Source organism: Pyrus communis, chromosome 4, assembly GCF_963583255.1.
Source record: "Pyrus communis chromosome 4, drPyrComm1.1, whole genome shotgun sequence".
NCBI lineage: Eukaryota > Viridiplantae > Streptophyta > Magnoliopsida > Rosales > Rosaceae > Pyrus > Pyrus communis.
The window spans coordinates 7,846,877-7,986,692 of NC_084806.1; the positions used below are offsets into that span (position 1 = coordinate 7,846,877).

A 139,816-nucleotide genomic window follows, 5' to 3' on the forward strand; every position below is an offset into this window, starting at 1 on the left:
ATTTCTATGTTTATGAATCCAAACAAAGGACAATGTGCATGTCAATTTATAAATTCTGACAATTACCCAAATTCCAAGTTTATTTCCCTTATCCAAACATAGTGTTACTATCTTCGCAACAATTGTAACACTCCGTCCCCGAAATATTTTATTTTCGAGAAAAAAATATTAATGATAGGCCCAAGTTAATCTCTGATTTAATTTTACCACCATTAAACTCTATTCTTTAATCAAAATTCCTTAATTATTCATAAAATCTACAACCAATATTACTTATCAACAACATACCTTTATATTTTAATCTATCACCAATTTCTTTTCTTAAAACAAATTCCTCACAAGAGGTCAAAACTCAATTATTTAACTACCATTAATTGTGATTCTTTAATTGAATGTCTTAGTTCCACCCATGATCCATAATTATAATTTTGTTACCAAACGTACGATTTTATTTCCATTTTATCATCATTTCCTTTTATGGATCAATTTCCATCCTAAAGATTTATTCACAAATTATTTAAGGCTGTATCTAACCTTGTTAGACTGCCTATGTACCTTTGAGCGGGATCAAGCCTTTCGTAGTTCACCAGTCCACTTCCTAAATCATTTATGTTCGACATTTAGTGATCAACAACCATTAACTAGGTCCAAACAAGTGAATCACACCAAATGCATATTAAATATGGATTCAGAACATCAAAATTAGTGTGAAAAAGACAACGTTGGCCCACTGGCCATGCGCCGCCGCGGGTGGCGGTCGGCCGCCCTGACTCGCCAGAAAATTCAACTAATTCCAAAAATTACCAAAGTTTACAGGGTTGTATATCTCAATGAGTGGAGCAAGTTTCATACCTGAGGCCAAGTCCAATTTAGCCGGGAAACACCTCAAATTGGCCACCAACCGTTGGAAACCCTTGATTTTGGGTGTTCTTGATTCGTCACCTCCGGTGCTCCGCCGCTCCAACCAATGTTTGGGCTTTGTTCCTAAGGTTGAGGGAAAGGTATTAGGGGTGGTGCTTGCCTGGTGTTGTTTCAAAATTTGGTGGATTTCCACCCAAAGCCGTCACACCCACCGTGGGTGTCTCCTCAAAATTGAACATCCTATCATCGATTTTAATGTGAAATTGGAAGACGGGTCGAGTGGCCTTGAAGTGAGGGTCATTTTGGCACCGGTCGCGTCGTCAAAGGTGGCCGAAGTAGAAATATAGTGTCGAGTATGGTCGGTAGAGAAACAGGTCGAGGGTCCCGTGCTCCTCCCCCTTCTCTCCCTTCCCTCCTTTCTTTTTAATATGTATGATTTTCGAGATCTTGTTGATGTGATTTATAACATGAAATGTGGTTGCATGATTTTAAAAATTTTGTGAATAAAGTGGCACTCATGTAACATATATATGTGAGATATATATGATTTGCATTGTGTTAGTGATGCAATTTCCAGGGTGATTATGAAATTTCGATAGTAGGAATTATTATTTGCATTGATATTTCTTTATTCTCTAAGTTCTTTGAATAACGAGGTAGTTATGTGGAATATATATATATTGTGAATCATCATGAAATGAAGTGAATTGGATTGATATTATGTTATGCACTACGGAAAATTGAATATTAAGATGATGGTGAAATTGTGACAAGTAGTTGGGAAAGTTGTATTATACCTGTGCAATAGAGAAATGTTGAATTTGGGTGTGATAGCCAATGTAATGGGAGGAATGTTGATTTGGACGGAAAAGTAGCCCGTGGATGTTGATTGGGCGGAAAAGAAGCCAGTGGATGTTGATTTGGGTGGAAAAGAAGCTCGTGGATGTTGATTGGGCGGAAAAAAAGCTCGTGGATGTCGATTTGGGGGAAATGACCCATGGAATGTGGAAAAGTGATTGAATGGGCATAAAGAACCAGTGTTTCTGGGAGGAAAGCTCCATGTGTGGGTTGTGAGAATGAATTAAAGTAATAAGAATATGTGATGTGTATTGCCCATGTATATTACAATTTTTCCAACCTACTAGTCACTGATTGAGATAAAAGAAATGGTGGTGAAATCCTTGTTTGACAATGATAAGTATGGCTAGAAATTTTAAAATCTCTTGGTCAATGATAATTGTGGTTGGAAATTTTAGTATTTATTAAACTCATGATGATTTATCGAATGGGAATGAAATTATGACTATGGTTCTGGTTTGGTTGCCATAATTATGAGTGTCATTGTTGGATTTGATATTGCGAACAAAACTGATGACAAAATGTTGGCCAATAAAGTTGTAATATATTTAATTTTCTCTCCCTTGGTTGATGAAATTTGAATGGTACTCTGGATGTGCAAGTCAGTCATTTATTCGATTTGTGGCTGCACTCTGAAGCGATTTAAAAGAGAAACGATTGAAAGAAAGCTTTGAAAAAAGAAAAAAGAAAAGAAAAAAGAGAAAGAAAGAAAAAAGAAAGATAAGGTTTTTAATTTTTGCTAGGTTTAAGTAAATTGCAGAAATGAAGGAAATTAGAGAATGAGATTTTGATTTCATTCCATGGTAACGAAAACTGCAGATCTTTATTTTAATATACTGGTGGATTTCCACCCAAAGTCGTCGCACCCACCGTGGGTGTCTCCCCAAAATTGAACATCCTCTCATCGATTTTAATGTGAAATTGGAAGACGGGTCGAGTGGCCTTGAAGTGAGGGTCATTTTGGCACCGGCCCCGTCGTCAAAGGTGGCTGGAGTAGAAATATAGTGTCGGGTATGGTCGGTAGAGAAACGGGTCGAGGGTCCCGTGCTCTTCCCCCTTCTCTCCCTTCTTGGTTGTAGATTTTATGAATAATTAAGGAATTTTGATTAAAGAATAGAGTTTAATGGTGGTAAAATTAAATCAGAGATTAACTTGGGCCTATCATCACTATTTTTTTTCCGAAAATAAAATATTTCGGGGACGGAGTGTTACAACAATAAATAATTTGAGGCACATCCGAATCTCCGATAAGATTGAGGAGATAAGAATCTTTTTTTACTTTTTTCTTTTTTCTTTGTTGAGAAACTTTTTAATATATATGTAAAATAACAGCATGAGAAATATGACGCTGATTCAAAGTGAGACCCAAGACACATGTTTTGTTCATTTAGCTAAAACAACAAAAATTCTCGTTATATAGCTAGCTAGGAGATCATCAAAATATCCCTTCCTATATAATATATTCAAGATCATGGTAAGCGTGAAAGACTCAACCATATTTGACACACCGCCCCCATGTTGAATATTACGTTGAAAATCTCTAATAGATCAAAAATGTTCAAACCAAATTTGAGATCATTATATGGAGAAAACTAGCTCTCCATATAAAGAAAATGACACGAAAAAAGAAAATGACAGAATTGAGATGGGAATCGTACGATCTACTCCACCTCCGCAGCTTCATATAATTAATTTTTAATCAAAATACACCAAAATGATTCCGTAGGTTGATCAATTGTCCAACCATCTCAATTTGGTATCACTTGTAATTGATTTCTGACCTTTATTTGAAACGGGAGACTGTCTACTTTGCCTTGAGATGGTAATTAACTGCAAATCTGGTGGTAGAACCGCTGTCAGGGGCGGAGCTACATGTGGTTGCCATGGCACCCTCCTCTCCCACCTAGATTCTTTTCGCTAGCTCCATTACAGGCCACGATTACAAATTAAATATATAATTAAAGTGTAAGAGTCATGGTGATGAAAATAATTAACATGTCAATGATAGTTATATATACCTCTTCAAACCATAAATACAATTGGAAGAAAGCAAAAGCTTTACCAAAAACACATGTTCACATCCTCCTTCAATAACTTAAAGATTATATGCTTAGGACAATGAACATTGGAGTGCACACCATACAACAATAGCTCAAAGATTACTTTGATTTATGTTAACGATAAAATAACAAAAATTTTAAAAAGAGAGATGAGCAATATGAGAAGAAAAACACAAAATTGAAAACTATTTAGAGTTGTTAATATTTTCTAATTTTAAAATTATTTAATACTTAAAAATAAGTAAATAATTAAACTTTATCATACAGATATTGCTAAGTTGTCGCTATAAATTACCGTTATTAACGAGTGATAACATTAAAGTTATGTACATTAAAAAATAACAATAAAAAGAGACTTTTTTTAATTTTTTTTTGCTAACTTTAACGAATAGCTCTCAGTACTGGTCATTTTAATGAAAAACCACATTTTTACTCTAAAAAGTTCATTATAATACTATTCACTTATAACACATTTTTATTATTTTCGTTAAAACTCAAAATTTTCAAACTTTTTTCATTAATTTTTCTTTAAATTTATGATACCTTCATTTTCATCTCATGTTACCGAAACACAAGACGATAAACTCGATGTCCTGACCAATAAACCCCTTCCTTCTAACCCTATTTTCCTTTCTAGCGCATATCTTCACCACCGCACAACAAACTACTCTCTCTCTCTCTCTCTCTCTCTCTCTCTCTCGCTCTCTCATCTGATCGATCTGTCTTGAATCGTGGTGTCCTAATCTTAGCTAGACAAACCGATAAATTCACACAGGCCTCTAGCTACAAGCTAAGATGCATAAATATCACGAGTAGTTCGAGCTCAGGATTAAAGGTGGATCGGAGGCATGGAAAACGCTCGCTTCCTTCAGAAGCATCAGAGGAGAAAGAGAGGGAGGGTCGTCCCCACCACCATGATTTCCCTTCTGACTACGAATCTTCCTAGACGGAAGCTGGCATGTCAGCCATGGTTTCTGCTCTCACTCAAGATTGGAACCACCGAAGATCATGCTACCGTGAAACCAAACCCTACGTTCATCTCAGATTCATCACTCCTAGTCAAACAAGAACCCGACCGCTGTCAACCGGTTCAAGATCAAGGTATTGATTTCTATTTTTCCTTCTTTTTTTTATATTTTTATTTTTGGTCCCACGACCTAATTTTTATTTATTTATTTATTTTTGGATTGTTTAAAGTTTTTTTTTTTTTTTTATACTATAAATTCTACGCTAAAATCATTTAAATTATGGATAGTGAGATTTGAACTTGAATGCTAAACATAAAAAACACTGCTCTAACTAATTTAACAAAGTCAGGATCTATAGGATCATTGTGGTTGATGATATTGACATGTGTTGCGCTAGGGTATTGGGGTTTTCTGTGTATGCTACTGCTTTCACCATATTGTTGTGATTTTGATCGATTTTCACAGCACTTGCATTCTCAGAAGTTGTCATCATCTATACTTTCCCTTTTTTCCTTTTTTTTTTTTTTTGTTGGCACTCTCTCTCTCTCTCTCTCTCTCTCTCTTTCTCTCTCTCCCCATTCATTTTTTGTGGTTGAAATTTTACAATGCCTAAACCTAGTAACCTGTTCCTATTTAATACGGACCTTCATTTTGTATTAAAGATTTGAATAATTGATGACACACGTCCTATTTAGGCAAGTCACCACTTAAGGCATATTATATTGTATTAACGGATGGATTATTACCAGAACTACTAAGTCAGCGACAGCTCCCAACGCGAGGCCGGTTTCAAATGTCAGAACGCTTACCAACTTTAATCGACATATACATATCTGATGTTGTGATAAATATAGGGAATTGTTATTAATATTTCAAAGTTTTTATTCTACATTTTTTACAATTGTATTTTTCTTTTTAAATATAGAAAGTTTAAAATATCAACTGAGATTTTTAAAATGCTAATAACAATTTCCTAAATATTATATAAAAACTTTCGACCTAAATCCACTTGTTTGACTACGTGTATATTTATTTTTTATATATTTTATTGGAAGGGCTCTCACGTTTGAGCTTTGTTGGCGTCCTTTGATAACTTGGCAGAGGCATACTCGTACATGTGCCTGCGGCCCCATGTCTCCATCTACAAAAGTCTTACATGGAATCGAACTACTTGTAAGAAGGTGAAGAATGGAATGTAAGTACCCACCACCACCTGACCAAGCAAAGCAATATCCATGCAATAAAATAATGAGTTGCATCACATTAATTAGTCGCACACGCATACGTGAATAAGTTTGATAAAATTTGATAATTAATTTATATATATATATATATATATATATATATATAAAATAATTATAATTTGTTCACCGATCAGATATCACTCACGCTCTCACAACTAAGTTTAACAAAACTTAAATGAGATCTTTATCAAGAGGACACAGTAATACAGTGCAAGACGAGGGTCGTAGAAGCCTTGACAAGACTTTGATACCGACCCCAAAGTCTATAGGAACATTTTGGCATGCATGCTCATTGTTCTATTTATTTTATTAGGGGAAGTTTCTCTTTATTATTTCAATCTGTAAGTTATAAGGGGGCACTTGTTTGGACTTTGCAGGGAGAATATACATCTGTATTAGGTTAGGGAGAAGCTGAGCACGAGCGTGAAGAGGTGAAAAGGATCTGATAATACAGTGAGAGAAAAGGTAATTAGTGAGGTGAGCAGAATCTTTAAGAGAAGAAATCTTTATTTTTTTCAAAATGAGGATTAGTGTTGGGGCTTATACCAAATCGAACTTTAACGACCTAAATTATTTATTTTTCAAGTTGCACTTCATAGATCATCTTTGTAAAACATTAGCCAAATCGAAAATATTTGAGGCATCTAATTGAGTTTAAAAATTTTGACGAACACTATGTTCTAAGAAATATTGAAATTTTATCATGACAATTAATTAGGTAAATGGTTTCGGATTGAACTAAATTTTTGCAAAGATGATCTATGAATCAAAACTTACAAACTATATAGCTCATATCGTTGAAGCTCGATGTGCTGTGGGTTCCACAACTAATCTCCATTTTTTTTTTTTATAAATAATGTGGACACCTTCTGAAGGGCCTTGGTCAGGTCAGAGGCAAAACCCGACTATGCCTCGGCTACTGCTAGCAAGAGCTGGTGGTAGTACTGTAATCTGTAGTCCCTTTCATATTTATGGAAGGATTGGTTGAGGAGGAGGAGGATCTTGGAATCAGCTGGAAAATGATTGTGATGTGGACGGTTGAATTATTGAATTTGCATGCATGCATGTATACGAAATAATATTGCTTCGTCACGACACTCACAAAATGCTATTATATAGTACATACTTTTATTTCTTGAAGAAGTTCAAGATAAAGCTGCTGCAGGAGGGACGAAGGGATATCTTATGTAAGCGTGAAAGAGATGAGAATACATGTGGACTGATTGTCCGTATTTGAATCTACATGTGCATGTAATCTTTCCCACATGCGGTCGATCGAGCTTCGTAAAATTTAAAATAAAAAGAGACAACAAAGAAAAGTGAGTATATATGTCTCCATACATAGATATAGTGTGTATACATGAACAAGTGGGTATGCTTGTACGGTTGTCGCATCTGCCTATGAAGGTGCACGGTGCACTTTCCCATCTAAATAAATTGTAATCACAAATCAAATCTTGTTATCAGTTATATATAATTAATACGTACACAAATATATATAACATCGACTATTAGTTTGATTTGATGGAGTCAAAACATTTACCTGAAAGTTCCGTCATGTGATAAAAATTGATTGTTCTCGACTCTTGACCTATATCTAGAAACCAAATCAAACTACAGTATTTTCAAAGGTAGGAGAACTATATATATTTAAATAATTGTATAAGTATGTACGTCATGCATGATCACATCAAAGGTCCAATGTACAATTAAGTGGTCCAATGTACAATTAGGTAGTCCAATTTACAAATTAAGTAGACACTACCTATGTGAGAGCATATATAGGGCTGGGAAGATCTTTCATGTCCGAAGGTATATTTCGTCATCTTATCACCCTCACTACACGACTAACATTCAATCAGAGATATAAAAGATTCCCGATGCAAAATATTGAGGCCTAAGACGATAATGTTCTGGTTCTTTTTCTAAGAGAAAGCCATAGCTTTATTGATGAAGAAGAACTGAACGCGAGTACAAATCTTGGTAGAGTATATCCCTTATAACATCGGAGGTTTCTCAAACCAAACTATAGAATCATCACTATATAAGCTTGACTTGGCAAGGCGATGAGCCACTACATTACAATTTCGCAGAAAATACGAAATATTACACTTGTAACCCGGAAACCAGCTTCTTTATTTCAGAAGCAACAAAATATTTTCCGTATATATAGCTAGCTATAGGGAGATCATCAAATATTCCTGCATATGTATATATTCAATGAGAAGAAATAAACGTTAAAGACTCAACCATATATGACACACGTCCTTGTTGAAATACGTTGAAAATCTCCACTAGATCTAAATATTCAAACCAAATTGAGATCATTATATGGAGGCAACTAGCATTCCATATAAAGAAAATGACAAAATTGAGATGGGAATCGTACGATCTACTCCACCTCCTCAGCTTCATATACTTTGAATTTTAATTAAATACACCAAAATGATTCCGTAGGTTGATCAAATTGTCCAGCCATCTCAATTTGGTATCACTTGTAATTGATTGCTGACCTTTATTCTGAAACGGGAGAAAATCGACTTTGCTTTGAGAGGGTAATTTTTTTTTTCTGGAGAACATCAATATTTTTACATTAAGAGGAGGGGCATTTATGCTAAGCCACACAATGGACAACTTAATTTGGTATTGAATTCACCATTCACGAGATTCAAACATAAAACCTTTTACTTCTAAGTGAAGAGAAATATCATCAGACTATAGTACTAAGTGGCTTTGAGAGGGTAATTAACTGCGAATCTAGTGGTACTACCCCTCTTCCCCCCCCCCCCCCCCCCCCAAAAAAAAAAAAAAAAATTTTATTGATCACCTAGATTCTTTTCCGTAGCTCCGTTAGCGGCCACGATTACATATTATATATAATTAAAGTTTAAGACTCATAGTGATTTTCATAACTAACATGTTAATGGTACTTCTATATACCTCTTCAAACCATAAATATAATTAATTGGAAGAAAGCAAAAACTTCACACATGTTCACATCCTCCTCTTTCAATAGCTTAAAGGTTTTTATGTTTAGGACAATGAACAATGGAGTGCGCTACCATACAAGAATAGCTCAAAGATTACTTGGTTTTATGTTAAAGATAATATAACAAAATATTAAAGGAGAGAGATGAGCAATATGAGAAGAAAATCACAAAATTGAAAACTATTTAGAGTTGTTATTAGTTTCTAATTTAAAGTTATTTCATACTAAAAAATAAAAAATAATATAAATTTTGTGAGAAGAATACAGCTAGTTGTCGCTATAAACGAGTGATAGCATCAAAGTTATATACACTCAAAAATAACAAATTAAAAGAGATTTTTTTTCTCTCTCTTTTTAAATTGAATAATACCTTCATTTTCATCTCATAAAACCAAACATCCAAGACGAAAAACTCGAAATCTTGACCAATAAAGCCCTTCCTTTCTAACCCTATTTTCCTTTCTAGTGCATATATTTACTACCGCACAACAGTCTACTCTCTCTCTCTCTCTCTCTCTCTCTCTCTCTCTCTTTCTCTCTCTCTCTCTCATCTGATCGATCTATTTCTTGAATCTTGATGTCCAAATCTTAGACAAGCCAAGAAATTTACACAGGCCTCTAGCTACAAGCTAAGATACACAAATATCAGAAGTAGTTCGAGCCCAGGATTAAAGGTGGATCGAAGGCATGGAAAACGCCCGCTTCCTTCAGAAGCATCAGAGGAGAAAGAAAGGGAGGATCATCCCCCCCTCCATGATTTCCCTTCTAACTACGAATCTTCCTGGACGGAAGCTGACATGTCAGCCATGGTTTCTGCTCTCACTCAAGTTATTGGAACCACCGATGATCATGCTGCCGTGCAACCAAACCCTACATCCATCTCAGACTCATCACTCCTAGTCAAACAAGAACCTGACCGCTCTCAACCGGTTCAAGATCAAGGTATATATGATTTCTATATTTTTCCTTCCTTCCTTTTTTCATTTTTTTTTTTTTGGTCCCTCGACCTACTTTTTTTTTTTTTTTTTTATTGTTTTAAGTTTTTTTATATATACCATAAATATTCTACACTAAATTCATCTAAACTAAAGGAAATGAGATTTGAACTTGAGTGTATAACAGAAAATGCACTGCTCTAACCAACCCAGCTAAGTCCAGATCTATAAAATCGTTGTAATTGATGATATTGACATGTGCTGCGCTAGCGGTACTGGAGTTATCTATAAAATCGTTGTAATTGATGATATTGACATGTGCTGCACTAGCGGTACTGGAGTTATCTATATGTATGCATATGCTTTCACAATATTGTTGTGAATTTGATCTGTTTTCACATCACTTGCATTCTCAAAAGTTCCCATCATCTTTAAATCCCCATTATTTGGACAAGATACTAATCAAACTAATTGAGTAGCTTGTTAGGTTATCTAATTGCTCTTTGTTCTCCTAACCCTATTTTTGTTATCATCCGCTATGAATATCCCAGCATTGTGTTTCTTGCCTAAATCAAATTTGACCAAAGACTTTTTAATATGATCATAGACAACTTTAATAATTTTGTATCCTACCTACTTTCCGTGAAGAACCCTCTTTCTATCTCTCCAATTGCCAACAAACTAAAAGTAATTCTTGTTTCCATCTGGGACATTCTTTTCATGTTTTTCTCAATTTTCACAAACAGACTGTTACTGATTGAAAGTTTAAACTAAATACAAATTAGAGATGTTTGGTCTTATCTTATTTTTTTTTATGTTCTAGCTAATTCTAGTCTATCTTGCCTCAACGTTATCCGATCCTTGGTAATAACGTCTTAAACTTTATAGCTATTCAATTTCTTTGTTGGGTTGGTGCAATTTCCGCCTAAGTATAAGTTTTCTGGAAGATTTGCTAACTTCAAAAGTGTTTACTGAAAAGGATGGGAATGCTTTGAATTCCAGTCTCTATCTTTGTTCTGCTTTCATATGTAAGACCTTTTTAAGAAGGAACTAAAGCTCTCTCGAATATATACACGTAATACTTTAGCACAATAGGGCACACTTGCCGCTAATTACACTCCTCTTCTAGTTAGATTCCTTCCACATTGATAGTGCATGGCAACTTAAAGACGTCATTGCATCAACTAGCTAGGATATAGTAGCATGGACTATGTAGCATAAATATATATGTATACTTATCTCTCTGTGTGTGTATGAGTTTGTGTATGTAGAGTTAGTCTTTTATACGAAGATTACTATTATTTTAAAGATTTTTTTCGTAATGTTTCTTTTGATGATATTGCGCTTAAATATGTTTATAACTACATCGTTTTGTACCAAACTATATCAATCCATATAAGTCTAATTTCTAATGTTTTTGTCTCATAATATACATTAAACTTTGTATATTGTTGTTTCATGACGTCCATGTTTGTGAATTAAGAGCCCGTAAGGAGGCGACACTATAGAGGAGTGAGACAAAGACCTTGGGGAAAATGGGCGGCTGAAATACGTGACCCAAAGAAAGCAGCCAGAGTTTGGCTTGGGACTTTCGAGACCGCCGAAGATGCCGCCATTGCATATGACAACGCAGCTCTCAAGTTCAAAGGTACAAAAGCCAAGCTCAACTTCCCCGAACGAGTTCAAGGCAAGACCGATTTCGGCATCCTAATGGGCAGTTCTGGTAGTACTACAAGTAGTAGTGGTGCTGCCTCGACTCAACGAACACAAAATCTCATGACACCAGCTGGCCATATTGTTAATCCTCAGCGGGCTACTGCTCCATTAATGATGTCGCAGCAGCCGGAAACTTTCCCTGATCTTTATCAGTACGCGCGGCTTCTTTCCGGCAATGATGCTGATTTCTACAATTATTCTTCCTATCCATTTAATCAAGATCCAAGATTTACTTCACAGTTTTTGCCATCATCGACGCATTTTTCATCTTCCACTGCATCACAAGATTCACAACCATCGCAACAAAGACAACAAGATCATGAGGAAGATGGGAGGAATAAGGACTGGAATTTGAGTAATCCAAGGGAGTAGCTAGTGGTAGTAGTACTATTGCATGCGTTATTTAATCTTGATGAGGTTTGGTTTTAAGTATAGAGGAAGTTTAATATTTGGAGAGCATTTGTTTGTACTAGTTAGCATGTATTATCGTTTCAGGTTTTTATTTTTTTTTTCTTCTTTATTGATATATATGTATTGCATAAGTTTTTTACGTATTGTTGCTGCCATGCATTGATTAAAAAAAAAAAAAACGTCTGAACAAGATTCACAACCCTAATACATGCATTAGTGGTTAATTTTGAGATTTCCATGATCAGTGTACTAGTACTACCAATTCCCCGCATCACCCTCCAAAAGCATGCATAATTTATCGTCGAGACTCAAGTAGAATGTAGACGTGGATTGCCTTTTAGAGATTGAGGAATTCTTTTTCTCACACGGAAGAGTTTCATTCAAATTATGGGCCTCCGATATTATGCTTTTAATCATTTAAACGACGAACTGTTTCTATCCAACTTGGTTGAATATCGTATTCAAATATTGTTATCCAAGGCAAAAAGAGTAATGTTATTCATACAATATTTTTGTACCATATTTTCATATTATCTTAGGTTGCATTTGATGTGGACAGCCACATCATTTGAATTAATCAGATTTTTAAATTTTGTTCATCATTTAATAAACTAATAATTAAGAAAAATTAGTTAATTAAATGATAATTGTGGTATACGAGGAGTCTTTCTCTTTCATTTCCTTGGGTTTTGCAAATTTTTCAAATGATGCGGTTGTCCACATCAGATATCACCTAAAGTGGTATAGAAATATGGTATAAAAACATGATATGAATAACATTACTCAAGCAAAAATCACATCCGAATATTTGTCAACTTAATGATAAATCAATTACAATCTACTGACGTAATGAAGTGCCAGTCGCTTCGAGAATTAAAGGTGGAATATTATTTCCAATCTCCTGATGGGATTGGTGGCAATCACCTTAACGTAACACTCCAATCAGTAGATTTCCTAAGATATATTTTGGTTTCAACTTTCAAGCATGTTGGGAAATTATCTAGGCTTTTTAGCCAAAAACTTAATTAACAAAAACTTTTTGACGAAGAAAAAATAAAGGAAAATGGAAGGAGAAATAATCTAATAATCTATAGTTCATAGGTAGCTTTTTGGAGCACTTTTTACTGCATGCTAACTTTATTAGATGCACGAACCAAAACTGGCTTCTCATCATCAGCCATCATCAGTTCTGAGCTGCTGGTAGCAAATACATCGACACGTTAACATTTGCAAAACCTTAAAGTGGAAGTGGAAGTGAAACCATCAAGGTTCAAAACCTTAATTAGTAACCCCCACCGGCACACAATGTTATGCAATCTGTAACACAAGTTTTGAAGAAGGATATAATTAAACATGCCGACAAGCTTTTGAGCATGCCTCCACTATCCTTTCTTTCTTTCTTTTATACTTAAGATGGAGCATATTTTTTGTCACCGCCACACTATTGCCTGATATTAAAATAAAATATTCACATTAATGTTATATTAACGAGTGAATAATTTGAGTTAAGTGACACGACATATTAGTCATAGTAAAAACATTCACATTTTAAACATGCATGTTAATATCAATACTGATCTGTTTGTCACTATAATATAAACAATGTCATTCGCTTATATTGTACTAGCTGAGTTTTAGTTTACTGTGTTCCACACGCATATGGTAGGATAATCTCTAGTGAGACGCAAAAAATCTAATGACATCTCAAAATTATTAACCAGAAAATCACTTATATTTTTATTAGCTTCATGTCTCAAACTTAAGATTTGAAATTTTTAATCATGACTTTTTTACGTGATATAAGGTACATGGTAGGCCTTTATTCTCCCACTTGTTTTAAGCTTTTTGATAATGTTAACAATAAACTATTAAACCTAATTAGGCTAAGCATTTGCGTTTATTGTCGTTGCGACCAGTACAAACGACAAAATACAGATCCCGCAACGGCTGAAATCATGCGCATGCCAAAGCGGCTTCAGTGGGCCTTCAACCTAATTTCTCCACAAATGTCAGAAACTCCAGTGGGCCAGCCCCAAAGCGTCCAAAGCCCACAAAATGTCTATCTGCCTAACAAAGGAACCCAGAAAACGACAAAAAGGAAAAGCAAACAAAGGAGCGTAGAAGCTCCCTTTGTTTTGTTTTCCAAACTCTTTACGCTTTTAAAAGAGGAATGTGATTCTCTTCGCTCTTAATATCAGTATTCCTCTCTTCTCTTACACTTTTTTTTTATTTTTTTCTCGCTCTTATTACCAATAAAACGTTCAAAACAATAGTGTTTTGTTTTTTTTTTTTTCCTATGTAACACGTTCAAAACAATAATGTGATATCATTTAAATTAATAAAACAAGAAAAAAATTTTATTAAGATAAAAGAAAATCTTACGCTTTTCACGAATATTGGTGACGTGTGCTGAGTTGTCCTGGCATAGCATGGGATTTGGGCAGAATCAGGGAAAGAAAGATGGGAGGAGGGTGGGTCCCATGTGTGATTTGGACAAGTGACACGCACCAAGGTTGTAGATTTCTACGCTTTCGGCTTGTTCCCTCTCTAATGTCAAATTTGGCGGCGACTGTCATGTTTGTCTCTTTCTTTGCCTTATACCATGCGTCCAATCCAAGGTGAAACCAGCAAACAGTGAATCTCTGCGAGCCGCATTCACATTTCTTTCTTCTTTCCGTTTTTTGAGTACAACTCAAGACTTCTATTATCATACGCAATATTCTTCCCAATCCCTCCCATGTACAGGTGATTACATCTCTATTCATATCACGTTAATCAAAAGAGCTACGTTAATAATTTCGTTAAAATCGTACTAAAAAGATATTGTTGTAAATTTCATGCATGACGATGATTTTGTGTTGAGAAAGTTTTTATTGTCGACAAATCATCATAAGCACGAAGACTCATTCACCTGCATGATGACTTATTTGTAGTACTAATAATAGCTCTATAAACTATAGCGGTTGGAGAAATTATGTTTTAATATCATTTTAACACCCACGAGTTTTTGCCACGTCTTGCTACCACATCTTTCTTTGTGTGAAAAGCTTGTTTATTGATAAGTTCATTTCACCAAATACACAACTACAAAAACACCATCATTATGTACATTAGTTGTGCGATTTAACATTTGTTTTTTAAGTAATGCACCGTGCATATGATGGTTTAGCATTGGACTAGTATGTCAAACCAAGTCTATCGAGATCATAATCTCTTGTGGAAAAGTTAAGACTATCATAATCTCTTATGGAAAAGTTAAAGACTATGTACTGTTTTATTTTTTAAGTAAAATTTAGAATTCTTCTTTCAACATGCATTTGAGTTTCGAATTTGTTCCTAAAATAAAATTTCGTTAATTTACTTTTTGAATTTAACAAAATGTGTATTATTGATCTTAGTTGTTAACTTATGTCCTCAATAAAAAAAATTAAGAAAAAAAAAACTAAAAATAAATTAAGTTAAAAAAACACGTGTCACTCAAGTAGATATGGCACAAGGAGACCACATAAGGTTTTGAGCGCACAAGGAGATGAATTCTAAACTCGAGTGCAAGATCAAGTATGAATTCTAAAATTTTTCTCTTATTTTTATGAGAAGGTTCAAATTGACTCTGTGGAGTAAAATGAATGAGAATACACAAGAACTAGCTTGACCCATTCCAAGTCTCAAAGACTCGTCGGCTTGTAACCGATTTGGCCCGTTAATCCGTTATAAATTGTTGTATGAATTGGTCCATGTCTGCCCCTTGTTAAACATTATTTGGGCCAGACGATGCCCAAAAATAGTGTGGGCCTGTTAAAGTCCCAAAGTTCAAAGAAAATTTAAAAAAACAAAGAAATGTTGACAGTGGGATTTGAACCCACGCCCTTTCGGACCAGAACCTTAATCTGGCGCCTTAGACCAACTCGGCCATATCAACTTGTTGTAAGCCTGTTCGTAATTTCTTTAATTATACTTTTCTTCAGTAAATCCTTCACCTGCATCTCTGGTATCCGCACATCTAAAGATTATGAACAGAGCAAATGGGATTTTTATGCATAATAAATTAACTGAAATTAGCAAAGCCGTAGGTTGCCTTAATTACCCAAAAATGGCTTCCAAAATACTTTGCGTGTGTGCAAGTGCAACCATCGTCCCTCCTCCTCCACCTCCTGTTGCAAAAGTTAGCAGTTCAAATAATATTTCACAGATTTTTCTTTCTTCTTCTGCAGATAAAGCTTCCGTTCGGCTTCAATCCTTCAAGTGCAAAGCTCTCGGAGAAAGCTCTCAGCCGCAAACCTCCTTGGCTGAAACCGTCTATCAGGGAGTTTACGGTCCTTGGTACGTCGACTCCACCGACGTTCGAGAGGTACACAACCACTTTCTAATTTCGGTAAAAAAGCACTCCTCGTTAGAAGTGCTTTTGTTCACATTTGTACTTTTTATGGTATTAAGTGTCACTACAAGCAGTTGTGTAACCATTCAATATAAGTTGTATTTGATTCGATCAAGTTTCCAACTCTGGAAATTCACATTCTTCAACATTTATCGGTGTGGCAGGTTATTTTGTACAGGTCAGGGCTAGTGACTGCAGCTACATCATTTGTAGTTGCAGCTTCTGCTGCATTTTTGCCTGACTGCTTCTTCTTAACTGGTATTTTGAAACACAATCTCGATTTCGTGTATGCAATCGGAGCTGGTGGACTGGGGCTGTCATTGTTTCTGATTCATATATATTTGACTGAAATTAAGCGCACTCTGCAAGCATTTTGTGGGCTTGGTGTTGCCGGGTCTTTAGCAACATATGCATGCTTGGCTAGCCCAGCGGGAGAGGGTTTGGTGCAGTATGTTGTGGATAACCCAATTGCTATCTGGTTTGTTGGCCCTCTCTTTGCTTCTCTCACAGGACTAGTCTTCAAGGAAGGTATGAGAGAACTCGATGTTGTACCGAAATTCTTTGTGCAGGATGCTCGTTTTTGGTTAAACGAGGGATTTTGTATCAATAATGTTGACAACGTATAACATTTTATTAACGACTTGTTGGCACTGTAGTCCCTCCTTTAATAAATAACAAACGTCGTGCCTAGAGAAGATGTGATATGCTATGTGTTGCCTTCTTGGTCACTTGTATTCGAGTCTTAGCAAAGTAATACTAAAACTAAGTACTTGTCTCAGGTCTCTGCTATGGAAAGTTAGAAGCTGGAATTCTCACGTTCATCATACCTACTGTTCTTCTCGGGCACTTGGTATGTCTTATTCAAATTGATCCCCCTTCATTCATCAAATTGATCCCTTGCATCGTCTCTGCCCCCTGTACTTTGCAAACCGTTCCAATCTGAAGTTGACGGATTTTGTGCAAGAAATCATCATAAGTTGGATGTTTGCTAATTAGAACAATGTGCCAACTGCAAAGATCAAGTTCGATGTAATTGAAAATATTGGAACGAAGGCGGAGCTTTGTGAAAACTATAGGACTATATCCGTGTGCTAGCCTTTTCTCAAAACTTCCGTTAGTGAACTATTCGTAGCTTTTGTAACCTGTGCTGTCTAGGCACTAATGGAGTTCATGTTAAACACAGAGTGGACTGGAGGACTGATGGACGATGGAGCAAAACTTTCCTTGCTCAGTTCTTGGATAGCCTTGTTTGTGATTTTTGCTGGAAGGAAGTTCACTCAACCGATCAAGGTAATTTTCTGTTATTGTTATAGATTTATGCTCATAGTAATTTGATAACGAATTGTGTTTAGCTTTCAAGGATGACATTGGCTACAAGTCCGTCTTTACATTCAATTCTCTGCCTGAAGATGAGAAGAAGGCCTTGATTCAGAAGCTTGAGCAGCAGAAGTTCAATCAGGATCTCGATTAGTTCCTCATTTTCTGCCGCAGCAGCCTTCTCCTTGAGTTTGTCTAGGATATGTTTCGGTCCTAGGTTAACATGTCAATATCATGGCCAATTAAAATTGAGCAGAGTTGTTAATAGATTACATGAAGCAGTTAAGTAAGGATTATATGCAACCACTTTGATGCGGACTAACCGAAACATGCATGCAGCGCACAATACACACAAGCAAAAAGTATAGGAATAAATTTCTGTATTTTGACACCAACGAGATTTACAGCTTTATACAAAGTCTTACATGACTTGTTTCCTATTCTATTCCCTACAAATAAGGCTAACTGATAGCTTAATAGGTAATTAAATATCAATCTATAATATTTGACAAATCAATCTAAGATTCCTTTCTTAACACTCCCTCTCAAGTTGGAGTGTATGTTAATGACACCCAACTTGTTGAGTAAGGTTTCAAATTGTGTCGAGCTTAATGGTTTGGTGAATATGTCGGCTAGCTGATCACCCGTCCGTATGTATGACGTGCGTATCATTCCCTTTTGAATCTTCTCTCGCACTAGGTGACAATCAATCTCTATGTGCTTTGTTCGTTCATGAAAGACGGGATTTGAGGCAATATGTATAGCTGCTTGATTATCACAAAACAAGGAGACCAGTTGATGATGATTCACTTGCAAATTGTTGAGAATATTCTGCAGCCATGTTATCTCACAGCATGTAGTAGCCATAGACCGGTACTCGGCTTCGGCGCTAGAACGAGATACTGTGGTTTGCTTCTTAGTCTTCCATGAGATTGGTGCTTGGCCAAGCAAGACGCAGTAACCAGTTATCGATCACCTAGTGTCTCGGCATCTAGCCCAATCAGCATCACAAAATGCTTGTAACTGCAATGAACCTGTGGAAGGAAAGAGAATGCCTTGCCGAGGCGCTTGTTTGATGTATTTAAGTACCTTGTGTGCAACATCAAGGTGTGGTTGCCGAGGCTTCTCCATGAATTGACTCAACATATGTACCACATAAGCCAAGTTGGGTCTTGTGATGGTCAAATATATCAATCTACCCACAAGTCTTCTATATGAAGAGGGATCATCCAACAATTTTCCTTCCAGTTGCGTGAGAGCCAAGTTTTGGTCTAAAGGAAACCTGGAAGGTTTCACTCCTAGAAAACCAACATCATCCAGTATCTCCAGTGCATATTTACGTTGACATAGAGTGATTCCATGCTTCGATCTTGCAACTTCTATCCCCAAGAAATACTTGAGTACCCCCAAGTCTTTTAGTTTAAAACAGTGAGAGAGAAGTTGTTTGGTTTTTTGAATCTCACATAAGTCATTCCATGTCAGTATAACATCGTCAACATAAACCAGTAAAGCAATGAATGTACCTCGATGACTTCTGGTGAACAGTGAGTAATCGGACAAAGATTGTTGAAACCCAGTAGCCTTGAGAGCATTGGATAATTTGATGAACCATTGCCTCGAAGCTTGCTTTAAACCGTAGAGAGACTTATGCAATTTGCATACTCGAGTTTCCCCCTTGCATCCAAAACCAGGAGGCAAAGACATGTAAACGTCCTCTTCCAAGTCACCAAGTAAAAAGGCATTGTTCACATCGATCTGGTGAAGGTGCCAGCCTTGCAAGGCTGCAACACTTAGGAGAACGCGAACAGTAGTTAACTTAGCCACGGGAGCAAACGTGTCACGGTAATCAACTCCTTCGACCTGATTGTATCATTTGGCAACAAGACGGGCTTTGTACTGTTCGATGGTGCCATCGGGTTTGAGCTTCACTTTGTAGACCCATTTGCAGCCAATAGGGCGTTTGCAAGGAGGAAGAGGCACGAGCGTCCATGTATGATTGGCATGAAGGGCTGCAAGTTCATGTTGCATGGCAGCACGCCAATGGGGATCCTGGACAGCCTGGGAATAGCTAGTAGGTTCCTTATGAAGGGTGAAATGAGCAATAAAGGCTTTATAGAAGGGTGAAAGACAAGTATAGGATAAGTGAGAAGAAAGTGGATGGGGTTTACCTGACGACAACCTAATCACGTTCGTGGAAGATGTGGGAGCCGGCCGGGATGGGAGAGACGCCTCAACATGAAAGTCCTGTACAAAGGAAGAAAGCTTGGTGGGGCGGGTACTTCTGCGGGGTGAGGGTGAGAGTGGGGTGTGTGTGGTCGTGGGAGCAGATAAGGAGGGAGGAGAGGGTGTAGGGGTGGATGTGGTCGTGGCATCAGTATAGGGGTGAGGTGGTTTAAAGGGAGGGTCCATGTCAAAAGAAAGCAAGGGTGCAGAAGGTGGTGTTGGAGGGGAGGTTGTAGGTGCAGTTGAGATTTCTAAATGAGAATAAGGAAAGTTATCTTCAAAGAAAAGCACATCCCGGGAGATAAAAACCTTTTGAAGTTGAAGATCAAAAAGTTTATAGCATTTTGTACCATAAGGATACGCTAGAAAAATGCAATGACGGGCACAAGGATCAAATTTGGAGGGTTTGTGTGCATGAGTGGATGCAAAACAAAGACATCCAAAGACTTTGAGGTGAGTGTAAGTGGGTGGTTTGTGAAACAGCTTTTCATATGGAGTTTGCCCATGAAGAATAGGAGTGGGTGTGTGATTAATGAGATATGCGGAAGTAAGAATAACGTCCCCCCAAAATCTTTTAGGTAAATGAGCTTGAAAAAGCAGTGCACGAGCAACATTAAACAAATGACGGTGCTTGCGTTCAGCAACACCATTTTGCTGGGGTGTGTGGACATAACTAGTTTGATGAAGAATTCCTTGGGATGCATAAAATGTATCAAGTTTAAACTCAGGACCATTATCACTGCGAACCATTTTAATTTGAGTATTAAATTGTGTGGCAACCATATGAATGAATCGAGTGAGAAGGTCCTTTGTATCAGATTTATGTTTCATCAAATAGATCCATGTGCACCTAGTATGATCATCAACAATGGTAAGAAAGTACTTTGCACCAGAAAGAGAAGATACTTGATAACCACCCCAAATGTCAACATGAATTAATTCAAAACAAGAAGTAGTAGACATGGAACTTAAAGGGAAAGGCAACCTTGTTTGTTTAGCCAAAGGGCAAATTAAACATTGAGTGAGATCACAGGTTTTATTGGAGAAAAAGGGAAACAACATGGTAACTTTAGGTGATGGATGTCTGAGGCATTGGTGCCAAAGGTGGGGATCGATGGTTTGGATGGCATTGCATGTTCCTTTCTTCGGTGAGTCGAGATAGTAGAGTCCCTCCCGTTCAATTCCCGTCCCAATCATCTTCCCCGATCGTAGGTCCTGGATAACACAAAAATGGTTTAAGAAAAGGGTAATAGCAAATGAATCATAGGCCAATTGACTAATGGATATTAAATTTAACGTAAAGATTAGGACACAAAGAACATTGTCAAGGATAAAATTAGGGGAAAAAATGACTTGGCCAACATGAGTGACCGTGGCAAGGGATCCATTGGGTAATGCAACAATGTGGTTTTGAACAGGCCTAGAGGATGTAAGGGACTTGGGGCTGCAAACTATGTGATTTGTGGCACCACTATCCAGGATCCAAACATTGTGCTTGCCATGACGCATGAATGAAAAAGCTTTACCTGAGAGATCATCGTGGCTGGAAGAATTACCAACATGATTAGCAAAAGAAGATTTGTTTTGATGCAACATTTTAAGGATCTGTTTGCAATCTTCTGGAGAGAACGGGAAGTTGGAGATCTCCTTGTTGGTCACGGCAACTTGATTTCCTTTGGCAGAACGGCTTGGTTCGCTGTCTATGACTGCTTTTCTTTTGCAGCAATACTCGTACGAATGACCCTTCCAACCACAGAAAGTACATTTGATATGTGCGCGGCAGTTCTTTGTGCTGTGGTTCGTCTTATTGCACTTGTCACATCACAAACCACCATCCTCAGTTTCATATTCTCGGTTTCCACCTTTGACAGCGAATACAGCAGCTTCTGGTTAGGCAGTACTCCGTCCACTTGAGACTTCGACTTGCCTTTCATGACGAAGAACAAGTGAGTAAGCCTTATTAACAGTGGGCAAAGGTTCGAGAAGGAGAGTGTTGCTGCGAACGGTAGAGTGAGACTCGTTCAAACCTATGAGAAACTTCATCGTCTTCTGGGTTTCAATGTAGGAAGTGATCTCCTTCTTTGTGTCACGGCCACATGTTGGGATAGAACACAACGAACGATCATCTTACCTTGTACACAGTCGTGAATCTCGTTTTCGATATGAAACAGTTGGACAATATTCACATGGGAAAACCTTTCTTGCAGGTCGAGCCACATATGCCGTGCATCCTTGCAGTGTATGACGCTCCCAGAAATTTCTTTGGACATGGATCCGAGCAACCACGTTTTTACCAAGTTGTTGCATCGATTCCATTGTTGTAATTCTTCAAATTGTTCTTCATGAGGTTTCTTGATCGTTCCATCAACAAACCCTAATTTGTTCTTCACTGTCAAAGCCATAGTCATGGATTGAACCCATGTACCATAGTTATCCTCCACGAGAGACTGCGGCACAAGTATTGCACCGGGTCGGTTTGAGTGATGGAGGAAAAGTGGGCGATTGGGATTTTCCCACTTTTGATGCAAAGCCATGCCTGAAGAGGTTGGCTTTTCTGATATATCGCCCATAGCGATGTCTGCTAGGGTTTATGTTTGTTGTTTTGCCTTTTATTTTCCCAGATATCGTTCACTCTGGTACCATCATAAAAAGCATAAAGTATAGGAATAAATTTCTGTATTTTGACACCAACGAGATTTACAGCTTTATACAAAGTCTTACATGACTTGTTTCCTATTCTATTCCCTACAAATAAGGCTAACTGATAACTTAATAGGTAATTAAATATCAATCTATAATATTTGACAAATCAATCTAAGATTCCTTTCTTACCAGTTCCTCATTTTCTGCCGCAGCAGCCTTCTCCTTGAGTTTGTCTAGGATATGTTTCGGTCCTAGGTTAACATGTCAATATCATGGTTAATTAAAATTGAGCAGAGTTGTTAATAGATTACATGAAGCAGTTAAGTAAGGATTATATGCAGCCACTTTGATGCGGACTAACCGAAACATGCATGCAGCGCACAATACACACAAGCAAAATGCAACATTTTTCCACTCGGTAAACCCCATTGAGTCCTGCATTCACCCTTACAAACTTTTGTTTGGAGGCTCGATGCGTACTATTTTCACTAAGGTCCCTTCCACCCTACAAAGTCGAGTTACATAAAGGATTTGGTCATCGGTTTACTATAGTAATCTTGCTCTCTAAACCCGCACAAGATGGTATGGAAGAACCAATACCCTGTGATTTATGTTAGGAGTACAACCTTACACAGCAACAATACATCATAACCACCACCAGATTAGATTATTTTACTTAGTTGTTAAGCTTGGAATGGTTGTGATTAGTTCTATACATTATGCTGAGCTGACACATATGTTGGGATAGAATATTTATGTATAAATACAAATGTGTATTATTCAGTTGAGGTAATGAGAACCACAATTATATTTTACTCTCTCTCTACAATTCTCTCTCTTTCTCTCTCTTAACTGAATTTCCCTCTCTCAATTCTTAGCTTCAACATGGTATCATCACCATCGTTTAACTGACTCCGATCCGGCACTTCCCTTTTCTAGCAATTTTCTTGCATTTCTTGCATTTTCTGATCTTTCGAATAGATCGCTGCTTCTTTGATCTATTCTTTTCCTCTCTCGATTCAGCAAATCTTGATATGTCGTTGACAGCAAACTCCTCGAATTCTAACTCTCCACCTCTTGCAAACCCTAATTCCACAACGATTATCCCTCACAGTGACATCTCCAACCCTCCGATCATATTGATTGGAATGATTTCCATTGCAAAAGTAGCTGGAATGGTTCTGACGAAACTCAATTGTCAAAACTACATCACTTGGCGCAGTCTCTTCATTCTTGTGCTGAAGCGCTTCAAGCTTCTTGGACTCGTCAATGGCGAGGATCTGTGTCCTCCTAAATTTTTTCGTGATTCCTCTGGAACTTGTGTTCTCAATGAATCTTTTGAGACCTGGTATGATTGCGATCAGATCTTGATGATCTGGATCTGGATCAACTTTACGCTCTTTGAAGATCTTCTTCCCTTGTGGCATGGAAGACTCTTATTCTCTGTGGCAATCTCTTGAGCGACGTTTCTCAGGCGCTTCATGCACACATGTTCACAGTCTTCAATCAAACATTCAAATGATTTAGAAATGTGACTCTTCAATGACCGACTTCCTTAATTCGATTAAAGATATCTCTGATAAACTTGTTGCAGCTGGTGGACCACTGTCTCAGTCTGATCTTGTTGTATACATTTTATCTAAACTTCCTGATGAGTATAAGTCATTTGTTGACTCTATTGAGATTCAAAATGAATCTGTGACTGTTGATGAGCTTCATGGCCTTCTATTGAGTAATGAAATCTTATTCCAAAAACGCAAAACCAGAGCTTCTTCCTCCTCGACTGCACCATTTCATGTTTATGCTGCTTAATCTTCTAATCATGTTGGCAATTCCAACATAGGCAACTCTCGTGATCGTTTTCATAGCCGAAATCGGTATACTCATAATAAAAAATTTGGGGGAAACAAACCTAACAACTGGAACAACAATAACTCAAGTGGCATTCTTGGTGCTGGTCATTCTCGCCAGAATTTTGGTTAATCATCTTCCTCTGGTCGCTTAGTTCCATGTCAGCTATGTCTCCAATATGGTCACTTGGCTCCTACATGTAATCGTCTCTCTTAGTTTGCTTAATCTCAAGTTTATATTGTAATGTCTGCCATAACTTCTTCTACACCTCCCAGCTATTGGCTCACTGATAGCGGAACATCCCATCATGTCACACCTGATCCCTCCGTACTCAACTCTGCCATTCCCTACTCTGGCAATGATTAACTCTTTGTTGGTGACGGCAAAGGTCTGTGCATTTCTCATGCTGGTTATGCACTCATTTGAACCAAACATGCTACTTTTCATTTAAATGACGTCCTTTTAGTTCCTCAGGCTTCCCATAACTTGTTATCTGTTTACAAGTTCGTATATGACAATTGGTGTTCTCTGACATTTGATCGTTTTGGATTCTATGTCAATGACCTAAGAACTAGGAAAATGCTTTTCCAGGGCCCCAGTAAAGGAGGTTTGTACCCCTTCTATTGGAATGCTTCAAGTGGTGTCTCTGGAATTGCAATTTCACTAACTGCTCTGATGATTGCTAAGGCTGATATATATATTTGGCATCGTAAGCTTAAACACCCTTCTGGTGGGGTTTTACATTCTGTTGTGAATAAGAATCATCTCTTTGTAATTGGTTCTGTTAATAGTTTGTCAGTATGTATTGCCTGTCAACTTGGGAAGGCTTCTAGACTATCATTTTCCACTTTACCTTGTACTTCCACTAGGCCACTTCAATTGCTACACACAGATGTATGGGGTCCCTCCTTCACACCTTCATGTACTGGTTACAGATTATATATAATAATATTAATAGTGGATGATTTTACCAAATATAGTTGGCTCTACCCTTTACATTTTAAGTTTGATGTATTCTCCACTTTTAAGACCTTTATTTTAAAGATTCAAACTTTGCTTGAATTCAAAGTTCAAAGTATAAGGTCTGATTCAGGGGGTGAATTCTTAAATAAGTTATTTCAAAGCTTTTTTAATGATCAAGGCATCATGCATCAATTGAGTTATCCTCACACTTCTGAGCAAATGGGTGTGTAGAGAGAAAACATCGTTATGTTGTTGAAATGGGCAAAACATTGTTATCTCAAAATGATTTACCTACATAGTTTTGGGTTGAAGCATTTCAGACTATTATCTATCTCCTTAATCGGTTACCTTCTCAGTTTTCTATGGTCAATCCTTGGGAAATCTTGTTCCATGTTTCTACCAAGTATCATACACTGAAGACTTTTGGATGTGCTTGCTATCCATGGTTGCAACCATATTCAAGAAACAAGTTGGATTTCAAAAGTAAACAATGTGTGTTTCTAGGTTATAGCTTGAATCATAGTGGCTATAGCTGTTGGGATCCTATCTCTAATAGGCTATACATCTCAAGAAATGTGGTGTTTGATGAATCCTTATTTCCTTACAAATATTTGTCTTTTCAGGTTTCAGCTCAAAGTACATGTGCGCCTCATCATCCCCCCACTCATATATCTCTTAATCTGCCTTTGCCAGTGTCACATCTTGATAAACAAACTTCAACTGCAGCTACACCATAATCATCTACTTCACCCATATTTTCAACTACTGAGAAGAATACTACATCTTCTTTTGTTCCAGATTCAATACATACTCCTGCAACGTCTTCAAGCACAGAAGAATATTCTAGTCCTCTATCTTAGTCATCATCCTTACAACTTCCAGTTCTTGTAAACACTCATTCTATGATTACAAGAGCAAAGGTAGGTATTCATAAACCCAAGGTGTTCATTACCACTAAACACTTTCTTCCACCCACTGTTGATCATCTTACAACATTACCTACCACTTCATCAACTTTTCTCCAAGCTTCTAAGCATTCTCACTGGATGGAAGCTATGCAATCTGAATTTCAAGCTTTACAGTCCATTGGCACTTGGGAGTTAGTTCCTAATAATTCAAATTACAAACTTGTAGGTTGCAAGTGGGTCTTCAAAGTCAAGCACAAACCAAATAGTACCATTGAAAGGTACAAAGCAAGACTTGTTGCTAAAGGTTTCCATCAACAGGAAGGATTGAATTTTTCAGAAACCTTTAGTTTTGTTGCTAAACCTACTACCATCAGAATCTTACTCTCCATTGCAGTTACCTATGATTGGTTTGTACATCAATTGGATGTAAGTAATGCTTTCCTTCATGGTCACTTAAAGGAAGATGTTTATATGCTCCAACCTCTTGTTTTGTGGATCCTTTTAAACCTCATCATATGTGCAAGCTTAGGAAATCCCTCTATGGCCTTAAACAGGCCCATAGAGTTTAGTATAAGGTTTTTTACAATGTTATTCTCTCTCTGGGTTTAGTTCATCATACTCTGATACCACTCTCTTTATTAAAAGAGACACTTCCATTACCTTTATATTGGTTTTATGTCATCATTGGAAGTTCAACCACTGAGTGTTAATCAATCATATCCAAACTTCAAGCCATGTTCCCTGTTAAGGATCTGGGAGATATTCATTACTTTTTAGGTATTGAAGTACACATATCTGATAAGGGCTTGTTAATGCATCAAACTAAGTATGCTTTAGACTTACTAAAAAAGACAAATATGCTTGGAGCTAAACCTTATGCAACACCTGTGTCTATTTCTAAACTAGACCATTCATGTACTCTTCTATTTGATCCCACCTCTTATAGGTCTACATTTACTACCTTACAATATCTCACTTGGACAAGGCCTGATTTAGCCTTTTCTGTCAATCAGGTTTGCCAATATATGCACTCTCCAAGAATAATACATTTGCAGGCAGTTAAACGCATCCTGAGATATCTTAAGGGCATTATGGATTCAAGACTTTGGTTTACTAGAGGTACTCAATGTCTCACTGTTTGGTCTGATGTAGATTGGGCAAGCTGCCCTGTGGATAGAAGGTCCACTAGTGGGTATTATGTGTTATTAGGCCTTAATCTAATCTCCTAGAGTGCTAAGAAACAAACCACAGTGGCTAGGTCATCAACAGAGGCTGAGTACAAGTCTCTTGCTAATACTGCTACTGAGATTACATGGGTGTGCAAAATTCTGCATGATATATCCTTCCCTTCGTTAAAGACACCAGTCATCTACTGTGATAACAAAAGTGCCATTGCTTTTGCATTCAATCCAGTTTTCCATGCTAGAACTAAGCATATTAAAATTGACTATCACTATATTCAAGAGAAGGTTTTACTTGGTCATATTGGTGTTCAACATGTTGCTTCCCTTCTCCAAATTGTAGACATTTTTACCAAGTCTTTAGCTGCTGATCGATTTGCTGCTCTTACTTACAAGCTTTTAGTTCAATCACCTTTCTTTAGCTTGAAGGGGTGTGTTAAGAGTACAACCTCACATAGCAGCAATGCATCACAACCACCACCAGATTATATTCTTTTACTTAGTTGTTAAGCTTGGAATGTTTGTGATTAGTTATATATATTATGCTGAGCTAGCACATATGTTGGGATATGATATGTATGTATAAATATCATGTGTATTATTCAGTTGAAGTAATGAGAACCACAATTATATTTTACTCTCCCTCTCTACAATTCTCTCTCTCTTTCTCTCTTAATTGAATTTCCCACTTTAAATTCTTAGCTTCAACAATTTAGTCAACAACTAGAAAGTAAGTTATCTCCTTCCCGCTCAGAGGATTAGAAAGAGTTAACTCTCGGGTAGAACGACCCCCATGTCCCCTATCTTTTGCAATTTTATTTAAAAATACACACATGTGAGGGGAGGAAGCCGAAACCCGCGAAGAAAAAAACAGCACATCAATGAAAAAGGAAAACTAGACGAAGAAAATTCCGTGAACCAAAACAATACATTCGACGGTTCTCATGTTTTTGGCATAATTTTCGTACCCATATTATAAAATGTTGTGCCAAAAATATAAGGTGACAAAGAATTTATAAAGAGTCACATTTTAAAGAAAGTTTCTTCAGCATTTCTCTATTTACATAACTTATTCTAACCGTCAAATAAAGATTGTATCAAATACATGTATATTATAATTAATATTTATGCGATTAAGTAAATTCTGGATGAATTAGGTATTAAATTACCGAATATTACAGTATTTACATAACTTATTCTAACCGTCAAATAAAGATTGTATCAAATACATGTATATTATAATTAATATTTATGCGATTAAGTAAATTCTGGATGAATTAGGTATTAAATTACCGAATATTACAGTGATTTGATTCATTCCTATTGAACTTTGTTGTATTAATTGAAGATCAAGTTTCTCTTTTCTGATAGTTCACTATAAATAAACCCACTGATAGTTGGGAAGTGCTGATTGTGAAAGAAAAGGAAGGAAAAAAAAAAAAAACAAAAAAGCAAAATTAGGGTTTTTACCTAAACCCGCGCGAGCCGCAGCTTGTGGTCACTACCTCACTCCGCTCTTCCACTCACTTCCGTCTCCCTCCGCTGATGGCCGCCCCGGAAGATTCGCTCCGTAAGGCTCTCGCCGACAAGCAGTCGGAGGTTGAAAGCCAGGGGAGCCAAGTGCGGGCTTTGAAGGACCGCAAGGCTGACAAGTCGGAACTTGACGCCGCCATTGCAGCTCTGAATGCGCTCAAGCTGGAGAAAGCTTCGATCGAGAAGGACCTCCAGGCCACATTGAGCAGCGGCGAAGGGTCCGGTAACAAGGAGGCGTTCCGTCAGGCGGTGTCGAATACGCTTGAACGGCGTCTCTTCTACATCAAGTCTTTCAACATCTACGGTGGCGTTGCGGGATTGTATGACTACGGTCCGCCCGGTTGCGCCGTCAAGTCCAATGTGCTAGCTTTTTGGCGGCAGGTTCGATTAACTTCATTGCTCTAGTTTTTTTTTTTTTTGCTTAATTCGTGCTGAGTTTGTTAGATGCATTGACATGCATAAACTTAAATAATCGGTTTTTTCAAATTAATGCTGCGAATCAAGTGGCTGTAAAAAGTATATAATTGTATGAATTTGTGCTTTGACAGTGTGATTTCTTCCGTCAAATTATTGTAAATTCAGTAATCAGCTAATGGGATGCTATAAATTTGTGTGTAGTTTGTTTTTCACAAATTGCTTATAGAGAACGGTAACAAGCTTTTCGGTTTCTGAATAGCATCACAAATGAGGGGAAGGAATGGATAATCATTGACTTTTAATGTTTTTATTTGGTTTGCAGCATTTTGTTCTTGAGGAGAACATGCTGGAAGTTGACTGCCCCTGTGTTACACCCGAGGTGGTTCTGAAGGCATCTGGCCATGTCGAAAAATTCACTGATCTTATGGTGAAAGACGAGAAAACTGGGACTTGCTACCGAGCGGATCACTTGCTGAAGGATTTTTGTAATGATAAGCTTCAAAAGGATCTCAACATTACTGCAGAGAAGGCCAAGGAGCTTAAACATATACTTGCGGTGTTGGATGATCTCTCACCTGAAGATCTAGGTGCAAAGATTAAGGAGTTTGGTATTACTGCCCCTGACACGAAGAATCCTCTATCTGATCCTTATCCTTTCAACCTGATGTTTCAAACTTCAATTGGTCCATCTGGCTTGATCCCTGGGTGAGCACTCATATGCATAAACGACATTTTGAATTTGTTTCTATAATGTTAGAATCAATACCTATGGATTGCGAGAGATTTTTTCTGCTTTGTTGTTCTTGTTTCATGTATCTCTTTGTTGTACTGCAGGTATTTGCGTCCAGAAACTGCCCAAGGCATATTTGTGAATTTTAAGGATCTGTATTATTACAATGGCAACAAACTTCCTTTTGCTGCAGCTCAAATTGGGCAGGCCTTTAGAAATGAGGTTATAATCTCTTCCCTTATGATTTTAGAAAAAAGATCATGCATGCTTTTGTCGGGCCATAAATGGTTGTGGTACTGAGAATTTTGTATAACACTATCACTGTTTATTTTTTCTTACCAATTTAAAAGGTCTTTTTTTTTTTTTCCCCCGAAGATTTAAAAGGTCATTTGACTTGTGTTTTGCCTATGTTAAATACTCAATTCCTAACAAGTTAATGTGTGCACAGATATCTCCTCGCCAAGGCCTTCTGAGAGTTCGGGAATTTACACTGGCAGAGATTGAGCATTTTGTAGATCCCGAAGACAAATCTCACCCAAAGTTCACAGAGGTTGCAGAGTTGGAGTTTTTGATGTTCCCTAGGGAATTGCAAATGTCAGGGGAATCTGCAAAGACACTCCGTTTGGGTGAATCAGTTGCTAAGGTTGGATTCCATAAAATATCTTTACCATTTTGTTCGTTTTTATATCGTAGTTTGACATTGCTGCAATTTCACTTGATTTAGGGAATTGTCAACAATGAAACTTTGGGCTACTTCATTGGAAGAGTATATCTTTTCCTTACTCGTTTAGGTATTGACAAGAAACGGTTAAGGTTCCGTCAGCACCTTGCAAATGAAATGGCTCACTATGCTGCTGATTGCTGGGATGCTGAGATTGAGAGTTCCTATGGCTGGATTGAGTGTGTTGGTATAGCTGATAGATCTGCATTTGACTTGCGTGCTCATACAGTAAGGATTTATTAGATATCTTTTAGTAAACTCTAACTACAGATTACTTTTTATTGATCATTATGTTGAGATACTATGATTGTAAAAAATGTTGACTGATTTTTGGTTTCATTGGTAGTGTCTTGCTTTAGTGGCATTTTAGTTCGGAATTTTAAAATTTGGGGTGTTATCTGTGAAACTGTTTTACGAACACGAAAGGAGCCTTAGAACATAAAGTGATGCTAAGGCTTTACCCTACTTTGATTTAGAAAGCTATGTGTTTATGGAGTGTTGTTTTTCTTTTATGACAGGAGAAAAGTGGTGAAGCTCTTGTGGCTCATGAAAAATATCCAGAACCAAGAGAAGTAGAGGTAATGTTTTATGCAGTGCAGACCATGCACACCATTGTTGTTATTAGTAAACTTGATTTCCTGACTTCACCTGTAGGAAGAACAGTATCATTTTTTTACTTGTTATGTAATTTTTAGGTATTGGTCATAACTCCAGTAAAGAAAGAGATCGGCCTTGCATTCAAGGGGAACCAAAAGAATGTAATTGAAGCGTTGGAGGTGAATATAGAATACTCTCTTTTGATTCTTCATCTCGTAGTTCTGTTCAATATAGTTGTTGTGTTAATGTATTAAGTTATTCATTTCAGTCCATGAAAGAACAAGAAGCTATGGCACTGAAGGCTGATTTAGAGTCTAAAGGGGAGGTGGAGTTTTACGTCTGCACTCTGGGGAAGAATGTAATCGTTAAGAAGAGTATGGTAAAAATTTCAAAGGAGAAAAAGAAAGAACACCAGAGAGTATTCACGCCTTCTGTAATTGAACCATCTTTTGGTATCGGCCGAATTATATATTGCCTCTTTGAGCACACGTACTACACGAGGCCTAGTAAAGCTGCTGATCAACAGTTGAATGTTTTTGGTTTCCCCCCACTTGTGGCACCCATCAAGTGCACAGTTTTCCCTCTGGTTCAGAACCATCAGTATGAGGATGTTGCTAAAGAAATTTCCAAGTCATTGACTGCTGCTGGAATCTCGCATAAAATTGACATTACAGGTATGGAAATAAGACAATTATCTCTGTTTGTTTCTTTGGCATGTAGGAAGTATAAATGGGTAAGTAGCTAGATGCATCTTGTGATGATAGCTGTTGATGTGTGGGTAGCCTTATACAAACATGTTTACTAGATTGCAGTAATGCAAGCTTATCCGTTAATTTTGTTTATATTTCATGATCCTCTTTCCGTATTGTTATTTTAAATATCTTGAATTATCTTCAAATATAAATGCGTAGCTTCTAGCTTGTATAGATGGAGATGTGTGGTTATGTAGGTATAGTTGGAGATAAACATGTCAGATGATTGCTGCAGTGCCAAGTTTAATTTTTAGTTTTGGCTTATTTCATTGGATTTTGCTCTGCAAGTATCGGATGTTAACAGTGACGTCGGCTAAATCCACTTGAGGGCATTTTGTGACATCCTCTTACCATAGGCTTGCTGTATTGAATTGTAAGAGTGAAATATGGAATATAAGTTCTATCACATGTTGATCTATCCATACTTCTCAATGGGATGTTCCCGGACATAATAGTTAGTTAGTCCGTTTGTTGTAGACTGGTAGTAGGGTTCAGTAGTAGTAAGTTGCTTATTCTGCACCGACATGAGTGTATATATGCATAATTTTTGAAGCCTATTTTCAATCAGTTTTGAGTTTCTAACGGTTTGATTGTTTATTCGATCAGGTACCTCGATTGGGAAAAGATATGCTCGAACAGATGAACTGGGTGTACCTTTTGCAATCACGGTTGATTCAACATCATCGGTGACACTGAGAGAGAGGGACAGCAAGGATCAAATCCGTGTTGATGTGAAAGAGGCAGCATCTGTGGTGAAGGATGTAGCTGAGGGAGTGAGGAGCTGGGCTGATGTGTGGGAGACTTTCCCCCATCATTCTTCTGCATCTGCAGATGAGTAGATTTCGGGTGGATTTAACACTACGTGGATCCAAACATACAATACCGTTTTGTTGAGTTGGAAATGTTACTACTACACAAAGGCGACGACGTTGTTGAAGCACAGCCAACTAATTGGAGAGATGCTTGTTCTTAAATTATGTGTAGCAAGAGGCCGAAGCCTGAATTTGACATGCTACAAGTTTTGATTTTTCATAATTTCTTCATCAACTGGCAGCTTAGAACTTGGGTGATCTACATTACATGAGTGCGGTAATATGCTTGAACCAGTAATTTACCAGTTTCATGTAATTGTTTTGGAAGCCGCCTCGTGTCGATATACTTTGGATTGAAGAATGGAGAGGCATCGGTGAATGTTTTCGTGAGAAGGGAAAAGGACCCTCCTGATCCCGTCATCGTGCGGTTAGAAAATCAGATGAACAAACACGATTACGAGATCTTCGGATCCTCAGTAAAAGGATTCGGTGTTGATCATTTTTCCGTGAAAAGGCGAAAAAACTAAGCTGGTAAATAGGATTGGGGATACGAAAAGGGTAGATTAATTAGTCTAATAATTCTTCAATGAGAAGATTGATTGAAATTTGAGTCGATCGAAAACTAATCATTTTACTCCTTTTTATCTGTCGCTCTTAATTTTCTGAAAGAAGAGTATATTATTCATCTATTTTTTTGGTTTTTTGGTAATTAATTAAAAAGCCCATTAATGAAATAAAAAAAACATTTATTTCAATAAACAAAGGAAACCAAAAAATTAATCAATTTTATAATAAGAAATTGTCAATAGACTTTGAGAAATTCTTTATATAATATTTACTTATGCCATCGTTTATAGGACGACGACGTTTTTGGCCCGTATATGTTAGGGTTGGACTTTGCAATGGTGGTCAAATAGCCAAAAAAGGAAAAACAAAAAGAAGAAAGAAAAAAGCATTTGTGATTTGTTGGTGACGTCGGGACTCGAGGGGGCTGAGGCCATTGGTACCGAGCGATTGCAGAAGAGGAAAATGCTGAGGGTCGCGGGAAGAAGGCTTTCATATTCCGCAGCAGCGTGGCGGTCGTCGTCGCATACCACCCCCGCCTTCGTCTCCGGCGGATTCCATCCGCTTTTCAGTACCAACAACAACAGCGACGACTCTTCCTCCGATTTTGCTTCCAGATCCCCCGCCCCCTTTTTCCTCAATTCCAAAATTCCATCTCTCATTAGAGGTCAGCGCTCATACCGTACCTTCTTCAGATGTATTTAGGGTTTGATTCTATTCAATCGGTTGTGCTTGTTCAATCCAATCACGGCTCTAATTTTTTAGATTTTGAAATTGAAATTGATTTATAGTGTTTGGGATTTTATTTTAAAAAATTATTCTTTTCATTTCTGTGATTATTTGCTAAATTTTTTTATTTTCAATCTAATGATTTGTGCAAATTTTTTCGATCCATTTGTTTCCATGGTACGATCTTTGGTTAAATCGAAATGGAAATTTAACATTTCTAATTGGATACGTCACCGTATGCGGGATCCTTTTCGATTTGTTAATCCATAGCATTTGTATTTGCTCCGTATCGATGTTTTTCCAATTTGATTTTGGTGCATTTCAAGACTTGATTGGAGATTATATTGCCGAATACACTTTTTTTTTTTAAGTTTAGCAGGATATGCATTAATTGTTGTTTGAATCTCTTCTTAGTAATGTTGTGCTTTGTCTATTGAGATTGAAAGAAGTCCGCATTAATAAAATGACAAAAAAAAAATGAGTCTATTTTGTTAGCCTTTTTTTTTTTTTACTTATATTCATTTCTTTAAGGATTCCAGTTCCTGAAAAAAAAGATGGTAACTTTTAGGTTTTAATAAATGAGATTCCTTTAAGGATTATGGTTTACTACACAAGTTCGGTTGATAGTATGATACAATGACGAGTCGAGACTTGGGCGTCATGTGGCACTGATTTATCTTGTTAGCTTCTGGATATGTAGATAGTTAGGTCGATATTTGGGACAGCTGCTGTAACCAAGGGTTGGATGATGAACCCATGTCTTCTTTCTAGAGTCATAACTTGCATTCAGTCTCTGTACTATACAGATGTTACACATGAGTTGTACCCACGCTCTCTGGCTGGAGTTGGAAGGTCATTTCGTTTTGTTATAATCTAGCTATTTTAGTTTTTTTGCTAAATGCCAATAGTTAGTAATTTGATTGGAAAGTGCCTTGCTGAATGTTGATACGCTTTTCTCGTTAGGTGTAGATTGGGAAATGTGATGTTTCTTCACATGGTATTTTGGAAATTGTTTGCATGAGATTCAATAGTATATGGAACTTGTTTGCTGAATGGTTGGTTCTTCATTTCAGGATTTTCCTCTGAAGCCCTCGCTCCTGGAAATGATATTGGTTTTCTCTCAGACGTCCCAGCTACCGTGGCAGCTGCCAAGAATCCTTCTTCAAAAATTGTGTATGATGAGTACAACCATGAAAGGTATCCACCTGGTGACCCCAGCAAGCGTGCATTTGCTTATTTCGTCTTGACAGGAGGCAGATTTGTGTATGCCTCCTTGATCCGGCTTCTCATCCTCAAGTTTGTACTGAGTATGTCTGCCAGCAAAGATGTTCTTGCCCTTGCTTCCCTTGAGGTTGACCTGTCGAGCATTGAGCCTGGTACTACTGTTACTGTAAAGTGGAGAGGGAAGCCTGTTTTCATTAGGCGTAGAACTGAAGATGACATCAAGTTGGCTAACAGTGTAGATGTTCAGTCCCTTCGTGATCCCCAACAGGATGCAGAGAGGGTTACAAATCCAGAATGGCTTATTGTTGTCGGGGTCTGCACTCACTTAGGGTGCATCCCCTTGCCAAATGCTGGTGATTTTGGTGGTTGGTTCTGCCCATGCCATGGTTCGCACTACGACATTTCTGGCAGGATCCGCAAGGGGCCTGCACCATTCAATCTAGAGGTACCCACTTACAGTTTTTTGGCGGAGAACAAGCTACTGATCGGATGAGAATTGCCTGGCAGTCTTTTTTCTTTTTTCTTTTCTGGTGCATCATTTGACATGAGGTTTCATAATTCATAGCTTCCTCTACATCAGAAAAAGTGATGTTTGCAAACTTAATACTTTTCTTTTAGTCATGATTTACACATTTGGATTCTGTAACACCGTCGGTTCTGGATGGAGTTCTGATGTCTGAATAATACAATTAAACTGATGTTCACCATGTGTAGTTTTCATGTTACTTCGGTTGATTCAATCGAATAATTGAAGCTTGAGACAAATTCATACTTAAACCTTGCTTATACCATTAAATTGTGTCGTTGACAGATCCATCCATACTTACCAGCTTGAGGTCCCCTAAGCCCTAACTAAACTGCCGTCCGATGAGGCTACTTATTTCAGACCACCCGAGTAAATAGAATTGGAATCTAATTAGGTTTCCTAATTTGGTATAGATTCCTTCCTAGTTTGGTTTGGAGTCCTTTAATATTGATTGTACCACTAGATGTGGATGTGTATATATGTGTATTACCTCCGAGAGGAAGAAATATACAAGGAAAAGAATTAAACCCTAGTTTCAACTTTTATCTTGATACCAGAGCAGGTTTCAGCTTGTCTCTTCCTCTAAACCCTAGCCACAGCTAACTTGAAAGCTCTTGTTGGCTTAATAAACCGTCTACAAACACAGATCAAGAGTGTGGTGTCTTGAGACAACAGGCTCATGCTAAAACCAAACCCCAAAAACTACAAACCTGCTGCTTCGATGGCTGAAAACAAAGTTGTGCTTCCAGTTATGGCTCCTGCTTCAAACGAATCTCCCAACCTGAGTGTCCTACCGTTCGGATTCAAGTTAAATGATTCGAACTATGAAATTTGGTCAAGGATGATGGAAGTTCATGTTGAAGGTTTGAATATGATGGGATATCTCAATGGATACTCTGGCGGTTGAAGAGACAGAACCTGGGTTCTCAAAGTGGCACACCGAGGATGCGATTGTCCGAGGATGGCTGCTGAAAACCATGGAACCGCATTTGCTTGGGTTGTTTATCGAGTTACCAATTGCACATGACATTTGGGAGAGCATTACAGAAATGTATAATGCGAGGCAGACAAGTCCCAATATTATGAGTTAAGGTGCATGGCAACGAGGACAAGGCAAAACGAGCGTCCAGTGAATATCTACTTTGCAGAATTGAAGTGTATGGCAAGAGATGGATAAACAACGTCCCAATAAGATGGTGTGCGCAACTGACCTGAAGAGTAGGGAGGATGATCTCCAGAAGGACAGGGTGTATGACTTTCTTGCGGGACTAGATGACTCGTTCGATGCAGTACCAAGTACTCTTCTCTGAAAGAAACCTGTCCCTGGAATAGAGGAGTGCTTCAACACCATTCAGCGAGAAGCACAAAGGAAGACCATCATGCTGGAAGGGAAGGATGCTGACAGCGGTCCTTCTATGGCCATGGTTAGTAAGCCCTTCTCTGGGTCATCACGTGTTGTACGAGACTTTGAGGATGCTGAGAAGGACAAACTTCGATACAGCCACTGCAATGGAACCCGTTATACGAATGAGACATGTTTTGAAATCCATGGTCACCCAGAATGGTTCCTGGAACAGATGAAACAGAACAAGGGGAATACCAACAACAAACATCCAGCACAAGCCAAAATCTTTGAAGCTGGACCTGGACTTGCTGCCATTGCCGCTAGTTATGATGGGCCTGGAGTTCGAAGTCCAGTCGTGGAACAAAGGGCTATTGATGCTGTTTTTCAAGGCCCACTGGCATGACAAGAGCAAGGCTCGGATCCAGAAGACCTACGCTCACAAATTTCCCTCTTAAATTTGATCTCCTCCAATGAGCAATCTAATGGTATAGGTAATATGAGCACTGCCGTTATTGCATCTGTTGATCATAATACAGGTTGGATTATTAACTCGGGGACTACCGATCATATGACTTATGATTATACCCTCTTAACTCCACGGTACCACCATTATGGAATAGTATTGTCACGGCCAATGGGGGTGTTGCCCTGGTTACTACACTTACCCTCTTACACAATTGTTTAATTGTTCCCACCTTTTCCAGTAATCTATTATATGTGGGCCAAGTCACTAAGCAGTTAAATTGTGTTGTGCTAATGTTTCCTACTTTTTGTTTACTTCAGGATATTCGAGCCCAAGTGATTATTGGGCCTAGTACTAAGAGAAGGGGGTTGTACTATGTGGATGATGTTTTGCAGGGTCGTGTTCATCAAGTTCAAAGTTGTAACAATGGACAGATGAAGATTGTTCAGTTATAGCATCTTCGACTGGGTCATGCATCATTTCGTTAGTTCATAATGTTTCAGATTCTTCCTTAAAGTGTAATATTTACATCTTAGCTAAAAGTCATCGTGTTTCTTATTCTCCGAGTTTAATAAAAGAACAATTCCTTTTGACTTAATTCATTATGACGCATGGGGGCCATCTACAATTACTATTTACCATGGAGTACATTGGTTTATAATGTTTGTTGATGATTGCACCAAGATGATTGCACCATAATGACTTGGTTATATCTCATGAAAAATAAAAGTGATGTGGGTGAAATCTTCAAAAAGTTCTATCACATGGTTTGCAATCAATATTTGCTTCCTGTTAAAGTTCTTAGATCAGATAATGGTGGCGAATATCTTGATCACGATGTTTCCCAATCCTTCTAGGACAATGACATTCTCCATGAGACTACTTGTCCTCAAACTCAGCAAAAAAAAAACAAAGGAGTAGCTGAAAGAAAGAATCAACACATTTTTAGACTACCCGTGCTCTCCTCATGGGTGCTTGTGCACCTAAAACATATTGGACTGATGCAATGACCTATATTGTTTATCTTATGAACCGCATGCCATTGTGTCTCTCTCTTTTCAAACACCTTTGGCCATGCTTGCAGACCATGTCACGCTCTATTCCAACCTTCACCTGGAACCACGAGTTTTTTGATATGTGGCATACACCCATCTTCACAAAAACCAATCCGTGTGCATTGCAGTGTGTTTTTCTTGGGTTCAATACTCAACAAAAAGGCTATCGGTGTTATCAGCCACCTACACGGTATATGTATGTCACCATAGATGTCACCTTTTGTGAAGATGAATTATTTTTTCTCCCCAGGCATACTCCTCAGAGGGAGACATGCATATACGAGAACTGTGGCTAGTTTGATGTACCAAAGCCTGTTGCCTCAGAACTGTCCAACGAGACAAGACCACAACCTCAGGGGGGAGACTTAGACTGTGACTGTTTCCCCAATCCAAATGGGCTTGCTAGTCAGGAACAGATTAAAATCCACCCTCTCCTACTCTTCACGGACTCGTCCATTATCAAACGGATATCCTTGATATAAGTACTAACTCAGAAAATTTTCCACCAATTTATGTGTTACCTTCTAGATAGAATTGATGACTCAAATACTTCCTAGGAATTGAAGTTGCCCGGTCTTACGAAGAATATACTTGTCACAATGTAAATATCTCTTGGACCTTTTATATGACTGATATGCTGGCATGTCAACAATAGATACTCCTATCGTGCATAATCATAATTTTGCAATTTATCAAGTCCTAACTAACGAGGAGAGGTATCAATGGGTAGTGGGAAGATTGATTTATTTGTTACTCACAAGTTCAGATATTGCTTATGCAGGAAGTATGGTTAGTCAATTTATGCATGCTCCGAGCGAGGACCATAGATGGCAATAATGTGAATGCTAAGTTACTTGAAAGGTGCTTCAGGAAAAAGGTTGATGTATAGAAAAATATAGGCATATGTAGATGAAAGGGCACACTGATGCAGATTAAGCTGGAAGTATAATTGATCGGTGTTCTACATTAGGGTACTTTACGTTTGTAGCCGGACACCTTGTGACCTGGAGGAGTAAGAAATAAAATGTGGTGGTAAGGTCATCAGCAGAAGCCGAGTAAGGAATGGCACATGGTATCTCCGAACTCTTGTAGCTTATGATTCTACTTACCGAGATAGGATTCAAGCCCAAGGGATCTACGTTGTACTGTGCTAATCAAGTTGCACGGGAAATGGCTAACAATCCAATACAACATGATAGGACCAAGCATGTTGAGGTAGATAGACCCTTCATAAAAGAGAAGCTGGATGCTAAGTATTGGAAATTTTGAGTAGAAATTTCATTGTCCCACATTGGCCATTCTTAAAAGGTTTCCTCACTTTATAAGGTTTTGTCTCTTATAGATAGTGCTTGGCGTAATGGATCTTTGAGAATGAAATTGGGCTCAACCTTGGGGTTGGGCTTTGGGGTGTACTAATTAATTGATAATTAATATATAATTAATTATCAAAAGATGGGCCTTGGGTTCAAATAAATGAGTCTGATAAATGTGTCTACATTACGAGTAATGATAAAACTTGCGTTATTGTGTGCTTGTATGTGGATGATATGCTCATAATGGGAAGCGATAAAGATGTAATAAACAAAACAAAGAAAATGTTGAATTCGAATTTTAACATGAAAGACTTAGGTCAAGCCGATGTCATTTTAGGAATTAAGAGAAATAGTGAAAGGTATGTCCTTACACAATCCCATTATGCAGAAAAAATATTACGAATGTTTGGTCAATTTGACTGCAAACCTGCTGCAACTCCTTTTGATGCTGGATGCAAGTTGGAGAAGAATAAAGGCAATGGCATATCTCAACTTGAATATTCTCAAGTAATTGGAAGTGTAATGTACTTGATGAATTCAACTAGGCCTGACTTAGCTTATGCAGTAAGTAGGCTTAGTAGATATACAACTAATCTGGCACAAGAGCATTGGGATGCTTTAGTAAGAGTGTTAAGGTATTTGAAAAATACAATTAACTACGGATTACACTACACAAAGTATCCACTTGTTGTAGAAGGCTTCAGTGATGCCAATTGGATTTCTGACACTACAGAATCCAAGTCGACAAGTGGATATGTTTTTACCTTGGGAGGTGCAGCAATATCTTGGAAATCCTCTAAATAGAAATGTATAGCTCGGTTCACCATGAAGTTAGAGTTTATAGCTTTAGACTTGGCTGAAGATGAAGCCGAGTGGCTTAAACATTTTCTGGATGATATTCCAGTGTGGCCAAAGCTTGTAACTGCTATATGTATACATTGTGACAATATGGCCACGCAATCAAGGGCCAAAAATCATGTATACAATGGAAAGTCGCGACACATCAGGCGTCGGCATAATACTCTTAAGAAGTTGCTCTCCAATGGAATAATATCCATTGATTATGTATTATACATTTAATGACACAACTTACCCATTCTTATGATAAAATGCGTGTTGTATGTTGAATTTGAGGGGTTATGTTTTATACATTTAATGACATTAATATCTTGTTATCAAGAGGAATATGGCAGACTATTCTTAATTAATGTCACCTACATAGGAGTAAATGGGGCCGCATTTATGAGAATTGAAATGGCTAAATTCTCTAAAGCTTCTACGAAATCCAGGATCTGTTCAGGGCCAAAATGAACACAATTGTATGAATTAACGTGTGGCAAACGTGATATGTGTGTAGCATATTGTCTCGGTTTACTACTGCGGTGAACAGTTCAAAATCTTCCACATCCACTGCATCACCAAGTAAACCCGATATATTTTTACTAGGGTAAGTTCAAGTCCAAAAGACACTTCACTCGATGCATATCATGTTTATTATCTCTCAGTTTTAGGCAGCCTAGTCATACATTTGCATTCAAATGTGGGGTATTGTTGGAGTTTGAATGAAATTTCAACTCAAATGTGGGGTGTTGTTGGAAATTTTGAGTAGAAATTTCATTGTCTCATATTGGCCATTCCTAAAAGGTTTCCTCACTTTATAAGGGTTTTTCTCTTATAGAAAGTGATTGGAGTAATGGACATTTAAGAATGAAATTGGGCTCAACCTTGGGGTTGGGCTTTAGGATGTACTAATTAATTGATAATTAATTAATAATTAATTATCAAAAGATGGGCCTTGGGCCTCTTGGGCTCTGAACATTAAATTCTTTAATTAATTATTATTTTTTAATTAATTTCGAATTTAATTAAATTATTTTTGAACAGACTTATCTTTTCAGAAGAAGTCTGAAGCCAATGGAAAAACGCAGAGAGCACAGCACTCCTCTGAAGAGATGTCTCGCAACAGTCACATCACATTCTCATACCTGTTGCGAACAAGCATAATCCCACTATATATACATCCATCTACATGACATTTAGAACACATAAATTATCAAATTCTTCTTCTACATTCCTAAACCTTCTTACTGAGAGAATCACACATAAATTCACCAGAAGTTAAATTTTCCGGTGCTGGAATTCTAACTTGATCGTTGAATCCTAGTTGAATCCTAGGGACGAAATTTCTGTTTCAAGGACATTGCGGTACGCAAGCCTCGATCTTCAAGTTGTATGTTTTATATTTTTGTTTTGTTTATCCTCTGTTAATTTCCTATTCTCATTTATTATTTATTAGCATATATAATTTTATCACAGATTGTTGACATATATCTAACACTAAGTTAGTTGATATTCCATTTGTGAGGACTGAAGAACAATTAGCAGATATCCTAACACATGCCATTCTTACTAGAAGATTTCGTGATTCATTGGACAAGTTGGGCTTGGGAGAAATTTGCAAACTAACTTGGGGGAGAGTAATGGCATGAGTCAACCAAATAGAATTGTAATGTAATTAGGTTTCTTAATTTGGTGTAGATTCCTTCCTACATTAGCTTGGAGTCCTTTAATATTTGCTTGTACCACAAGATGTGGATGTGTGTGTGTGTATGCATTACCTCTGAGAGTAAGAAATATACAACGAAAAGAATTAAACCCTAGTTTCAAGTTTTATCTTGCAGTTATTTATATTTATCAAATTTAGTAAATGCAAGATGACTTCTATTCCATCTCTTGCAACGCCAGATGAAATGTTTCCGGAACCTGCACAACAATAGGTGGCTAGTTTTGCATTCGCCTTGGTATGTCCGTGGACGAAGGTCCAATAATCTGGGCAACCAAACGCTGCTAATTTCGATCGTTTACTTTCAGGCATTGCTCTTAAACTTACTCTGGCCAGCATTCCTTTGCTATAAGTTACAGTCCGACACATACATAAACGTAACTCACTAAAATCACAAAAACCGTCTTCCGTTGTAAGTTATCCCGAAACATATGCAGTAGTAAATCACAATGCAATAGGCGGAAAAATAATGGCGTACAAGTAGTAGAACATAAGGGCAACAACTTCTTCTCATGAAGAAGTTGGCAGAGTCTTCGGACAGGAACTAATAAGAGTTTACATCCACATGTATTTAAGAAAAGAAGCTAGCAGTTTTGGATAGGAACTAATGGCAGTTTGCCTCCATATACCTCTGGGAGCTGGCTCTCATCGATATCTTTCAGCAAGGTTGAGTTCAGCTTTTTGTTTTCGACAAAAATGATCTGCAACGATACATGGTAAACAGAAGATTTAGTTATAACGTGATGTTGAACAAACAAAAGTATCTCCCTTGAGCCTCCGGGTCTGACAGTGCATCAAATTATTTTCCTTATGAGGTTCATGACATATTCAACGTTTCTCGTTTATCTACATTAACAATGTTAGCATCATCCAAGCAGTCTAGTGGTACTTCTCTTCCCAATGTTGGAAGGGGTCTTGATTTCGTATCTCTACTCCCCCGTTGACCACAAGAAAAAGAAAGATTACGGTAGCGGCTGCAAATTAGTTTACCTTCTTTTTGGTTTTGCTGTCAATAAATGGGTAAACCATCTTCCAAGCAGTCATGAATACATAAGGCACATGGACAAGAAATAACTTGCCAAGCCTCTCCGGGTAGCAGTCCTGCCCAAGACAACAAAGTGCAGATGCAAAAGCAAAATCACACAATTGAACAGAACGGGTACACACACTCCGATTGCATTCATTCAACAAATCGATTAAAGACAAATCTCATTTGATAAAATGGATCGAGCTAATTTGAACCTGTAAGATTGTCAGAGCTGCCAAGTATCCACGAACATCGCTATTGGTATATCCCCATCCTTCAATATCTGCAATGGACACAAACTTTTCCTTTCCTGCTGGCATTCTGAAAGATAAAGCCAACATATTACGTATGAGTCTATGACATAGCAGTTCACATCTCAACTCTTACCAGGTTAACTTCGTAATACAATCGTTCTGCGCTCATTCAAAGATATCGATAATCCATCAAACCTATCATACAAAAATGATCGAACCACCAAAAATACATTGTCATAACGAAGATTGAGTTACCTGGAACATATTTTTTCAAGGGTGTAGACTACAAAACCTGCAAAGGGCAATGTCGAAAACTTAAAACTGAAAGCATTTCTCAGAATCTTATCTCAAATCCAAAATATATGCAGTCTCATAAATTATCAGAGTCCCCGAAAATGTAGTACATACGTTTGAACTCTTCGAGTGTGGTCTGCTTATGCCGCCCACCATACACAACCACAATGGGGCGTCCCGTCTTGTCCACACCTTGCATAAACAGCTTGTTCTGAGCAAGTTGTTTTGGAATCTCTGACTCCGAGATTGAACCATTTGGCACAAATGGCTTCTTCCAACTCAGATACTTGAGGAACATGTTAGTAGCCTTCTCAATATCCAGATCACGCGCCCGAAGAAATCTCCGAATCATGGAATCATCCACATCCTGCATAACAGCACACCAGCACACCAGCATTATGCAAATGTATGAAGAATGTGAACAATGCGAGCAATCTAGATGCATATAAGGCCCACAGAGTGAATTAGGTATGCAAAAGCTTCAAATTAAACACTAATTTTAGGACTAACGCAAGTAATAAGTTTATGAATTTTCCTGGATTAACCAAAATTAAATTCTTACTTCCATAAGAAATTTGAGCATTAAACAATTCAATTGAACTCGGTTGCATTTCCTACCAAACCAATTTAACCACACTTGCTCGATATACAACAATCACAAACATCTGAAATCACAACCATTTTTAACATAAAAAATCTAAGCAAAAGTAGCGACATTGGACAGAAATGCTAACAAAAGGTACTTCTTAGGATTAATGAAGAACCAAATCCATAATCATCACGTATAACTAACGTGAATTAGATCAGTTGGTTAAACCAATGTGTCTGCCATTACGACCAAATTTTAACCCTTTTTCTCGTAACTAGAGTAAATTAGAATATTTATATGTAAATAAATAAAAACCATTCAACAAAAGCAAAGGAGAAAAAAGAAAAAGAAAGAAAAAAGAAGCAAAAAGAGGAAAGGGAAAGAGAGAGGAAGGAGTAATCCAATTCCAAATCCCAACCTTGGAGGAGGGATCTTCTCTTTCCACAAGTGCTCTCATGATTCCCATTTTGTTTCTCTCTATCTCGTCGCTCTCAAAGTTTGCTTCTTCTTCCACTTCCTCATATGCTTCTTGCATCCCTTTCCCACTCCCATTCCCATTCGATGATTCCATTCTCTCTCTCTCTCTCTTGCAGCTAAATTTTCAATCCAATTATATTCAACCACCTCCTCTGTGATCTTCCCACTTCCTACCACAAAACCCAGCTTTCCAAATTCTTGATAAATATCTAGAGAGAGAAAGAGAGAGAGAGAGAGAGAGAGAGAGAGATGGAGGACTTAAATGAAGGCAGTTGAGAATTGTCAATAGATGGCCGAGCTGAGTTGGTCTGCCTGCCGATCCCCGGAATTTGACGGACCTCGTGAGATTCCGTCAAAACCTAACAAAACCAACTTACAAAATGTTTTGCACCTCCCACTGTTGACTCTTGCTTGTGTACGTTGACTAACGCCCGTCACCGTTTCTCCGTTCCGTATATATTATAATTGGGCTTTATTACCGCCCCTTTGGTCTGACCGGAGTTCGGCCAACTAACCAAACTCTATTACGTGTCATTGTCATGATAATGACGTTGGTGGGCCAGGTGGGTCCCTTTCGTGTCAGCAAAAGCCGTTTTCTTGATTGCGATGCCAAATTTTTTAAAGCGTCTCAAATGGTTTCCATCCTTGCTGGATTGGAACGTGATTTTTCCTTTCCAACAGGATCCTCTCCGGATCTGGTAAAGATCCTGATGATATGTGAATCGTGTTTATTTATCGTACATCATACAATTAATTTTTATTAAGTACTGTTTGTATTTATTTTGTAATAAAAATATTTAAAATAATTTTTTATCGCACGATGTATGATGAACGGATATGATTTATGAATTCTCAAGATTCTCAAAAAAATGATCATGCAATGATCCGAACTCTTTTCTTTTAATTCGAGTCAATGAAAATAATCTGACGTGGAAATTTTAGAACCATTAGATATTGTTGGACGGTTCAGATTAGAAGTCTGGTATAGTCTTGTTGGGAAGAAACACTTGACAGAGGATTCATCAAACAAGTAATTAGCTTGTGATTAAAGTTTGTCTTGTTTTCCATTTCAAGGAAAATGAAACCACAACCTACTTTCATATGATTAGGAATTATTTCATCAAAGTCTAGACATATCAAAAAATGAAAATGCAGTAAGTGATTTCTTATTCTCAGATACTTTTTTCTGAAAACCGTCTTCAATGAAATGAATTTATTAATTTTACGATCTCTTTTGGCACGACAAATTTTTATGAGCTCCATTAAATATCGTGTCAAGAAATCTCTCGGATTGGGAATTAATTACTGCCCTAAGAGAGATGTGTAATTGTGAGGTGTGTTCTATTCCACCCAATTGTGCCTTATTTATAGTAGTAGGGAAGATTAATTCCTTACCCCTTTAGGATTACAACTCTAATAGGATATTAACTACTAAAGGGAATATTCAAAAATATCCCTAGATACACTAGGATTTACACAATCACATTCATATTCCAATAGGATTGCAACACCCCCTTAAGTGTGTAAATACTCAAGTAAATGGCGCATCAGGTCTTCAGTTATGAAATAAGTTCAGTTGATGAAGTCGTTGACACAATGAACGAATACAAGTCTTAAATTAATCGAAGAATGCATAAAAAGGTAAAACTCACAAAACCTCGTTATGGTAAAACCCAAGGTAGGAGAAAAACCATAGACTAAGGAGAAAAGTGAGAAGTTGCATAAGGTCAAAACTATACATCTTCTGGACGTAGGTAGAAGAGCTCACAAATGTATGATCAGCCCAGGATGGGTACCTCGTCAAAACCTAGTTAGGTACCAAAAACCCAATGGAAAAATGCTCCTAATCGTAGGGAAAAAGAGTACATTAAGATCAAGTGAGTATACTTCTAAATACTCCCCCTAAGTTTGACAGAACTTCCAAATGAGAACTACAAGAATTGCATATGATAGTTAGGCATACCAATTCCTCGAACAAGCTTCTGGAAGGTTGACTTCGGCAGTGACATCGTGTATAGGTCGGCAAGGTTGTCTGGGATTAGCTTGTGTGGCTTTAATCTCTTGATGCTTTGCTGATGCGATGTAAACGCAATATGTCTTGGCGTTGACTTCGTTGATGTATCATGTCTTGGTCGGGTGGATACATGCGGCATAGTCTTCATGGATCATCGTTGGGACTCAACGATGGATGAAAACAACAGATACTTCAAATATACTCAACAAGAACTCCTAACCATGTCTCATTTGTGGCGTAGTGAAGTAAGGTGAGTCTTGGAACAATTCGAAGATTTCGCAACTAAGGTCATATCATAGACCTCCAAGATATTGCGATATCCCTAATGGTAAAGACATAACCATTCGGGGATTTTGCCTTATGCGGGTTTGATAAGTAACCAGCGTCAGTATAACAAACAAGGCAAGTATCATTCCGAGGATCAGGGGGTTGGATCGACTCGAGATGCGTTGGAATTTGCCCAAAATCGCAGTATCTTCAGGGTACGTCTTTAATACCAATTAAGTGGTTGAGTGTAGACACGATGTTGCATCTATACCAATTAGATCAACAATAAATGAGATGTCCTATATAATACAACGAGTTAAGTACAACGAAGCGTAAAGTTAAACTTATATATGAAATTTCAAATTCCATAACCTCTTCAAGAGTCTCATTTGCATGTAACGTATGGACGATCAAAGGTATACTCAAAGGTAACACATTCGGGGTGTGGTTCGACTGGTAGACCAAGGTACCGTCAGAACCATGCTTGAACTTCAGGTCATGGCATAAACAAGTTTTTTCAAGATCCTTCATCTCAAATTTCATCTTCAGGTGTGAAGCAGTTTTCACAAGCTATTCTAGAGTCTTAGTGAGATTCATGTTAACGATATAAACTGTAACTCTAGTAATTTGGAATAAGATTTCATAGTTTAACATGCAAGGACATTCATTTATATCCTTGATTGATCAAATAATCACTTAGACGGGTATACCATATTCGTCGAAATGTTTCAATCCGTAAGTGAACGCCTTAAACAAGTTAAGAGGGTGTTCTGTGGTTTGAAACTATTTGAACCAGTCCATGTAATTATTCGGGAACTTACATGTCAATCCTCGTATCAATATCTCCATGTTGAAAATACTAACCATATTTCATAATGCTACAATGAATCACATGACGTTTGAGAGAAACCTTGCGTAATAAGGCGTGCATCATATTGCATTATTTCATTCTTCTTATAATGCTTCCTTTCCCACTTGTAACACAACAGGGTTATCTTGGGCAGTGTAAGAACGATAGGTCCAAAACACACTTTGGTAAGGAATTTGACCAAGATTGTAATTTCAGTTGTCCAATCAATTCTACGTTCTCACTTAATCAATGGAACACAGTTTGATATCATCGTTTTTCATTTATGTCTATAGCTACCATATAAGTGAAAACATCATCGATGGTAATCTCATTTCAATTCCATTTTCTCATCCAAACTAGTATACTAGACCAAAAACTTCAAGCATCCGGAGTAATCTAGATTAATCTTATGAGATGGAAATGATTTGAGATAACGATCAAGTATAGATTCGTTATTGTGCTGTGTTTTCCTCTTATAGGGAAATGAATCCTATGAACCGAGTAATATGTCGTGCTCCAGCCGAAGACAGATTGATTGACTATCCGCCGATGTACTGGACCGTCCAACAGGGGCGGCATACCCTCCAAGGATGTTGTCTCAACGTCCGTTAAGTACGTCTATCCTTGCATGCATGTTTGTAGCTGGTATATGATATCGTCACTTTAGCTAGATCAGAGAAATATGTTTGGAGCAACATTCTGAAAGCTAGAATTCATCGCACTTGCTTATCATACTTATGCGGTATAGGGATCGAGATGAGACATAGTGGGCAACGTCCATGCAAATTTGCATCGTTCTACAGGAATGTTTACGTTCTTATTTTCCCCAAACGATGAGAAGACTGTTTCATTGAAATGACAAACCGCAAATGAACGGTAAAGAGATCGCGTGCAAGGGCTCTAAGTGAGCTAGTGTGAAGGAGAATCATAATCAACAAAGATTCACATCCTTCTTTGAGGACCTATGTTGGTACATTGCGATGACGCAACTTGGCACATGGAATGCACACTAAAATGCGTAAATACGAAAAACATCAGGTTCGTACCCTGTAACCAACTGTAACGTCAAAATGGTTGGGTGGCAGTGGGCCTCAAGATGGACTAACATAGTTGCGTACAAGATTGAATAGCCTTAGGCAGAAACCAAAAACTTGGTATGTTCACCAAGGTCTAGGCGATCATTTAAATTGCGCTTTACGATCACTAGGTGAGGATATTTTGGGTGAACATAGGAATTCGATGTTCAATTATAAACCCAAAAGACATGCAATACTTTATCGAAAATGTCGATATAAACTCTCTAACATTATCCAGTCTCCCAAACTTTAAGGGATAAGTAGGGTGGTGAACCTTTAATCAGTCATGAGGTCTAGCAACAATGTGTATGGACAAACATGTGACCAGTTTGTCGATTCATCAACCAAAATCATAAGTATTTATATGGTCTGCATTTTGGTTGGATTTGTCCACATATATTCCCTTGAATCCATTGTGAAAAGAGGGTTGTTACGTATCTTTGCGAGGGATGATTTAGAAAATCAATTTCCCTAATGAACAGGCTTGGCAAAGTGTGTTTATAGGCACAAGATCCTTACTTAGGGTAAGGAGATATGTTGTAGCATCATTGTTTGACCTAAGTGTCCCAAATGGTTGTGCCAAAGCAAGTAAATTGCTTCAGGCTCATTTTTGGAGGTGGTGCAAAGATATTTCACTCTATTTTCTTCAGTGGTTTCATTCATGATCATTGTCATCTCGAATATCCTTAAGAAAACTCAACGACGTTCTTTTGGAATGGGGATAATATAAGGTCTCTGACATGGTAATTATGTCACATCCCGGCCCGGGAAATGGTTCCCCCTGGGACCCATTGGGAAGTTGCTCGTGAGTTCCCAAAAACAAAACCGTGAAGGAATGGTAAGCCCAAAGTAGACAATATCGTGCTACGGTGGTGAAGCGGGGCCGGGAAGTGATCTGCCCCGGGCAAGGATGTGACAAATTCAGTACCATTCATACAACGATGAGAGTGCCAATGCTCTTAATCATGTTGGATAAACCTGAAGTCGTTGCTAGAGATGTGATTTAGGTGTAAAGTTAGTGTGCGTAGTATCGCATTCATTCAGACAACTAATTTTCCCACATTCCTACCTAATCACGTGTTTAATTGAATTTGATCACATGTATACAAGAAATATGATTCAATTAACTCATATTTAAGGACAATGTCAATAAGATTATCCATAACTAAAACATACACTAAACTTGAATCCAAGAACATGGAAAAATGTTCACAAAATAAACCAAAGTTACTATGGTGGATTTGGCCAACAAGGCCATTCATGTCAAAATTCTACTCTTCCAACGGTGTTTGGTAGAGCAAAATTAGTCTCACATATTGACTACTACAATGGTACTCCTTAATAACATTGGTAAGGGCACGAACATCTGCATAACCAATGAGCTATTCCATCAAGACGGAAGTAGATTTTGTAGGGTTAAGTTTGGGAATACTATCCCTTATTCTTGAAGTTTTAGGTCTTAGGTGCCAATGATCATGCTTTGAGCATGATGCCACACTTTGGCAGGCCTTGATTCTACCATAGGTTGTAAAAATAAACTCGAAATTAGAGTGTGAAAGACAGACCCAAAATTGGATTCGGTAGGCTCCAGCCAAAGCTGGAAGGGTTTGTTCGGTAGGCCTCTGCAGAAGCAGAGTATGACCTTTGGTGCATCCTTGCCGAAGCAGAGCACCATCATTCGGTAAGCTTTAACCAAACTGGATCAAGCTATTCAGTAGACTCCAGCTGAATCGAGTTCATGCCGTTCGGTAGACTCCAGCTGAACTGAGTCTATATCGTTCGGTAGACTCTAGCCGAAGTTGGGTCTATACCTTTCTCTCACGTTTGTGGTAGTAATCAGATCCGAGAATGTGGTAAACTTTCGCTTTCTACACTGCTGCTTCATAAGCGAGTTAGAAACATGGAAGGATGAGAAAAATATTCTCCATTCAAAATTCGATCGGATTTATAAACTTCAGAATTGTACTCATTCATGGACGTAACCATGGTGTGCTTCAAGCAATGTCTTTCATGATTAGACAGTCTGTATGAGTGAGTCAAAGAGCCATGGAATCCTCATTCGGGAGATACTTCCGTTTATAATGCTTCGGACATAAGTCTTTGAATGAAGATCGTGGCGGAGGCTAATTTAGCTCTTCCTTGCCATTGTTGGCTTCAATGGTTTCTCAGCCTCTTGATAGTCAAGTGGAGATTCACGTCTTGTGCCCCACGTAAAGTGGTTTCTATTATAAATGTCCAAATCAGGAAAATCGAACTTGTGATGGTTCGACAATCTACTGAATTGGAGGGAACAAGACTGTGGTTAATAATATAGGAATGAAACATCCATATGAATCAATGTTAGAACATTCAAGTTCTAAGGAATGGTTTTCATGAAAGATGTCAGGTTTTTATAGGTGTATTGTTTTATGGAAACTTCGGGTTTCAAATGCACTAATTTTGAAACTATAAGTTTAATTGAGTTTATGAATGTTTAGTTCATAAAAGAGAGGTTCATGCAAGAACGCATAATGCAATATGCTGATTTAAGTGTAGTGGATTTGAGTTGCTTCAGGAACTCAAGTGTGAGTGTTTCGGAACTACGAAAGTGAGTCAATGGTTCAAAGAAAATAAATAATTTATTGAATCGTTAATTGCCAAAAAATGGATTTCAGGTCAATAATTTTAGATTAATTGTCATGGACTGCTGGTCACTTTAATTAATTCAATAGATTGGGACCATACGGGGTAGAAGCAAAAATAAAATTTGTCTAGGCCCATTTATTGTTTAATGTTGGCTGCATGCCATAAAAGAAAAATAAGGCCCAAATTGGGCTCGGGTTGGCTGCATTGGGCAGCCCAATAACAAGCAAAGCAAGCTGCATGCTTGTTGCGATGTCATAGGGCAAAACAAAAAGAAGCCCAAGTGGATTGTTAGGAAAAATCAGCACAACTTTAGGCTGGCTGCGGGGCGAGAGGGCAATAGGCCCAGAAAAGAAGAAAGAAAGAAAAACTTGAAGCCCAAGTGGGCTGAGCCTGGACAAAGCCCAAAAGGCCTGGTATTGATTTGGGCACCCCAGCTACAAAACGTAAAAAAAGGCGCCGTCTCGATTCTCGAACCTGGGAGTGGTTCTGTGCATCTGGGTTTCGGGACAAAGCCGGCTTGGCTTAGCTCAGCGGGTTGGCGCGAGCGCAGCTGCAAGCTGCGGCTCCAGCGTGAATTTTCTTTCTTTCTTTGTTTTTTTTTTTTTTTTTTCTAGGGTTTTCAGAACCTAAAAATAAAAAATAAAAAAACATGCTTCTATTTTATTTCGTTTCTTTGACTCACAAATTCCACATAGCGATTTATAATTGCGTAGTGCATGAATGTGTGTGTGTGTGTGTGTATTGGCAAATATATGAAACATATACAATATATATATTGGAAGGAAAATATAAATATTGGGAATTATGCATCATATCAATTCAATAAAATAATAAATTAATCATAAAAGAATGATTAAAACGTAATACTCCCCATATTGAAGATCAAATTTTTAGCGCAGCGTCAAAAGCGTGTTGATAACGTGTTGTAGACATAATTTATTGAAGAATTATGGAGGCCATAAAGAGAAAGGGTGCGGCACATAGAGAGAAGAGAGAGACATGTAATTATGAGGTGTGTTCTATTCCACCCCATTGTGCCTTATTTATAGTAGTAGGGAAGGTTAATTCCTTACCTTTTTAGGATTACAACTCTAATAGGATATTAACTACTAAAAAGAATATTCAAAGATATCCCTAGATACACTAGGCCTTATACATTCACATTCAGATTCCAATAGGACTGCAACATATTTATATATATGATTTCTAACTTAAGGGTTTGGTTGGAGGCCTTCTAGTACATCTTAGTTGTTGTAGTTGTCGTTTCTATCTCTCAAACTACATTCAAATCCCTCGTCAATCATATGTTTGCCTTCTGAAATTCCATGTGGTATTATTGGAGGAGTTTGTGTCTTGTGTTGAAAGCAAATTTTATCTTCGATTCTCTACCGGATTGTGACACTAGTTGCGCGAGGTCATGCACAACATCTTGCATCTTGCTTTTGGTAATAATGCCATAGCTAGCCATCCTTTGTAACAATTTGAAAAAAGTTCCCCCAATAGATTATCCAATCTCCAATTTTAGATTATGGAGATTGGAGCAATCCTTAAGCCATCCAGAATTGGATCAAACTATTCTTTTCAACCTCTAAATCTTTAAAGAACATTGAGTAATATGCAAAACACTCTTTAAAGCTAGACACCGTTATTGATATAAAACATATGACAAAGTGTACTGATGAATAGCTTAAAAAACACAAAATCATCAACAAAGTCCAAACATTGAAGATTTGAGCTATGATCTCATAGTTGAGTTTTTTTTTAATAGGGATGAAAATATCTTTTATGTGGAGTTAGTGTTATTCTTTTATACTATTTAATTATAAACTTTTAGATGTTTAATCATACTATGAACTCCAGTTTTATAATCAAAGTTACCGTTTGTATTGTTCTTACTAATGCTAGGCAAGCAATGTATTTCTGCTACCCACGCCTCCCGTCACCTCTGTCCACTCGTCTTTTTTTTTTTTTTTTTTTTTTTTAACACGTCAATTATGTTATCGATTTTGGTTTTATTTCATTCTAGTTTTATGTTTTGTTTGTACCGATAGAACATGTTGATTTTGTGTTGCTACAACGCTGTTTGTGTTGCTTTGGCGATTGTGTGACCTCGCTGTTTGCGATGGCTTTTATAAGGGCATCGGTGTTAGATCTATCACTTCTATCATATTTGTGACATATTTATTTCCCGACGATATAAATTTAAAATTATTTAAAATTTGTGCGAATTCTCTTAGATCATGAGATTGATTACTGGAGAACGTATACCCATTCGACACATTTTGTACTTGGTCATTCTCGGTGATAAAACACTCTAGTCGCTTCTGTTAAAGACAAAGATACCGTTTGATTTCCTTCGTATTGTCACAACTAGAGCAATCAGCAAAGAAAACCCCATGTAAATGGAGAGGACGGGAACTCGCAATCTCTAGAAGGGCCAAAGAAGTTGTCGACTACTGGTGGATTTAATAAAATAAAGGAAAAAATGGCAGAGCGTTGGCGCTTTATTGCTTGTGAAATGGACTTGCCATCAAACCTGCAAAACAAATACAGCTTTCACTAACCACATAGATTTGTACATCTTGTTTGCTACAGTTTCAGAAAATGTATGCCGATACAGTCTTCACTGTTTCTTCAAGCAATTCCTCCCTGCATTTCCCTTTCGATGCTTTACCTCAAACCCTCCACCCTCCATTTCTTATTCCATTTTCAAAAACCTATAGTCTAAGAAAACTCCCCAACTACTACCCACACGACCTCCCACCCATCACGTACTCTTCATATATACTGCAATTGCAGCACCTTCGACACGAAAACCCGAAAACCTCTTTCGATTTATGGTCGAATTTTAGGGTTCAAAGATTGGGTTTTGAACTTTCAGTTGGGTGAAAAATGAGAACGCAAATGTGGGTTCTTGCTGTTCTTGTTGTCTGTGGTTTTGCTTGTGGAATTGGAGCTGATCAGAATGTAAGAACAGAGCGGATTTCGGGTATGTTTTTCTCGTTGTTTACTTCGAATTAGTTGCAAAGCAGCTTCCTTTTTGCTACATTTGGCTGTACAAGGTGCCATTGGTAGGATGTCAGGTGTTTGAAATTATTCCCGATTTTGTCACAGTTCATAAGAAGTGTATAAACCGAGTGATTCTGCAATTTTGCTTTGTCTGATGGTAAAAGGATCAGTATTTTTGGCATTTCTCTTGATGGATTTACTTGCAGGATTAATTTGGGGACACGAGTTTTTATTAGCTCCCAGTTGAGTAGGAGTTTTATTATTTGATTCAAGCGGTATTCTACTTTAAACTAATCTAAACTGCGGGAAGTAAAATTTGAACACGGTGCAGGCAATGTGAGTAGGCCCACGTCTGCCCAAGTTGATAGAGGGTTACATTTGAATTTTATATGGGGTTCATACTGTAACTTGTATAAGAAAGACTAATAATGTGATTGTTCATTACATCAAAGATTAACAATTTATGCATGGAAATTGGATAAGAGGGGAACCCAGTTGTGTTCTTGGAAAGATGAACTGTAAGAAAAAGGATTCTTGTGAATGCCTTTAAATTTATGTTCCATAAGCATTTTATTCTGTTTGATCCCTTTTTTTTCGTTGTTGTTTCTGATTGACTTAATGGAAGAATGATGCAGGAAGTGCTGGTGATGTCTTGGAGGATAATCCAGTTGGAAGGTTGAAGGTTTATGTGTATGAGCTGCCTAGCAAATACAACAAGAAAATCCTTCAGAAAGACCCGAGATGTCTCAACCATATGTTTGCTGCTGAGATCTACATGCATCGGTTCCTCTTATCCAGCCCAGTTAGAACCCATAATCCAGAGGAAGCAGATTGGTTTTATACTCCTATCTACCCTACTTGTGACCTTACCCCCACTGGCTTGCCATTGCCCTTCAAGTCACCGCGGATGATGAGAAGTGCAATACAGCTCATTTCTACAAACTGGCCTTATTGGAATCGAACGGAAGGAGCTAATCACTTCTTTGTTGTTCCCCATGACTTTGGAGCCTGCTTTCATTACCAGGTAAGACCCTTCAAATTCGTAAGTAACCATGATTTTTTGGGGGTTAAACCGTTAAAGAAAAGTAATTTGTGTTGGAACATGAAAAGTTTGCATGAATTTGTAGTTCTGTCAACAAAACCTCACTAAAAATTTCATCCATTCCAATCAAATCATTATTTGCAGAAGTAACAGAAAGTTACTTGTACGAGCCGTGACTAACATGTGGTCTAAATATGTTGGCATACTATAGGAAGAGAAAGCCATTGAACGGGGGATTCTTCCGTTACTCCAGCGTGCCACCTTAGTTCAGACGTTTGGACAACGGAACCACGTATGCTTGAAGGACGGTTCAATCACAATTCCTCCATATGCTCCACCACAGAAAATGCAGACGCACTTGATTCCCCAAGAAACTCCACGGTCCATCTTTGTCTACTTCCGTGGTCTATTTTATGACATTAATAATGACCCTGAAGGTGGTTACTATGCAAGGTATGTTTGTCTGGAAAGTGTTTTATCCATTTGACATTATGAGACATGTTTTCATGTCAAGTTAGACTTAAGACATACGTCCATCTCATTAACCCTTTTAATTGATTAACAGAGGTGCAAGGGCAGCTGTTTGGGAAAATTTCAAGAACAATCCACTCTTTGATATCTCCACGGACCATCCAACTACATATTACGAAGACATGCAACGATCTATATTCTGTTTATGTCCTCTTGGTTGGGCCCCTTGGAGTCCAAGGCTAGTTGAAGCAGTGGTGTTTGGCTGCATCCCTGTTATTATAGCCGACGACATTGTTCTGCCCTTTGCTGATGCTATCCCATGGGAAGAAATCGGTGTTTTTGTTGCTGAGGAAGATGTCCCTAACCTGGACACAATCCTCACTTCTATTCCACCAGAAGTAATCTTAAGGAAACAAAGATTGCTGGCGAATCCTTCGATGAAATGGGCGATGATGTTCCCACAACCTGCACAACCAGGGGATGCTTTCCATCAGATACTAAACGGGCTGGCACGCAAACTGCCCCACGATCAAAGTGTTTACATGAAAGATGATGAAAAGGTTCTGAATTGGACAGCAGGTCCAGTGGGAGACTTGAAACCTTGGTAAGGGAAATGTTATCATTTTCCTTCTCCTTTCGGAATGCAGCTGAATTTTGTATATGTATTGGCACTGAGCAGATCCTTTCGGGCCACGAATATCGCCGAATCGTTGATGCCTCAGATTTCTCTGTGCCGTTGTCTTGTGTTTTGTCTAGTCTCACTGTACCAAATTGAGAATGTGCTGCCTTGTACTCGAAAATGTAAACTGAGTTTCTTGTTTAATGAATTTTGTATAGGTGCTGCTGGCATTCAGCAGATTCTTCATGGATATGCTTTTGTGCTGCTGTACTCAAAATCCACAAATTTTATTTGACAGATCGGTCCTTCTGTTGATTCATGACGCAAAAACTTATCTTTAATTCCTCTTATTTTAAGTGTCGGTAGAAAGCAAAAGTTACTTGCGCATAAAAAACTCTACGGTGATGATATTTCAAACAAATATCATCACTGCTAGGCGTTGGACTTTGCACACCATGGCATAGAAGTTCAGCCCTTGAGCTATCCTAAGGGTCGGGTCGGATTTGATGGGGGTCAAGCAACTAATTAAAGTAAAATATTTGACGAATCAATTTAATTCGAGAAGTCAATTTAAAGCAATATAAAGACAACTTCTCATCCATTTTGGCCCTATGACTAATTGTAATTAGATTATAATTATGTCCAACCTTCAAAGTTCTGTTCTACCTACCACATCCACAATCATCAATCCACATGGTTGCGATTGTGAGCGTGACGATGTTTTAAACCAGTGTATATTTGTTTATTAACGTGCTATCCTCAAGTCACTATTAGAATAATAAGCTACTAAAATCTGAAAAAGTACATTTTTCGTAGTAGCTAAAGATCCGAAGCAGGAAAAAAAAATCATTTTGGTTTTTTTTTTTAATTATTACAAACGATTTTATTATATATATTTTTTATTTTATTTAAGATACTATATTATTTACGGGACTGATCTCTTCCCACCAAAGCCCACAAATCAATTCATTCGGGCTTTTGAAATTTGATTCAATAGCTACAAGTAGGGATCTTTTTAAAAGTAATAATAATTTTAGCTGTTTGACTAAATTTCAAAAGTCCGAATTAATTGATTGATGAGTTTTGATGGAAGAGATCCGGAAGGGATCTCTTTCCATTATTTACGTTAAGGAAAGGGGTTGAATTTAAGCTCAATATATATATATATATATATATATATATATATATATATATTGTATTTACGATTTTACTATATTAAAAGAAATAAAAGATTTGAATCCAAAAGCGGTGTGTTAAATAAATAAGTTCAATAGAAAATGCTAGGGCAGGTCGGTTTTTAGTAAATTCCTCCAAAATTGACCTCTAGCTTGGATATATCTTACGTCTCCTTGTAATGAATATACCCTAATATGTTATTATCACATATTTTAATTAAGTTACCTGTTATTATATAAATGAATGACACATTATATTTAAGATTAGGTTGCGCCATTTGACCAACTGTCACCAACCATCATAAAGTATGCAGCACTTTATAGCACGATGAATTGGTAACACAGTTTGATTGTGACCCATTATAATTAGGGGTCGAAATTTTTTTTTAATATAAAATATATTGGGAACAATTTTGACATTTTAAAATTTTTATTTTACACTTCTCACAAGTGAATTTTTTTTCTTCAAATTATAGGAAGTTTTGATTGCAAAATGAGATTATTTTACTGCCAATGACAATTTCCAAATGGCGGAATCAGCATGGGGCCATTGGATGCCCTTGACCCCAACAACTTCAAAACCCTATGTATATTTGTTTGTGTATTGTATTTTTGACCTTTATAAACGGTTAAGGAAAACTAAATTACAACCTCATCTTCCTATTTCTTCTATTTGCTTATGTCATTTATATCTCTCTCTTCTCCCTTCTTGCGTGCGCTCTATTGTATGCATTATGTGCTCGATGAAATACATTAGTTGACAAACCTTAGCAATCTTCAACATTACTCTGCAGTATCCTACATCCACCCTCGACAAAACTTTACATAATAGTAGTTGTCGACATATGTTGGCAGGACTTGACAGGTGCTTACTAAGTGCTCGATTAAATGATCTAATAAAGTTTTTTCGGTTAATATTATGATCCCATTATTTAAAAATCTAGATTCCACCAATGTAATCATTAACTATTATAGTGCAGATTGAGTGTGCCTCAGCCAATTGTGGTTTTCCTTGTCAAACATTGAATGAATATGTCAAATATTGTGGTCCAAAATTTTGGAGAGTCCTCATTTGAATTTATAAAATCACAATCAAAAAGCTAACATTTGAACCAACCACGTTTTACTCCGATAATATTTATACAGAAAATTTCTAATTCAAATGGTTACAATTTTTCTTTTAAACTCAAAATTTTGTGCTCAAATCTTTCCCTACCAATTGTGACCAAACACAAACGTAATTCACCTTTCAAGGTTTTGCTTGTTCGAAAATCGTGTGTTGTTTCTCACATTTCAGGTGGCATTTTTAGTAAATTGAATTTAGACTACAAATGTTAATATTTATATGATCCAAAATTAAATGTGTTCCAAACTTCGTGACTTATTTTCTTTTCTAATATTCTCACTCAGCATTCTTCAACAGCATCAATATATTTTAAAATTGACAAAAAATGACGTCTTGATTGAGTAAGCGTTGGCACCTGCAGAGTGAAAGCCACGCAGCAGCTAGCTAACAAGGAGAAATTTTTTATTATAATGAGAATATGACTGATACATCACATATTTTTAGATAAGAAATTTTATTTTTTAAATTATTAATTTTTTAATGTATATATTCAATTATTTGAACAGTAACACATCACTAGCAACTGTTGCCATCGTCGCGATTGAGACCTTGTCTTCAACCTGCCGTTTCGAGTCTACAGAAAATCACCGAAAAATATTTAACCCCAAAAACTTACAAAAATATAAACAATTTCATCGTCGGTGTCGTAAATAAATATAAAGGGCCCTTTCCTCAGTAATCAATCAGTCTCCGCGTCTTCACCAACTCCCATTCTCTGTGATCCAGCAATGGCGGCTTCCATTTCCAAGCTCTCCAATCCCACCCCTGCTTCCTCCTTGTCCTCAACCTTCAGCTCCAGAACGCCGCAGCCCAAGTGTTTGATCCGCCTCCTCGCCACCCCCGCCGCCACCTTCAACTCCAAACTCTCCTCCTCCAAGCTCTCCGTGCGAAGCAAGCCCTCTCTCCGGGGCTCTCTGGTGTAAGTCTCCCCTTGTTCCGATTGCATATTGTCTAGGTTTAATTTTTTTATGAGAAGCTGGATTTGAGCTTTGTTTCATTTGCTTTATTTTGTATTTTTTGTGTTGAAAGTTGAAAGTTGTGATCTTTACTCTTCTGGGTTGCTGATTGATTGTGAAATTTGAATCGAAAAGTTTGTTTATTTATTTTTTGGCCTTCTTTTATTGGTAGTGTGAGGTGTTCTCAGAGTGATGGAAATGGAAGTCAGGTGAAGAGAACGTATCTGCATGATCTGTACGAGAAGGAAGGGCAGAGTCCCTGGTATGATAACCTTTGCCGGCCCGTGACGGATCTGCTTCCACTTATCGCAAGCGGGGTTCGAGGTGTAACCAGTAACCCAGCGGTGATTACTCGTTTCTTTTTTGTTTTTTGAACTTTACTTAATTTGTTGACATGCATGGATGATGCTTTTATTGGTTTAAGATCAAATGAGAAATGGGGTTGGAAGTGAAACTGTCAAAATGTTAGCCGAGTATTATTTCTTTAAGCATGTCTTTTTGCAGTTTTCGTGTGTTATCCGCAATCCAATATAACTATCTCTATATAATGTATGCTTGCAGATTTTCCAGAAAGCAATCTCAACTTCAAATGCTTACAATGATCAATTCAGGTATTTTCAATGCTTTTCTTCGTTGGAAGGGGTTGTAATTGGGGTATTTTTAAGTGGAATGGCGTGTACAATCTATTGGACTTTATAGATTTATCAGTTGTGCTAGTAGAGGATCGTACCGCATTAGAAATAATATATAGAATGTTTGCAGATGGAACTCTGTTGAGTTTCTGGTTATAAGCTCTTGGCGTCTGGGATGGGAAAGTTGAAAATTTGTATTCGGCATATCCCCTGATATACCTTGTTCATATGTTAATAACTTAAGCTAATGGAATTTGCAGGGAACTTATACATTCAGGAAAAGACATTGAAAGTGCATACTGGGAACTGGTGGTGAAGGACATTCAAGATGCTTGCAAACTTTTTGAGTCAATCTATGATCAAACTGATGCTGGTGATGGTTATGTTTCTGTTGAAGTTTCTCCCAGACTTGCTGATGACACTCAAGGGACTGTCGATGCTGCAAAATGGCTACATAAAGTAGTTGCTCGTCCTAATGTCTACATAAAAATTCCTGCAACTGCTCCTTGCGTTCCTTCAATTAAGGAAGTTATAGCAAATGGCATAAGTGTCAATGTGACTGTAAGTTCAGTTCTACTATAATAATTTTTTCCTCTTGGGGCGAAATTCTTTGAATCTTTGCTTCACCAAGAATAGATGGCCGACAAAGTCGTACAGAAGTGTGTCTAAATAGAACATAAGTTATTTTGATAGTGTAAATGAAATCTACATGATGTGCTATAGTTGTCATAAGTTCTTGTGAGCAAAGTGATCGTTGTTCTTATAGGGCCTTTTTAATGAGAGGAAGTTTTCAGGGGAAGGTGGCATCATCTCTCATTCGACTGAATTATTTAGTCCCTTATTGTAAAAGTGTTAACTCATACTTTCTCTTAATGTGTACACACAGCTTATATTCTCACTCAGTAGATATGAGGCAGTGATGGATGCTTACTTGGATGGCCTTGAGGCTTCTGGACTGAGTGACCTTTCCAGAGTCACAAGTGTTGCTTCCTTCTTTGTCAGTAGGGTGGACACCCTCATTGACAAGATGCTTGAAAAGATTGGAACTCCAGAGGCCCTCGACCTTCGAGGAAAGGTAAATCAAAATCAGAAGTTCAACTCATTTTTCAATCATGAACAAAAGCCTTGAAGGTGAGATTTGCTAACTTGATGAGTTAACTTTTTCAGGCTGCAGTAGCTCAAGCTGCTTTGGCATACCAACTCTACCAGAAGAAATTCTCTGGCCCTAGATGGGAGGCTTTGGTGAAAAAAGGTGCTAAGAAGCAGAGGCTGCTTTGGGCTTCAACTAGCGTCAAGAATCCTGCCTACCCCGATACTTTATATGTTGCTCCTCTCATAGGCCCTGATACGGTGAGCCATCCTATAGTCTAACCTGATCTCTGGTGCTTGATGATTGTTATTATTATTATGGTTTTTATTTCTGTGATGATATATTACTTGCTTAAATATACTTCAGAATTGAAACTTTACTCTGTCAATGTTGATTTGTTGATTATATTGCTTAATATTTGATGCCGACTTTCCTTTTGCAGGTTTCAACCATGCCAGACCAAGCTCTCCAAGCATTTGTCGACCACGGCACAGTTTCAAGGACAATTGATTCAAATGTATCCGAGGCTGAAGGCATTTACAGTGCACTGGAGAAGTTAGGCATCGACTGGAGCTACGTTGGGAACCAACTCGAAATTGAGGGAGTGGATTCTTTCAAGAAGAGTTTCGACAGCCTGCTAGACACCCTGCAAGAGAAGGCCAACTCTCTTAATTTGGTTAGTCCGTAAGATGCAAGATGTGGGTGAGAACTACTTGTGTGAGTTGAATAAAGCTGGTGGGGGTTGTCGTCCTGTGAGTTTGGCATTGTTTTCTTTTTCCTTCCCCCACCCTATGAAAGTGAAGCTAGTAGACCTTCCGAAATGTACGTTTCATTTGGATTTGAGAATTATGGGCCATCAAGTAGATGATGCTCGGTGTTAGTCTCTGCAAGATTTTCCATTTCTGCTCGCAAATCGAACCGTGAAGCTTAAAATTCTTGAATCCGACTGCCGAATTTTATGTTACCTTCAAACTAATGGAGAGACTCAAGTATGTAGTGTATGGACTTCCTTGTTGAATTATGTACCGAGGGAAGAACGAAAATACACAAATAATTAGAAAAATATTATGTTATCGAATTATCAATCTGAATTGTTGTTGAAATATGTTATTCGTGACTGTTACCTTGATTGACAATATTATTCGGTTAACGGAAAGAAAACTGAACTTGGTACAAGCGGCGAACACTTTGATCTGACGGTCTGGTCTAAATCAGCAAAAAAATAAAAAACTAAAACTTGGTAAATGTTTATTTTTGTTACACGTCCAAAAAAAATTAGATAGAGCTAGTTAATTCAAGCAATAAGTTAGTCATAATAATTTAATATCGAACTTGTTATTTATAACATTACATAAAAGAAAAGAACATATATATCTATATATGTATATTATAGGGTTGTCATATTCACACATTTTTTTACTTTTCACACATCCTTCTAATTTTCAGCCGTCAGATCGTATGAAATGAAGAAGATCAACGAACAGAAATTAACAAGGGTGTGTAAGAAGTAAAAAGGGACGTGTGAATAACACATCCCATATTATATTATATATATATATATATTATTTAATTTAAAGGAGAAAAGAAAATAGAAGAATAGAGGGGTTGAGCCAGACAAGTTGAGGCCGTTATCTTGCCGCGAAACGCATTCCCTGGTTCCCCAGTCACCACGTCACAGTCCCACCCTTTTCTCTTCCTAGTCAAGTAGCACCACACCTACAATGTCTTCAATCTCAGCCGTCCGGTCTCCACCGCGGCCTCCGTCCTCACCCGTCGGAAAATCTTCAACCCCGATACGTCGTTTCGTGCTAACCTTCCCTCCTATGCGCCAGAGACGCCGCGGACCCCAATCTCTTCTTCTTCCTGAAGCGGAGAAGTTTTCTGATTCAGGTGCAGGCGGTTAGTACATCAACCATGGGATATCTAATTTTAATTAGTAAATTGGTCAAATTTTGAATGAATTTTGAATCTTTGATCAAGGTGGAAGCATTCTTATCGAGCGAAGAAGTGTTGTGTTTTCATCGATTGGCATGGTGGCTGCAGCTTTCTGTAATGTTTCGAAGGACGTAATTGCCCTCGCGTCTCAGTTTACTGACAGTGAGTCATTTCCTATTTCCATTGCCCGAAATGTTAGCGATTTTGACACTCTCCTGTTTAAGCCTCTGCAATCCTCCTATGAGTGCCAAAACATAACATCGTAAATTATTCAGTTTGGAGTGCGGATGGCTAAAAATACGGGGAGTGTCGAAATCGCCGTCCTTGAATAACCATGCTCATAAGTCATAGTCATATACATTTGTATGATTTGTGTACTAGGCAAAATCTTGAGTGCAACGAGTGTATATCCTGTTGTTCGTACCTCTCTCCTCACATGACATATCATGAAATGAGATAGACATGCACAAATGTGTCACTTGAGGAGAGAGAGTGGCATAAGACATATCATGTGACGAGAGAGATATGTACTTTTGCTTTTTCTCACATTGTTTGTTGCATTTGTGAATGTTTTGAAACTACTTTCAGTGCCAGCACTTAGGGGGAAGGACTATGGCAAGTCGAAAATGAGTTATCCGGACTATACGGAAACTGAATCAGGTCTTCAGTACAAGGTTAACTACTACTGGAACATACAAAAGTTTAGCCTCTTTGTTTTTATTGAGTTTCAAGCTCTCCGAAGTTTGCTTTAGTTATTTCGTTGAATGATTTATCTAAGAAGAAATGCAGGACTTGCGAGTAGGAGATGGCCCCAAACCAAAGGTGGGAGAGACCGTTGTGGTAAGCCACTCATTCTCCGACTGCAAACTTTCAAGCTTTCACATGTTGCTAGGGTTTCTGTTTAGGATTAAACCAATTTTGTGCAATGAATTTGTCTCTGTTGTAGACAAACGTTTGAGCATATTTCTGGTTGATTGGATGGATTTCAGGTTGATTGGGATGGATACACCATAGGATATTATGGACGTATCTTTGAAGCTCGAAATAAAACAAAGGGCGGTTCATTTGAGGTATGGAATACTTCTCATTGGTTAACTTGGTATCGCATAAGCTTAACTAACCGACTAACAGATTCCGTTCCATGGTTTCTCAAATGCAGGGTGATGACAAGGCCTTTTTCAAATTCAGGGTAGGATCTCAAGAGGTGAGAAATTCGTGACCCAATCGAATGAAACAATCTTGAATGCTCTGATCTGTGGCCTCTAATGATGACGTGGTTATCTTCAGGTAATACCAGCTTTTGAGGAAGCCATTACAGGCATGGCTCTTGGAGGCATTAGAAGGTGCTGCATATTCTTTTCCGTAGATCGTTGTATTTACTTAAGGAACTTTCAAGCAGTTACATTGAATGTTATTTGCAAATTTCACAATGGAGCTCACAGTGATGCAGGATCATAGTGCCCCCGGAATTGGGATATCCAGACAATGACTACAACAAGAGTGGCCCAAGGCCGACAACATTTTCGGTAAATCTTATGTCTTTCTGCCGTTTCATGTAATCCAGTTCGGCTTTGTTCTTACAAGGTGCAATGTTCATGCGTTACAGGGCCAACGAGCTTTGGATTTCGTGCTGAGGAACCAAGGGCTGATAGACAAAACTCTTCTGTTCGATATTGAGCTCATCAAGATCATACCAAACTGATCTCCTTTCAAATTCAACGTTTCTCACAGGAAATCGATTGGCTGTTAAAACAAATACGGCTTATTTATCGTAGAGTTTCTTACTCCGGATGCCAGAAATATCGATTAGCTGAGAAAGTCGACAGATTACCCTAAATACCATCAAATTTGAAGTAGAAACTTTATTTCTGCGAAGTCGAAGAGTTCACAATTATTTGATAAGCTTTTTGTAAAATTAACTTTTCATGCAGTATATCTGTATAGTGAAGGATTACATTGTATAATTTAAGCTGGATTTGTGCATTAATTTCTTGTATACATGTAACCCTATTTTTTTGGCTGAGGAGAACTTCGAACAAGTACGGCTAGCCGGAGAGTTGGAAGTAAATCCAAAGTTCTGTTGAGAGCTACAATGTGCATCATAAATTAATGGCACTAAACAAGATCGATAATCTGATAAAAGTGCAAATCATCAACAGTTAATTGCAAAACGAGGAAGAAAATCAACACATACAAGGACCGAAAACATCCTAAGAGAACAAATAATTTAAACCCGCAGATCACCCAAAAAGTCATTGCCATTATTCAACTGAAAGCTCCCGACGCTTGTACCGCACCATCACCTTTCCTTTCACACCCACAACCATGGCATTCCAATCCGTCTTGGGAAATGGTGATACCAGCTCCAGTTCAAAATTTCTCAGCAGGTGGCTCCATATAGCCTTTATCTGTAGGTATGCAAAAGGCTCACCAAGGCATCCATGCCTGCCACCTCCAAACGAGATGTATGAGAATGCCCCTGCTGACTTGTCTTCTTCTCTCCCAGCAGCAAATCTATCAGGATCGTAGCTGTCTGGCTCCTTGTAAATATGAGGAAGCCGGTTGGCAAAAGATGGTGACGCGGCTACTATGTGCCCCTTCGGGATATCATACTCCTTCCCCTCGTTGGTTTTTACGCTGAAATCACTATGCGAGCTTCGCAGCAGAATGATCAGTGGAGGGTGCAATCTGAGAGCTTCTTTGATGCAACGATACAGGACATCCATCTCTGCCAGTATATCATGATCAATCTTCTTTCCATGCTTTTTCATTATGTTTTTCTGCTCCTCTGACACAGCAGATAAGAACTGCTTGTGACGGAGGAGATAGGCCCCAGTCCAAGTGGAAGTGATAGAGCTAGTGTGTTGCCCAGCAAAGAGAGCAGCAATGAGCAAGCCAGTGACCTCAGATTCAGTTGTTGGTCGGCCATTTTTGTACTTTGAGTCAATGAAGCATTGCAACATGTCATTCTCAGACTGTGCAGCACGCTTACGGGAATTTATGATCTTTGCAAAGATATCTGAAAGCTTCTTTCGGGCCTGGTCACGGCGACGGTGAGCTGGGATGGGAAGGTATGGGAAGATGACACTGATAGGAAGCATGCCATTGTCAAGGTCATGGAACAATGCGGAAACATCATCAAAGAGCTTATCACGAACTTCACGACCCAAGAGGCATCTGCTGGCGGTCAATATGATCAGATGCTCCAGCTCATATTTTAAGTCCACCTCGCCACTGTCTCCCCACTTGGAAAAGTAATCCTGCACAGTACAGTTGGAAGACAAGAATCAACATCATGGACAAGAAACAATGAAAAATTTAAACAGCACAAGCATTTGTGTATTTAGATTGAGTAACACTATAGAAGGAAATGATGAAAGCTTTAGTCGTCCCTTGCATCTAATTGATGTTTTGGGGTGTTCTATTTCCTTTCAGATTCAGAGAAACCTGACAGGAAAAACTAACCATGCCCTTTGCGATACATATTTTGTATAAGAAGTTAATGAAAATAACTATGCCAATACTGAGGGGTACTCGCAACATGAATCACAGCATGATTGAAGAACCAACCAGAACATAGTCCATCTTTACTCACCGGAAAGTTCCCCAAAACACAGACACACATAGTTTTCCATTTTCCTTGAAGATTTAAGCACTGTTAAGTCACTTCATGGTTCATACTAATTCCCTTTAATTATTTCTATTTTTCAGGGAAGGGTCTATAATGCGTACATTTTCCTCTCACATAAGAAACAATCATATATTTGACATGTGGTCTGCACAATCTGAATCTGATTAAATTCAGAAAAGAGAGTAAAATATCCTAATGAGCACGCAATGCTAGTTGCCCACACTTGAAAATGACTACCCCACGAAAATATAAAATGAGACTCAGAGAAATCTTCCCAGGTGAATCAAGCTCATGGGAGACTCGTAAAGCACTACCGTCCTTTCAGTTAAAAACAAATTCAGGTTAGCTGCTACGGTTTTATCTTTCTAATCAAATTTAACATTAAGGAAAGAGAAAAACATCTGGTTTGAAGACTCTCATTCCAATCATTGTTCCTTACAAAATTTGCAAGTCCCAGGATACTATTTGGGTGAGCGGAAGAGAATTGTGCCGTAGATCATATTTCATATTGCTTATTTTTTAAGAATATAAAGTATCTTCTCTTACAAACATAAATAAATTACTAAACGAGTTGAAGGCTGAAGCAACCAGATAAACAACAAAACCAGCAAAATTTCAAATGAAACAATGATATTCAACCGAAACACTTACCTCTGCTTCTGTTACCATCTGATCCACATATCCCTTAAGCTTATTTACCCTGAGAGCCTCCGTGAAGAACCTAAACTGCTCCTGTCTCACCGTGTAATCCACATCGAACACAACTCCAGGGCCAAAAGTGGGCACATTGAACTGGTATACCTCCTGCTGGCTAAGATCAGCCTCCGATGCCTTGAAGAAGTGGGCAGAAACCTCAGGACCAATCAAGAAAGTGATCTTCTTGTTAAGCAGATTCAATGTGAACACACTCCCGAGCTTCGGGTACTCTTCACGAAGCATGATAATGGGGCCTTTCAAGAACCTGAGCAGTCCTCCCAACACAGGCCACGTATTCACCACCGGAGGAAGACGCTTCCCAGATCGAGACATTATAAGCGCTGAGATCAGCTTGGCCACCACCAGAGTGGCCAAAATCATCAGCCCCACACTGAAAAGCTTGTTATCCATATCCATTGTCACCATAATTTGGTCCACTTACAGGGACCTAACAGCAAAGTTTACACAGAAACGCAGAAAATTAGCAGCTTTTAAATTAACACTACCACTCACCACCAGTTCTAACGAAAACCCAACAGAAATTTCACAACTTTTAACAGTAAATTTCGAGTAGATCTAACTTTGAGCACAAAAAAAAAAATGAATTTATACAAGTTCTCCGTCCGGTTGCGGGAAAATTGAATCAGAGCTTCGATTTTCGCGGCAACCAAACAATCAAGGAGTGAAAAGGAAACGAGAATCTGGTTAAAAATGCATCAGATTAATGAAAAATTGAAGCAGAAAGACAACGCATGAGAGAAGGTAAAGACGAAGGATTTGGTACAAGAAAGAGGGAATTAGGGATTCGTACCCGATTGCAGAATGGGAGGCAGAAAAGATAGGAGGAGAAGGACAGTGAAGACGCGAAACTCTAGTCGAGCAGTGTGAGAGTAAGGCGAGGCACACTCGTGAGTATATATAGCTCTGGATAGTCCGCTTCCACTACAAATATTTCAAATATTATTTTACTATTTTTTGGTGGAAAAAAAATATTAGTATTATTATTATTTTAATAGAGAGAAAACTACTCTCTAAATTGACAAGGATTTTCATTATTTTTTTTAAGAAAACTAACTAAAAGTATAAAAAATAAAAAATAAAAAATAAAAAAATTAGTTTAATAAAAAATGACAAATAAGTATTTAGTGAATAGTATTAGAAAAAAGTAAAAATATGATTTTTCGTTAAAAGTGAACAATATCGGGAGTATTTCGTTAAAACTCTTTTTTTTTTTCAAATAAATTATATTATCTACACTAAGTTTGAGAAAGTGACCTAAGTTTCATAATAAACTAGTAATGATGTGATTTAAATTTATTTTTTACAAATATTAAATTTATAACCTCTCACTTATCAATAAAAAAAATACAATAAAACCGTAATATTAAGTGGTTTAGGAGTTTTTTTAGCATCTCAGGTTCAAACTTTTATTCTCCGCCTTATCAAAATCAGGCAAGGAAAAATTGTTTACAAGTGTAAAGCTGCGCTCGTTGGATCTGGAAAACAGTGGGTATATGACAAAGGTGGTTTGTCGTACACGTGTGTGGTTTTAATTGGTTATGGGAGATTTATATCAATTTAGCACGTGGCTGCTGCCTAGTTGGGATTACAAAAAGGTAAACGACAAAAACATATGTAGCAACTGCCAACTGGAGCTTTGAATCATTGATACACGGGCCCGGAGAGCGAATGGCGGGAGGAATCATCATGTCATTGTCAGGACAAGTTATCCATGGGTGAAGGAAATGGAGGCAGATTATCTGCTTTTCTACGGATGCCCTTTCCATTTCTTTCTATTTTATGCGATCACGGTTAAATCATATTTATATTTTATATTAATTTTTTTATAAAGATAATAAGATAAAAAGTAATATAAATATAAAATGTTGACGTAGTTTTATCGTGATCACACAAATAGAAGGGGATGAAAAGGATATCCAAACAGAAGGAGAGACAATCTGCCTCCGAAGGAAATTCCTTCCCCACTACATTTTGGGGCAAATAGCGATAATAATAACTACAACAAACGAAAAGTTCTTAAAAAATTTTGTTCTAATCAAAATGATAAAATAAAGATGTAAGTAAATAGTATCACGAAAAATGATTTTTTAGGCAAAAAAAATCCTTAACTTTAAAATTAAATAGTACTAGAAGTGTTCCATTAAGACTCTCATAACAATATGGATACGAATAGCCCATAACTTCAATCATAAAAACTGAACTCTGCACATGCAGGTAAAGTCAGTTGATCAAAATAGGAGGTTTGTTAACTTGCGTTTGCATAATGCTCATAGCAATTATGGGCATCAAAGAGTTGGTAAGATACCCATAAGGCGCATATGGCCTCTTACCACAATGATAGAAAGCAATCATATCTGTGTACCGTGGTGCAAATTCGATCTCACAAATTCTCTCCTTGTAACTGATAATTTAACCCATTAATGCTATTATTTGTGAAAGAAAAATACCCATAAGGCATTATACGGGTGGAAGGAACAAATAATAAATGGGCTTTAGCGGTTTAAGTACCGGATACTATGGCGCGCGAATAAAATCCAGAAGAGACCCAAGAGCAAAAGAACCAATCAAGAGAGATTTGAAATTAGGCTTTAATAATTAATAGAGATTGAACTACAAACTTCAAATAATTAGAAGCCTGGGAAGCAAAAAAATTGAAGCACACTTTATAATATTGCTTCAAGTGTCCGCCCAAACTCAAGAACTACAGAGTACCGATTACTTAATCCTCCATCAAGATTCATTTTGCATAACGTATTTTGAACAAAGAAAACCCTCTGATAGCGACATCAATTCTCGTGTTCGATTTTCTTCCTTGATCTACTTCGATGAGGTTGTCCCGAGGAAGCAACTGCGCTATCACGTTGTCCTCAGTCGGTGACTCCACTGCGTCGTCCTGAATTTTGGCCAGAGTGGTTCATGGACCTCGTAGGTTCAGGTGCACGCCTTTTCTTCCGAAGCTGTGATGGCTCTCCAACACCAGATATGGAGCTTTTTTGTCTGCTGCTATGAGTGGGGGTTGGATGCCCACCTACTGTCCGTGACATTGTCGGCATAGAACTTCGTGTAGGAGTTGCAAAACTATGGGGAGAACGGGACATACCAGATGATATCTGCTGAATTTTCTTCAACTGTTTGGACTTTAGTTTTTCTTCAAGTTCACTAGGTTCCGGATAAAACACGAGAGAAACATTCCGCGAAATCTTCCCAGCTGCCAAATCATAAACAAATTCAATATATGATAGTAACAAAGCAGGAAGCACAAAGGTCATTGCAGTAAAGACAGCCACCGGCAACAATCACGATAACAACAATTTTATCAAGATATTATCCACAAAGAAAACTGTTTGTCATCTCAACCATTATGACTAAAATACCATAAAGCAAATGCAAGGCTAAATACTAGACTTCATAATAAAACTTCACGTGACCACATAAAAAGGGAAGCTACTGATCACCTGTACTGGTTAAGAAAATAAGATATATGAAGAACCTAAACACAAACATATTCAGCTAGATACAAGCTCAGCGCAACATAATTCAAATTGGTTATATTTTGACAGAACATCAAACTGTAATGCCAAGGATCAGTCCCAATTGCTAAACATTAAGAAACTGAAGGTAAGCATAAGAACCGAAACTGAGATTAATATGTGTCCTGTAGATTCTTAATATGAAAGGTTTCAAGCATACCAACTTTTGTGCCTGACACAGACGATACAAAAACTGTAGCATCTGGCTTTTGAGCTGTACTTTGGAGATCATATTCTTTGCCTAGCAGCATTAGAAACTTCATATCAGCACTCAATAGTAGAACAGAAAATGCATTGCAGAGTCATACCCAAATGAACTCCTTTGGCTATTGAAATTAAATAGATAAATGATATGTATATCTATAACACTAACATGCCTCTTCTATCACTAATGTTTATGTAATATTACCAGATGGACCGACAAAACTGCCCAACTCTCCATCAGGACCAAGCTTGAGCGAAACTTCTTGGCTAAAATCTGGATTCTGCAACACCATCAAATAATAAATAGAAACTCGATAACCGACAACGATCGCATTAAAAACAACACCACCACCACTGATTCTAATGAAATTAACATTACTCTTCCACTGTAAGGACCACGAGGCCATGGAAGTTAATTCCTAACAGCTAGCTGGTATGAGTACTTAAGAGGGCAACAAACAAGTTGATAACTAGCTGGTATAAGTACTTAAGAGGGTAACATTACGTTCAACAAAAATTGGGTCCTCCCATTAGTTCACTGCAAAACTTATTCCCAAACAAGAAACCAATTTTCAAAACTACAAACTTACAACTATGGCATTGCTCTTTATACTGGAACATGAAAACAAGAGTCCTAAATAAAAGTATTAGAAAAGAACCCCGAAACCAAAAAGAAGCATACTTGATCTTTCGGCCAAGAAACGAGCCAAAGCTCTGTGGAGTCGTTCATATTGATATCCAGAAGTGGTTCTTTAGCAACTTCGGAAAACTCTGGTGGAGGTTTGTAGCCCTCAGCCACACCAACTTTACCCGAGTTTTTTGCCTCCATCTATCTCCCAGCTCAGTTCACAAACTCATGCAGCGCTTCTACAAATCAAAGAAAGAAAGATAAGCAATGAGATAAATAATAACCAAATGAATACTTGTTCAAACATTTTGTCGAACACCTTAAGGGCAACTTCACAAGTTACAATTTTTGGATTAGAGAAGCTTAAACCCTAGAAGTATGGGTTTGGGAAAATTGAACAATGAAGCTATAAGAAGAAGAAGAGTACCTATGTAAGAATAAGCGGTAAAGAAAATAAGGGGCAAGCCTCTGAGGCAGTTCTACGTTTTTTTCTCCCTTCTCTCCTGCCCTAGTATGGTAGTACCCTTAAGATCTAAAAATTTGTTGGGTTGTAATGTGCTGAGTTTGAATTAACAACCCAACCTGAACCCGACCCAATCATAAAATTTATTTTTTATTATTTTTAGGTTTTTTAAGCTAAAATGGCCAATTGTTTATTAAATTGAGGGTATTCTTGTCATTTTAGTACTTATTTAAGGAGATTTTTCACAAAATGACCAAAATAATTGATGGTGGACAAACTCAGGGACCACTTCTATCGATTTCAATTCTCAGTGACCCAAGTGAGAAGTTATGCCAATTTCAAGGATATTTTGGCTAAAAAACCTAAAATAAGAAAATTTTAAATTTCATGATTAGATCAGGTTGAGGTTGGGTTGTCAATCCAAAATCAGGCCATTAAAACCAACCAATTGTGTTGTATTTGTCATGGCGATTTTGTCAAAACAAGAAACGGGGCATTATAGATCTTAAGGTACTACTAGGCCGAGAGAAAAGCGAAAAAAAAAACCGCAGCTAACACAGAGCTGCACCAGAGACTTGCACCTTGTTTTCTTTACCGCTTAAGAACATGCTCCTGCTTTCAAAAAAAACAAAAGAAAAAGAAAAGCACATGCTCCTTATTTCCCCAATCTCATACTTGTAGAGTTTAAGCATCTCCAATCCAAAATAAAAAATAAAAAATGTACCCTTAAGGTGTTCGACAAAATTGTAGTATTCATTTGATTATTTATCTGATGCCATGATGACATTATTCTTTTGAAGAGTGATCTGGAGGAATCCAGGCATTATTATATAAGAAAAAAATGAAAAGCAAACTGGAGAAGGAATAATTCACACTTCACAGATACAAGAATCGTAATTCATCATGAAAGCTTGAAGATTTAATCCTATAGCAACCTTTACCCATAGACCATGCTTTCCCACACTTTCTAATCAATAAAAAATTTAATCTCAAGATTTAATCCTACAGGAACCTTCACCCATATTTTCCCGCAAGTCCATAAGAATCAGAAATATCAGCAATAAAATTATCTCAAAAATTATCTGGAACAAAAATTCCTAGAATAAAGACCTAAATAGACAAGATGCAAAAATGAAATCGAAAATATAGAGAGGGAATACGTTATAGGTTTGAGTTCTGGATGAGCGGCGAGGAGAAGCCGGCGAGGTGTGAGAGTGAGACGGCGAGCGGCAGAGAGGCAGCGAGTCAGCGACAGCGAATGGATGAGCGACAGCGAGTTCCTCCTCGGCGAACTCTGGATCATTCGATTCTTCAAAGACGACGAAGGCTGAGAGGAGTGCTCTGAGAGTGAAAGAGAGGAATTCGCGGAGGTTGGGAAGGAGAGGGGCGTAGATTAGGGTTACCAAAGTCTGAAGGGGGATAAGGGGATTTAGGTATACGACGCCGTTTCATGGTATAGATATATTAAAAAACTTTAACGAAAAATTATATTTTTACATTAAAAAGTCAATCATAGTACTATTTACTTTATTATTTATTTTGTCTTCATCGTTAAAACTCAAAGTTTTCAAGCATTTTTCATTAGTTTTCTTATTAATGATTATTAGGTTTCAAAATGTTTTGAAATACTTCGGTTAGGTTCGGTTTTTGAACCCCTAAATCTAAAACCAAACCAACAGATTTCAGTTTGGTTTCTGAGCTACTAAATTCGAAACTGAACCGATAGATTTCAGTTTGGTTTTTTTTTTTTGGTTCGCTTTTATTAGCTTCGGCTTTATTTTCTGCCTAGTTTTTTTTTTTTTTTTTTTTTTTTTTTTCAAATTTCAGTTTTTCAAACCCATCCTTATTGCAAAGCGATACTCTAAACTAAAGAAAAATAAAAGATTTTTAGGTGGGCATTGCATGGCTTGGTCAGGTTGGACTTCAACGAGTTTAGCCAACCCAATACGCTCAGCCACAATTGAAGCCCATTTCCACCCAAAAAATGGGCAAGCCAACCCACCCAAATCTTTCTAAGGCATGCTACAACCAAACCAATTTCGGTTGAGTTGGTTGAATTGGTCGGTAAACCCACTAAGTGTCCACCCCTACCAAGTTTGAATCCAAGAAGTAGTGGATTAAAGATCAATACTCTAACCACTAGAATAATCCACAACTAATTAATTTAAAATTTATAGGACATGGTGCCTGGACAACTTTTAATGTACTACTCTCAAGTTCAACTATCTCAAAATTCAGGCCATGTTTAATATTCTTGTTCAATCCAACTATTTATTGTAAAAAAAATTAGTGAATGTAGTTAAAATACTTAATACTCGTTAGTTTCAGAAACAAATAATTGAATCTAAAATTTTTTTTTTTTGGAGGATTGTGTAACATCCCACAACGTTCAGGAGAGTGGATCATGTAAGTCTTATATGTATATTCTCATCTCTACCTAACACGAGACTTTTTGGGAGCTCACTGGCTTCGGGTTGCGTAGAAACTCCGACGTTAAGCGAGTTCGCGTGAGATCAATCGCATGATGGGTGATCCATTGAGAAGTTTTCATCTGAGTTCCCGAAAACAAAATCGTAAGGGCGTGATCGGTGGAGTCGAGTTCAGAATGTGATGGGGGCCGGACCAGGGATGTGACAATTGTATAAGGACTTCTATTGGAGAATGCAACTTTGTAAACTCCATCGCACATGAATAGTGTTTGCCCATTTGACAGGTTTTTTTAGTTTTTGGTAGAGTTTTTTTATTTTTTGGAAAATAATAAATACACATTATTTTTCTTCTCACACACTCTTCTATCTATTTTTGCTTGTTGTTTTTTTATTTAATTTGATAACTAAAAATATACATCATTTTTCTTCTTCCATATTCCATATTTATTTTTTCCGTTGTCTCTTATTACCCCCTGTTTTACTTATTGTTGTTTTCATGCTTTGATGTGGCTTCATTTACTGCTTGAGTGGCAGGTTGTGTGCGAGAATCTTCCCTTTGATGGCCCTTGGAGCCTGTGTAATTGGTCCAGTATGCTTTATAGCTCTGTCTTCGTCTATATATTTAGGATTTGGATCCTCTCCTGAGCTAATGGAGAGGATCCTTCTGATCAATCATCATAGGCTAATGGAGAGGATCCTCCTGACCAATCATCATGGACCGTTGGATTTTTATCCAACGGCTACAATCATTATAACTTTAAAGGGACCTCATGTTTGTAGCCGTTGGATAAAAATCCAACGGTCCACGATGATTGGTCATGATGATCTTCTCCATTAGCTCAGGAGAGGATCCAAATCCTTATATTTAAGGGTGGAGTTATTTATACATTGTTTTTTTTACTTTTTATATAATTTTGTTAATTTTTGTCAGTTATTCTTGTTCAATTTATTCGATTCGATAGTCGAAAATTGAAAAAAATGTGTGAAAAGTAAAAATAGATATGTTGATAACACTACCCAGGCCTTGTTTGGCAGATCGGATAAAGGATCGGATATGATTAATTATACGGACTCGGGTGTTTGGCGTTCACCCATACTAAATAAGCGCCAGATTAATTTAACCGGTCGGATAGGATAACACGGTATACACCCGCTTAATAAAACCAACCAAAACGCCTGAATTATTTAGTCGGGGAAGAAGAATATGGGAGAGAAAGGGAGGGAGTTTGGGGGGTGTGGCGGAGAGAGCTGGGGAACAATTATTTGGGATTCTTCTGCAATCGGGGAAGAAGAAGGGAGAGAGAGGGAGGGTGTTTGGTGGGTGCAGAGAGATCTAGGAACAAAAAAATGATTTCACTTTTAAATTTTTTTTTTTTTTAAGTTTGATTCCTCCTATCTAGTATAATACCAAACATAGTATAAATAATACGGTCACTAGTCCAATACTGCACCAAACACCCGACTAATTTAGTCAGTACTATCCGGTGGCTATTTATCCTATCCGACAGAAATAGTCAGTACAGTCCGAGCTGCCAAACGAGGCCCCAATATTTAATCACTTAACCCAAAATCACATTCTTCATTCTTCCCAAAATATCTATATAGATTTTAACTCCTATATGTTTCTTTAACGAATGAGAGATTCTACTGTATAATTATTTTTTTTTATATTTCTTTCATTACATGACAATAAAAGCAAAAAACGAAATACACCCCACCATTATTGGAGTTAAAAAAAATTAGTTGATGTCACACCGAATTATTTCACTCAATTTTATATATTTGGTGCTTGCAAAATCAATGATTCATCGCATCCCACAATTTTTATTCTCTTTGTTAATGGACCGCACTTGTTAGTGAAAGATGCACATGAACTTGTCAAACCCATCGTCCAACTTCCATCCCCCTCCATTTCTTTCTTTCTTCCTCAATGTCATCATCGATAGACTTGGTTGGATTGAATTGACACTTGACCAACAACATGGACAGTCTTAAATCCGTTTGATCCCACCAAAAAAATACAATAATGACTCACTTGAAACAAAAGCTACTATAATTACAACAGTAAAAGGGAATTGTTGTTAGCATTCTAAAAATCTCATTCAACACTCCAAACTTTCTATATTAGGAAAGAAAAATACACTTGCGAGGAGTGTAGAATGAGATTTTTGGAGTGCCAATAACACTTCCTTAGTAAAAAATACATAAAAACGTCTGACAGATTTAAACACCATCATTTTGGCATCTACATCCAAAATACTACACTCAAAAAAGTAACTAAACACAGCTAAGCATATGCCATTCAACTATGTAACATCAAAACCTCCGAAGGATATCAATTCCCACCCATATCTGCATGCTCAAAGTTATGCGGTGCGGTGATCAAATTCCGACAAATGAAACTGTACGGCGGCGTTTCATCATTCAGCAGCAAGTATGGCTCTTTCTGCACACCCAACCTCCACCACAGTTGGCCATTTATTTATTTATGGTTAATTTTTCTTTGGTACCATTTATTGCCTTGGGATCCACTTCTTCGCGAGTTGGTTGGATCTCCTTTAATATTGTCTTTGAAATCATATCAGTCGCCAACCAACCTCTCAAAAAGATTAATTCCCTTCTATCAACTTGGCTTAAAGCTTCATTCTTTCAGAATGTTCTTCACGTCTGCATAAACGGCAGGATACTGTTCTACTCATCTCTTCACTTAGCAACTTAACGGTGAGGAATAAACTCAGTTTATGTGTAGGATTCTTACTTGTACGTAGGTGTTCTTTGTTTGTTTTAATTTTCTTTTAATTATATATTTTGGACAGGAGTATGCTTGTTCCTTTTGTTTCTTTCGAACAGGAGTTTGTTTGTTCCTTTGTTTCACTTGTTTGTTCTATTTGTTCTTTTGGAGACAATAGATTCCACATATTCACATGTCACCCCTCTGTACGTAGCAAATTTGTCATAGCACTAGTTTTATACAATCATGTGCGTTTCTCTCTCGTCGCATTTGACTAGATAGACAAAAATGGTTGTACACAACAGGCGACACCCAAAAATCTCTCCCTATTTGACGATGTGATCCAATTCACTAGAAACTATAGTAATTAGGTTCGAAGGAATAGTCATTTTTGTTTAAGATTTATTTTATCAGGTAATATTTCATTTTTAGTTGTGTTTAAAGTTCCATATAAATCTTGTGGTTTTGTGGGATTTCTGTAGGGAGTTAAAACAATGGGAACCGGAGAAATCAAGTCCCCTGAAGGAGGGGTGATGACACCAGCTTGTTTAGATGGAAATCCAGACTCAAACCAGAGAAAGAAGCTTGGACTGTACTTCATTGAATCCGATGACAGGCGGACGGCTTTCGGACGGGGTTATACTGGAGGAACCACACCTGTTAACATCCATGGAAAACCTATTGCTGATCTTTCGAAAACCGGCGGTTGGTTTGCTGCCTTCTTCATTTTTGGTAAGCGCTGCGTATTGTGTAGTGTATTTTTCAATTTGGTTTCTATGCAGCTCTTCATGTAATGAAATGTGATTAGGTTAGTCGTGAAGTTTACTTTTAATTTGTCCAGGAAATGAAATGGCTGAGAGAATGGCGTATTTCGGTCTCTCGGTTAACATGGTGGCCTTCATGTTTTATGTTATGCATAGACCCTTCAGCAGTTCATCAAATGCAGTTAACAATTTTCTTGGGATTTCACAAGCTTCATCTGTCCTCGGCGGTTTTCTAGCTGATGCATATCTTGGTCGATATTGGACAATAGCAATCTTTACAACTATCTATCTTGTGGTAGGTATACATATACTCAAACACTGGAAATGTTTAACCAAAAACTAATTAGTTTTCCGATCACAAGCTTATAGGTGAGCTGATATTTCTACATTTTTGCTTTCTGTATTTTCGTGGAAGGGTTTGACAGGAATAACCTTATGTGCAACGGTGCACAATTTGGTGCCAAACCAAGATCAATGCAGCGAGCTAGCCCTCCTTTTGGGCAATTGTGAGCCTGCAAAACCGTGGCAGATGCTCTACCTCTACACGGTTCTATACATAACTGGATTCGGAGCTGCTGGCATACGGCCGTGCGTTTCTTCTTTCGGGGCAGACCAGTTCGACGAAAGAAGTAGAGATTACAAGTCTCACCTGGATAGGTTTTTCAACTTCTTTTATCTCTCTGTCACCATTGGGGCAATTATCGCCTTCACTGCAGTAGTTTATGTCCAAATGAAACTTGGTTGGGGATTCGCCTTTGGGTCACTGGCATTGGCAATGGGCATATCAAACATGGTCTTCTTTCTAGGCACCCCTCTATACCGGCATAGACTGCCAGGAGGCAGCCCTTTAACGCGCGTTGCTCAAGTTTTGGTTGCTGCCTACAAGAAGAGGAACGCAGAATTTTCCAGCAGTGAGTTGATAGGCTTGTATGAGGTTCCTGGAAAACAATCTGCCGTAAAGGGTAGTGGAAAGATAGCTCACACCAACGATTTTAGGTATCTTTTCATCTACTTTTTTCTTTGTAATAATCCTATTTATCGGTCTTTCTCTTCGATTCTAGAATATCTGATGTTTTTCGTGTTACAGATGTTTGGACAAAGCAGCTCTGCAGTTGAAGGAAGATGGCGTAGACCCGAGTCCCTGGAGGCTATGCACTGTGACACAAGTAGAGGAAGTCAAGATCTTGTTGAAACTTATTCCGATCCCGGCATGCACAATAATGCTGAGTGTAGTTTTGACAGAATATCTCACCCTCTCAGTGCAGCAGGCATTCACTTTAAACACCCATATGGGCAAACTGAAACTCCCTGTAACATGCATGCCAGTGTTTCCTGGCCTCAGTATCTTTCTCATATTGTCCCTCTACTACTCTACATTTGTCCCGCTGTCCAGGCGCATCACCGGCCATCCTCACGGTGCTTCGCAGCTTCAGAGGATGGGGATAGGTCTGGCAGTTTCAATCCTGTCAGTGGCGTGGGCTGCTATATTCGAAATGTACCGGAGAAATTATGCTATAGAGCACGGATACGAAAGTAGTTTCTTATCTGCAATGCCAAATCTAAGTGCATTCTGGTTGCTTATCCAGTACTGCCTTATCGGAATAGCTGAGGTGTTTTGCATAGTGGGATTACTAGAGTTCCTGTACGAGGAAGCCCCAGATGCAATGAAGAGTATCGGATCTGCCTACGCTGCTCTTGCCGGCGGTTTAGGTTGCTTTGCAGCCAGTATATTGAACAGCATCATCAAATCTGTCACCAGAAGCTCAGAGAAGCCGTCTTGGCTGTCCCAGAATATCAACACAGGAAGGTTTGATTACTTCTACTGGCTGCTGACAGTTTTGAGTCTCATCAATTTCGGCGTTTTTCTGTATTGCGCACATCGCTACAAGTACAGGACGGAGCAAGGGGTTAAGAAGGAGAAGCAGGCTCTAACCAACATAAAAGAACAACCCCTCAGTGGTTAGCATGATATGCCATCTTCCTATGATATTCCAACCTTTTCATTTTGCAGCATTTTAGTAGAAAAGAGAGAAAAATAAGCTCAAATTTACTTGTAACCAAGCGTTATGCAAACAAGAAATACAGTTTGTGATTAGCAATGTAAAAATTGCCTTGAAAGAATAGGATGGTGGGAGCCCTTTCGGAACGTTTTCGTGACGATTATTTTCGGGGAGAGATGTTTTCATCAGAAGCGGTACAAACAAGAAAGAATAGGATGGTGGGAGCCCTTTCGGAACGTTTCCATAACAATTATTTTTACAATCATTAAACATGGTTCCACACAGATCTGTGGAGATCTATACAAGAAATAAGATGAAGTAATCAAACACGAAGCATCGAGAAACACGAAGTTACAACTGGTGACACAAAATGAACAATTGCTTCCCTCTCCGGAACCCTTTAGAAACAAGACAACTTTTTATTTACAGAAACCCGTAGCCGCGCTCCACATATATATATTTGTTATATTGCTTTGCCATCAGACAGAAAAGTTAAGGGCTTTCGCAGAACTCCATCTCCTGAAATTCCAGAAACTAACAGTTAAAAGTATGAACTACTTGGTAAGTTGACTCTTGATTTAGATAATCTAACAACTGCTGCAAAACAACACCAAGCAAAATTCCAAGGGTAGGGCAACTAATAAGCGATAATATTTTGATCTACAAAGTAAATTTCATGTTCCAGCTTACCTTGCCACAAATTGGACAGCTTTCGCTTCTCTCCAACCATTCATAAATACAGCCGAGGTGAAAATGATGAGAACATCTCGTTGTGATTTTTGGATTTTCCGAATTGTATTCTGCAAGAAAATACATCAACTATTAAGTATTAGCAGCACACCAAAGAACCAATGAAGAAAGACGCTAGTTCGCAACAACAATATATATTATCACCGGACAATTAATATCTTAAACCATATTCTAGCAAAGCCCATTGGTTATTAGCTACTGTGACATGTGCGCATTTAACTTACCATCCAGACATGTAGGGCAGACATCTTCATCTTCAGAAGATGGTTGCACGTAAGTTAGTCCATATGCAAGTTTTGTTGCCAAAGCCTTTTCCGAGGTCTCCAATTGGCCAAACTTACAATCTTCTTCAGTATCATCTCCATTCCATTTCTTTCCAAAACCCAGGGATTCAGTACCAGAACTGCCTCTTCTCAGTTGTTGCATATCTTCTTGCAAATGAGTCATTGACTTCTCACGCCTAGAGACCAAGCCATCACGCTGCAAACGCGAGTATCTCTGATCAACATCGAAGGGGGTTGGCCTGGAAACTGAGAGCTGAGTATCATTCAAGGGATTATTTTGTAGTGTTGTGCCTACTCCAGTTGATGCCAAAGTGGCTCCTTGAATAGGTAATGAAGGTGGTCGTCCATCAAGCCTTTGAAAAGGTGCACTATACTGCATGAACATGGGGAAATGCGAACAAATGAGAATTATGAAACTAAAGTGAATCAAACCCATGGATCTTATTGGGATTACCTTCATAATAGCTACGCATTTTGGAAAGAACATTTTCATTTAACAATAACTTTGAAAATGTCTTTCTGTTCAAGTATGTTGCCCCAAAATTAAAATTGATAGATGATTTCAAACAGTTTACTTTGTAGCCATCATTAACATTACAAATTTTTAGAAGTAATGTAGACGGATTTGTTTAGTTGCATCAGGCTTCTCAGTTTCCAATTGACATGCCAATTTATGGTCCACTGCCCGTTCTTTTTCAGACAATAAATCTAAAACATTGATATAACCAAATGCATCTGGTGATAGAAAACTACATAAATTTCCTAGCGTTGGACTAAGAGGGTTCCTGAACGGAAGAACCGACAAAATATTGAGTTCATCATGGCTTCTATACATACCCCAGTGAATAGCTGGTGGAAGAAGTATCTCAGGCACAAGCAATGCCTATAAATTGAATTGCTCGGAAGCGCGTATTCTTCGAATTCCTCACCACAAGGACAGCAGCAAAGAGCACCCATCTCTGAATTTCCACCAATAATACAAAAAAGTCAAAATTTGAGTTCCTGAAGACAAAACCCGATGCTTTGTGATGAGAGCCCCAATTGAGACTCTTCCACAATAACCCATATGCATATGCACCCCAGTGTGAATTACATAACATAAAAGGACAAAGAATCAATTTTTGACAATTACCATGATCAAGACTTACAGACCCAGCTGAAAAACTAATCATATACTTACATTACTAACATTTTATAAAAGATTTGAAGAATTACAGTGAAAACCCATAAATTTCTAGGGTTTTTCAATTGGGAAAAATCAAGTAAAGGTTGAAAATTTAGAGGTGGAATTGGGAGTGTAGATTCTGACATACCTCGCGTTGCGTTTGCGGATGAGCTATTGAATTGCGATGGCGATCGTGCGATTAGATGGGGGAAGGAAGGTAGGGGTTGAGGAAGACGGAGACTTGGGGGGAGTCGAGTCCACGCAGGGGTTTCCTGGTTTTGGTTTGGGAAGTTTCAGGAGTGTGGTGGGTGGGCAGTGGGCTCAGAGCTTGAAGGCGGACACACAGGAATGGAAGCTCTTTTTTAATATTTAGTACACGGTAAGGAGATTATATTTGAATATTAAATTTATAAATTAATAATGTGATATAAATAAAAAATAAACACGTTAATTATTATTATTATTTTTTTTTAAAAGCATGTTAATCATAATTAAGTAATGATTCAATAATTAACTTTCATGTTATTTAGTTTACAAAATTTAATCAAGACATTTGATATCTCTTGCATTACTCCTTTAATATTATTTACAGACTGTTTTATCCTGTACATGCGCACAACAAATTCAATGGATTTTCAGCCAATTAACCCACATTCTAAATAAAATATTTTAATACGACTGTTATTGATTCTTTAAAATATCAACATGTGCTAATCAATCAAAAAGAACTCTTGGTAGTAAAAATGGAGTAGCACCAACACAACCTCTACAAGTGAGGGTGTGTGCAAATACTACAAAATAAAATAATCTTAAGACGTGCTACCTATGTGTATGACCTTCCTAAGAAATTTCATAAATTCATCTAGTGTTGTGTGCTTGAGCATTTTTCATTTTGATACTTTCACCAACCAAAACCCGTAATTCTAGACAAGTTTGGGTAAGGATTTCGTTGATACAACTTGTCTCTGAGGAAGTAGAAAACAAATGTTGCACATGATACGTTTTGACCTAAAACATTAGTTTCACCTTTGGATAGTAAATTGGCAAAATTTTTTATTTCTTATACTGGTGGTATTTGCGTACACCCTTATTAGTTTAGGTATTGTTTGTGTAATTCTCGTGTGAAGAAAAAAAAAAAAAAAGAGTAGAGTACAAGAGTGTTTAGCTGAGTTGGTTAAGACATTATAGTCCACCATTTGCACCCAAATTCGAACACAGCTCCTATTAATTTCAATGAATTTAGTTTAGTTATCATATCATTTGTCAAAAGAGTAAAGTAATTATATAATACAAAAATGACAAAATAACAAAAATGAAAAACACTCACATTGATCAAAACAGGGAAAAAAAAGAAAAAAACAAACAAAAAACAAAAGCTCACCAATACTGACCAACTAGTAAATTAATACGGCCGTTGGTAGTAATGCCTTGGGACAGAATCTCGGTTTGGTCAAAATTATTGGCATTGTTCACCAATAAAATTGTGTCAAATATTGCAACGCATACAACTCAAGCAGTGCGAACGAGTTAGCGGGCCGTGTTCGGGTTTACCAAATAAACCCTTACTCAACCTGTTTAATTAATCAACCATAACTCAACTCGTTCACGACTGTTAGAAATCTCACCAAAATTCATTATGTGTTGCGCATTTGAGCACTTTTTTCGCATACCGTATTTTTTTCTCTATCGATAATAAACTCTCCCTTCCTAGTCCGCAACCTCAAGTGACCCCATTTATGTATTAGAGAGGAAAGAAGGAAAGTTCTGCTAGATGAACCGCGTCATCACACAACGGTTAACTCAAGACTCGCAAAACCTCGCACGGAGTTGAGCAGTTGATGTCCAAGTTTAGAGTTCAAACCATGATCGTTATTCTACCAACCGTACTCCACTAACACCTTGAAAGCTGGCCCTGTTAAAGATAGATGGGATTCGAACTTGACTACATCAGAAAGATATAAGATTTCGAGATTGTTAACCATAAAATCATTTATTCTTGTACATAAAAGTTGAGTACAAAAACCAAAAAGAAAGAAAACATAAACCCTGAACATCACTATAAACTGAATCCCAATAGATTTGAACCTTTCAGAAATCCTCCATCCATAGAAGCACCGGTGATGGAATACTCTGCTTCTGCTTCTGCTTCTGCTTCTGGGACGGTATCAGTTTTCTTGTTATCAAAGCAGTACATAGGGGCTTGCCATTTTGCATCCTCGAGCACTGCCCCAACCTCAAATGTCATCACATGCGCCTCCCTCCCTGCAACATTATTCCTTTCTCATAATCATCACAATTAATACTCGAGATGTTATCGACAGTTCAAAATAGTCTTTATGCACTCATACCAACAAAAACGATAAAAAAGGTGAGTACGCGATGACTATTTTAACATAATAAAGATGACTATTTTCGAGTACTAATATTTATTTTGGGGGTCTAATCACAACTCCCAATCAAAATCAACTGAGAAGCGAGTTCAAATCTTCTATAATAAAACCCGTTGTAGACTCTCTATAACCTATCTACTTGATTGACAGTGTTATTTAACTTATTTTATCTTTATACTGTTACGTGTAGTTTAAATGAATAGCGAGGTCTCAACAAATAAGATCGGTAAGAGAGGCTAAAAGAATTTTAAATGCAGAAGATTTGATAACGAGTGAGGCACTTCTAAGGTCAAAAGAATTTTTAATCGTCAAATTAAATAAATTAAAAGAAGAACTACGAGATACAAATATAAAATAAGTGCAGAACATAAAACTGGGAGTGAAACAAATCAGTTGAATAAGAAAACAATTAATTAATTAATTAATCAATCAGTTGGTACCTGTGTAGAAAACCCAATGGACAGGCCGATTGGTATCAACGTCCTCATAGTACGTTATGAAGTCGGCCTTCTCCCAAACATCGCACAAGAAACCACCGTCCACGAGGCGCCGACCCACATACCTGGCTCCGTCGAGCCAATCGGGTCGGAGAATGCCCACTTCAAGGTGGACGGTTTTGCACTCTCGGGCGGAGTCCAATGTGTAGACAAAGGAGGTGCCGTTGTTCCACTCGAGGTCGTAGGTGACCGATCCCAGCTGGTGCCGTATGATGTTGAAGTTCCGGCCGTTGGGCCAGTCGTACCAGAGGTCGATCAGCTCGAGGGTTCCGGTGTAGTTCATCATCAGTATGGAGTGGAATTGGTGGGGCCACGCGGCGGGAACTGGGTCTTTTGATGACGGCAGTGCGAGGCAGAGAGAGGCGGCGAGGAGAATGAGGATTGGGACGACGGTGGTGGATTTGGGCAGTGAAGCCATTGTCGTTGGTAGCTGGATTTTGCGGTGAGGACTTACAAAGTGGACGCGTGTGGTGGAGAGGAGGCAAGGTGACTTACTTTCAGCGGCGACGGACCAGAGTGGGCTTGCACACTAAAGACCATTGGGCCTCAGAAATGTTATTTTACTTGAATGATTTACTCTCTTTATCGTTATTTGAATAATTCAAAAAAAAAACTTTTTAGCCAAAATAGTCAGATTTGCATAACACTTTACTTTGGTTACTAAGATTGAAAATTAATAGAAATAATCCATGAGATTATCCATCATTCATTATTTTGCTCTTTCCGTTAAAAACTTCATTAAGTATCCTAGAGCTCTTAGCTGAAAGTTTGGACAATTTTCAAAGCTTCGTAACTCAATCGTTTCTTAACTAAATTTGACCCATAATATATCAAAATGAAGATAGGAAAGTGTAGAAAAAGATTATTCCTATTTGGAGGCCCAATGATTTCCGGGGATGGCCGAAAAATAGCCTGAAAGGTGATTGGTCCGCGAGAAAACTGGAAAACTCGCCGGAAACTAGGTAAACTTTAAATGTTTATAACTTCTTCAATACTCAACAAAATCGAGTGATTCAAAAACAAAAATCATACTTCTTGACAATACGAAGAGCATGGCACCCTTCTCGACGGCTAACCCGTCGTGGTTTGGCCGCCAAAAAAACAAATCTTTTAAAAAGTTTATCTGAAGCCTTGTGTGATAAATACTAGAGTATTTAATCAAAGTTTTAGTCATTTAAACAACAAGTGGTCTAGTGGATTGGTGGTACAAATCTAAGTCAGGTTTGCTCTATGATCTTGAATTTGAGACATAAACTTTGCAAAAACACGGATAATTCTCTAGTTAAAAGTTTTAGGAAGACTTGTGTCATTTAACTACTTCAGAGGCGAGTTGAAATGTCTTTAGCTTTTCCAAGTCCTACTAGAAATTAATTCTACTCTCCGGAGTGTGTACACCTTAGGCTTGGATTTAAACATAAATAAAAAATAAAAAATAAAAAAGTCAGGAAATTAGTCCTACTGTTCTCAAATTGATGTTTTTCACACTTTTATTTTCATGCCAAAAAACCAGGACATGTGCATGTTGGTGTTCTCAAATCCAAATAATACGAAATGATTCTCTCCAAGGTAGAAAAACGACACCATATACTTTGCAAAAATTTTGTGGCAAAATATGACTTAAATTGTCAAACAATTCAGCACCTCTCATCTCTTTGGAAATTACCCCTGCAATTAATCATATATCCCCGATGAAATATTACTTTAGATGAGATTTGTGACAAATAGGTTGATTTTAATCATACATGGATGGGTTAGGACTTGTTTGAAAATATTTTTAAAATGACTTAAAATGGTTTTGATGAAAACGTTTTTGAACCAATCCTTAGTAAGAATGCAAATAAATTATGGAAAAACACTTGAAGTACTTCCTACAAAATCACGTAATTGAGGCTTCTTGCAAGAAGCATTTTTAGGTGTTTTTTGCAATCCAAAATTATTTTCTCTAATCCTTCTTTAGATCAATTTAAAAACACTTCCAAACGAACTCTTAGTTTATAATAATATAAAATTAATAGGTCTGCTGCTAAGCGATATTGTATGTGATCTTTCTTGTTTTAGAGAGTGTCAATTTATGTGTTAAATAATATTATACTCTTTTTTTTGTACCAGCAATATTAGAGAAGATTAAACAAAAATTCAATATTTGTTCAGAGACCGGATACTTTTGACCAACTGAGCTATTTCATGCAGTTAAATAATTTATCTCGCCATAACCACTGCCACGAAATTGTCTATAAATGCTAAACCACTTCTGATTTATAACTTGCCATTAACCCCTGCAGTTCTCTCCAGCCTCAGTACTTCCTCCTCCGCCTCCGCCTCCGCCTCCTCCTCCTCCTCATAAATCTTGCTTCCAAGTTCCGAACTCCAACACATCCCTCACCCTAAAATCGATAAACTTTTAGAGTCAAAGAAAAGCTTGAAAGTAAGAATGACATGGTATCAGTTGGAATGTATGCTTGTTTGATCTTCTTAATATTCTGTTTGCAATTGCAGACCTCGCTGTGGTGAACTTTTGAGATTAATGGCTGTAGATAGAAGAAAATCTCTGCATGAAAACGAAAACCCTACATTTTCCGGCAACGGTAGCCTCTATGAAATCAAACGGTTTAGGTCGTCAAAGAGTAGGATGGGCTAATTACAACCGTTAGATTATAAATCCACATCTGATCTGCCTTTTGTTTTCCATTTCAGCTTAACTCTATGCCGATCATGTTTTAAAATTTTTCTTTTTCAGGCTCATCATCGGAGTGGGAGTAGCTCATCAAGGGACGTGCAAATCAAGTTCCTAATTGGATCGCTCTTGATGCACACATAATTATACATTGGCGTCTGTAATATAACCTTCAAATTACAAATTCGACTCTGATGAATGTGTGCATCAGTTTAGTGATAAACCATATAAGGAAAGGAAATCTCTCCTCCCTCTTCATTCTCCATGGTAATTTTTTCCTGACAGGGTAGAAGAGTGCAAATTGACATTTCGGAGTGTCAGTATCAGCGTTTGGACGCAAGGGAACGCTCAACATTCGGTTGAGAGCTATGTAAAAATTGTTAGACGGGGGTTGTGATTGCACACCTAACTTATAAAATGTGTTATTCTTGGTGTAATCTCGATCTTTGATTAATGAAATTTGGGAATTTTTGTTGCCCATTTTGCTCTGTTTTTATGAGCCTGTTTTTTTTTACATCCACACACTTCATGCGACGGTTCAGTTACAGTGCATGGTATTAGAGTCTCTTAGCATTTAGAGGTTTAAGGGCAAGGGTTCTGAATCTTAACCCGAGACATCCGCCATATCAAACCAGAAAACCCAAGAAACTGACATTTCCGCTCACTTCTGAGAACCCCTATGATTCGATCTTCAGCGGTGGATGGAGCCAGCTTCTGTTCCTCGAGCACAGCTATCAAGGTGAAGTTCCGTTCCGGCAAAGACACGGCAGCGTCTGTTTAGGCACAAGGACGAACTGGCTTGTATGGTAGGTAACTTACTTTTTCTCATTCAAGGAGCCCCTTGACCCTTGAGTTGTAAAAACTTAAGAAACAATATACCTTGAATTTTACGAGTTATCCATTCTCACCCCATCCGGGCAACCAAACGAAACAATTCACCAGCATTCACAGCTCTGTCACTACTCAAACGTAAAAACAAGGGCTGATGCACAAGCTTGACATTTATACAACCATCGCACGGTATCATACATCAAATTCTTACAACTTGGCGTCGGCAGTGCAAAGTATCACAGTTTACTCAAGCAGGTAAGTAGGGGCAAATATCCCCAATCATTTTGTAATTCTAAATGCATGTTACTGTCTGAATGGCCAAATCGGGAATTAACCAACCAGAGCCGTCAATTTGCTCGGAAGGTTTAACTCCTACTCAAAGGTCTTGGCGTAAGTCGTGATGATTCAAAAGGCGGTCGACAGTTCAGGCATTTCAGGGCATGCAAATGCTCAAAGAAAAGGTAAGAAAAAGTGAAAGAAGTGAGAAACAAACCTGAACTTTCACTCCTGATCTGAAAATTGCTAAAACATATTGTACACAAGTATGTGTTTGTCTAAATGTACTTTAACCCTGAGATGTACTGTTGTCTAGACATTAGATACTGGACCAGGGAATAAACAATTCCCAAGAGCCCTAATATCCTAATCTTCAGCACATCTGTTATTATGATCGATGGCAGATTAAGGGGCATAGTTATCAACGGCATTGAGTCTGTCTGTTTTGTGAAACTCCACATAAACCTGTTGAAAAGGATATGGCTCGGGAATGTAAGAACGAGGAGGGCCAAATTCTTCACAGCAAAGAACCAATCTGGACCGCCAATTTCCAAGCCCCAACCCGCATTCCCATGCCAGACATCTTCCCATATGCTGTAGATGGCAGTCAGGACTAGGTAGGCCGATATCACTACTGAAACAGGGAAATACCTTTGCTTGTCCCCAAATCCGGCAACAAAATCAGAGTCCTGGTTGAGAAGCAGCAAAATTGGTGCCAGAAAGAATATCGCACGATTTGAGCCGCCAGTGAGATTGACATTCAGGATGAGGCATATAGCAAAGCACATCACAGTTGCAACATTACCAACTGCTGGCATCCAAGCTCCCTCAGCAGCCATTTTCTTGATTGTGAATGATGAGACACTTGCAGACCTACGCTGTTGCATGAATCTCATTCTTGAAGCAAAGCTAGTAGAGGTGCTTTCACCGGATTGACTGTGCCTGATTCCAGGCCTTTCAGTAGCCTTTTCCCTCATTAACGACGCAAGCTCAAACTTTATCTCCAGCGCTATTAGCATAAATATTGCTGCATAAAGACCGAGAAGGGATGTCCTTGCCCCCTCAACAGCAAATAGAGTAGTGAGCTTCTTCTCTTCTTCACCCAAGTCTCCAAATCCACTATCTCCGAGGATGTTTTTAATTCTCACTTGGCCCTCCAAAAGATAGGTAACAGGAAAGAGAGCTACCAGTAAAGCAAATACCCAAGGAAGCAGCTTCGTACTCGAGGCAGATGGAAAATGGGTGAAAACCGCAAACACCGAGGCAGAGACCATGGTTACAACTATGAGGATATGTAAAAAAGCTGTCTGAAGGAAGTACTCGGTAGATATGTAGACACCTAGAGCAATACCCATAGCTATGGAGTAAAATACTCTCAACTCAACCATGTATTTAATAGGTATGACAGATGTAACAGCTGCTAGAGTCAGTAGGATTGCCATAATAAGAAGCCATGACGGCCACAAAGGTTTTTGTGCCACAAATCCATATATGGTGATGTCATCAGAAGTCTGACGAGCAGCTTTAATTAGGTCAGACCGGTACGTCCATGATACTGGAATAGGTGGTTGCATAAGGATAAACAGCAATCCAGTTGCCACCACCAGCACTAGGCATCTCTTGGCAGACTGCACAAAAAAGTAGAAAATGATCACTTAACACGATGAACATAATTGATTAGATAATGCTAAATAAAAAGATTCATAAACTTGGATAATGCTAAATAAAAAGATTCATAAACTTGGCCAAGTTTGAGAATCTGATTGATTTCTCTTCATTAAGTGCTTAAAGTTCATGAACAGCTCAGTATCGGTTTCATATAACGGTATCAGCACACCCAATTAAAATACCAACTAATTAAGAAAAGTAAGATTTTCTAATTAGTTGTTAACTAGGAGAGTAATATCCAGTTTTCCTTAATTCAGTTTAAAATTCTGGATTTCTACAGAACACTGTACCTATTCCAATCAGTAGTACTATGAGAAGATATGCAGAATCAATATGGATGATTAATGTGATGAATCACACATGAAAGGCTTATGAAATAAATTCTGAACGGAGAGTGAAAAATACATAGAAGCCCAAAACCTTAGGTAGAATATCAGATTTATATGCTTTTTCTTTGATTTCGATATCCATGCGAACAGGTTATGTGCAAAAGATACTGAAAGAGAGGTCAAGAAATAGAGTATGATATACCAAGACATGAGAGAAGTGGAGAGCCACAATTGGTACACAAGCCAAGCCCGTCAAAACAATACAGCAACCCAAGAGTAAGCCATCAGATGGGGGTCTTCCATTCCACCACTGTAGAGCTTCAAAGATTGTTTCACGGCAAAACCAGACTGCTAAGGAAACCACACCTGCATGTGCATACGCTTGCCAAGCTTTCATTTTTGAGGCTGTTCTTGACTTATCCCTAAAAATTGTAGCAAGCAAAGAATTAATAATGCAGACACTTTACAGAGTAAACACAAAACATCAAGCAAAATAGAGTTAGTACTTGTAAAGTAGCAATGGTGGCGTTACAGCCAATAATAGAATAGCTGACACCCATATGACAGACTTGGAAGAAATAAGCAGCATAGCCAGCTTAGCTGAATACAAGCACGTCAAAACCCAAACAGCCTTTCCACCAATACGACGATCTACAGATAGTCTTTTCACCAAAGCTAAACCCACAAATGTTGTCACAATAACCATGTAGCTTGGGTACATTACATCTTCCTCAAAACCATAAAAGTATATGCCAGAGTAATTAAAAAATCGATTCTCAATGTGGCAAACGAGAAATGCATGGCCAATTAACCCAATCTCCATCAAAAAGTGAAGCTTTGAAGGAAGTAGTACTAGACCAGGAATAGACATAGCCAAGACAACATTCACAATTACGAGTTTGCAGAAGGACTTCAGGGACATTCCTGCCATCCAAATATTTAGATCCCAGAAATTATGTATTACAAACCATGCCACCATCAAGCTTCCAAGAACAACAAAAGCAAAATATGATGAAACACTCTTCTTTGTGAAAAATCGAGCCAAATAGAAACCGGCAACTGAAGGCAGTGGAAGGAACTGCAAGACAAAGGACGACCAATGATCACTGCTAGGTCAACATTCAAATTAGAGTTCAGAGTCAGTCATTACGCGAGAAACTCATTATTCCAGAATCCAATTACAAGCTTACCACACACAACAGTATGAAGTTCAGTTTGGAGAATTTTGTCTGCAACACATTACTATCCTCGAGTTTGTAAGATTACACCACCACAAAGGTAACTAGCATTTTGACACAGTAATGAAACACTCCGGCCAACACTTCATTTTCAGAAATGTTCAAAAATTGAATATGATAGATTACATCAATGCACTACTGGTGACTTATGCTCCAACCAAATATGAAGCGAGGCACGATGTAAGCTCATACATCACAACAGCACAAAGAATTATGTAAAAAAAAAAAAAAAAAAAAAAGAAAGTAGAGCTAACGTCCTAATAAATAGCATTCTTAGGGCTTACAGTGATTTACAGTCTTGTCTAACCATGTCTGCTGCAAACCAATTTTCAACAGGGTAGACTCCTTTTATACTTTGTAGCTAACAGAATTCATGTATGCTGATAAAAGACATGAAGATAGAAATGTAAGGAAGTAACTGCATACCAATATAGGAAACCCGACAACGATAGCTCCAGCAACACTAACTACAACAGCCAAAGCAGTGAAAGCCATGGAGCTGAAAGCATCAGATATCATGCCCAACGCATAAGCACCCGCTCCAGATGCACCTCCGAGCATTGCAGTGGTCACCAAAAGGTAATTCAACGGCGGGGGCACCTGAATGTACCGCCCAAACGAATGGAAAACGACTCTAATTTCCAAACATATCACCACAACCACCAGTGCAACAGCTCCATTCATCACCTGAATGCCGCGCAGTTGGTTCGGATTCTTCGTGACCCACCAAAGCGCGCCCCGGGTCGAGGCATAGAGCTGGAAGAGAAATGGAATGAAGAAGAGGAGAAATAGATCGGAAACTGCAGCGGCAGAAGAGAAAACGACGTTGTAGTGAGAGGCAATGTGGAAGAGGAGAGGGAAGAAGAGGAGATAAAGAGTGTGGATGCAACCCTCCAGTGGCGTGAGGATGAGGTTGTCGTCGGGGACCTCACCGCCGTGGTACTTGGAGTCTTGCTTGGTTTTGAAGGAGGAGATGCGGGGAATTGAGTAGAGGTAATAGAAGAGGCAAGAGAAGGACATGAGGTAGTACGAAGCGTTGGTCATACCTACGGCGGAGATGGTAGCCCAGGTGAAGAGGGAGGAGGCGGCGAATGGGAGGCAGGCGAAGAGGAGGCGCTCGAGCGCGAGAACGATTGAAGGGTTCTCGATTTGAATCCACTTGAATTGGAGAGAGACCCAGACGCCGATGAGGAAATTGGTCTCGGCGCAGAGGAAGGCGGCGAGGGCGGCTAGGGGAAAGGAGGTGAAGGTGGAGAGGAGGGAGGAGCTGAAGAAGAAGGCGATCTGGGAGAAGACGAGGGTGAACCAGACGCCGAAGAAGGCACCGGACTTGAAGTTGAGGGCGTCGACGATGTAGGAGACCATGAGACCTAAGGTTAAGGTTGCGATCACCGGTGTACCGCCGAGGTCGAGGAGGAAGGCGGCGCAGGGGAAGAGTGCAACGGCGATTCGGGCGTTGTGGGCGAAGGAGGAGGGGGAGAATCGGGAGTTCTTGAGAGATCTAGAAGGACCGCCACCATTGTTGAAGATTGAGTCGTTGAGGCTGGAGCTAGGGTTTGGGGAGCCGTTGCCCAAGGAGGAAGTGCTCGCCGAAGGGGTGATGTTCGGACGGAAGAACCGCGGCTGAAGCTCCGGCGGCATCATCTTGGCCCGGCCTCTTCAGCTTGCTTCACTGTCTCTCTCTCACTATCTAATCCTACCTATATATTTCGGATTGTTGTCCCACTCAGGACTGGACTATTGTCCAATCTTTGCTGAGCTGCTCTGCTTGTACAGTTCTGAGATTATGTGAGAGACAAAACCGGCGGCTTCCCAGCACGCTTATTTTCTTCGATTCATTTCCAACTTAGGTTCGGAGAGAGATTTTGGAAATGGAAGTCGTGACGTGGATCGTGGAGTTGTGACCGTTGGATGAGGATCGGGCAGTCTGTGTGCCTAAGAGTGCAAGCTACTATTGGTGAGTCCCTCCGTGGATGAGTCGCCAGGACTTCCTTCTTCTCGGTTTCGACTGTATTTTGTTTGGGCCAAAACTTGTTCCCGCGGCCTTACTTTGGTCCCAAATAACGCGCCGATATTTAGTCCATTGTGAACGTGATTCCTTTCCTTACACAACCCAAATAATTTGGGTCTTCAAAATGAGAACAAAAAGTTTTTGTCGTCGGCCCTTAAAATTTGATCTTCCAATTAAAATGGTTCTTGAAATCAAGGTTTTAGAAGAAGTTAGGCGTTAATCGAATGATGGGCTGGGGTCTAGCGCCTAAGCGGATTAGATAGTTTAAGTAAAACTTTTGCTTATGCTTAGAATATATATAATTTCATCATAAACTACACAATATAATGACATATACATTATGAAGTATTGGAACATAAGAAAAATATGGAGAACAAGCAGATAATGTGTGTTCATCCAAGTATTCAATAACTCTCTAACAATTTATGAAAAAATAAAACGGAAATGAAAGTAATCTTCTTTTCTGTCTAAGTGAGTCGCGACCTAGGCGGGTATAGGCGGGCTTGGCGGTCTAGGTGGGCACCTCAGCAGGTCTAGGCGCTCCTTCTTAATTTTCAAACTTCTAGACATTAATTGAGATGGTGAATAGCCGTCTAGTGCCTAAGTGGTGTTAGGTGAGAATTTTTAGAACAGGCTTGAAATAAAATATATGGTCTTTTCGTTAAATTTTCTGCTAGCACATAAATGGATTTCACCTATCCAATTATATGGTGCTATGTGGATTAGTAATAAAAAAATTATTTGAAAATAGTTAAAAACTAAGATAAAGAGTTTAAACTAAAACTGAAAAAAGGAACACCGTGGTCTTTTGATCTTGCGACTCTTGAGAGCCTTCTTCTTTGATCAGCAACGGAGATAAAACCCCGGAAAGAACCTTGAAGAAGAAGATTTATTTATTTATTTATTTATTTTTAGTTTTGTTAGTTTTAGTTTTTAAATTTTTATAAAAATTTGGATTTTATTATTAATCCACTTGATCTGTTATGATTGGATAGGTAAAACTCATTCATGTGCCACATTAATACATAATTGACCAATTTGATTTGTTGGTTTCACTTCCACAGACCAAATTGATAGACTTGCTATTTCAGAAACTATATCGATTGAAAGTTCCAATTTTAGGGACCACCTGATCAAAAAATAAAATAAAAAATTGTTTGGATTATTTAAGCAAAATATTAAAAGGGAGAAATTTTGTTCACAATTAATGAATTCTACTATAAGAGGGTGGAGATTTTGATGAACCACAATGAGTCATCTATAATCAATGGTGGAGTCAGAATTTTTTTCTTGCGTTGGCTAGTTGAAATTAGTACTATAAAATCACATATTTATTTTTTAATCAATATAAAATAACAACAATAGAATATAAACAATTCTTAAAATCATAACCCTAACCAAGGACCATATATATAATTAACCTGCTAAATAAACCAAGAATAAGTAAATAAAGCGATTAAGAATGTATCAAAGGTTGCATTCATTGGAAAATTGCAATGAAAAGTAAAAAATTGCGGAGATAGAGATTTAATTGTGAACTAAAAGAAAATTCTTTTTCTTTTCTTGAGTAAGAAGTACAGAGTTTAAATCGCATAGGGTAAATGGTATTTTTCTTTAATGAATAGGATAGAAGGGGGAGGGAAGATAGAACTAATTTATTACTTGTAGCATAAAAAGTATTATTTATTACCTATCCTCTACTAAATATACATGAAATAATAACCTGTATTGGAATTGAGTGGGCTATATAGGTTATACATAGGCTACATGCATTAACATAAGTCATTAAAGCATGAGTTTGAAAAAAGATAGTGCTATTCACACATCTTTATTAATTTTTTGTCATTGATCGTCATCAATTCATTCAATCTGAAGGTCGAAAACTGAGAGAAATGTATGAGAAATAAAAATAAGTGTGTAGATACACTACACTTAAAAAAAAACCCTCTCTAAACTACTGCCCACCTTAACCTTGCGGGTGGCTCCGCCCGTGTATATAACTGAGTCCTACGTATCCCTATGTATAACCATGCATTACATATGGTAATTGGATGAAATGGAATTGTAAGATCCAAAATGAAAATGGTCAAACTTAAATTCAAGCTCGACCATAGAAGGGTGCAAGTGGTAACATCGAGCATGGCCCTCGGTGGTTTTTTAGTAGAGCAATAATGATATTGGGTTAAAATAGTTAGTTGTTAAGTGAGAGGAAAATCAGTGGAGATCGAATCGGTACAAGAGTGCATAATAATTTAGAAATTATTTTTATACTAAAACCCAAACTCTCGTGTACTGTTCACGAACAATGGAGTGGCGAAAATGCCACTCCATTGATTATATAGAGTGCTATGTGGAAACAACAATGCAAGGATGGGATCTCATCGCTTGCACTTAAACAACGGTTTGTTTCTCGAATCACATTCATTAGTTAGATTATTAATGTGCCTAGACTGTGGTTTTCAATATGACTTTCTAATTTCCCATTTACAGCATTCTCTTTTTGGTTTTTGAAGTGTGTACGTTTGATTATAGAAAAAAAAAATTTAATAAAACACAAGAGATGCAGCAATTAGAAACATGGCTGCAAGTGTCTTTTCTTTAAATTACTATATTACTTTGGTAGTATATGCATGCATAACAGAAATTCAAATCATAATACAAGATTTTAGAACTGTGCCAATCGTGTACCAAAATACTCGAAAATCAGAATTGTGAAACTAAGTCATTGTCACTTAAAAAAGTGTACATAATTTTAATGTTATATAGATGCAAGTTATTTTTCACTTATTCTCTAAACCTTTTACTTCCCTTCTAAACTTGAAAGCAGGAAGCCAAGTCTCCAGACTGCTCCAAGGACTAGGAGGTCATCCATGAGCAACCTGGCATGAGGATTTTACTCACACGGTTGGGCTTCTGAAACTCATTATATTTAGTATATTCTTCTTATATACAATGCTTCTATTTGCGGAATTAGACATGTCCTTTTTTAATTTTAAGGGCATGAAAATTGAAACTCGGGTGCTACCCCTATTTCAAGGCAACTGAGACCGCTTGACACTGGTACCCCAATCGATTTCTTTGTTGTTTTCCTTAATGGATTATCGATTTCTCACTTTTTTCTGAGTTTTTAACTATAGGTATTTTGCATTTTTGGCCTTCAAGATATAATTGCCCAGTGCAATTATTTGTTTTCATAAAGTGCAATGGATAATATGTTAACCTGATTATTTGGGTGCATAAAGTATTTTTTTTTTAAGAAATATGGTTATTGCTTTTCTGGTTTACAAAAGGAACAGAGCTTGGTTGCTGAAAAATCAGCAGCAGCTCCTACTGCTAGCGAATTATGGGTGGACATGTGTCCAAATAATTGATTTTTTAATCACAACTTGGACATATGTCCACCCGTGATGCGCTAACAGCAAGAGCTGATGCTGATTTCTTCAGCAGCCAAGCTTTCTCCTAACAAAAGGGGTTTACAGTGCAAAGTCAAAAAGAATTTTTGAGTATTTAATTTACTGCCAACATAAAGGAAGTTGGGGTTATTTTTCTCAGTTTTATAGTTACTAGCCTTCATGCACGCGCTCACGCGCGTGCATAAGACATTTTTTAAATCACTGCGTGCTACTCACAATTTATATGTTTTAAATGTATTTATGTGCGTAAATTGACAAAAGAAAAGTCAAATATTTGAAGTAAATGAATAATTTTAGATCATGCTAGAAGAAATCCCTCGTAAACCAATTAAAGCAGCTGAATTCATATAATAAAATCGGTCTCTATAGAATTTACGTTAAGAATAGAGAAAATAATATTTAATAAACAATTGATTGAATCATATTATTGCTAGCCTATTGTGAGGATAAGGCCACCCCCTTCTCCTTAGTGTATAAAATATTGTTTATTTAAAAAAAAATCATTTGACAATTCATTTAATCACATTATTATCCATGTGCGAAATACCTTTTTTATAACCAGCATTACACGCCTCTTAAGATGTTTTAAACGTGTTTAAAAATAGAGAAATTAATATTTAATAAATAACTGATTGAATCACATTATTACTATCTTATTGTGATGTTAAGCCCACCCACTCCCCCTTAGTGTAGATAATATCATTTGTTAAAAAAAAAATCATTTGATTACTTATTTAATCACATTGTTATCCACGTGCGAAAAACCTTTTTTTTATAACCGGTATTATACGCCTCTTAAGATGTTTTGAACGTATTTAAAAATAAAGAAATTGAATCACATTATTGTTAGCTCATTGTGAGGTACTAATTAAAAAAAAAAGCACCAAAAAGTAAATTATTAAAGAAATACTGTTAAAATGATGAAAATACCCCTACCTTATTTGATGTATTATTTTGGAATGCCTTTGAAGTTTTTTATTTCTAAATTTTTTGTTAAAGCATGATGACACCAAATCACTATTCACCTTTTCCATTCTCTTTATATATAATAGATTACATCTTATTAGGTATGTTGCTTCTTAGAAGCGATTTGATCACAGTATGACTATGTCAAAATTGCAATTGATCTTGATTGGGAACATTTTGACATCGGTTGAGAGAGGTAGCATTTGTAAATTATGTAACACCTGATACTTAAATCGGTTCTTTTTCATCTTCTCTCTTTGTTGTCTTCTTCCTTTGCAGAGGGGAAGGAGAGGGTACTTTTGTGTGTATTATATTGTTCTTAGTGGAATATTAAATTACAACTAGGTTTATAACACAAAAGTGTTTTGGGGACAAATGGTATGCTGACTGAAAACATCATCAAGAAGATGAAAATGTACTTGATTTAAAATTTATAGCTATATGTGTGACAGTTGAAGTTTTTGGTATGAATTTCCTTAATTTTCTAAATTTGGTGTTGTTTAATAAGTAAAGATTCATGCCCGAAGATAATTTATTACAATCCAATGTTCTGTTAGTAAATCTTTATCCTTTATCTGTAAATAATATTGCGCATATAGTTTTTGTAATGGTGTTGAGGATTTTAAATATGTTATTTTTGTGTCTAAACAATAAACAGTGCGTTGTACGCAGAAGCAAAACAACGGACAAGATTTACTCCATATGAGAAGAAGAGGTTAACTTAATTGTTTAGTTTATTCAAAATTGGTCAGATTCAATCTAATTCAATCATTTTTTTTTTTTGCAGTATGGATAACATAAATCTAACATTTCTTTCTTCTCCTTTGCTTAGTTGGAGCTACCCGTGCTGCTGTTGATGCAGGATATGTTCCTAAGGAGCTGCATGTAACATTAATGATGGTATTTTTTTTTTCATTCTTGAAGAATATATTCATTTCTATATTATTTTGTAATGATAGTATATGTCACATCCCGGCCCAAGGCGGATCACTTCCCCGGCCTGCTCCACCACTGTAGCACGATATTGTCTGCTTTGGGCTTATCATTCCCTCACGGATTTGTTTTTGGGAACTCACGAGCAACTTCCCAGTGGGTCACCTATCATGGGATTGCTCTAGCCCACTACTCGCTTAACTTCGGAGTTCCTACGGAACCCGAAGCCAGTGAGCTCCCAAAAAGCCTCGTCCTAGGTAGGGATGAAAATATACATATAAGGATCACTCCCATTGACGACGTGGGATGTCACAGTATATGATGAATCACATCCTTGAACCTGTTATAAGTAGTCTTACATTTTGATTTTCTTTTATTTCTATTCTCCTGCAATTGAAGTATGATTTGCTTTTCTGGTTTATAAAGGGATTTCTGATGCAATGTCAAAAAGAATTTTTGAGTATTTAGTTTATTAGCATCGTAATGGAATGTGGGTTTATATTTCTATGAGTTTGATAGTTATTACATCTTATTAGGTATGTTTCTTCTTAGAAGCGCTGCAATATTTGTAAAAGAAAAGCAGAAGAATTAGGGGCATATTATGTGGAGGGTGAATTGCTTGCCTGAGGTAATTATATATTTTATGTGTGAATGTGACTTATGCGAATATTAACTGAAATGTCAAATATGTGTGACTTGTAATGTGTATATGAAGGTGAACTAATTTAATATATGTGAACTAAAATTGAGACTGGCAAATTACGTAGTGAACTGAAATGTACATAGATGATGTAAATTTAAACTGAAATGCACAACAAAAATTATGCTTAGCATGCTTGCGCAATTGATAAATAGATCTTTGTACAGAATTCTCTCACATTGATGGTTCTTTGATCTCAATGTAATTACCATATATTAACTATGCATTGTGGAGAACTAAACATTGAATCATAAATAGTCAATATATAAGGACACTATCTTATTATGCTTCTTGAAGAATTTAGTGTCTAATTTGAAAAACTAAGGAAGAATTTTTATTCTTTTGTACAAACCCCATCTACTAAAATGTCAGATTTCTTCAATTGACTGAAGGAAACATATGGTAAATACCTTAAACTTTTGGGCATATACATTTTTGAATCACTTTGCTTTTCAGGGATGCAATGAAAGATGATGTGAGGACTTGCGATGATGGAGTTGTATAGCTATTGTGTTGCAAGTATAGGGATGAGCAACCAGGGATATGTGTAGATAGAAAAATATGGATGATATTTGTACCTAGCTACTTTACATTATGTTGGTTGTAGCATACCAAGAGCCCTGACCCTTTTGTTCAAATGGTATGTGTATCTAAATGCATTTAAGATTTTATATATTTACTCAAGATATTTATATTTCGTGATCTCCAAATACACCTTGAATCATTTTTAGATTCTAATATGAATGTAAATAGATTTTAATATATTTAACATGTTTAATAGAGTTTTACATCTCATAACAATGCGCGGATTTAAATACTAGTTATAGTTAAACATACTCTCAAAATCTCAAGAAATCTCATCATAATTTATGTGGTGTATAAATATCGACATTGGAAATCGATGGAAGTGGCAAAACCCCATCCTTGTTTGTACCACATGACTATCATCCAAAACCACAGGCTATATATATATATATATATATATCTGGAGAAAGCACGAATGACCCATGCCGGATGTCGTTTCGTTTTCTGAGCATGGCAGAATGACATGACCTTATCCGAAACAGAACGAGAGCAACCAGGAAAGTCCCAATCCCAGTTCTATTTGCATGTCAAATTATAAAGTGGGGCTAACAAAAAGGACGCACAACCTGCTGGGGGTTTGAGCCAAAAGAGACAGCTACAGAAGCTGCTCATCTTTCTCTCTCTCAATATCTCCAATCCAACATGCATGCATGACCCCCAGCACAGCATACGTGTGGCCTGTCGGATCTTTCTTTCTGTATTTTCTTGATACACAGCTGAGAGAGTGAGAGCTACCTCTCTTTCATTACTATTTGTCAAATGCCAAACACAATTCACAAATGTCTCTGTGTGTGTGTATATATGGGGATGCGGAGCAAGCAGTGACATCCATCTTATTTTTGTTGGTTGTCCCTTTAAAGTGTACAGTATTAAGAGTGAAATGCGTTAACTTCTACAAATTTACATTTAACATGGTATTAGAGTAGGTGTACGTAGATCATGAATGAGTTAGATAAGTATCCATTGTTCTACGTGAAATGGGAGGGTTGAGACTAAGAGTTACTGAAGTGTGAAGTCCTAATACTGAGGACGAGTGTTACTTGTTAGCATAGTTCATCTTCTCAGTAACTTCATAATATGTATGATATGTATGTCTATTTATTATGAATGAGTACATAAAGTATATTAAAGATCATTTTGATTTCCAACATATCATGCGCTTACTAACACATAAGAGAATAAAAAAGTATGTCACACATTATAAAATAACTTATTTCACATGAGAAACCATATATTAGATCGCTCAACAAAAATACGTTTATTTAAGGGAAGTATTATTGGCACTTTAAAAATCTCATTCTACACTCCTTACAAGTGTATTTTTCTTTCCTAATATAGAAAGTTTGGAGTGTAGAATAAGAATTTTGGAATGCTAATAACAAATCCCTTATTTAATACCTGAACAAATATGTGCGATTACTTCTCTGATTTAAAGATTTAAAGTAAGTAATAGTACTGACATGTAATAGCCTTTCGTATTGCAGATCGATTTTGCAATTCGTTTAGTAATCCAAATTGGAGGCATGAAAAAGCAATTACTCTAAGCACCGATTCAAACAAACTAAACAAACGTATAGTTTAAGCTAATTTGGGTTGGCATGCATGAAAGACCGACGCCTAAAATGCCCCGGTTAGAAAATAGTACTGGTCCCGAGCAAAACGAAAAACATAAAAATAGTACTGGCCAAGTAAGTTAAATTTCCATTTATACCTAAACAATGTTGAGAATCAATGTCAATTGTAGGTGAAGTAGGTGGATGTTGTAGGTGAAGTAAGTGTGTGAGGTTGGTGAAGTAAGTGGAGGTTGTAGGTGAAGTAGGTGGATGTTGTAGGTGAAGTAAGTGTGTGGTGTAGCTTTCATTTGGTTTGCTATAAATACCCAAGTCCTCAAGCATTGTATATCATCCAAGGAGAAACAAAGCCTAGAGCTAAATAAGAAAAGCTTTGCTAATTAGTTTGTTTTGTGAGCTTTCTTTAAGAGTGTGCTTTATTTTCTTCTTCTTGGGATCATTAGAGTTATCTTGGATACTCTTCTTATTCAACAAACAATATTATGCACAGATTGAGATTGCATCCTAATTCATTTACGTGTCTTCTCCATTGTCCTCAAGAATAAGAGAACAATAAAGTCTATGTTTAGGGTTTTGGGTTTTGAGGCCTCTAATCTTTTAAAACGTGTTATCCTACCGTCAAATTTGTCACATTTTTTGTTTGTTTTAAATGCACGAAAATAACCCTCAATTGTTGAAATTTTTTATTGTGCAAAGTAAATTGGCTCGTTTATACTTGCAAGTCCATGTAACAAGTCGGAAGAAGGTCATAATTCCAAGGTACATTTCCATCAGTTTTGTCGATAGTCAACGATTATGGATATTGATTTCGAAATTCTCAATAGATATATCCGTAATTAGGTTGCCGACATTTCTGTAAAAATCGATATTTACAAGGGGTACATTGCGAAGATTTTCGAAAAGAGAAAAGAAACAAGAAGAATGATTGAATAGCAGTGAATGAGTGGAGTGGAGCCATATAAGTTTGTATCATCATGAGATCCAAAGGAAGAGGCGTGTGAGTGAGATAGAGAGAGAGAGGACATGAGACTCGAGGGCAGGCCCTCCTTCTCCCCCTCCTCCGCCTCCGCTGTGCAGCTACCTGGGGTAGAGCTGGTGGTGGTTAAGACCACATTTTCCCAATAAATGCATGAGAGAAATGCCAAAGTGCTTGGCTAGCTATATATGGATATACTGACTTGACTAGTATTATTTATGCCCGGTCCCCTTTGCTTGTACAGTTTCCTGTGTCTCCTTGATTTGCACTCATTGTCCACCTTACCTATCTCCATGGTCGTTTTGCCTAATTTCCCACATGCAGGCGTGGCTGCATCTTAGCCTTAATTTGCCTCCTTTCCCTTCACCACTGGAAAACAAGGCCTTCTATAGCTGGTTGGCTCAATTGGTAAGGTCTCTGCTTTATGTGTCGCCCCACCAAGATTCGAGTCTTATTGCTAGCAGTTTTCGTTGGTACGAGACTTATAAATTCTTACGTAAATCCATATCAGTGGCAGCTGACAATTAGGTACCACGCCTAAGTCCTTTAGGCTCGAGGTTGTGGATATGCCCTGACACTGGTGGTGAGAGTCATCACTCTCCCCTTAAACTTTTCTTCACCCCAAAAAAAGGGCCTTCTATAATTTTTGGCCTTTGAGCTGAGAGGAGAAATTTTAATCCAATTTTTCTAAAAAGTAGTCTAAATTTTAATCCAAATCCAACTTACACAATGAGAGGGAAATCACAGAACATATAAGACGAACTTTTACAAATCAAACCATGAAATTGGGTTCTCAGTTAACATTTCCAGGGGAATGAATCAAATCCCGGAGTGGCCATGTTTTTGTTTATGTCAGTCAAATCCAGGGAAATGCCAAAATTCACCATGTTTTTGTTTATGTCAGTCAAATTATTGAGTCTCCATTCTAAATGGCTCCCATAGAGGAGTTGATTTACTGAAGAATCTTCCCACCACCCTGGAATCCAGAATCCTAATGGCCTCCTCTGACTGGATGCACCTGGGAGTTTTATACTGGTTCACAGAAGATCCCTGGGACACAGAGAAATCCATGAGTGCATCAAAAGTCCCATGCTGCACAATCCGGATCTCCAGTGGTCCTATGGAATTGTCCTTCCTCCTGCACCTCCGGTACACCGAGTCCAGGGATTGTTCCACTGTGGAGCAGCATTGCTCCATAATGATGGTCTCCAGTTCTATCGTGTCGTTGTTTTCTTTGGTCTTGAGCTCCCAGAACAGCACATAGTGGCCTGGGATTGAGGAGGTGTCCGCGTAGCTGGTGTACTCGATGAGGAGGAAGCCGAGGCGCTCGAGCAGGAGCTTTGCTTGCGTGACGGCGTTTAGAAGGTCTTCTTCGTTGGTTTTGTCCGTGTCGATGCTCAAAACCACATTTCTCCTGTGCATGAATCTGAACTGAGGAGCTTTGTTGTGGAAGCCAGTCACCATTAGAATGTCACCAACCCTGTACCTGTATAGCCCTGTGTAAACAGTATAAAAAGAAGATTGATAAAACTACTATGATGAGGTAAATTAAAGACCAAAAATTCAAAGTCGGATCATGAGTTAGCGGAGAAATCTTCTCTGTCATTGGTCATAAACAACCATGTGTATGTCTATCTCATCTCCTATCTAGTCATATGATGAGAGAGACAGATATATAGTTGCATACAACTGGTGACACACAAGAATCTCTCGAGTTAGTGAGTGGGATACCAAAAAACTAATGCAGTATTTTATAGTTGCAAGGTAAAAGTTTTGCTGTCACGTTTAAGAAATGAAACGTAAAATACATGAAGCATGTGGGTCAGACTCGGATCTAAAAATAGGAAGTAAAAGTACCTGTAAAAGTTGTGACAACAAGTTCATAATAGTGACCAAGCTTCACATCCACTAGATCAACTGTTTCTAAATTTTCTTCCTCATCTGCGTTTGCGCAATCTTGACCAGAAACACTGTTGCACGGGGCTACCTCTTCGTGGTGTTTCTCCACGGGTAGGAACTCGAAGTAGGCCATGTTCGGAAGGAGGGTGTAAGCAACATCATGCGGCTTGCTTAGCGGGTTGAAATTGATCCCGAAATAGCATTCAGAAGAAGCATACATTGTTGAAATCAAAGGCAGTCCACCAGAATAGAATTCAAGAGTTGGGATATACTGAGCCATGGACCCTGTGACTATAACCTCAATGTACTTTGTTCTTGGCCAAAGCCTCTTAACTATCCCTTCCATTGACTTGTTACTAAATTCGTGCCTGATCAAATCGGCCAAATCTGGATTCGGTTTGCCGAGGACTAAAGACACCGCGTTTCGACAACTGGAGTCAGTGATCCAGGCACTGACAATACCTGAGCTTATGTTTGAGCACAACTCCTCCCAGTAGTCCTCTAAGAATTTGATGGCCCTGAGGAAAGCGGACGCAAAAACTGCACCGACCCTCAGGACCTCATCCCTCTGTACTAAACCACAGAGTAACTGGCAGTACATACTCTGCTTGCTGTCTGAGCACAAGATGGTCTCATCCGGGCTTGTGTAGATGTTAAACCGGTTGAAAGGCCGGTTGCGGAAGTTACTGCTCTTGTAGTAGCTGCTCAGGACAGGCCTTGCCACTAATCCGGAAGGAGTACTAATTTCCGGTTTGATAAACAAGAGGTACATTCCTTTCCCTTGGTCCAAGCCATCCACATACCTGAATTTGAAACAAATATAATTTCTCAGTTACCTTGTTTTTCACTGTTACATCAATTTAGAACCAACAGTAAAATTTAATATAAACACAGCAAAAAGGAGAAAAAAGGTAGCTTCTCACTTGTTCATCACAGGCACAAGGAGATTATAAAAGAATGTCTTCCTGTCCAAGTCTTCAACGGTTGAAGGCATCATCTTCGGCTGTCCTCCCGAAGTTCCCGAGCTGCGAAAAAACATAACTATTAGAACTAAAATTCATGAAACATAAGAAATTGTACTTGTGACCATATACTTTTCGTACCTGGTGAGGAGCTCAGTGATTTTTTGAGCCGAGATGATCTCAGACGTCTCTCCATTGGCAATTCGCTCGATGTAAGGCTTGACATCTTCATAATTCACAACAGGAACTTTGTTCTTGAAATCCTTCTTGTCATGGTGGCCATTGAGAAAGCCCTTCAGATATTCGGTCTCCGCATTTTTCGCTAGTATCTCTTCCAACACCTGCTGCTGTACTTCATATGCATTTGTTGTCAGGTCCTCCAGAAGCTTCAAACCATATTCACTGTCATTTGGATTATAGCTGGGAATCATCCTTGGCAACATTAGAAAGCAAAATTAAAAAAGAAAATTTGGTCCGAGCCGATTCTAGGACGTCATTCACTGTGACACACAAGCAATGAATCGAAAAATTCACCGGAATTTCGGTTTGATTTTGATCAGTTAAGACCTGAAACTCCAAGAAAAAAACAGATTCTCTTCCCTTTTGAACTGAATTTTGTAATATGAAAAGGTGCCTTGCAGGAGAAAAAAAGTGGAAGAAGAGTGAAAGTGCTTAAAGAGCAAAGGAAGAGAAAGTGCTACATATTTGTACGAGCCATTGTCTTGCAATAGAAGGCTGCTCAATGTGGTTTCTGTGTAGCAGCTGAGAAGAAAGGGTGGAGGGAAATGAATAAATAACAGACTCTGGAGGGGACTTCGGGAAAAGATGTATATTCAAAAATAAAATAAAATAAAATAAATCTGAAAAATAAAAAAATGGAAATGTGAGGGAAGTTGAGGACGCTATGGAGGTCCTACACACGTGGCCTTGTCTGGTTAGCTGTGAATAATATTGAAAAAAAACTAAGGTTCAAGTTTACATCTTTTGTCTGCTCAAATCAACCATTAGTCAGCCAAGGACCTAGCTATTAATTGAATACTCACTATCTATTAGACAGATGGAATGAGATAATAATTAAAAGAAACGTAACTACAGAAGACTTATTTCTCAGAAAAAAAAAGAAAAGAAAAAGAATTTCATTAACTAACTATAATATCGCATATGTAGTTCAAATCAGTTGACTAAGCGGATGCTTCTTCCGTGCACTCGAGTTTCAATTTCCTTTGCGTGGAAGTATCCAATTGCTAATGCAACAATAAGATAATGCCATCAAAATATTGTACAGAAATCATGGACAAGCTCTGGCTTCTGATAGTAACAGAGATTTTAACAGGAAACTTCTTTTCAAGAAGGGGACTGATAGATTAAGTCAAGGTTTTGCTAATCTCAGCAGACATTTAGCAAAAAGAGTTGATTAGACTTCATTAAAACAGGATTAAGCAGTGGTTTGTCACATTCTCTGCCAAAAATAATTATGGTACAAAATTAAGGTGGGGGTTTATTTGGCTGCTAATTTAATTAATTTCAAGCAGACAAAACCTGGCCACAAGGTGATAGGGGAGTTTTCACCGCCAGGCATTGCACCAGACCCACAAAGACTTTTGTGGCTCTAAAATAAAATGAAATCTTTTCAAGGAAATGATTTGTTTACTCATTGTTTAAGATTAATGAAGCTCTCAAATCAATATCTCATTCCTAATCTAATACTAGGAGGTGTCTAATAAGTCACCATATTTGAGATATTACAGCTGGGTAAGAATATCTAATGTTGAAGAAAATATTAAAATTTATACACCAAATCAGATCATTCATGCTAAGGGGCAAGTCTATTGCTTGCATTGGTGAAGAACTTCTATGTGCCAGAGGATCACACAAAGATGGAATCTCAAGTCAATTAGACATTATCACGTAGGAAACTTAAAATACATGATATTGTATGATTGACTTAAGATATCGCTACTGCAGTATCTCGTGTAAGTTTATCTCCTTGAAAGAACATGCTAAGTGTCACAGGGATCGCATTTATCTTTGTTCTGGTGCATTATGAACGATACAATCCTACCACGATCCACTGATGTTTAACCCTGCGTGATTCCAATAACAAATCTTGGTGAGAAACAGAGAAAGAATGGCAAAAGGAACAAATATAAAAGAAAAATAAAGAAAAAATTGATATATAGACAGAAAATGTTTGTCATGCCAGTCAGTAGAGAATCATATGTCATTTCAAGGACCCTACTCTGGAAATTGAAGTCACCCAAATTATGATTGGACCAAACCAACACTCAAGAAAGTGTTGGCTTGTAAACTGTCCGCCTGGTATTTGAAGGATCTGAGGACAAAGAGAGTACTATTTTTGAGTAAATTATTGTCCAACTATACAACAAATGCACCAACCCCAGCATACAGCTAAAAGTTCCAATCTTTCACAGGCTCCACTCATGTCTCAAGAAAAAGCCAATTCCTTAAGGGTAAAGTCAATACTTGATGAACAATACTTACATGATTATAGTTCACACACCATTCAAAAATTGCAAAAAAAAAAAAAAAAAGAAAAAAAAAGAAAAAAAAAAGAAAAAAGAAAAGGGCTAAAATGCTCTCGAACATTGAATACTCTGCGACTTAAAACGATTAGATGCAATCCATCGGTTGTCCTAAGCAACGAAGTATTCAATACTCTAGCATGTTGTAGCCTCACCCCAAAACTTAATCAATGTTCTAACTTTTTTTCTTTTTATTTTATAAAAAATAAAGGAAAACAAAAGTTTCTGTAAATTAGGAACTGCCCTACTTCATAAAATTGTAGACTTACAAGAGACAGTAAGCTACTTTACAAGTTAGGCCAGAAATGGAAAAGAAAAGGCTTCTTTCTGGTCTTGAAACACCCACGACTTCACATAACAGAGTGGCCCCATCAAAACTAATATTGTAAGGCGTTAACGAAATGAACTGGCTTTTAGGCATTTAGCATGGGTCTCTCAATCCTACTCCGTTCGGGCTAGAATTCTCTCCCATCTTCTTTCCATCCTCTTTCATCTCTTCCTCTCTCATTTTCTATTTTGTCTTTCTCTTTCTATAAAAAAAATTAATATAAGATGTTCACATGGCTTAACTGTGACTATTCAAATGGAAGGGAAGGGGAGGGAAGGGAAAGGAAAAAAAAAGGGGAGAGAATCCTACTCTGTCTCTCAAGCACCAATCATGCATTTTTCTCTGAGGTAGCATGTCACGACAGGGTCTCAAAAGTGTTGGGACTTCTGGGTTTGATTGCTTGAGAACAGAAAAAATGTGTATGGTAGAATACAACTGTCATACACAACATGTGTTATTTGCAAAATCATAATGTTTATTCTCGGGAGCAAGACGAAGCTCACACATTACTTTGCCTAGCTGCCTTGGCTCCTTACACTAGCTCGGCCTCTAAGAGATATTTTGTCAAACATCTTGCCTCTATGAGAACCATTCTCAATAAAAAGTGTCAGAATTTCAAAGAAACATGAGGCAATTGCGTACATTGTCCTTAATGGTATTCATGATGAACCACTATTGCTCAAGTAAATTCTTTTTATAATTCATAATGTGCAGTTCAGATTCACAGTTTGACAATATAGTTTAGTAAAAGAACATTACAACATTCTATCTTAAAATGGTCAAGTAACATGCATGCAACATGTTAAATTTGAGAGAATAGTCACATACCCAATTCTAAAGCAAAATCTTAAGTGTAACTGGTGATTTATCATTCCCTTTATGTCTTGCATCATGTCGCGTCACCGTAGAATCCCCTACTTTCTAGGCAAGTTCTCTTATACATGGGGCTCATTGGGATGTGTTAAAATTTGGCTAGCTGTTTTGGGTGTGTGTAACAATAAAGGAAGTTGAGGGTTTGAGGCTTTGAACCTTTGAGTTTGCTTCAGGTAAAAGAATAGGCCGTCATGCGAGCTCATTGAGGGAAGCAATTGAGCAATACAAAACCGTTGTTCGTTAAACAGCTTGAAGAGGAAGAAAAATAGTAATGGCTAAACAGTAATATTAGGACATATTGATCGGGATTTGCTAGATTTGGTTTACTAATTTAGGTCTTCATGTTTAAGATAAAACAAAGTAGGTGTCTTAAGGGGGGACAGACCGCCTTTGAAATGGGCAGGGGAAGAGGAGCAAACTAGGGGTGGGAACTGGGAAGGGAAGAGTGAGATCGCTCTTCACTTTCCCCCGGTAAATATATTATCATTTGTTTGACCAAACGAAAGATCCACCGTACAGTTGTTCTTCAAATTAATGACCAACTCAAAGAGAAATAGAGCAATTTGGGCTTGTATCATATGATATCATATGTTTCAGAACATGATTAACATGCAAAACGTTACAAGCACTTAGTCTAATGATAACTGCAGAGTTATGGTTCGGTTCACATAAATAGCGAATTAAACATATAATTATAGATAATTGATTTTTGGATTCACTCAAATTCCAAACCGACTTCTTCTCAATTCTTTGTCTTAATTTGTTATCATTTATTGATATATTTGATTCAAAGTGAAGAACCATAATTTAGAGTCTCGATTTTAGAGTCTTAGTTTTAGAATGGTTAATGCTAGAATTTTAAGTTTTAAGTCACATAATATGCAAAGCACTCTCTCTCACTTTCCACATTTAGATGGTGGGAGTTTCGACTGAACTATGCTGCCTACCGATTGACGTCCAACATATCCTCCTTCTCACCATCATGTTCTTCCTTCTCATTATCATGTTATTCCTTCATATGATTCTATTTTTCTCAAATCCCAACTAGTTTGTTGGATCAACGCTTGTTCCATTTTAGACCAATGATGAAATATAGCGTTTTGGGTAGGATAGTGGCTGGGCTCAATATGGACGACGATGACACTATGACACTAGAGGATGGGGTTTGTAGATCCATGCAAATCTAGAGGGTTGTGAGGTTTATGTTTTTTAGGTTTTAGTACGTTTTATACTTAAGAAATTGCATATGACCAAGTTTGAGTTTGATGTGTATTATGTAGTTTCTCTATAAGAGTTTCGGTTGGCAATTAGAATGGAATTGCAACTTCATGTCGTTATGCAGTTGATTTATATTGGCATCTTGAATGGGTGTGGTTTTGGTGATTGGATCTCAAAATTTTCTATTCGTTGATTTGCATGTAATTTCTTCTAGATCATTTCAATTTTGTGATCGGATTTGTTACAAATGTGATATTGAAATTGATCAATAGAAAAGGCTTTTGCTCATATTCAGTGCCGTATTTGCTCTCAGTATTCAATGTCATATACTTACATATTATATGATTTAATCACATGTAACTAAATTCAACCTACAAATTGTATAAGAGGAAACTTTTCCTTAGTTGAATTTTGCTTGACATTACAACTTAGAGTACATTGTAATATAGTTAATAGAGGAAATAAGCAAATCACAAATACAATTAACCACTAACCTTGTGAAGCCATTGCAGCAGAAAAACTAGAGCTCTTCTACACTCAATACTACTGTATGCAATTAACAAACAATGGGGCTTGTTCTCTCCGTTTTGAGTAATCAGTGTGAATGTGGGGACCTCTATTATATATTCTTAGTGGTGGTATTTGATTAGGTTACTTCCCATCATGTAATCCTAATCAAATTGTATAAACAAATATCCTTATCACCGCAAACCAAAGTTATCATATCAAAATAGTTAAACCTATTCATACCAGGATTACTTCCAGCTTTATATCCGATCAAATACATTCCCTGATAGCTTTACAAATCTAGTCTATCCCAATCTCTTATGACTTTAATCCCTTAAGCAAGTGATAAACTTAGTGTGCAGCTCTAATTAGATTACATTCTCCCACTAGAGCCAACACTTGTTTTCACACATGCCACCATATAAGAAATCATACTTTAGTGGCCATGAGAATAGGAACGACAAAATCCCAGTAACAAGTTTCTGTCATATGCCAGCATTCATAAGAACTAAAGGGAGTCATGTCCTTAAAACATAAACATTATCCCCTGAATCACTATCATAAAACTATCATACACATGAAACTCCAACATGCATGCTTGAATGTTTCTGTAATGCACCTCATATTATAGTCCACCTTTAATAAGACTAGTAAACTAGTCTTCTTCATTGTCTCATATTGAGACCTTTAAGTTGCCCTCTGTAGTAACAATTAGATATAAATTATTTTCCAAATAACACATTAAAAATGTATTGTATCATAACTACAAATTGCAAATGGGAAACTTCTGCAACCAGCAGTTTATTACTTTATTAGCAAAGATAAACTGTAAACTTTAATGCATGTATCAAATAACTAAGGTTGAAAACAAGAACATAATGTAATCAAACCATAGGCTCCCACAAATCCACGATATCAAGATTCTCTAAAACCCCTATCTTCTGTATGTGCTTCTTAAAGACCACCACGAACTGGCTTGGTTAATGGATCAGCAATCATGGAAGATGTTTCCATGTAATTTATTTTAACTAAGCCCTCTACCATTTTCTCACGAGCAACAAGGAACTTAATATCCAAATTTCTGGTAGCATTGGACCTTTTATTATTCTTGGTAAAGAATATGGTTGCATTGTTGTCACAATAAAGTTGTATTGGTCTTGAGATCGAGTCGACTATACTGAGACCTGCGATAAAATTCTTCAACCAGACTCCTTGATTAATTGCTTCACAACAGGACAAGCACTCAGCTACCATTGTTGACGATGCCACTATATCTTGTTTAACACTCTTCCAAGAGATAGCTCCACCACCCATCATGAACACATAACCAGAAGTTGACTTCAAATCATCGGGACAACCTGCAAAATCTACATCACTATATCCTTCTAGAACCAGTTGATCATCAGTTCTTTTGTAGACTAACATGTGTGATTTAGTCCTCTGAAGGTACCTCAATACTCTCTTACCTGCATTCCAATGTGCCTTACTAGCGTTGGATTGAAACCTTCCCAAAACACTAATTGTAAGAGCAAGATCAGGTCGTGTACAAACCTGTGCATACATTAGGCTCCCAACAAGCGATGCATATGGCTTGTCTTGCATAGCTTTTTTCTCTAAGTTATTCGTAGGACATTTTTCTTTACTCAATTTGTCTCCCTTGGATATCGGCATTTCTATAGTTCCACACATTGACATATTGAATCTCTTCAACACTTTTTCTATATATCCCTTCTGCGACAACCCTAGTAATCCTCTCTTCCTGTCCCTTTTAATCTCGATACCCAAAACATATGCAGCCTCACCCAAGTCCTTCATTTCAAAATGGTTTTTCATGAAAGACTTGGTGTCATCTAAGAGACTCATACTGTTCGTAGCCAATAAAATGTCATCTACGTAGAGCACCAAAATAATAAAGTTGTTCCCATTAATTTTCAAGTAAATGCATGCATCAGAGGGATTCTCAACAAAACCATGCTCCCTTATAACTCGATGGAATTTTAAGTACAATTGCCTTGATGCTTGCTTTAATCCATAAATGGATTTCTTCAATTTACAAACTAAGTGTTCTTTCCTTTCCCCCATAAAACCCTCTGGTTGAGTCATGTATATGACTTCTTCTAAATCACCATTCAAAAAGGTTGTTTTTACATCCATTTGATGTAAAAGCAAGTCAAAATGTGCCACTATTGCCATAATAGCTCTGAATGCATCCTTTGTCAATAACGGACTGAACGTGTCTTTATAATCAACCCATTCTCTTTGAGTAAATCCCTTTGCAACTAGCCTCACCTTATGCCTTTCGATGCTTCCTTTCGAATCTCTTTTTGTCTTAAACACCCACTTACACCCTATCGATTTGATGCCCTGAAATGGTTATACTAATTCCCAAACATTGTTGCTTTCCATGGAACTCAATTCAATTTTCATTGCCTCAATCCACTTGTCGGAGTTGCCACTAGTCATGGCTTCTTGAATGAATTAGGGTCTTCGAATTCTGACAAGTGTGATTCACTTTCAGCAAAATAAACAAAATCTTCCAGAGTGTTAGACTTTGTTACCCTAGTTGATTTTCTCAATGGAACAATACGTTGCTGCATTAATGTTTGTGCTTGTTGTATGATTGGTTGTGCATACTGCATGGTTGGTTGTGCTTCATTGGTGACATCTGCATGCACTTCAATCTCATTTTGAACCTCTACATTTTCGCCTTCTTCATAATTATTGTGTTGCTGATCTTCATGGTTGTCATCAACATCAATATTAGTCATTTGCCCAAGAATATCAACCACGGTAGTCACTTTATTATGATCTTCAATCTCTGCCCCATTCTCGATAACCGCATCCTCTCATTCCTCAAACACAAACTTGTTTGGATTGGAAGTAAATTTATCATTACCTTGAGTGTGTTCCAAGAGGATCGCCCTTGCAGTCTCAACAATTTTCATATTGTAATTAGGGCAATGAAATCTATAGCCCTTGGATCTGTCTGCATAACCCATGAAGTAACAACTAATGGTCTTGGAATCTAATTTCTTACCATTAGGATTGTAGACCTTTGCCTCTGCTTGGCAACCCCATACATGAATGTGTTTTAAACTAGGCTTTCTCCTAGCCCATAATTCAAAAGGAGTCCCTTTCACAACTTTGCTTGGAACCCTATTAAGAATGAAACTCACTGTCTTCAGTGCCTCACCCCACAAGAAATCTGGGAGTTTTACCTTGCTTATCATGCTTCGAACCATGTCAAGAAGTGTTCTATTTCTTCTTTTTGCCACCTCATTTTTCTCGGGAGTTCCTAGAGTGGTATATTGAACAACAATACCATGATTTTGCAAGAAAGAAGCAAAAGGGCTTGGATGTCTACCTGTTTGATCATACTTTCCATAGTACTCACCTCCCCTATCAGACCTTACAACCTTAATTTTTCTTTCCAATTGGTTTTCAACTTCCTTTTTGTAAATTTCAAAAACTTCTAGGGCTTTAGATTTTTCAGAAATTAAATAAACATAACAAAATCTTGAAAAATCATCGATGAAGGTGATAAAATATTTATTTCCTTCAATAGTTTGTGTGGGAAAGGGACCACAAATGTCCGTGTGAATGAGTTCCAAAAGTTGTTTGCTTCGTGTGGAACCTTCCTTCCTAGACTTAGTTAATTTTCCTTCGATGCAATCCACACAAAAATCAAAATCATTAAAATTCAATGGAGGCAAGATTTCATCTTTCACTAAGAGTTCCATCCTTGGTTTTGAAATATGACAAAGCCTTTTATGCCACAAGTTTGATGACTGAAGTGACTTTGTTTATTTGCTCTCAGTACAAAAGATAACTTAATTATTCTTAAGTGAAAATTGAAACATGGAATCAACCAAAAATCCGGTACCAATATGGGAGGAGTTATAAAAAAATATTGAAGCCAATCTTATTCATAGTAAAATAAAACCCTAACAAAACTAATCTTGAAACTGAAACAAGTTTCCTTCTCATCGAAGGTACATAAATGACATTTTCCAAATCTAATTGAAAACCAAAATCCAAATTAAGCCTAACTGTGCCTAGAGCCTTGACTTCAACCCTCTCCCATTGCCAATGGATACCTTGACTTCATCTTTATTTGGAATTCTCCTTGTTATGAAGTCTTGCAATGAGTTCGTAACATGAACAGAATAGCCAGAGTCAAGCCACCAAGCACTACTAGGTATATCAATCAAATTACTTTCAAAACAAGCAAAAACCGTTTTACCTTTTTTAGCTTCTTGTTTAGCAAGCCATGCTTTATATTTAGGACAACTCATCTTCGTATGGCCGGCCTTTTTACAAAAGTAACATTTGAAAACCAAAAGTCTGTTAGGTTTAAAAACCCTCTTGGAAGATGAGTGAACATTTCTAGTATGATCTTTCCTGATGGCATCCGAGTTTGATGCCTTGACATCCCTATTGCTGCTTTGAACAAAATTAACCATTTCATCCTTTTCTTTGTCCATTTTCTCTTTTTTCATCCTAACCTCCTCACTTACACAGATGGAGATTAACTCATTGACATCCCATTTCTCACGTAAAGCATTGTCAGACACTTTGAGTTGAGTGTATGTATCAAGGAGCGAATTCATAATAACAAGCACAAGGAAAGTTTCAGATATGGGCACCTCAAGTGTTTTCAGTTTTCCAGCAACATCGATCATTTTCAGAATATACTCACGCACACTCTCAACACCATCATACCTCATGGTTGTCAATAAATTCATAAGGTTCCTAGTTTCACTCTTGTCTGAGTCTTTGTACTTTTCTTCAATGGATTTCAAGAAGTCCTTTGCATTTGATGTTTCTGGAAAACCACCACACACCACATCGGTCATTGATCTCTTAATAATCATCAAGCAAATTCTGTTGGACCTTTCCCATTTCTCATGCTTGGATCTTTGGCTTGCTGTGCTTCCATCAGTGGGCACCAATGGTTGCTCAGTTCTCAGTGCTAGATCGCAGTCCGTCACACCAAGCACTATCTCCAAATCTTGCTTTCATTTTTTGTAATTAACTCCAGTTAGGGGTTCCACCGTATTCAGGCTCATGGAATTGGGATTCATCACTTGATACACAACATGCAAAAAACTTTAATCTTTATGCCCCAATACCTTATGTCACAAGTCTCTACATTTTTGAATCGAAGAGAACTCGTGAACCTTTTTCTTAATCATAATACTATCATAGTTTTGTTTGAATTTCTTTAACCATATCAACATGCCTTTGTGGTCAATAAACATGGTTGGATTCTAACAAGAACGTATAAAATATTATGCCACTTGAAAACCAAAAATATGAATGATAATTTTCTTTAGATAACTATCGGTCATGTTTCCAGTATTCAGTGCAAGTACTGGCGTTCCAGTCCTTTGTACAACATATGAGCAAGAAGAGCTTTAGCTAATACAAGCCCATAATTTATTTCTTTATGGACTGGAACCAATCCGTATTCTGCAAAAGAAAGAAGACAATTTCTTGTGCTTTCCACATAGGGTTAAAATATATGTGAAAGGCTCTGATACCAAATGTAATATAGTTAATAGCGGAAATAAGCAAATCTCAAATACAATTAACCACTAACCTTGTGAAGCCATTGCGGCAGAAAAACTAGAGCTCTTCTACACTCAACATTACTGTATGCAATTAACAAACAATGGGGCTTGTTCTCTTTGTTTTGAGTAATCAGTGTGAATGTAGGGATCTCTATTATATATCCTTAGCGGTGGTATTTGATTAGGTTACTTCCCATCATGTAATCCTAATCAAATTGTATAAACAAATATCCTTATCACCACAAACCAAAGTTATCATATCAGAATAGTTAAACCTATTCATACCGGGATTACGTCCAGCTTTATATCCGATCAAATACATTCCCTGATAGCTTTACAAGTCTAGTCTATCCCAATCTTTTATAACTTCAAACCCTTAAGCAAGTGATAAACTTAGTGTGCATCTCTAATTAGATTACATACATCGATCTATGAACTCTTCCTTTCAAGGCAATGACATATCTGTCCTATCACTGCATCTGATTCCAAAAAATAACACAATTCACCTTTCTACGTTTTTAATATAAACCCTGCAGCCTATTACCTTTTGCCAGAAGGGTTTATGTGTTCTTTGAGGTAGGCCATAATTTGTATAAGTGTTGCTTAAGCACTAATAAAAACATGTTTGTCGGCTGTTACTGTAGCGAGTACACGCCATTGACCATACTTAACAAAAAAAAAAACCCTTATAGATTAGCAATTGGGGGACTAAATTAATGGGCAAGAACATGTAGCATAATCCTTGTTTAACTAATTAATCAAATATTTATGTGGAATTACTACAAAAACCTTGGCATATGCCTGAAGGCAAGAGAGACGGCCTCGTCCATCCTACATTACAACATTATTTTTCAATTTTTGCGTCAATGAGTGCTTTGACAGAGAATTTTAAACCCAAAAGCACCAGATCCAAGACCAAGTAGGGCTCCGAGATGAAGATTACATCATATTAATTATTTTATGCACATTATATATGGTTTGAGTTTAGTTTTCTTAGTTAACTGATCACTCGTCATTGAAATTGATATCAAAATCACATTTATTTATGCTTAAAATTTGATATCAAATCCAAAAGTTAGTGTTCATGCATTTCTTCCTTGTCAGATAACTAAGAGAATATTTTTAAATAATAATAATTTATATAATATGTTGCATTTTTATTTATTTATTTATTTTTGCTAGAACATGAGTAGTTACAAAACCAATTGATGAAAATGGGCAACATGAGATAAGGGCGACCCATCACATATATTAACGGGAGGGACGGTGATGGTGAATTTGATTTCATCGTGAGGGTTGACATCCAACGTTGTGGAATCTGTAACACTTATCATCAATGAAAATAAAATTAATATTTTTGCACCATCATAATTAAAGATAGAATTATAAAAGGTGGTAGATGGAATTATAAATTGTGATACAACCATTCATTAGGATTTAGGGCTTATATAATTTGTGGATGATCACGCCATAATGGCTGGTTTGGTCAACGTTGATTTTAATTTAGGCGCTTTCCATATGAGAGATTATCCTAGGGCACATGCACATTTGTTCAAAGCCCACATGAGAAAATGTATATATATCAAGAGTGAAAAATTCAAACACATGATTTTGAGTGTATGGATAACTGCTATTAATCTACATGATTTTTTTTTTTTTTTTTAAGTGAGAGTGGACGTGATGTGGGTATGGAGTAAATAACGATGGACTTGAGAGATTGGCACTTTATAAAGCCCTTTTTCCCACCATGTTGCGTGATTTACATTGCATGGGATAAAATGCAGTCGGCAAACAAAGAGCAACTGATAGGTATTTTACCACATGTCAAAGTAAGGATAAAATCACACAAAATACTTGCAAGAAAATAAGGTTGTAGTAGTATAAACGGCTCAATTAAAGTTGTTTTCGGTTAGGATTATTTAAAACAATTTATGAAAAAAAAAAAACCTAATCCTAGTTAATTATTTGAAAGTAAAGATTGGAAAATGTTGATTTTAAATTTAAAAGTATTAAAAACGAATTTTAATAAAAGTAATTTAGGGAAAGCAACTAATAACCAATTTAAAACAAAACAAAACAAAGAGAAAAGATTTTGAGAAACAAATTTGGAAAAACACTAGAGTTCCGCCGTCACCCTAACAATCCTAGGTAGTTCTTCTAATTCCTTATGAATTACACATGCATATTTTGAAGGTTAGGTTTTCCTAAAGTATGCTCTACTTGGAACCCCCAACATAGAACGTATATCTAACATGCAACCCGTCCGTGGCGTCCAAATCGAATGTGAACATGCAAGACTCATTAAGTTTTGTGAAAACCTTTCGAAAAACTATATAACTCCTAAGACGTGTCGTCCATCCTAAATAGTTACACATGTTAACCACAAGAAGCCTTAGTCAATTTTAGGATCAGCCCTCCGTCAAAATTGCATCAAATTACTTTTCTAAATATCCTAATGGTCGCGAATCACTAAGACAAATAGATAGTTTAAAGCACAGTGATTAACAATCCAAAACTTGCATGCATAAATTCACAAGAAAATTAAAAAAAAAGCTACATATTCTTGCTAAGGATCATGGCCTCACCCTAGCAAAAAGGATTAGTTACGCATATTCATAATTAAAATCAACATTATTGTATTAAACTAGAAAAAAAATTAAAACACCTGAAAGTATAAGTCTTGAAATCTCTAAGCTGTAGCCAAAATCTTCTCCCAAAAGTTGCATACTTTCTACCCCAAAAACCTAGGTTTGCCAAAAGGCTTATTTATACAACTCTAATTAAAATCCTCCTAGTAAAAGGTCTTAGAATAAAACTAGGAAACCTAAAAACTTGAAATAAAATAGGAAACATAATCCTAAATTAACTTGGTAAATTCGCCTAGAAATCTGCACAACCACGTTTTGGACCCAATTCAGCTCCAAATCTAGCCCAAAATAGCTGGATTTAAAGTTTGAACTATTCTGAACACTTCTCCAGAAGGCCACGAATCCATCTGAGATCATCTTGAGCTCCAAAAATGTAGTTTAAGCCTAGAAACGTCATTTTCTAGTAATGCGCACTACTCATTTATTTAATTGCCAGAAAATAACCGTTTGGTAGAAAAATTCCAAATTTTGACACAAACCAGCCAAGAGACACACGAACGTCCTCCAATTTGAATCACTCCAAAATTCGTCCGTTTGATCATGTTTTGCTCCAGAGGAAGTCGAATATCCTATATTGAAAATATAAAGCAAAGTATCAAAATTCTACCAAAATAATTACCAAATTATACTAAGATTAGGGTAAAATATATAATATAGTATTGACTCATCAGCAACCAAAGCGTTTCCCTGCAGCTTTCCTCGTCGAAAACACTCAAGAAATGGTAATAATTAAATTATCTTCATGTTTGAAGAGATACCCGCCAAGTTACTTTGAAAAAGAAAAGAACATTTATATATTTGACTGCAGCAGTTATTTTTCTTCATTAATTCATGCTTTTAACAGACAAGCTTTGTTTATTTGACGTACGTGTGTGTGTGACATAATTTAGCAAAGATCTGTCTGCTGGGCTGATAATGTCTCAGACTCTCAGGGCAGTTTTCCATGCAGCTGTAGTAACTTTCACTGCATTCACCCGAATACTCAGCATCTGGTGGTTTTCTTTGGTTCCCACTGTTGTTACACTCAACCATGCATGACATCGCGTCGCGGAAGCAGGCAGTGGTACATGCCTCTTGGCCGTGGACGACATGAATTGCAGGCCATGTTAGTAAGAGCAATTTCACAAGTACAGGAAGCACACTCGACCTGATTGACCTAGCCATTAATTATGTAAATTTTAGAAGTGGTATATATGTGTGCACCTTGCTGTGAGTAGGTTCTTTTCAATATAACGTGATTGTGATGCTTTGTCATTGGGGGATGTGTATTTAACGAAAATGGTTTCACCCAATGGAGAAAGAAAAGGTCACGCAGATAATATTGATTAATCGTTAGCCAAAAGCTTCGGAATAGGCAAAGATAATGATCGAGTATATTGTAAGTAATCTTCCCTTGAATTGATCATATATTAATACAAGAAAGTATGATATGTGATTTTTAATAATAAAAGAAGCTCGTACATATTGAAGTAGAACTAAAGTACAAGTTTTTATTTGGCTTTTTACTTCTTGTATGGCCAGGATTGAAATATATTTTCTTTTTAGATTTACTTATTTAAACTAAAATAGTGAAGGAATGCCCCTAATACATGACAACATTGGCCATGGGGATTTCAGAAAAATAACGTTGGAGTCTATTTTGGGCACAGAAATGCCCCTAATACATGACAACATTAATGCCTCAAATCCAGCAATATATTAAGGCCTGTTTGGTATCCTATTTGAAATTTTTTATCATTTACATTTATTAAAAACATTTATTGAAAACAATTTTATTTAAGACTCGAAAAGGTGATTGATTTGCGATTTAAAATTTTTAAATCTTACGACTTAAACTAGATAAAGAGATTTAAAAAAGGGGGTCGCAAGAGAGGGAGAAAGAGGAGAGAGGAGGAAAGAAAATAAGAGATAATTGAAGGAAAGAGAAGGAAGGGAGAGGATCGAACGATATAGAAGAAGAGGAGTGAGAGAAAGAACCGAGAAAACGGAGATAGCGGATTGGAAGAGAGACGAAAAAGGTTAAAAAAAAAGGAATGAGAAGAAAGAAGAAGAAGAAGAAGAAGAAGAAGAAAGAGAGAGAGAGAGCGAGAGAGATTTGGAGTGGGAGAGGAGGAGGGAGAGAAAAGAAATGAGTGAGTTTAAGTTTAAAAACTCTGAAAACTCACTTTTTATGTTTGTAAAGGATAGACTATATTTTTTTAGTTAGTCTTGAGTTCAGTTTTTGAAAATAGTCCTACCAAACAAGTTTTTAAGGCCTAAAACTTGAAAATTGTTTTTGAGTTTAAAAAGTTGGATTCAAGTAGAGTACCAAACAGACCTTAATATTCTTACCACATTTTTCATACCACGTTTGTACCGCTTTTCTAATAGAGATGAGATCCACATATGTTGGTACAAATGTGATAAGTGTAGCATTACTCTTTGCATTTTTCATACCATATTTGTATATATCATCTTTCTAATAGTTTTTAATAGAGATGAGACCCACATGTTGTTGGTAGACCCTACCTCTATTAAAAAAATGGTACAAATGTGATATAAAAATGTGGTAAGTAATGCATGAATAATTGCTATATTAGTCTGAATGAAGTTGAGTTAAAGATTTAAGTGGGAGTGGAGGTGATGTGGCTACGGGGTTGAAAGCCATTTCATTAGGATGAATTGCTCGCCAATAATTTTTGGCTTTCCACTTGCATGGCTATGGGATTGAAACCTATATAGACGACTTGCTTTGAGATTGGTTAATTCAACTAAAATAACGCTGGCTTGGCTCTTTGAGCTTGGCCATGAGATTACACTTTATGCTAAAATATTATTAAAAAATAACGTTGGACTTGAGGGATTGGCACTTTAATTATAAAGCCCTTTTGGCCACGAGGTGGCGTGATTTACATTGCATGGGATAAAATGCAGAGTCTGTAATCAAAGAGCGACCAAAGCTTTAGCAAGCAGCTTTCCTCGTCGAAAACATACGAGAAATGGTAGATGCTTAAATTATCTTCATGTTTGAAGAGATATCCCCGCCAAGTTTGAAAAATAACAACTATATATTTGACTGCAGTTAGCAGTAATTTTTCTTCATTCATCAAAAGCTGTTAACATACAAGCTTCGTTTTATTTGACGTGTATATGTTTGTGTGTGTGTGTGTGTCTCTCTCTCTCTCTATATATATAATATCATTTACCAAAGCTCTGTCTGCTGGCTGGAGTAATCATGGCCGTATAGGTGCAGATTTCCATGCAGCTGTCGTAATCTTCGGTGCATTCATCCGGACATGAAGGATCTGGTAGTTGGCTCCCATTGTTGGTACACCCAACCACGCATGACATCACTCCGTTGTAGCAGGCAGCGGAACATGAATCTTGGCCGTGGACGACTTGTGTTGCAGGCCATGTTAGCAGGAGCAGTGGTTACAAGTACAGGAAGCACACTCGACCTCATTGCCAAAACCATTATTTATAGCCGTAAACTTTAAAATCGGTGTACGTGTACCTTGTTGTGACTTGTGAGTATAGGTTCTTTTCAATATAATGTGATTTTGATGCATTTGTCATATTGGGGGATTTTATATAAAGAAAATGGTTTCACAAAAGGAGAAAGAAAAGATCATGCAGATAATACTGATTGATGGTGAGCCAAAAGCTTCGGGACCAAGGGTCAGTTATTTTTAATATAATATAGATGACAGGCAAAGATAATGATCGAGTTATATAACATGGTATTAAATTAAAGGAATTTTTTTTCCTTACTCAAATGTGTTCCAAATAACATTTGTCATAAATAAATAAATACACATAATATGTTGCAATTCGGTTGTTTATTTGATCAAAGCTTAATTATAAAGTACAAATCCTTTTCTTTTATTGGATGTAGACATAATTGAGACCACTAGGCTCCACTCGCATATATACATGTGTGTGTGTGTGTGTGTGAAGTTGATCAAATCCAGGCTAGCTTATGGTAATTTAGGTGGCTGTGGCTGCATTGATCATGGTGGAGGTGGTGGTAGAAGAGGTGATCGATGGCATTGCTCATCGCACCTAGTGTTCGTACCGTTGCAGTCGCTAATACATGCATCCGCCCCACTGCCACCGTGTCCCAAATAAGCAGTGACGCATGAGTACCAGTCTTCAAAGCAGAGCACGGCACGTGACAGGCATGCTGCATCTTGACCTTGATCGCCATGGACTACTCGTGCCGCAGACCATACTACCAGAAGCATTGCCACAAGACCCAGTACTACAGTGCTTGACCTCATTGGCAGGTTGGAGACTCAACTGTGTAAATTAATTAAAGGGTTGCTTATTAATTTCTAATTTTCTATGTAATGTGATGCATTTTGGTGTTTTTTTATGAGAAAAAACCCGGGCAGATGAATGTTAACGTTAGAGTTTAAGCATTTTGTGTGGGGATGGTTGCATGACATTCCGGACGAATGAATGATGTCAGTTATTTTACTTACACAGGAGCCAAAAACAAGTTCTGTAACCCTAGCTACCTCATGTCAATGGAGATTACTAAGAGCAAACCGAGGAGGGCTAAATACAACCTGAGCTATGTTAATTTTTGCATACACTAGAAAATGTGTCCGCGTTTTGCTGCGGACGTTGAATGTGTTATCCACGAAAAGCATGAATAATTTCTGCACAAAGGAACTAAAATGACACTGTAGTACCTAAGAACCAATAAAGTGAAACTTTTTTTGCTATGTATGGATATGCATGCTCTAAGAAACCATTCATTTGTAGATCATATTGCGCCATCAGTATTATACTCATCGTTTTTAGTAATCAACCTACTACGTGGGGGAAAACATAGAAAAGGAAAGGTAGAAAAGTAGAAGACATAATACTTGAGCATCAGAAGAATAGTTTGTTTTTGAAAAAAATTACTAAACTATCTTACAAATTTAATCACTAAACATTATATTGACCCAAGATAAAGATAAAGTATATAGGTAATTTACAAATCAAAATGAAGTCCTATCAAAGGAAAATGATTAAGACATTGAAATACAAAACTAAATTGGGCAACCATATCTTTTATTGGTAACTAAATGAATAATTTAGAATGGTACAAACCCGATTCTAGCTCATCTAGTTCCTCTCTCATCCGCAACTCTGTATTCGAAAGGTTGAGTAGCCAAGTTTGGAGAAGTCGTTAAATAATCACTATCTGAAGATTGAGAATAACCTACATTCACATTGCACAAAATTCTATAGAAAATCGGACAAATTAACATATTTAAAATAAGTATTAGGATGCAAACATTCTCAAGATAAATTAAGCAGAAAAACGAAACAAATCCAATGACAATACAAAAGGAAAATGCAACTAAACATTCTCAAGATATATTAAGCAGAAAAATGAGCTAGCAATACCAGGGACATCATACAGAAATTCAAGTAAACCCCGTAAACTCTCAACTCCTCAACTCCATCGCTCTCCCACCATTGTTTCTAATTCACCTCTCCTTTGAGCTTTTATATTACAAATTTATATACAGCAAATTGAACTGTCCATTTGAAATTATACATACATAGGCAGAAAAGCAAAAACTAAACTCCCACCACATAAATTAATCAGTAGCCCAACAAAGAAAAATTCTTGAAGACTAGAACAAACACAATTGAATTTTCATGCGATTGATTGTAATTGAAAAAAAAACATATATTTAAGTGCCAAATTTAAGCTTTACATCATATTCTGTTCTTTGAACACAAACAGTTTCACGATCGTTAAGTAGTTTCTGTGGCTTTCGATCAATAGTTGTACTTACATAAAGAAAAAAAGTAAAATAGTCGAATACAAATGAAAGAAAGACGGATCAAATTATCAAGAAATCTAAGTTAGAGTTGTACAATTCAAACTTCCACACATTCATTCATACACTTTACCAATTGTCAGACACCGCTAATTGCCAATATAGCAAGAAAATGAATTGCGTGAACGAAAAAACTAATATGCAACTGCAACTTACCATGCCAAAGAAGCTCCACAAGAGTAGTAGCTTCCTCCTTACTTCATGCATCAAAAGCATTGCAACCATAGATCATGGAAATTAAAAAAAATCCATCCAATCAAGAGACAATGTAATAGTTGTGGGAAGGTGAATATGCAACCAAGAATCTAAGATATACTTGACAAATTTGCGATTCCATTATAATTTCACATAAAAAAAAAATCAAATTTTGATTCAAACAAAACAATCTCATCTGTAATAGATCAGACCAACCAAAAAAAGAATCTATTAACATGATTTTCAACCGAACTATAAAAATGAGCTTTATAACAACACAATCAATATCATTTCAACCTAACAAAAAAAAAACTGATTGTATGTCATAAGTTCGTAAATACGGAGAAAATGTATCATATTTCATGACTAATCAAAAGACAAATGTCAGGTAAGAACATACTTAAGTTCAAATGCAAGAATGCAAATGAAGATAATTCACTCTATTGTGCTCAGCAAGGGAATAAAAAGTGACGAAAATAATATGATTTAGTGATTCGTACCTTGAACTTGATCTGATGGCGTGGCATTGAATGTTGACTGAACAAAATTTTGCAAGTAATGAGGTTGCGTAAAATCTTCACCTGAAAAGTTAAAAAGTGAACTCTTCTACATTGAACTCCAAAACCACTGGCAAACAAACAGTGGAATGTTGGGGAAAAACTTAGAGTACACAACTCTAACACAAGTATTGGAGAGACAATACAAGTAAACAAATTACTCGTATTACACAAACAAAATATTACAACACAAACTATCAAAGACACTCTTGACAAGCTATGACACTCACTCACTTTCTAGAGACAAACTCTAGAGCACTCACACTCTTACAAGACTATTCTTTCTTCTCACTCTCGCTTGCTTGCTTACAAGCTTGCTTGTTGATACAAATGGTGTGGATGCCTTCTCCTTTTATAGGCATGGATGGAACCTTGGAGAAGCATGGACACACCATACTAGAGATATCTAGATAATTCCACTAACTTCCTAAGCTAGAATTATCTACACTAATCTTGCATGTTGGTGGAAACCTCACCATTCTTTTAGACTCTTCCACCAACTTAAGAAACAACATTCTAGTCATTTCTACAAAGTACTACTTTAACTTGGATAATCTAGCTAACCAACCTTAGTGAATGTTCTAGAATTCTTTATTCTAGATTTGTGTAGGTCCTTTAATGAGATGGGGTTGATTTCTTTAACATGGAAGCCAAGTAAAGAAAGTACATAGATGCAGCGACGGAGTGAGGAGAAACAAACACGGACAAAGAAAATAACTTTGTTAAAAAGAAACATACATAGTGCATAAATAGGCACGCCAACATATATTTTTAAATAAACAAAACCAAGTCACAGACACGCTTGATTTCCTCATACGGCCATCAAAAATCAAATCACATCTATAAATCATGAAATAGTAAATATGAATATAAAATGTGATCATCACCTAAAACTCTATAACTTAAGTGTCAACATAAAAAATTACCTCACATCTTCACTTCCCTTCTGCTCTGGCATCGTCGGGTTGACTTCTAAACGGTTAACAAAGTCCTGAAAACAAAACAATGAAAAACGTTTACAGGTCCAACATTTCAACATGTGGTTTTGGTAAGTATAACATTTCAACATAAGCATGATATAGAAAGACAGAAATCCACATGCCATTTCGATTTTTCAGAACCAATAAAACGGACAAATATCATAGAATGGAACCAATTTAAAACAGTCAATCAGTCTCCCAATAAAGGAGAACATAAGCATGATATAAAAAGATCAAAAGGCACATTTAATTTGGTTTCCTCAAAAGCCACGAAAATGAGCCTAGATCAAATTGAATCGAACAATGTGGAAACTGGATAGATGAAGATTTGAAACAATTATGAATACAGAGTACATAACAATCAGCACACCAAAAAAACCCTATTTTTTATTATGCTGAACAATTACGAATACAGAAAATCATACAAAACAGTTCCTAATTTTTATTACGGACTTATTACATACAATGGCCTAAAAAAAAACACAAAATCTAATCAATTTCATCCAAATTCAATATTATACATCGTAGACACAATCTTTGTATATCCTAAACCAAAATTATCATACAAAAACCATAAATTTTCCGAATTCCCAAGCAGCAAGTCAATCTCTCAATTCCTAAACGAATTCTCATAATTCTCGAATCCAAATTGTAATCTTCGATAAATTTTCAAAGAAAATCAAGAAATTATACCTTCCATCGACTAACGTACTACTCCTTCTCCACAAAGAAAGCATTGAACTTTTCCAATTTGTTCTCCAGAAACTTCACGAAATCGGTGACGTCCTTGGAAACCTCACCAGCTTCGCCGACTTTGCTAACTAAATCTCTATCGTCGGCCAATATGGGCTATTTATTTAGAGGCTTGCCTTCATCTCTGCGATAGATCAGAGTCAGCTGCTTCTTCAAGTCCTCGTAGGACAGATGAAGAATGGGTTATAGATTAGTTTGATTAAGAACTAATTCACCTATTATTGATTAAGAATTAATCCCAACCATGCCAGCTCTCCACTCTCAATTCATCTATTATTGATTAAGGATTAATTCCTAAAATTTATTAACGAAATCCATTATCTCGCAAAAAAAAAAAATAGAAATTTTTTATTATGACCGGAATACAGATGGTGTGTTTTTATATAAGTGGTAGAAAATTAATTTTTTACATTATTAATTTCTTAACACACATATCTCATCATTTGTATAATAACACGTGATATATCATTCCGTGTTTCGGTTACATTGAAAAATATCTCGAGATTATAAAGGCACAAAAATATTTTTACACTTTCTTCAAGGGTTTAGGGTTTAGGCATTTTAAAGGCACAAAAATATTTTTGCGCTTTTTTTTTTTCTTCAAGATTTTTAGAATTTTGTTCTTTTCTACATGTGAAAAGACTTGGAACCCTTGTCAAAAACAACTGAGCCCATCTAGAGAGGCCTTGTCGAGCCATCTCTTATCTAGTGTTTTACTTGATGTCATATTACTCGAAATGTATTAAAATAAATTTGAGAAGGTCTTGATTAATGAAAATACATATCTCTATATTAGAATACCGTCTTGTCAAAACTCAAAAATTCATTTTATTAATATATAGTTCGTTACAAAATATATATGTATATATCGCAGTTAAATATTTCAAGAGATAAACGAAAATAAACATCGAAGACTTTGCTTTGGACCACGGGCACAAATTTGGACCAAAAAAAAAGCCCATTAGAACAAATTTGACAAAGAGGCCCAAAACGAAATACCGAACTCAGCCCTGAATGGTTGAGATCAAACTTCCTGACGATCCAACGGTCAGAACCTTTCAGCCATTCATTTAAATTCGATCTTAATTATAAACCCTAAATCTCCTCTTACCAGCCATCGTCGCAAGCTCTCTCGCTCCCTAGAGTTTCTCTTTCGCGGCCGCTGCTCTTCTCTACGATCTTCGTTTCCAATCAAGATGGTAAGCCCAACACGCCTTATATTATTCTGATCTGTAATACTCTATCGTTTTCTTCTCTTTCGTTAGCATATGATTCAGCTATATATATATATCTGTTTATATATTGTTGAAACATGATGGCAGTGGAAATCTGTTAGGATATCGAATCGAAGCGGCATTTATTTTCATTTGGGTTGGTCCAAAAGTTAGGTCAGAGTTTGAGCAGAGTCCATAAATTCTGTTTGTATTTTCGGAAAATGGTTGCATATGAATCATATGATAATGTTTTGAAAAAATGATGTGGTGAAATTTAAGGGTGATAGAAATAAGTTAGGGTTTCAGAGACGGATTGTGTAGTAATGGATGTTTGGTTGCTCGTTGTAACAGGTGCTTCAGAACGATATTGATTTGCTTCACCCACCAGCTGAGCTCGAGAAGAGGAAGCACAAGCTCAAGAGGCTCGTGCAGACCCCCAACTCTTTCTTCATGGTATGAATATTAATCGATTGTTGCGTATGCTTTTGTGTTTTTTGTATTTGTGTTGTTTGGTTATGAAATGTTCAAGTGGGATGTTGTTTAGTTATGAAATGTTTAAGTGGGATAAGAGGATACTAATTTTGATTGTTTTAAACTTGAATAGGATGTCAAGTGCCAGGGGTGCTTCAACATGTAAGTGTTATCTGTTTGTGCAGTTTTTTGTTAGTATTTTTAAGATTGTGCGCTAAATTGCGAAGAAAGAGAATTTTGTTGTTGTTTAGAAGTGAATTTAATGGAATTTGTTTGTGCAGAACCACTGTGTTCAGTCACTCGCAAACAGTTGTGGTGTGTGGGAACTGCCAGACTGTGCTGTGCCAGCCTACCGGTGGTCGTGCCAGGCTCACTGAGGGTTGCTCTTTCAGGAGGAAAGGGGACTGATGCTCCTGCTAAGACCACTTTTGACTCATGTTAGTTTATGTGAAACGGAGCCTTTTGAAGGTTCATTTTCGTGGAAGAAAATAAATGGGTGCTGTTGTTATTGTCAAGTTATCTAGGTTTGGGTTCCGATATTTAATTTTGTTAGAATCGTTCTGGACTTAGTATGGCAGTGCCGCGTTTTGAATTTGTTTTAATTGAGTTTGCTATTTGAGATTATGAGATATCAATTACATCTTGAGATTATATATTGTTCTTGAAGTGTTTTCCTGCTCTTTTTATTTGATATCTATAAATTGCTTGTTTTGCTGTTGCAGTTTATAAATCTGTCTTGGGTGAATATCGTGGGAGTTCTGTAATGTGTTCTTTTACCTCTTTTATTTATACCTTGGAGGATTTGACGATCATCTCCTATCATACAGGTAGTTATATTATGCTTTCTAGGACACTGTTTTAGGTTGATTGATGGTGTTCAGCATGCATATCTATCAGCGAAACGCAGTTTTTGGGGTGTATAGTGGGTATCATTATTGTTTAATTGCTCTGTTTTTGGGCTATATTTATGTAGCTGTTAAGTCTCATGTTGCCCATTGATTTGCGGGATAATTTGAGTTCTTTTAGTAGTTTCTTTTGGTTCAAAGAAGACCTATGACTCAAGAGGCACGAGTTCAGACTCTTACCGATGAGTGGGTGAGTTAAAACTCTTATCGTGGCGGTAATCATGTGTCCGATTAAGGTAATCTCAGACTGGAGTTTGAAGTCTCCACAGCTTCAGGTTGCATGGAGTATACAATTGCTGTCCAATATTTCTTGAGCGGTCCAATAGCTTCGGCCAGCATGGTGGTGAGGTAGTGGAAACTTGGACGGAACGGGAGAGTGAGGGAGGTAGGTGGCCCAGAGAAATGGGAGTTGCTGGCTTTATATTTTGTATGTGATTGCGGTTGGTTATTGGGTCATATGTGCTCATTTGCAGGAGCACGATCTAGTTTTATCCTTTATAGCTTATTAACAAGGGAACTTTCACGAAAAGCTTATGGTATTGTTCATTTTAACGAAAAATCATATTTTTACATTAAAAAGTTAATCTTGGTACTATTTACTCAATCTTTTATTTTATCATTATCGTTAAAACTCAAAATTTTCAAACCATTTTAATTAGTTTTCTTATTAATAACTATGCTCATAGAATCGTGGTTTTTGGGTCGTTGGATATGAGAGCCTTTTTAAATTCAAAGCAAAAGGCCGGATATGCTTTACGTAAACTATTTATTGTGCTTCTGTTTCCGATTGATGCGTCTAAATCGTTGTTGGGCTCATATGAGTTAACGATCATCTGTCGGTCGGTTGTGCGGGTCTCACAACTCGTTATTTAGCAAAACACGGTTACACGGAAAAGATTTTTGGATGCGTGGATGAACGATTGACACCACGTTTCTCTATCATCAATGATCTTATCTCTAACATTAGGTTTTTATTTTTTTTATTTTTATTTTATCAGGTATAGAATCAAAGACGGTATTAAATGACGAGAGTGTTGACCCCAAGTCAATGACTTTTGGAGCTTTTGCTTTGTAATGTTGTGACACTTTTCTCCCAATAATTCATCCGACTAATTACACCCAATAATTCAAGCGACTAATTACTTTAATTACTTCCAATGGCTTTACTGAGTTTCTATCTTACAATCATTACCCAATAAACAAATCTCAAAGCAAAAAATCTAGTGTTTCGGAGTATAGAATAATGGGTAAATTACACTTTACCATCTTAGGTTTGAGGTTTATTACAATTGCATACAACATCTTCAAAACATTTCACTTTCATACCTCACCTTTTATTTTATTTCAATATAGTACATCCGTTACATTTTTCATTCATTGATCTGTTAAGAGATGACATGGCAGCCATAGTTGTGCTACGTGGCTACCAAATTTGTGTCACGTGGCAAAATTTTTTTTTTTTTAAATTTATTTAAAAATAATTAATTAAAGAAAAGTTATAAAAATTCAAAATTCAAAAAAAACACCCATAACCCATCTTCTTCCCCGAGGCGCCCCCTTTCCCTGCAACCAAATCCCCCAACCCCACCCCACCCCCACCCCCACCCCCACCCCTACCCCCACCCCCACCTCCGCCGCAACCCCCCGCAAGGGGTTTTTTGTTTTTTATTTATTTATAACTCTTCTTTAATTAATTATTTTTAAATAAATAAAAAATTATTTTTTTACGACATGGCACAACTGTGGTAGCCACATAAGCTCTTAATAGATTAATAGATGAAAAATGTAATGAATGCACTATATTGAAATAAAATAATAGGTGAGGTATGAAAATGAAATGTTTTAAAGATGTTGTATGTGATTGTAATAGATCCCAAACATGAGGTGGTAGAATGTAATTTACTCTAGAATAATCTGTACTTCTCCAGTTGCGCCTCACATTTGATAGCAATTTCTTGATTAAACATATGTCTTTGTACTTTGTAGTATACAACAACAACAACAACAATAAAATCTTATCCTACTAAATGGGTACTTAGTAGTATCTTGTTGACAAATATGTCGATGGATAATACTTGTACATAACCAGTAATTTCAAATCTTAAGTTCAAAGCGTGCTCGGACAACTTTACATGATTCTTATGGGAGTATTGGAGTACAAATAATTTCCAATTTTTCTTGTGTAAATCTGAATTAGGAGATGATACCGGTGCACGACAGTGATGTATAGTTTGGTCGGGCAATTATTGGTGGGTCTCTACCCCAACACTAATATTAAATTTTAATTGAAAATTTGCATGTATCTGAATCTTCATATATCTTTTAGAGACCGAGTTTCCCCCAAACTTGTCTTTTAGTTTAACATTTTTATTTTTGAAAACAGCAAGGCCTGTCATCGATGCTGCCGACATTTCGTAGGAAAACAAACACAAGCACGAAAAATAAGGCTAAATAACTAAAATGACCATTGATATTTGCATAATTAATAAAAACGATATTTGAAATTGAAAATCAATAGAAATGACTACTGAAATTGTCTATCATCTATGATTTTGATCATTCTGTTAAAAATTCTTTGGGCAATTTAAAAAACTTTGTAACTCAATTGTTTCTTAATCAAATTCAACCCATAATATATTAAAATGAAGAGAGGAAAATGTAGAACAAGATTATACCTATTTAGAAGTCTAATGGTTGCCGAAGATGGCCGGAAAATAGTCTGAAAGGTGATTCGTCCACGGAAAAACTAAAAACTCACCGGAAACTAGGTAAACTTTAAATATTCATAACTTCTTCAATACTTAACGAAATTGAGTGATTCAAAAACGAAAATCATACTTCTCGACGAGACGAAGATAATAGTACCTTTCTCAATGGCTAAACATTAGCGGCCGTCATTTTCTTGGAACCAATGAATTCTTATAGGGTGACAAACCATTCATTTCATATTTCAAGTTCAAAATTTGCAGTATACTTCCAATCCTCAAAAACACGATTTCTTTAAGATTGCGTGATAGTAAGAGTTTGATATTGGGAGGGGGGGTTTACTGATAAATTTTAATTGTATTGTTAATTTTATTTTGTATTATGCAATAAAGAAAAAAAGACAATTCATATTTAAAGTTTAAGCTAGATGTAGAGATAGTTTATATGGATTCGAATAAAATTTCCCAGACATTTATATATATATATATATATATATATGGGGCTCTCTCTCATTCTCTCCCTCTTGCAGAAAACATTGTGTAAGCAGCAGTTTCTGTGAAGGCGCAGCATACAGAGCAACCTAATTTCATCTGTTCAAACAACATTTAATTTGTTACTAGATTCAGTGTCACCGTTGCCCTTATTGACTCTCCATTTTTTTCTTCCTCTCTCTCCTTCTCTCCTCTTATCGAGTTAATTTTAAAGAGCTATGAGGGTCATTCTGCTATCTCATTTTTCATCCGGAACACTAGTTTTTCGGTGATCTTGGTGTGCTCTGCGTATGTAGATTATACACACTCAGAAGTTCCAGCAAACCGTGATGAACAAATCCCCCAAATTTGGACATTGATAGGGTTGTTTTTCTTGGTCGGCAGGTTACTATCATGTCTTGTTTAACGGCAAGAACAGGGCGGCAGAGACAGCGCTACGACGGTCATTTGAGGCTTGTTTCAGGGTAAACTCTTCTAACACCTCTTTGTTTTTGGTCATAGATTGTTTCCTTCGTTCTCTTTCGATAGAAGGAAGCAAGTGTTTTACTGTTTACTGAGAGTATGAATCCCACGTCGGAGATTTAAAGCCTTGCCAACTCCGTTGTTATGATAAATTATTGATGCTGTAGCATTATGCATCAATTATGTCTCAAATGATTTTTTATCTTTTTGAGTGGAAAAAATGAAAATTGTACTGTAGATGGTATTCAGGTGATAACAAGCTTATCTCTGGGTCCCAATGTTTTGTCACAACAAGTTGCCAAAGGCTCCAAAATTGCTTGTGGCCAACTGGCCAAGGGTTAAGTTGCTAAAGCTGGTGAAAATTGACTTGTGATAGCTCATGGCTTTATATTCCACTCAGTTATGTTCTCACACTTCACATGCTTTATGCAGTTTTGGAAATTCCCCTTTTAGTCATTCCACACTTGGAAGTGTTGTCTAATGTGAGTTAGTAAGCTTATCATGCTACACATATACAGCTATTTTCAAATTTAGTCTTTATATAAGTATATTATGTTTCGTAATCGTCAGATAAGACATAGAAGGCTGAGACATATCTCAATTGTCGATATGTTACCTAATGGCTAAGAAACACGTAAGGATTTAAGAACTTTATCGTATGTGTATGTATGCTTATGTCTCTTAGCTATCTTTGCATCTCAATTGTTTGTTTGTATCTAGTAATGAGTTGAACTTTAGCAGGCTTTCACTTCATCTTGAGTTGACACTATAGTAAAACCCAAAGTATTTCTAACGACTGCTTTTTACGGTTCTCTTGTTTTGTTATCTGTGATTGACAATGTTATGCTTGCAATATGGCATAACTCGGAGTGGTAACTGTTTATCTCCTCTTAAGAGGAGGATTATCTGTTATCTCTCCTTGAGACTCTCATAATTACATATTAAGAACAGTAATTATGCTTGTGAATACGATTGTCAACTATTAGTTTAGTCTTCATGAATAAAGCAGGAGAATGCTATAAAAACTAACAGTGTTTAGCTTGCAGTATAACTGATATAGTAGAAACGATAACATGAGTAATCTAAAGAGTCGTCATGAATAATGCAGGAAAATGTTGTAAAACTTTACGTAGATACCTTCCTCTTGTTGATTAGCCTGGAATAAGTACTTCGGTAGGCAGAGTCTGCGAGTGATTGGACTCGTAATTTCAGAATCAAACCATTTTGTTTGTGATAATGTAATTAAATCATGGAAGCTTCATATAGTATGGTTCAGAAGGTACATCACGTCATCATAATTAACTAGTTCATTCATTGTGTTGGTCCTATTGCTTATTTTCACTGGATATCCTATCCGTACGTTGTTGATGTTGTTCTTCCTTCAGAAGTACCCCTTCTCACTCTTTAAGTTTTTATGGGGGCTTTTCCTCATTCTGTATTTCTCGCATATTAGTTGAATCTGCTTGAATGGATACCTCCCTCTTACCGATTAGCCTGAACTTAAGCTACTTAGCTAGAAGAGTGTGCGGGAGCAAATGGACTCTTAATATCAAGATCAAACCTTATTGTTTGTAATATAGGCAACTCATGGAAGGTTCATAATATGGCAGTTATGGTTCATATGTATAACATGTCATCATAACGTGTTGATTCTCTGCATTGGTCCTAATCCTTTCTGTAGGGTATTCTATCTGTTATCTGTATGTCAATGATGTTCTTCCCTTAGCACCACGAGGGTTTATCGAAGACTTCTATAACATTTCCCTTCTATATTTCCTTTTCAACCAGCTACACTGTCACACGTTAATTTGGAAGTTTTTGAGGGAGTTATGGTTTTAACTTTCTATCTGGTGTAAAAAATAGGTGTATTCCTTATAAGTTTGAAAAGATTGCTGGCGGTTGCAATGGCAATATAGAGCAAAAATTGCTTGTTCTCATGATTTCTTCACCAAATCGGGATGATCTTGTGTTTCCAAAGGTATTAATCTTCCTTCTTTATTTGCTCTAAAAGCTCTAATTTGGTCGAATATTAAGCATAAAAAAAACCTTTTGATCAGGGCGGATGGGAGGATGACGAAACCATGAGGGAAGCTGCCTGTCGCGAGGCCTTGGAGGAAGCAGGAGTGAAGGGAGTTCTTCGTGTAGGTTTCTCTTCCCTGCTTGGTAACAGGCACGGACACCTTGGCACTTTAAATTTCAAATGCAATAGAATTTGTACCTGGACATCTAAATTTACACATATTCTCTCATGTACCCTATTGTTGTAATGGATTCTCACTTCATGTGTCTATAGTATCGGAAGTCTGTTTTCGTGGTTTTACACGATCTTCGTTTGTACATTTTTAATGTGATTACAATGTCTCATGCATAACACTGAGACTGATCATGATTCTCTACATAAAATATGATCAACTTAATATAATACAGACTCTGAGACTCAAGTAAATAAATAAATTTCATATTTGCTTCCAGGATAATCCACTGGGAGTTTGGGAGTTTAGAAGCAAGAGCAAACAGAACAGCTGCAGTCTGCAAGGAGGTTGTAAAGGTTTCATGTTTGCAATGGAGGTGACTGAGGAGCTCGATTCCTGGCCCGAGCAGGCTAACTATGGAAGGAAATGGGTGAGTTCTATACACTGATGCAATTTTTTTTGGTCCACCAGATAAAATACAAGGAACCAATCGAAAGAAGCACTAAAATTTGTAACCATTTTAGCTAACTCTTTGGCGTGATTATAAGCGAGGACTTCATATAATTTGTTGGTTGTAACCATTTTCAGCTCACCATAGAAGAAGCATTCAGATTCTGTCGTTATGACTGGATGCGAGAAGCGCTAGGAAAACTTTTGACAACCCTATCAGAAAGCAGGGAGAATAACACAAGAAATGAACTGGAAGAACTTCCTTTGAGGCCAATCTCCGAAATTGGATCAGAACATCCAATGTCATCATCACCGGTGTGCTTTGCTAATCATTCCAGTATCCACAGCTTGCAGCTTAAAAATTTAACCAGAAAAATGAACTGTACAGGATTGATCAATGATCACAGGTCATGTAAAAATCCCTTGTTCTGAAATTGTTGTATTTTTTATAGTAATTATGTTTATTTTTAAGTAAGTTTGTCCAGATCTTCTCATTTGTACAAACCTGTAAACAAATCAAGGGTTGAGAACCCTTATATTATATACTTGTACAAATATTTATAATTTGTTTTAGAAATGCTGCTAAATGCTGGCACAATGCAGAAAACGAGCAAAACAGATAAAAGCCAAAAAAAATCTCAAACTCCGGGAATGATCTTCAAACCCGACAAGAAAATTTCAAACCTCCACAAGCTCCTCGAGAACTCAAATCCTTGCAAAAATGCTTGAGCAGCATACGACAACATTCACCCTTGGCAGAAAAATCTTTGTTTAATTGATCATTTTGGTTAATTAGTTTGAGTTTAATTCGAAAGGCCGCAGGGGTTAAATCAACTTTGTACTTCTCCCCTTCCGTATCTCAACATTCTTAGACGACTATGTGAACTCGTGCATTGACGAAGATCTTTTGCTTCACAATTAGCCTAGAGAGCAAGCTGAAACAAGAAGTTTTTCAGTGTGATTATTACATTTTTATAGTACTGTTGCCAATATATGTGTTATAATATAAAAAAATAAAGACATTATTAATATTTAAGGACCTATATGCAAGTGTTTAAACATGAGCCAACTAGTAACACTATGCGACAGTATAATAACCACACCTCTTTTCAAACAACTAGAAGAATATATATGATTATGACAAAATTGGAAAAAATCAGATGACCTTGCTTGACCGTCAAATCTTCATGTTGTGTTACTAATCTACTCATTAAAGTACAAATAAATGAACATGTTAATATATATGAGCTACTTATTAACAGATGACAATGTAAAGCTAACACTTAAAAAATTTCACAAAACGAGTTTTTTTTTATTTTTTATTTTTTTATTTTT

The 139,816-nt window shown here is 37.3% G+C and overlaps 15 protein-coding genes, 2 long non-coding RNA genes, 1 other non-coding gene and 1 pseudogene across 23 annotated transcripts; 11 read left to right on the forward strand and 8 right to left on the reverse strand.

Annotated features, from left to right (window-relative positions):
• The first annotated feature begins 4,405 nt into the window (after positions 1-4,405).
• On the forward strand, positions 4,406-7,686 carry LOC137732429 (uncharacterized). 2 transcript variants are annotated; one of them, XR_011068337.1, is made up of 3 exons: positions 4,406-4,880; positions 5,803-5,942; positions 6,369-7,686. It is a non-coding gene; the product is annotated as an uncharacterized lncRNA (long non-coding RNA). The 2 variants fall into 2 exon arrangements; XR_011068336.1 differs by having other exon boundaries at positions 4,407-4,880; positions 5,849-5,942.
• A 1,774-nt stretch (positions 7,687-9,460) lies between these two features.
• Positions 9,461-12,270, forward strand: LOC137731718 (ethylene-responsive transcription factor ERF113-like). Its single transcript, XM_068470908.1, has 2 exons — positions 9,461-9,922; positions 11,399-12,270. The coding sequence occupies exons 1-2, from the start codon at positions 9,778-9,780 to the stop codon at positions 12,001-12,003; spliced, it is 750 nt and encodes a 249-aa protein (XP_068327009.1). The 5' UTR covers positions 9,461-9,777; the 3' UTR covers positions 12,004-12,270.
• A 3,610-nt stretch (positions 12,271-15,880) lies between these two features.
• Positions 15,881-15,961, reverse strand: TRNAL-AAG (transfer RNA leucine (anticodon AAG)). Its single transcript has one exon. It is a non-coding gene; the product is annotated as a tRNA-Leu (tRNA).
• Positions 15,962-16,590: 629 nt separating this feature from the next.
• LOC137730659 (uncharacterized) lies at positions 16,591-17,940 on the forward strand. The gene is made up of 3 exons (XR_011068200.1): positions 16,591-16,945; positions 17,197-17,267; positions 17,601-17,940. It is a non-coding gene; the product is annotated as an uncharacterized lncRNA (long non-coding RNA).
• Positions 17,941-28,917: 10,977 nt separating this feature from the next.
• On the forward strand, positions 28,918-33,392 carry LOC137730827 (glycine--tRNA ligase, mitochondrial 1-like). The gene is made up of 9 exons (XM_068469812.1): positions 28,918-29,417; positions 29,776-30,158; positions 30,288-30,405; positions 30,632-30,826; positions 30,908-31,132; positions 31,423-31,482; positions 31,600-31,680; positions 31,770-32,175; positions 32,860-33,392. Exons 1-9 carry the CDS (start codon positions 29,049-29,051, stop codon positions 33,090-33,092), a joined length of 2,070 nt encoding a protein of 689 aa, XP_068325913.1. The 5' UTR covers positions 28,918-29,048; the 3' UTR covers positions 33,093-33,392.
• Positions 33,393-33,891: 499 nt separating this feature from the next.
• Positions 33,892-36,291, forward strand: LOC137730828 (cytochrome b-c1 complex subunit Rieske-4, mitochondrial-like; annotated as a pseudogene).
• Positions 36,292-43,217: 6,926 nt separating this feature from the next.
• LOC137731787 (sec14 cytosolic factor-like) lies at positions 43,218-45,723 on the reverse strand. The gene is made up of 6 exons (XM_068471007.1): positions 45,430-45,723; positions 44,537-44,789; positions 44,384-44,420; positions 44,090-44,195; positions 43,838-43,948; positions 43,218-43,548 (listed from the first exon to the last, which is right to left on the reverse strand). Exons 1-6 carry the CDS (start codon positions 45,580-45,582, stop codon positions 43,432-43,434), a joined length of 777 nt encoding a protein of 258 aa, XP_068327108.1. The 5' UTR covers positions 45,583-45,723; the 3' UTR covers positions 43,218-43,431.
• Positions 45,724-54,985: 9,262 nt separating this feature from the next.
• Positions 54,986-57,708, forward strand: LOC137732984 (probable beta-1,4-xylosyltransferase IRX10). The gene is made up of 4 exons (XM_068472212.1): positions 54,986-55,309; positions 55,965-56,353; positions 56,583-56,824; positions 56,937-57,708. The coding sequence occupies exons 1-4, from the start codon at positions 55,213-55,215 to the stop codon at positions 57,448-57,450; spliced, it is 1,242 nt and encodes a 413-aa protein (XP_068328313.1). The 5' UTR covers positions 54,986-55,212; the 3' UTR covers positions 57,451-57,708.
• A 2,641-nt stretch (positions 57,709-60,349) lies between these two features.
• LOC137731695 (uncharacterized) lies at positions 60,350-63,525 on the forward strand. Its single transcript, XM_068470880.1, has 7 exons — positions 60,350-60,681; positions 60,891-61,062; positions 61,280-61,329; positions 61,611-61,911; positions 62,237-62,425; positions 62,518-62,700; positions 62,883-63,525. Exons 1-7 carry the CDS (start codon positions 60,491-60,493, stop codon positions 63,126-63,128), a joined length of 1,332 nt encoding a protein of 443 aa, XP_068326981.1. The 5' UTR covers positions 60,350-60,490; the 3' UTR covers positions 63,129-63,525.
• Positions 63,526-64,033: 508 nt separating this feature from the next.
• Positions 64,034-66,356, forward strand: LOC137731154 (peptidyl-prolyl cis-trans isomerase FKBP19, chloroplastic-like). Of its 3 annotated transcripts, none has more exons than XR_011068241.1 (9): positions 64,034-64,339; positions 64,421-64,537; positions 64,964-65,049; positions 65,165-65,215; positions 65,365-65,445; positions 65,535-65,579; positions 65,663-65,718; positions 65,818-65,901; positions 65,982-66,356. XR_011068241.1 is itself a non-coding variant. In XM_068470261.1 (9 exons), the coding sequence occupies exons 1-9, from the start codon at positions 64,162-64,164 to the stop codon at positions 66,075-66,077; spliced, it is 786 nt and encodes a 261-aa protein (XP_068326362.1). In that variant the 5' UTR covers positions 64,034-64,161; the 3' UTR covers positions 66,078-66,356. The 3 variants fall into 3 exon arrangements, 2 of the variants coding, with proteins under 2 accessions (XP_068326362.1, XP_068326363.1); XM_068470261.1 differs by having other exon boundaries at positions 65,826-65,901; XM_068470262.1 differs by having other exon boundaries at positions 64,034-64,330; positions 65,826-65,901.
• A 157-nt stretch (positions 66,357-66,513) lies between these two features.
• Positions 66,514-69,637, reverse strand: LOC137731153 (sterol 14-demethylase-like). Its single transcript, XM_068470260.1, has 3 exons — positions 69,514-69,637; positions 68,658-69,150; positions 66,514-67,635 (listed from the first exon to the last, which is right to left on the reverse strand). Exons 2-3 carry the CDS (start codon positions 69,126-69,128, stop codon positions 66,637-66,639), a joined length of 1,470 nt encoding a protein of 489 aa, XP_068326361.1. The 5' UTR covers positions 69,129-69,150; positions 69,514-69,637; the 3' UTR covers positions 66,514-66,636.
• A 1,658-nt stretch (positions 69,638-71,295) lies between these two features.
• Positions 71,296-74,968, reverse strand: LOC137731279 (mediator-associated protein 2). 2 transcript variants are annotated; one of them, XM_068470379.1, is made up of 5 exons: positions 74,709-74,968; positions 73,140-73,321; positions 72,663-72,738; positions 72,414-72,494; positions 71,296-71,931 (listed from the first exon to the last, which is right to left on the reverse strand). In XM_068470379.1, exons 2-5 carry the CDS (start codon positions 73,284-73,286, stop codon positions 71,591-71,593), a joined length of 645 nt encoding a protein of 214 aa, XP_068326480.1. In that variant the 5' UTR covers positions 73,287-73,321; positions 74,709-74,968; the 3' UTR covers positions 71,296-71,590. The 2 variants fall into 2 exon arrangements, with proteins under 2 accessions (XP_068326480.1, XP_068326479.1); XM_068470378.1 differs by having other exon boundaries at positions 73,140-73,324; positions 74,709-74,967.
• A 3,461-nt stretch (positions 74,969-78,429) lies between these two features.
• LOC137731871 (protein NRT1/ PTR FAMILY 6.1-like) lies at positions 78,430-81,595 on the forward strand. Its single transcript, XM_068471114.1, has 5 exons — positions 78,430-78,698; positions 79,191-79,440; positions 79,550-79,767; positions 79,888-80,468; positions 80,560-81,595. Exons 2-5 carry the CDS (start codon positions 79,203-79,205, stop codon positions 81,434-81,436), a joined length of 1,914 nt encoding a protein of 637 aa, XP_068327215.1. The 5' UTR covers positions 78,430-78,698; positions 79,191-79,202; the 3' UTR covers positions 81,437-81,595.
• Positions 81,596-81,688: 93 nt separating this feature from the next.
• On the reverse strand, positions 81,689-84,028 carry LOC137731872 (E3 ubiquitin-protein ligase At3g02290-like). Its single transcript, XM_068471115.1, has 5 exons — positions 83,820-84,028; positions 83,344-83,465; positions 82,447-82,879; positions 82,163-82,272; positions 81,689-81,991 (listed from the first exon to the last, which is right to left on the reverse strand). The coding sequence occupies exons 2-5, from the start codon at positions 83,461-83,463 to the stop codon at positions 81,965-81,967; spliced, it is 690 nt and encodes a 229-aa protein (XP_068327216.1). The 5' UTR covers positions 83,464-83,465; positions 83,820-84,028; the 3' UTR covers positions 81,689-81,964.
• A 1,595-nt stretch (positions 84,029-85,623) lies between these two features.
• LOC137732054 (uncharacterized protein At4g14100-like) lies at positions 85,624-87,076 on the reverse strand. Its single transcript, XM_068471349.1, has 2 exons — positions 86,502-87,076; positions 85,624-85,933 (listed from the first exon to the last, which is right to left on the reverse strand). Exons 1-2 carry the CDS (start codon positions 86,974-86,976, stop codon positions 85,728-85,730), a joined length of 681 nt encoding a protein of 226 aa, XP_068327450.1. The 5' UTR covers positions 86,977-87,076; the 3' UTR covers positions 85,624-85,727.
• A 3,468-nt stretch (positions 87,077-90,544) lies between these two features.
• On the reverse strand, positions 90,545-95,553 carry LOC137731044 (uncharacterized). The gene is made up of 4 exons (XM_068470099.1): positions 94,001-95,553; positions 92,843-93,414; positions 92,539-92,758; positions 90,545-91,967 (listed from the first exon to the last, which is right to left on the reverse strand). Exons 1-4 carry the CDS (start codon positions 95,216-95,218, stop codon positions 90,618-90,620), a joined length of 3,360 nt encoding a protein of 1,119 aa, XP_068326200.1. The 5' UTR covers positions 95,219-95,553; the 3' UTR covers positions 90,545-90,617.
• A 9,544-nt stretch (positions 95,554-105,097) lies between these two features.
• Positions 105,098-108,338, reverse strand: LOC137731653 (indole-3-acetic acid-amido synthetase GH3.17-like). The gene is made up of 4 exons (XM_068470829.1): positions 107,732-108,338; positions 107,552-107,653; positions 106,587-107,431; positions 105,098-106,225 (listed from the first exon to the last, which is right to left on the reverse strand). The coding sequence occupies exons 1-4, from the start codon at positions 108,031-108,033 to the stop codon at positions 105,639-105,641; spliced, it is 1,836 nt and encodes a 611-aa protein (XP_068326930.1). The 5' UTR covers positions 108,034-108,338; the 3' UTR covers positions 105,098-105,638.
• A 22,319-nt stretch (positions 108,339-130,657) lies between these two features.
• On the forward strand, positions 130,658-131,932 carry LOC137731866 (small ribosomal subunit protein eS27y). Its single transcript, XM_068471108.1, has 4 exons — positions 130,658-130,789; positions 131,156-131,257; positions 131,409-131,437; positions 131,557-131,932. Exons 1-4 carry the CDS (start codon positions 130,787-130,789, stop codon positions 131,681-131,683), a joined length of 261 nt encoding a protein of 86 aa, XP_068327209.1. The 5' UTR covers positions 130,658-130,786; the 3' UTR covers positions 131,684-131,932.
• Positions 131,933-135,150: 3,218 nt separating this feature from the next.
• On the forward strand, positions 135,151-139,120 carry LOC137732215 (nudix hydrolase 13, mitochondrial-like). Of its 2 annotated transcripts, XM_068471516.1 has the most exons (6): positions 135,151-135,665; positions 135,762-135,841; positions 137,703-137,817; positions 137,897-137,980; positions 138,312-138,461; positions 138,620-139,120. In XM_068471516.1, the coding sequence occupies exons 2-6, from the start codon at positions 135,771-135,773 to the stop codon at positions 138,911-138,913; spliced, it is 714 nt and encodes a 237-aa protein (XP_068327617.1). In that variant the 5' UTR covers positions 135,151-135,665; positions 135,762-135,770; the 3' UTR covers positions 138,914-139,120. The 2 variants fall into 2 exon arrangements, with proteins under 2 accessions (XP_068327617.1, XP_068327616.1); XM_068471515.1 differs by having other exon boundaries at positions 135,151-135,841.
• The last annotated feature ends 696 nt before the right edge of the window (positions 139,121-139,816 follow it).

What these genes read in the sequence shown, in the direction of transcription:
- LOC137732054 (XM_068471349.1), bottom strand. Translation starts at nt 86,976, where the DNA reads ATGGCTTCACTGCCCAAATCCACCACCGTCGTCCCAATCCTCATTCTC. An exon ending in CCATTGGGTTTTCTACACAG is followed by an intron (nt 85,934 to 86,501) that starts GTACCAACTGAT and finishes ATAATGTTGCAG; the next exon opens with GGAGGGAGGCGCATGTGATG.
- LOC137731718 (XM_068470908.1), top strand. Translation starts at nt 9,778, where the DNA reads ATGTCAGCCATGGTTTCTGCTCTCACTCAAGTTATTGGAACCACCGAT. An exon ending in TCAACCGGTTCAAGATCAAG is followed by an intron (nt 9,923 to 11,398) that starts GTATATATGATT and finishes TTGTGAATTAAG; the next exon opens with AGCCCGTAAGGAGGCGACAC.
- LOC137730827 (XM_068469812.1), top strand. Translation starts at nt 29,049, where the DNA reads ATGGCCGCCCCGGAAGATTCGCTCCGTAAGGCTCTCGCCGACAAGCAG. An exon ending in TGGGTGAATCAGTTGCTAAG is followed by an intron (nt 30,827 to 30,907) that starts GTTGGATTCCAT and finishes CACTTGATTTAG; the next exon opens with GGAATTGTCAACAATGAAAC. An exon ending in TTGACTTGCGTGCTCATACA is followed by an intron (nt 31,133 to 31,422) that starts GTAAGGATTTAT and finishes CTTTTATGACAG; the next exon opens with GAGAAAAGTGGTGAAGCTCT.
- LOC137731279 (XM_068470379.1), bottom strand. Translation starts at nt 73,286, where the DNA reads ATGGAGGCAAAAAACTCGGGTAAAGTTGGTGTGGCTGAGGGCTACAAA. An exon ending in CAGTTTTGTCGGTCCATCTG is followed by an intron (nt 72,495 to 72,662) that starts GTAATATTACAT and finishes TAATGCTGCTAG; the next exon opens with GCAAAGAATATGATCTCCAA. An exon ending in TGTGTCAGGCACAAAAGTTG is followed by an intron (nt 71,932 to 72,413) that starts GTATGCTTGAAA and finishes ATGATTTGGCAG; the next exon opens with CTGGGAAGATTTCGCGGAAT.
- LOC137732215 (XM_068471515.1), top strand. Translation starts at nt 135,771, where the DNA reads ATGTCTTGTTTAACGGCAAGAACAGGGCGGCAGAGACAGCGCTACGAC. An exon ending in GAGTGAAGGGAGTTCTTCGT is followed by an intron (nt 137,981 to 138,311) that starts GTAGGTTTCTCT and finishes ATTTGCTTCCAG; the next exon opens with GATAATCCACTGGGAGTTTG. An exon ending in CTAACTATGGAAGGAAATGG is followed by an intron (nt 138,462 to 138,619) that starts GTGAGTTCTATA and finishes AACCATTTTCAG; the next exon opens with CTCACCATAGAAGAAGCATT.
- LOC137731866 (XM_068471108.1), top strand. An exon ending in CCCCCAACTCTTTCTTCATG is followed by an intron (nt 131,258 to 131,408) that starts GTATGAATATTA and finishes AAACTTGAATAG; the next exon opens with GATGTCAAGTGCCAGGGGTG. An exon ending in TGCCAGGGGTGCTTCAACAT is followed by an intron (nt 131,438 to 131,556) that starts GTAAGTGTTATC and finishes TTGTTTGTGCAG; the next exon opens with AACCACTGTGTTCAGTCACT.
- LOC137731787 (XM_068471007.1), bottom strand. Translation starts at nt 45,582, where the DNA reads ATGGAATCATCGAATGGGAATGGGAGTGGGAAAGGGATGCAAGAAGCA. An exon ending in GAGAAGATCCCTCCTCCAAG is followed by an intron (nt 44,790 to 45,429) that starts GTTGGGATTTGG and finishes GCTGTTATGCAG; the next exon opens with GATGTGGATGATTCCATGAT. An exon ending in CACACTCGAAGAGTTCAAAC is followed by an intron (nt 44,421 to 44,536) that starts GTATGTACTACA and finishes TGCCCTTTGCAG; the next exon opens with GTTTTGTAGTCTACACCCTT.
- LOC137731653 (XM_068470829.1), bottom strand. Translation starts at nt 108,033, where the DNA reads ATGTTGCCAAGGATGATTCCCAGCTATAATCCAAATGACAGTGAATAT. An exon ending in ATCACTGAGCTCCTCACCAG is followed by an intron (nt 107,654 to 107,731) that starts GTACGAAAAGTA and finishes GTTTTTTCGCAG; the next exon opens with CTCGGGAACTTCGGGAGGAC. An exon ending in TGTTGTCACAACTTTTACAG is followed by an intron (nt 106,226 to 106,586) that starts GTACTTTTACTT and finishes CTGTTTACACAG; the next exon opens with GGCTATACAGGTACAGGGTT.
- LOC137732984 (XM_068472212.1), top strand. Translation starts at nt 55,213, where the DNA reads ATGAGAACGCAAATGTGGGTTCTTGCTGTTCTTGTTGTCTGTGGTTTT. An exon ending in AAGAACAGAGCGGATTTCGG is followed by an intron (nt 55,310 to 55,964) that starts GTATGTTTTTCT and finishes AGAATGATGCAG; the next exon opens with GAAGTGCTGGTGATGTCTTG. An exon ending in GAAGGTGGTTACTATGCAAG is followed by an intron (nt 56,825 to 56,936) that starts GTATGTTTGTCT and finishes ATTGATTAACAG; the next exon opens with AGGTGCAAGGGCAGCTGTTT.
- LOC137731044 (XM_068470099.1), bottom strand. Translation starts at nt 95,218, where the DNA reads ATGATGCCGCCGGAGCTTCAGCCGCGGTTCTTCCGTCCGAACATCACC. An exon ending in TTGTCGGGTTTCCTATATTG is followed by an intron (nt 93,415 to 94,000) that starts GTATGCAGTTAC and finishes TTTGTCTTGCAG; the next exon opens with TTCCTTCCACTGCCTTCAGT. An exon ending in TCCACTTCTCTCATGTCTTG is followed by an intron (nt 91,968 to 92,538) that starts GTATATCATACT and finishes TTTTTTGTGCAG; the next exon opens with TCTGCCAAGAGATGCCTAGT.
- LOC137731153 (XM_068470260.1), bottom strand. Translation starts at nt 69,128, where the DNA reads ATGGTGACAATGGATATGGATAACAAGCTTTTCAGTGTGGGGCTGATG. An exon ending in AGATGGTAACAGAAGCAGAG is followed by an intron (nt 67,636 to 68,657) that starts GTAAGTGTTTCG and finishes TGTACTGTGCAG; the next exon opens with GATTACTTTTCCAAGTGGGG.
- LOC137731872 (XM_068471115.1), bottom strand. Translation starts at nt 83,463, where the DNA reads ATGGGTGCTCTTTGCTGCTGTCCTTGTGGTGAGGAATTCGAAGAATAC. An exon ending in TCCACCAGCTATTCACTGGG is followed by an intron (nt 82,880 to 83,343) that starts GTATGTATAGAA and finishes ATGTTCATGCAG; the next exon opens with TATAGTGCACCTTTTCAAAG. An exon ending in GCTGTCCAATTTGTGGCAAG is followed by an intron (nt 81,992 to 82,162) that starts GTAAGCTGGAAC and finishes CTGGAATTTCAG; the next exon opens with GAGATGGAGTTCTGCGAAAG.
- LOC137731871 (XM_068471114.1), top strand. Translation starts at nt 79,203, where the DNA reads ATGGGAACCGGAGAAATCAAGTCCCCTGAAGGAGGGGTGATGACACCA. An exon ending in TGCTGCCTTCTTCATTTTTG is followed by an intron (nt 79,441 to 79,549) that starts GTAAGCGCTGCG and finishes TAATTTGTCCAG; the next exon opens with GAAATGAAATGGCTGAGAGA. An exon ending in GCTCACACCAACGATTTTAG is followed by an intron (nt 80,469 to 80,559) that starts GTATCTTTTCAT and finishes TTCGTGTTACAG; the next exon opens with ATGTTTGGACAAAGCAGCTC.
- LOC137731154 (XM_068470261.1), top strand. Translation starts at nt 64,162, where the DNA reads ATGTCTTCAATCTCAGCCGTCCGGTCTCCACCGCGGCCTCCGTCCTCA. An exon ending in CAAAGGGCGGTTCATTTGAG is followed by an intron (nt 65,446 to 65,534) that starts GTATGGAATACT and finishes TCTCAAATGCAG; the next exon opens with GGTGATGACAAGGCCTTTTT. An exon ending in GCTCTTGGAGGCATTAGAAG is followed by an intron (nt 65,719 to 65,825) that starts GTGCTGCATATT and finishes ACAGTGATGCAG; the next exon opens with GATCATAGTGCCCCCGGAAT.
- LOC137731695 (XM_068470880.1), top strand. Translation starts at nt 60,491, where the DNA reads ATGGCGGCTTCCATTTCCAAGCTCTCCAATCCCACCCCTGCTTCCTCC. An exon ending in CCCTCGACCTTCGAGGAAAG is followed by an intron (nt 62,426 to 62,517) that starts GTAAATCAAAAT and finishes TAACTTTTTCAG; the next exon opens with GCTGCAGTAGCTCAAGCTGC. An exon ending in CTCTCATAGGCCCTGATACG is followed by an intron (nt 62,701 to 62,882) that starts GTGAGCCATCCT and finishes TTCCTTTTGCAG; the next exon opens with GTTTCAACCATGCCAGACCA.